The sequence below is a fragment of the Plecotus auritus genome, assembly GCF_963455305.1.
Source record: "Plecotus auritus genome assembly, chromosome: 1".
Classification (NCBI taxonomy): domain Eukaryota; kingdom Metazoa; phylum Chordata; class Mammalia; order Chiroptera; family Vespertilionidae; genus Plecotus; species Plecotus auritus.
In genome coordinates this window covers 72,221,706-72,332,616 of record NC_137770.1, presented here as the reverse complement: position 1 = coordinate 72,332,616, position 110,911 = coordinate 72,221,706, and the positions used below count along the sequence as shown (strand labels likewise).

At 40.9% G+C, this 110,911-nt stretch overlaps 2 protein-coding genes and 2 pseudogenes across 6 annotated transcripts; 3 read left to right on the top strand and 1 right to left on the bottom strand.

Annotated features, from left to right (window-relative positions):
- Positions 1-513: 513 nt before the first annotated feature.
- Positions 514-859, top strand: LOC308235817 (large ribosomal subunit protein eL31-like; annotated as a pseudogene). The gene has a single exon. The product of its transcript is annotated as a large ribosomal subunit protein eL31-like (transcript).
- Positions 860-13,223: 12,364 nt separating this feature from the next.
- Positions 13,224-64,529, bottom strand: EXD1 (exonuclease 3'-5' domain containing 1). 3 transcript variants are annotated; one of them, XM_080663497.1, is made up of 12 exons: positions 64,493-64,529; positions 60,579-60,839; positions 51,022-51,090; positions 47,558-47,615; positions 46,864-46,988; positions 41,236-41,294; positions 35,850-35,936; positions 27,869-27,973; positions 27,706-27,786; positions 21,932-22,075; positions 20,953-21,144; positions 13,224-14,580 (listed from the first exon to the last, which is right to left on the bottom strand). In XM_080663497.1, exons 2-12 carry the CDS (start codon positions 60,709-60,711, stop codon positions 13,924-13,926), a joined length of 1,710 nt encoding a protein of 569 aa, XP_080519623.1. In that variant the 5' UTR covers positions 60,712-60,839; positions 64,493-64,529; the 3' UTR covers positions 13,224-13,923. The 3 variants fall into 3 exon arrangements, with proteins under 3 accessions (XP_080519623.1, XP_080519622.1, XP_080519624.1); XM_080663496.1 differs by having other exon boundaries at positions 64,319-64,494; XM_080663498.1 differs by lacking the exon at positions 51,022-51,090.
- On the top strand, positions 51,482-52,001 carry LOC308254178 (large ribosomal subunit protein mL42-like; annotated as a pseudogene). The gene is made up of 2 exons: positions 51,482-51,491; positions 51,575-52,001. The product of its transcript is annotated as a large ribosomal subunit protein mL42-like (transcript).
- Positions 64,530-64,618: 89 nt separating the features above from the next.
- Positions 64,619-107,834, top strand: CHP1 (calcineurin like EF-hand protein 1). The gene is made up of 8 exons (XM_080663525.1): positions 64,619-64,798; positions 65,142-65,243; positions 79,592-79,664; positions 87,193-87,273; positions 92,786-92,913; positions 102,023-102,084; positions 105,334-105,456; positions 105,592-107,834. The coding sequence occupies exons 2-8, from the start codon at positions 65,177-65,179 to the stop codon at positions 105,643-105,645; spliced, it is 588 nt and encodes a 195-aa protein (XP_080519651.1). The 5' UTR covers positions 64,619-64,798; positions 65,142-65,176; the 3' UTR covers positions 105,646-107,834.
- Positions 107,835-110,911: the final 3,077 nt, after the last annotated feature.

The following is a 110,911-nucleotide window of genomic DNA, read 5'->3' as shown; positions in this document are numbered from 1 at the left end:
TTGTTGGGAAATTTGGATTCCAGTTTAGGACCATTAGGAATTAAGCCATCATGATCATGGTATCTCCCCTGCCTGGTAAGTCTGACTGTCTAACGGTTAGACTCTAACCACTATGCTGTACACTTGAAACTTATACAAAATAATATTGAATGCAAACTGTAATTGAAAAATAAAACTTAAAAAAAAAAGAATAAAGCCATCATGAGCATTTGTGTCCAAGTGTTTGTGTAAATATATGTTTTCATTACTCTTGGAATAAATTCCTAGGAGTGGATTATGGGATGATAAATTCATAAGAAATAGACAGTCTTCTAAAGTGGTTGTGTATTTTATAGTTCTGGTTGCTCCACATCCTGAAACCCTTGGAATTGCCAGTCTTTCAACTAAAAAAATAAACTTCATTAATGCATAAACACGTAGGAATGGAATTTGTGGATGGTATGGTAAGTGAATATTGAACTTTTAAGAAATAGCCAGAAGTAACCCGGGCTCTTTCTTTCCGATTTGCCGGGGATGGTGGCTCCCGCAGAGAAGGGTGGCGAGATGAAGAACGGCCGCTCAGCCATCAACGAGGTGGTGACCAGGGAGTACACCATCTACGTTCACAAGCGTATTCACGGCATGGGTTTCAAGAAGCGTGCCCCTCAGGCACTGAAGGAGATCCAGAAATTTGCCATGAAGGAGATAGGGACTCCAGACGTGCGCATTGACACCAGGCTGAATGAACAAAGCTGTCTGGTATCGTATCCGGGTACGTTGGTCCAGAAAACGTAATGATAAACAAGCTGTATACATTGGTCACCTATGTACCTTCACCACTTTCAAAAATCTACAGACCGTTAATGTGGATGAGAACTAATGCTGAGGGTCGAATAAAGTTACAAAACTGCCAAAAAAAGAAGAAGAAGAAAAAGAAAAGAAGAAAAAAAGAAATAGCCAGAACTTTTTTCAAAGTGGTTGTACGATTTTACACTCCCACCAACAATGTAAGAGCTCTGGTTGCTCCATATCCTCACCTACATTTGATGGTGTTGATCTTTTAAATATTATCCACTATAGTGCATGTGTGGTGTTATTTCATTGTAGTTTTAATTTGCATTCTTTGATAATGAATTATACTGAACATCATTTTATATACTTACTGGCCATCTTATATCTTCCTTTGTGATATATATTCTGATTATCTTAGTATTTCGTATTTTTTGCCCATTTTTATTTTTTTAAATATATTTCTTTTATTGATTTCAGAGAGGGAGAGAGAGATAGAAACATCAATGATGAGAGAAAATCATTGATCGGCCGCCTCCTGCACGACCCCCACTGGGCATGTGCCCTTGGCCAGAATCGAACCTGGAACCCTTCAGTCCACAGGCCGACGCTCTATCCACTGAGCCAAGCCGACCAGGGCTTTTTTTGCCCATTTTTAAATTTAATTGAGTTATAAAATGTCTTTATATATACTGGATACAAATCCTTTGTCAGAATATATCCATCACCAAGATTTTCTCCCAATCTGTGACTTGTTTTTCTTTCTTTTTTTTTTTTTTTTTTGAAGTATCTTTCAAGGAGCAGAACTTTAAATGTTTTATGATATCCAATTCAGTTGCTTTTTCTTTATGGTCTGTGCTTTTTGTATCCTAAGAAATTTTTATCTGTCTCAGTGTGATGAAGGTTTTTGTTTCCTTTGAATTTTTTTATAGTTTTAGTTTTACCTATAGGTCTATGATTCATTTCTGAGTTAATTTTTTGTATGATGTGAGATAAGGAATGGCTTTTTTCCATATGTAGAGCTAGTTGCTCTGCAACCATTTGTTAAAAAGACAGTTTTCCGCCATTGAATTTACCTTGGCATTTTTGTTAAAAAGTAAAAAATGGCCTTATATGTGTGGCTCTATTTCTGACCTCAATATTCTGTTTCATTAATCTTATGACTACTTATACCAATACCACACTGTTTTGTTTTTAAAGGTTCAGAGTTTGGTATTTATTTACCTATTTATTTATTTTTAAATATGTTTTTATTGATTTCAGAGAGAGGAAGACAGAGGGAGAGATAGAAACATCAATGAGAGCCCTAGCCAGTTTTGCTCAGTGGATAAAGTGTCAGCCTGTGGACTGAATGGTCCCAGGTTCGATTCCGGTCAATGCCACATGCCCGGGTTGCAGGCTCGATCCCCAGTAGGAGGCGTGCAGGAGGCAGCTGATCAGTGATTCTGATCATTGATATTTCTATCTCTCCCTCTCCCTTCCTCTCTGAAATCAATAAAAATATATATTTAAAAAAACAAAACAAAACATCAATGCGAGAATCATTGATCAGCTGCCTTCTGCACACTCCCTCCTGGGGGATCAAGCCTGCAACCCAGACATATTCCTTACCTGTAATCCAATTATGACTTCCTGATTCATGGGTCAATGCTCAACCACTGAGCCATGCCTGCTGTACAATACCACGCTGTTTTTGATTATTGTTGCTTTAAAGTCTTTAACATCGGGTAGTAAAAATCTTCCAACTTTATTCTTCCTTTTCTAAATTGTATTAGCTAATCCAAGTTCTTTGCATTTTCATACAAATTTTGGAATTACCATGTAAATTTCTGCTTGGATTTGGACTGTGATTGTAATAAATCTATAGATCAATTTGGGAATAATTGATATCTTAACAATATTGTGCCTTCCATGGTATACTTTCCATTTATTTACATCTTCTTTAATTTTTCTTGCCAATATTGTGTAGTTATTAATACATGGGCCTTGTATGCATATATTATTAAATGCATCCTTAAGGATACATGTTTTTGGATGTTTTTATAAATGGTATTTTTTTTTAAATTTCAGTTTCTGAGTGTTCTAGTATTTTCTTATATATTCACATTTTTGTATATTGACAGTGTATCCTGTGACATTGCTAAATTCACTTATGGATTCTAGTAGCTTCTTGTAGATTACTTAGGATTTTATATGCATGATCATATTATGTAAAAATACAACTTTACTTTATAAAATTTCTAATCTCTATGCTTTTTATCTTATTGCCTTATTCCACTATTTAGTACCTACAGTACAATCTTGAATTAACGTAGTGAGAACAGATATCCTTTCTTGTTTTCAATCTCATGGGCATAAGTGTGATGTTAGTAATAGGATTTGTTTCCAATTAAAAAAATGTGGTAGCCCTGGCCAGGTATCTCAGTTGGTTATAGAATTGTCCCAATAAGCCAAGATTGCAGGTTCGATCCCATTCAGGGCACATACAGGAATCAACCAATGAATGCATAAATAAGTGCAGCAACAAATGGACGTCTCTCTCTCTCTCTCCCTCTCTCTCTCTTTCCTTCTCTCTCCCTCAAATCAATCAATAAATTTTTAATGTAGTAAAATATTGTGACATAAAATTTACTATGTCATTTATTTTTACATGTACAACTCACTGGTATTAAGTTTATTCATATTGTTCTACAACCATCACCATCATTAATCTCCAGAGTTATTTACATCTTGCAAAACTGAAATTCTACAGCCATTGAACAATAAATCGCCATTCCTTCCTCCCCCAGTCCCTAGCAACCACCATTCCACTTTCTGTCTCTATGATTCTGACTACTTTAAATACCTCATATTTGTTTTTGTGTGACTTATTTCATTTAGCATTACTACCTCATTTCATCCATGTTGTAGCATATGTCAGAATTTTCTTTCTTTTTAAGGCTGAATAATATTCCATTGTATGTATACACCACATCTTGCTTATACATTAATCTATCAATGGACACTTGGTTTGCTTCCATGTTTTAGCTATCATGAGTAAAGCTGTTATAAACATGGAGTACAAATATCTCTTCAAGACCCTGTTTTCTTTTTCTTTTTTTTAAAATATATTTTATTGATTTTTTTACAGAGAGGAAGGGAGAGGGATAGAGAGTTAGAAACATCGATGAGAGAGAGACATCGATCAGCTGCCTCCTGCACAGCCCCTACTGGGGATGTGCCCGCAACCAAGGTACATGCCCTTGACCGGAATCGAACCCGGGACACTTCAGTCCGCAGGCCAACGCTCTATCCACTGAGCCAAACCGGTTAGGGCAAAGACCCTGTTTTCAATTCTATAGGGTATATACCCAGAAGTGAAGCTGCTAGATAATATGGTAATTCTATTTTTAAGTTTTTGAGGACTATCATACTGTTTCCCACAGCAACTGCACCATTTTACATTTCCAACAACAGTGCACAAGGGTTTTAATTTCTCCACATCCTTGCCAACACTTGCTATTTTCTGCTTTTTGATAGTAGACATCCTAATGGGTGTGAGGTGGTATCTCATTATTGTGTTGATTGGCATTTCTCTAATGATTAGTTTATTGGCTATCATGTATATCTTCTTTGGAGAAATATCTATTCAAGCCCGTTGTCCATTTTTTAATTGGGTTGCTTTTTTTGTTTAATTTCAGGAATTATCTATATATTCTGGATATGAATCCCTTTTCAGGTATGATTTACAAATACATTCTTCCATTCTGTTGGTTGTCTTTGTACTATTTCAAGGCACAAATTTTTTAATAGTCCAGTTAATCTATATTTTCTTTAGTTGCCTATGCCTTTAGTGTCAATAATAGGATTTTTTAAAAAAGACCTTTATTATATAAAGGGAGTCTCCTGCTAGTCCTAGTTTGCTAACAGATTTTATTTTATTTTATTTTATTTTATTTTATTTTATTTTATCATGAATGGATATATAATTATGTCAAAAAAACATTTTTTGCCCCGCCGATGTGGCTCAGTGGTTGAGCGTCAACCCATGAACCATGAGATCAGGATTCAATTCCCTGTTAGGACACATGCCCAGGTTGAGGGCTCAATTCCCAGTAGGGGACATGCAGGAGGCAGCCAATCAGTTATTCTCTCTGATCATTGATGTTTCTATCCTTTTCTCCCTCTCCCTTCCTCTTTAGGAAATCAATAAAAAATTTTTTTTAAAAAAAACAAAACATTTTGGTAGATGTTGGGATAACCACATGCCCTTTTCCCTTTATTCTATTAATATGATGCATTACATTTTCATGTTAAACCACACTTGCATTGCTGGAATAAACTTCATTTGGTCATTAAGTATTATCCTTTTTCCATGTTTCTGAATCCCATTTGCTAATATTTTGTTAAGGACTTTTAGTCCAAGGAACCGCTGAGCTAAAGCCAGCTCTTTTGTTAAGGACTTTTATATCTATTTTCACAAGTGATATTGGTCTATAGTTTTCTTGAAATGTCATTTTCTGGTTTTGGTATTAGGGTAATGAAGGCCTCATAAAGTAAGTTGGGAAGTGACCCCTCCTTTTTTATTTCCTGGAAAAATTGCTATTACTGTTTCCTAGATAGAAGTTCACCAGTAAAGCTATTTTGGTACAAAGTGTGCTTTAGGAAAGATTTTAAATTATGAATTCAATTTTATTTAGGGCTATTCAGGTGTTCTATTTCTTCTTGAATCAATTTTGGTAATTTGTGTTTCAATGATTTTTGTCTATTTCAACTGTTTTTTAATTTGAGGGTATAGAATTGTTAAAGTAGCCCCTTGTTATCCCTTTAATATATTCTAGAGGTCGGGTGCATGAAATTCATGCACTGGGGTGGGGGGGGGGGGGTCCCCCTCAGCCTGGCCTGCAGCCTCTCGCAGTCCGGGAGCTTCAGGTGATGTCTGACTGCCATGGCGGCAGGAGAGGCTCCCACCACTGCTGCTGCTGCACTCACTAGCCTTGAGGCCGGCTTCTAGCTGAGTGGTGCTCCCCCTGTGGGAGTGCACTGACCACCAGGAGGCAGCTCCTGCATTGAGCGTCTGCCCCCTGGTGGTTAGTGCGCATCATAGCGACCAGTTCTTCTACCCTTAGGTCGATTTGCATATTAGCCTTTTATTATATAGGATTATATAGGATAGTTTCTGTAAAGATAATCTCTCTTTCATTCCTGATATTGGTAATTTGTGTCTTTTTTCTCCTCTTGATCTGTATGATTAAAGGCTTAGCAATTTCATTGATCTTTTCAAAGAACCAGGTTTTGGTTTTATTCATTTTTCTCCATATACTTTTTGTTTCCATTCTTATCATTATTCAATTCACCTCCTACTTACTCCAAGTTTAATTTACTCTTCTTTTTCTACCTTAAGGTACAGCTGAGATCACTGGTTTTAGATCTTATTTTATTGTATCAGTATTTAGAGATATAAATTTCTTTCTATGCTTATCTTTTTTGTTGTTATTGTTGAATATCACCGGAGGATATTCTTTCCACTGATTTTCAGAGAGAATGGAAGGGAGGGGAAGAGACAGACAGAAACACGTGAGAGAAACAATTCATCAATTGGTTGCCTCCAGCATGCTCCCAGGCTGGGGTTTGTACCCTTGACTGGAATGGAACCATTGACCCTTTAGTCTGAGGGCCAATGCTCTAACCACTGACCCAAACTGCCTAGGGCCTTCTATACTTATCTTGAGCTGATTTTACTGCAACCAACAGTAAAAGCACGCATGCCCCAGGAGAAGGAAAAGTTTCACAGAACAATACTTTTTCTTAATATGTGCAATGTACTCTGATATTTTCTATTCTGTTGTTTAAGAAATGCTGTTCATGACTGATTAAATTGAAGCATAGTTTGGACTTTTTTTTTTTTGCAATGACATGTTGTTTTATTTTAAATGTATTTTTACTGATTTCAGAGAGGAAGGGAGAGGAAGAGAGAGATAGAAACATCAATGATGAGAAGGAATCATTGATTGGCTGCCTCCTGCATGCCCCCCACTGGGGACCGAGCCCACAACGTGGGCATGTGCCCCTGATGGGAATCGAGCCCAGGACCCTTGAGTCCACAGGCAGACGCACTATACACTGAGCCAAACCAGCTAGGGCGACATGTTATTTTAATTTGGTTGCTCATTATGTCCTCATTACAATTTAACAGCACTTCCTGTTTGAAGAGGTCTATTAAATTGTAGAGCCAAAAGCTCAAATCCTATGATTATGTAGAATAAAATATATATTAAACTTTATCTTAGGGTGAACCTAGCAATTTAGCTAAGATTCTTATTTTATATAACAATATAATTTTTTCTATGCTATTCCTGATGAGAGCTCTGAAGATATTTATCATGAATATATTAGACTTTGGTTTTATTTTAGTGTTTCTATGGTTAAATATTTTACCCATAGTATTGTCCTTAACTTAGTTATCAGAGATTCAAATGTTCCCAATACTTATATTCTTATTAATCACCATAGTATTCAATGCAGGTAAGCTACAGAAAATGATAAGAAACCTTCAGATTTATGGATGAAGATTTTTGAAAGTCAAAAAAGCATGCCATGCCACTCAAGATAAAAATTTAATGCTCTCAATGGTGCATCATTACCACAAAAATTAGTGGTAGGCATATAATTTACTAACTTTTTTGTAAAGTAACTTAGCAAGAGCTATAAAACTTTTATAGAAACCAAAACAAGAAAACTTCTTTGACCTGCTATTTCTATTTCTGGAATTTCATTCTAAGGAAATGATTTAAAACATGGGAGAAAGACTTTTAAATAAGCTTTGAAAAAAGCATAAAGTAAGGAATTGAAAACAATCTCAAAATGCCAAAATACAGTTACATAAACTGTACTGCATCCTCTAAGAAATATTTTGTAGTCATTAAAAATCTTTACAAAGATTGTTTAACAGCATAAGAAAATATTCATAAGGCAGTATATATACATGCATGTATGATTACAACCATGTAGGGGGAAAAAACATGTATGCATAAATACTGGAATTAACAAAAATGTTACCTTTTTGTCAGGTTAGAGAAATAAGAGTAATTTTTCTTATTGTTCATATTTTCCAAATTCTACTTAATAGCATATGAATTTTAAAATAAAACATCTAGCCCTAGCTGGGTTGGCTCAGTGGACAGAGTGTCAGCCTGCAGACTGAAGGGTCCCTGGTTGGATTCTGGTCAAGGGCATATTAACATAAAAAAAAAAACATTGAAACCTGTAAAGAATTTTGTGAGTTTATTTGAACCTCAATGAATTGAGAAAAGGCAGGTTACATTTATATTTATACATTGTAATCAAAGGAAAGCGGGGGGGGGGGGGCGGGGGGGTCTGGGGAGAGGGAGAAACCCCCAGGATTGGATAAAAAGTAAAATGATAGACACATATTTAGGTGGGTGCAGGAACAATTAACATGACAATGAAGGAGTTTGTGGTATCTGTACTGGCACCCAGCACATTAGGTTGTGCCCCAAGGGGTCCAGAAAAAGGGAAGTTACAAGTTATCCAGACATTTCAAAGGGTATGTTATCATAGATGCAAAGATGCAAAAAGACAGATAGGCTCAGTTAAGATAAAGGTTGACCTTGTCAGTGAAGATACCAGCCTAGGATGTAACTACACACCATAACTGCTTTTAGTTAAAGTTTAATTTCAGACCATCCTTTGTGGTTACTTTAAGTCTCTGAGTTTGCAAGACTGCCATGCAGGCCTCCCCTGAGCTTGTCAGGTTAGCATGTGGCCCCTTTTGTCAACAGGCACATGCCTGGGTTTGGGGCTCTATTCCCAGTGGGGGGCATGCAGGAGGCAGCCAATCAATGATTCTCTCTCATCGTTGATGTTTCTGTCTCTCTCTCCCTCGCCCTTCCTCTCTGAAATCAGTAAAAATATTTTTTTTAAAAAAATCTATTAAATATGCTAGGTGTTAGGATTATAAAAAGGAAAAATACATGATATAAAAAGCACTTTTAAGTGTATTTACTGTATAGTAGTGATTATATTGCAGATATGTGTGTGTATGTGGAGAGAGAATGAGAAAATTGAAAGAAAATACCAAAATGCTAGGAAGGATTGTATAATGTGGGATGATAGTTAAGTCTTTTTTCTCTTTATTTTCTAAATTTTATGTAAGGTATTTTATTTTTATAACAGTACAAATGCCTTTTTTAAAAAATATATATTTTATTGATATTTTTACAGAGAGGAAGGGAGAGGGATAGAAAGCCAGAAACATCGATGAGAGAGAAACATCGATCAGCTGCCTCCTGCACACCCCCCACTGGGGATGCGCCCGCAGCCAAGGTACGTGCCCATGACCGGAATCGAACCCGGGACCCTTCAGTCCGCAGGCCGACGCTGTATCCACTGAGCCAAACCGGTTTCGGCAGTACAAATGCCTTTTAAAAATGTTTTTATTTATTTCAAAGAAAGGAAGGGAGAGGAAGAGTCAGAAACATCAATGATGAGAATCATCTATCTGCTGCCTCCTACAAACCCACTCCTAGGGATCAAACCACAACTCAGCCAAGTGCCCTGACCAGGAATCAAATCGTGACCTCCTGGTTCATGGGTGGACGCTCAACCACTGAGCACACCAGTGGAGCTATAAATGCCTTTTTGATAAGTATACATAGTTATAAACCCCCAAGCGCTCTAGGTTTGCCCTAGGCCTCATCTCAGTTTGCTGTTGGCACTTACCTTGTGTCAGAACAATGAGACACCAATAGTGAGTTAAAATTCTATTGTGTTAAGATTTATCAAGCCCGCCCTAACTGGTTTGGCTCAGTGGATAGAACGTAGGCCTGCGGACTCGAGGGTTCCAGGTTTGATTCTGGTCAAGGGCATGTACCTTGGTTGCAGACACATACCCAGTAGGGGGTGTGCAGGAGGCAGCTGATTGATGTCTCTCTCTCATCGATGTTTCTGGCTCTCTATCCCTCTCCCTTCCTCTCTGTAAAAAATCAAAAAACATTTATCAAGCCCACAGCCAGATTGGAGGCAAAGCTGCTGCAGTTGAAAGAACATTTAATGGACCAAGTAGCAAGAAACACTGGTTCTATTCTCAGTGGTGCATTTTTTTTTTCCAGGGAAGTCATTTATCTCTGTTTTCTAAATCCCAAACTAAAAAGGTCAGATTATTTGTAAGAATCTCTAATGGTAGTTCATGTATGGAAAGGTCAGACTTGAGTAGGATTCAGGAAATTTTTATAGACTAAAGCAAAACCCCAAGAGTTTGAGTGTGCTACGCCAGCACAGCCAAGGGTGAACCTGAGTGGGGGCGGTGAAGGAGTTAGAAGAGACAGACAAGAGAAGAAAGCTAGGTCTGGGTGGGACGCTGCCCTCTCTGATGGAGAGAGACAGTACCACAGCATGTGAGCTGTCTCTTTATTTTATAGCCAGATTCCACGAGGCAAAGTAAGGGTATGGTTAAAATGTTTTCGTGGGTTTCGAATCTACTAAATTACATGCACCTGAACTCTATCAAACCCAAATCACTGAGGCACGTGGGGCCACGTGTTCAGACCATAGGTTCAAGCTTACAACTATAACTTTTGGCTATAATTGTGCTGGGAGGGTTTTGCCCTCCAAGCTGGGACTTGCACATGACTTTGCCATGAGAGGACCACGCCCTCTCATTAGTCTGAGGCTTGAACCTATCCAAACACTGTAGCCACTCTCCACATTTGAGAAAGCAGGCAGTTTGGTTTATTAGCTCTCAAGTAGAAAAATACAGTCAGTAAAGAACTTGACCATGGGTTGGGATAAGAACCCAGCGTGTCCCTAAATTCAGGGCAAATTTTAGATATCTGAGTAATGGTACAGAGTATTAGCAACAGGGCTTGAACACCTAGAGATTTTTTACACTTGAAAGGGCGGGGAGAGACCGACTCCATGTTCCCTTTGTTCCATGTCCTCCACCTTGTGGAGTCAGGTTCCCGCCCTAGAACCTATCCAAGAGCCCAACCCACACTTTTGAATTAGCCAATAGAAATGCAAGAGGAAAGTAAGCCACGCCCTGCCCCCATGTGCAACCTGACCCTGACCAATCAGTGGAGGCCACACTACCTCACCCCTCCTACCTCTCCCAGACCCCCTATAAATCAGCGCGTTTGGGGCCTGGGGCTCTCTCTCTGCCTCCTGCCGCTGCGTCAGCGAGTGTGGTGGACCGGGAGCTCGAATAAAGGCTCTTTGCTTTTGCATCGGACTCGGCTCCCTGGTGGTCTTTAGGGATCACGAAATCTGGGCATAACACACTCTATCTAGCAAAGGACAGAACTTCATAGTAGGATCTGACAGTACACATGGAATTTAGGTAGGCACTTCACACTAGATGAGGATGTGGAGAAAAATGCAATTTTAGGACTATGAGTGTTTCTCTTGACAAAATACTATAATGAAACCCAAAGATTCATTTAGTCTGGGAGTCAAAATACTGTGTTGCCTCCCGCACGAGCCCTTACTGACAACACAGGTACATGCCCTTGACTGGGAATTGAACCCATGACCCTTGGGTTTGAGGGCTATGCAGTAACTACTGACCAACACTAGCCTTCCTTCATCTTAACCTTAGACTAGATCTGGGCTCTGGAGTTTGGAAGGGCACAGCTCTGCTCTCAGTGAAATTCATAATTGAAGCAGCTGATGCAGACAAGGAGGTTCCTAATCATAGATTGCCCCTAAGTTTTCCCTAAGCGAAATAAATAATAGAGCCCTATAAAAATCTAATTACATATTTCTAAACTGGACTCTGAACCTATAAATCCAGACATATTCCAATTTATTTACCCTGACCCAATTAAGAAATGTAAGAGATAACCTAATGTAAAAACAGGTTTACTGGTTATTGTACACAAAAGAATGTGGGCAACTTGCAAGTATCCTATATAATAAAGAGCTAATATGCTAATGGTCGTGACGCCCTCATGCCATAATGACCATTCAGCAGGAGGCTGCGTGCACGGCAGGATGGAGCCACCGTGTTGCTCTGGAGACAGGGCAGAAGCGGGGAGGCACCTGGAGGAGGTGGGAACATCCCGTGGCGGGGAGGGTGGGGGTCAGAGCCCGTAGCACCCGCCTCACTAGTCCTTCGCCACCCATCGCTTACACTCAAGAGTGCTCCACCACCCACCTGGGAGGGGAAGGAGTGCAGCACGCGCACCGCCAGGAAGCGGGCGCTCGAAACTCTGCAGCAGGAACGAGGCTTCCATGCTCTCCTCCGGCGCCATGATGGAACAGAGCTGCCATGTTGCTCTGGAGACAGAGCGGAATGGGGAGATGCCTGGAGGAGGCAGGACCAGCCCGAGGTGACTCGCAGGACCGAGGGCAGGGCTTGAAGCGGCCAGAGAAGGCTGGAGGGGTTGGGGGTGGGGCCAGGCAAGCTCAAGCTCTGGGTGAAGAGGTTAGGGGGTCAAGGTGGGGTGGCGAGTGGGTGGGCAGGGTGTGCACAGGTGGGGTGGCGCAATTTTGCACGCTGGGCCTCTAGTCTATATAATAAAAGCCTAAGCAACTGTTATGGTGGAACGAGCAGAATGACTGGTCGCTATGATATGCACTGACCACCAGGGGGCAGATGCTCAACGCAGGAGCTGACCCCTGGTGGTCAGTGCGCTCCCACAGAGGGAGTGCCACTCAGCCAGAAGCAGGGCTCATGGCTGACTGGTGAGTGCAGCAGCAGTGATGGGAGCCTCTCCCGCCTCCATGGCAGCACTAAGGAGCAGCGAGCTAACCCGTAAGAAGCCTGCCGCTAAGGAGCAGCAAGCCGAGTAGTAAGGAGCGAGCAGGCAGGCGGTAAGGAGTGAGGGATCCCAGATTGCAAGAGGGATGTCCGACTACCCCACAGGGAGATCGGGCCTAAGCCGGCAGTCGGACATCCCCTGAGAGGTCCCGGACTGCGAGAGGGCACAGGTGGGGCTGAAGGGCTCCCCCACCCCCAGTATATGAATTTCATGCACTGGGCCTCTAGTCAATATAATAATAAGCTGCCTTCCTTTCAGCCTAGAAAGTATACCAATTCCAAGCTAATAGAGTAGAACCAAACTTCAAGTTTACATAAAAGACATACTCAAATGAAGCCCTAGCTTTATTAGAAAATAGACAAGCCAAAACTGGTTTGGCTCAGTGGATAGAGCATCGGCCTGCGGACTGAAGGGTCCCGGGTTCGATTCCGGTCAAGGGCATGTACCTTGGTTGCGGGCACATCCCCAGTGGGAGGTGTGCAGGAGGCAACTGATCGATGTTTCTCTCTCATCGATGTTTCTAGCTCTCTATCCCTCTCCCTTCCTCTCTGTAAAATATCAATAAAATATATTAAAAAAGAAAGAAAATAAACAAAATCTTTTAAAAGTAAATGGGCCGAAATTAAAACTGGAATAGTGCTTCCGATAATAACATTAACTATTGTTTGTTTATGACATAAGACAGACAAAACTTTCAAAATTCAAAAACAGTTAATATTTTTTCAGCTTTATTGACGTGTAATTGACAACTTAAATATTTTGAAAAGGTACAAAGAGCCCTGGCCAGGTAGCTCAGTTGGTTAGAGCGTTGTCCTGATTATGCCAAGGTTTAGGGTTCAATCCCCCATCAGGGCACATACAGGAATCAACCGATGCATGCGTAAATTTGAATAACAAAATGATGTTTCTCTCTTTCTCCCTTCTTCTCTCTCTAAAATAAATTAATAATTTTTAAAAAGAATTATGAAGCATAAAGAAAAAGAAAAGGCAAAAATAACTAATAAAGTTGTCAGGTATCAATTATTTTTAAACTTATAGTAAGAGTTTTACCAACACTCTTCAAAACAAAAAACACAACAAAATTTTAAAAGTATAGATTCTTCAAGATATTAAGCCCAAGATTTTTCCCTTCTTCAAATCCTCTAAATTCAAATTATAATAATTCACTCTAGCCACTGGGAACATTTCTTCTGCCCAGTGATATAATCAGAAAATGTACTTCTTCTATTATTTAACTTATTCACTCCCAGGAATAAGCAAGAGGATATAATTTCCCCTGAAGCCTATGACTGAGGCATAACTAAATTTATAACATGAGAAATTTAAGCACTGAGGAAAGCCCTGATGGTAGGGGGAAATGAGCCACTTTTTGGCCTAAAGAACAAATTGTAGATCTCTAAGGCAGATTTGAAGAAGAATTTATCCAGGAATCAGTCTCCTCCAAAGCTGGACAGGGAGGAAGTGTGGGAAACACAGCTTTTCCAAAGGGATGAAAGGTGTCACTTGGAGACATTCTGGTTTCCTGAGGAAGGGAAGGAGACACTGAGACATCTTGTTTTGTGCGTTTTAGATCTTCCTTGTTTTCCACCATTAGTAACTGTTCTATCTCCTCTTTCAAAGATAAACTTGCTTGAAATTCCTGTTTGGGTATCTTAAGGTGTTCTTTCTGGTTTATTCTCTTGTCCTCCAACCCCTCTGATTCAGGGCAAATGACTTTGTTACTGGAATCCTCATGGACTTCCTGCTTTATGTGAGGTAAATGTGGAGGTTCTGTTGTAATTTGTTTACTCTTAGCTTCTTCTTTCAGCAAATTTATATCCTCATGAGATGTAAAACTTTGAGTTTTATCTAGCCTCGCTTTTTCACAAAGTAAGACACCTCTTACTTTTTCTTCTTTCTTTATTGTCTCTGTCACGGATTTCTTTGGATGTAGCAGTGTCCTTATAAGGAGTCCCTGTGCATTCATCCTGTATTCTTTTGCAGCTTTCTCTCTGCGCTGTTTCTGGAAGTCCCTGAGTTGAAGCAGTTCCTCTGGGAGTTCCATACATGTAGGCTAAGAAAAAAAATTGAACACAAATCTCCTATAATTAAACTTCTGATCATGCCTTAAAATCACTTGTGCTATACTTAACAGTATTTGGCAAGAGAAGTTCTATTCAAATGTATTCTTACAGTACCCTCTAGTGTCTTTAACTGTAGTAGTACTACTTTTCAAGTAACATATTTTAAATCCAGTTTTGTGTGTGTCTTTGTGTGTGTATGTATCAAGATTATATAGTGAGCCCGGCTGGTATGGATCAGTGGTTGAGCATCGACCTATGAACCAGGTTGTCAAGGTTCGATTCTCAGTCAGGGCACATGCCCGGGTTGCGGGCTCGATCCCCAGTAAGGAGTGTGCAGGAGTCAACTAATCAATGATTCTCTCTCAATATTGATGTCTCTCTCTCTCTCTCCATCCCCCTTCTGCTTTCTGAAATCAATAAAAATATATTTTTTTAAAAGAAAAAGAAAATGCCCTCTTTGTTGCAGGAGGTAAATAATTTTCCCAGGTTGCCTGCCTTTGCCTTTGCCTTTGTTCGCTATTTTTTTGCCATACAAAAAAATTTTAAGTCTAATTTATTAATTTTTTAAGAGCTCTGAGTATTTCTTTGTTGTATAGAAAAACACATACACCTACAACTCCATAGCAAAAGAGCAAATAATCCAAATAAAAAATGAGCAAAGACCCTGGCCAGGTGGCTCAGTTGGTTGGGGCGTCGTCCCGTACACCAAAAGGTTGTAGGTTTCATTCCAGGTCAGGGCACATACCTTGGTTTTAGGTTCAATCCCAGTCAGGGAGTGTATGGGAATCAATCGATCAATGTCTTTCTCTCACATTGACAGTCTCTCATCAACAAAACAATGAAACATATCCTTGGATGAGGATTAAAAAAAAATGAACAAAAGACCTGAATTGACATTTTCCCAAAGAAGGCATTCAAATGGCCAGTAACTATATGAAAATATGCTCTGATAACACTAATCATCAGGAAAATGCAAATCAAAACCACAATAAGATATCACCTCAAACCAACTGAGCCACCTGGCCAGGGTTTTTGCTCATTTTTTATTTGGATTATTTGTTCTTTTGCTATGGAGTTGTAGGTGTATGTGTTTTTCTATGCAACAAAGAAATACTCAGAACTCTTAAAAGATAAGCGATAATAGTGCTTGGGGGGCGGGTATGTGGAGAAAAGGGAACTCTCATACAGTGTTCATGGGAATGTAAATTGGTATAGCCATGATCAAAAGCAACATGGCAGTTCCTCAAAAAATTAAAACTAAAACTACCATATGGTCCAGCAATCCCATATCTGGTATATATCCAAAGGAAATAAAATCACTGTCTTGAAGAGATATCAGCAATCTTATTTACATTGCATTATTCACAATAGCTAAGAGTCTATCAAGGGATGAATGAATTAAGATGATGTGTCTATATGTACATACAATGAAAAGAAGGAAATCCTGCCATTTGTGACAATATGGATGAACATGGAGGGTATTATGCTAAGTAAAATAAGCCAGACAGAGAAAGACAAATATTGTATGCTATCCTATCTAATAAAAGAGTAATATGCAAATTGACCATAGCTACAACACACCCACAAACCATGCCCACCAGCCAATCAGGAGTGAGTATGCAAATTAACCCAACCAAGATGGCTGAGGCCATGGAGAGAGCAGGAGGCTTGGGTTTCCCTGGTAATGGAGGAAGCCAAGCTTTCCACACATCCTGGCCGGCCTAGGCCTCCACTCAAGGCTACAAAGTTTCAGTTATAGAAGATAAATAAATCCCAGATACCAGGGCCTCCGCTTGGGTCACTGGGGGGCATGGCCGGCCTGCAAACCACCACAGGCCCCTCGCCCAGGCCGCCCCACACCCCAAGGGAACCCCCACCCTGATCCGGGACATCCTTCAGGGCAAACCAGCTGGCCCCCACCCATGTACCAGGCCTCTATCCTATCTAATAAAAGAGTAATATGCAAATTGACAATCACTCCAACACACAAGCTTGCTGCCCCCATGTGGTCAAAGATGGCTGCCCCCATGTCAACACAAGATGGCCACCACAAGATGGCCAGCAGGGGAGGGCAGTTGGGAGGGACCAGGCCTGCAAGGGAGGGCAGTTGTGGGCGATCAGGCCAGCAGGGGAGGGCAGTTGGGAGGAACCAGGCCTGCAAGGGAGGACAGTTGTGGGCGATCAAGCCTACAGCGGAGGGCAGTTAGGGGTGACCAGGCCGGCAGAGGAGGTGAGTTGGGGGCGACCAGGCCTGCAGGGGAGGGCAGTTAGGGGTGACCAGGCCTGCAGGGGAGGGCAGTTAGGGGCAAACAGGCTGGCAGGGGAGCAGTTAGGCATCAATCATGCTGGCAGGGAGTGGTTAGGGGGTGATCAGGCTGGCAGGCAGAAGCAGTTAGGGGCAATCAGGAAGGCAGGCAGGCAAGCAGTTGGGAGCCAGCAGTCCTGGATTGTGAGAGGGATGTCCGACTGCCCGTTTAGGCCCGATCCTACTGGTCAGTCGGACATCCCTCGAGGGGTCCCAGATTGGAAAGGGTGCAGGCTGGGCTGAGGGACACGCCCCGCCCCGTGCACAAATTTTGTGCACCGGGCCTCTAGTTACTTATATGTGTGGAATCTTTAAAAAAAAGCTAAGTTTTATAGAAACAGAGAATAGAATGGTGGTTGCCAGGAGTTGGGGGAAATGGAGAGATATAGTTCAAAGGGTACAACTTTCAATTATAAGTAATTTCTAATTGATGGAGAGCTTGGTTATTTATTATAGTTAATAATTCGGTATTGTATACTTGAAATTTGCTGAGAGTAGATCTTAAGCATTCTCAGCATACACACACACAAAGTAACAATGTGAGATGAAGGATGTGTTAATTATCTTGGTCTCAGAAGCATTCCACCAATGTATATGTATACTTTAAATAGTATATGTATACTTAAAATATATACAATTTTTTAAATTATTCCTCAGTAAAATTGAGGGGAAAGAAAGAAAAGCATTCCCTACTGGGAGATCATTTTTTAAATTGTTTCCCCCCCCAACTAATTTTTTTTAAAAATATATTTTATTGATATTTTACAGAGAGGAAGGGAGAGGGATAGAGAGCTAGAAACATCGATGAGAGAGAAACATCGATCAGCTGCCTCCTGCACACCTCCCACTGGGGATGTGCCCACAACCAAGGTACATGCCCTTGACCGGAATAGAACCCGGGACCCTTAAGTCCACAGGCCGATGCTCTATCCACTGAGCCAAACCAGTTTCGGCCCCACCACTTATTTTATCATTCCATTTTTTACAAAACCGGTTTCGGCCCCACCACTTATTTTATCATTCCATTTTTTGATCCATGTAGTTTGTTTCAGTGTAATGAAAGAGATAGCAATTCTGAATTCTCCTCCCCCACAATGGTTAGTCAATTGACTAAGGTCATTTTTGGAATCATTATCTTTAATCTCATGGATTGAAAAGTCTACCTTTATTACAACCATCTTGGCAAATATATATTGGATCTATTTTTGGGTTTTCTACCCTTTTTCATTCGTCTTCCTACACTGGTACCAGTCGCAAACTGTTTTATTTATTGTAGACTTATATGTTTTACTTATGGTTATTGATCTCTATAAACTCTATAATCACAGTTTGCCTAAATAATGCTGGTGGTTAATATTTTTATTGGAATAGAGTTAAATTTATAAGTTAATTTAGATAGCTAAAAATATTTAGTGTCGCCATTCAAGTTCTCTTTTATGTCATTCAGTAATATTTTAACATTTTTTCATCTCTATATTCCATATTTCTTCTTAGACTTCTAGGTAATCTACCTTTTTTGTTACAATTACAAATTGATGTTTTCTTTCATTTTCTAGCTGTGTATATGGGTATAGGAAAGCTATTAATTTTTATGTCATATTTTTTTCCACTTTACTAAATTCTCTTTTTGTTTGGGGTATTGATTCTCTTCAGTTTTCCTGTGTATCATAGGCATGTCATAATTCTAATTCCTTCTATTCAATTTTTATAGTTCATCTTTTTTAAAAAATTCCATTGCCTAATAATTTCAAAAAATATTAAAGTAGTCTAGCTGGCGTAGCTCAGGGTTGAGCATCAACCTATGAACCAGGAGGTCATGGTTTGATTCACGGTTTGATTCCTGGTCAGGGCACATGCCCGGGTTTAGGGCTCAATCCCCAGTAGGGGGCGTGCCGGAGGCATCCGATCAAAGACACTTCTCATTATTGATGTTTCTTTCTCTCTCTCCCTTCTTCTCTAAAATCAATAAAAAAATGTATTTTAAAAAAGCTTTAAAAATATTAAAGTAGTGGTAATATTCACCATTTAAAATTTTTTCCTTGCCCTAGCCAGCTTGGCTCAGTGGATAGAGCGTCAGCCTATGGACTGAAGGGTCCCAGGTTCGATTCCAGCCAAGGGCACATGCCTGGGTTGCGGGCTTGATCCCCAGTAGGGGGCGTGCAGGAGGCAGCCGATCAATTATTCTCTCTCATCACTGATGTTTCTATCTCTCTCTCCTTCTCCCTTCCTCTCTGAAATCAATAAAGAAATATATTAAAAAAATAATAATAAAATAAAATAAAAATTTTTTCTTTATATTAATGGGAATGCTTTTAGTGTTCCTAAACATTATGTAGTCTTCTTGCTTGAGGAATATTTTATCAGGTTGACATATCTATTCCAATTTTAATTAATATTGTATGTAAAATAATATAAATGTTTTTAGCATCGCCCTAACCAGTGGTCGGCAAACTGCAGCTTGCGAGCCACAGAATCATTGATCGGCTGCCTCCTGCATGCCTCCCACTGGGGGCTGAGCCCGCAACCCAGGCATGTGCCCTTGACCAGAAATGAACCTGGGACCTTTCAGTCCGCAGGCTGATGCTCTATCCACTGAGCCAAACCGGTTAGGGCAGTGGTTGGCAAACTGCCGCTCTGTTGACTAATGAGTTTACCGACCACTGACCTAGACTCTCGATTCCAATTATTACAGGCTGTTGTTGTTTCTTGTGATTAAGCCCCTATCCCAGTAGTCGGCAAACTCATTAGTCTACAGAGCCGCAGTTTGCCAACCACTGCCCTAACCGGTTAAAAACATTAAAATTCTCCAGTCAAATAAGGTATGCAAGGATTTTTATGTTTTGTTGCTGTTGTTGCTGTTAAACAGTGAGAGTAGAATACAAAAAAGTTATAATTCTTTTTTGGCATTTATGAGATAAACATGAGACTTTCTTGGCTCTAGTAAAATGGAGAATTTCCTAACATTAAACTATGCTTGCAAATAGAATCCTGCAACACATTAAAAGAAAAGTGAAATATATCTAGTGGGGTTCGTACTTAAAATGATAATATTGTATTTAAGATACTGCATCAGAATTTCTAATGGAGAATCCAACAACCTGCAAACTTTTTATGTAAGGAACCAAATAGTAAATATTTTAGCCTTTCTAAGCCACAAACCATCTCCACTGCATACTTTTTTTTTATAATCCCTTAAAACTGTAAAAACCATTCTTAGTTTGTGAGCTATACCAAAATAGGCCAGGGGACAGTTTAGGCCTTAAGGCAGTGGTTCTCAACCTTTCTAATGCCGCGACCCTTTAATACAGTTCCTCATGTTGTGGTGACCCCCAACCATAAAATTATTTTCGTTGCTACTTCATAACTGTAATTTTGCTACTGTTAATGAATCGTAATGTAAATATCTGTGTTTTCCGATGGTCTTAGGCTCTACGGCAGCGGTTCTCAACCTGTGGGTCGTGACAGACAGGTTGAGAACCGCTAGCAGGGTCGCCTAAGACCATAGGAAAACACAGATATTTACATTACGATTCATTAACAGTAGCAAAATTACAGCTATGAAGTAGCAACGAAAATAATTTTATGGTTGGGGGTCACCACAACATGAGGAACTGTATTAAAGGGTCGCGGCATTAGAAAGGTTGAGAACCACTGCCTTAAGGGCAACAGTTTTTCAACTCCTGGTCTATAATTTTTCTTATATTGTACTGGCATCGTAAAAATAACTAATGAGCCCTAGCCGGTTTGGCTCAGTGGATCGAGCATTGGCCTGTGGACTGACTAGTCCCAGGTTCGATTCCGGTCAAGGGCACATGCCCAGGTTGCGGGCTCAATCCCCACTGTGGGGCGTGCAGGAAGCAGCCGATCAGTGATTCTCTCTCATCATTGATGTTTCTATCTCTCTCCCTTCCTCTCTGAAATCAATAAAAATATATTTAAAAAAATATTTATCATCAAGTCTGCCTCGTGAAATTTGCTGTGGCTGTGGATATCACTCCATGAGGAATAAGGCAGAAGCAGAAGTCCTCAAGACAAAGCCACAGACTGCTGCACCTACCTCCATGCCTCCCAGCCAGTCTGCAGACCCTTCTCGGTAGGTGTTTAGGTACCCATCCACCAGGGTGGTTAGGTCAGACATCATCTCATCCAGGAGTACCAAGCGAAGGGGTAGCAGGTAGGTGGCTTCTAGGGCCAAAATTTTCAGCAAGGAGGGTGAAAGAGGTCGTGTGAACCACACTTCTGTATTTTCCTATAGACACCGAAACAATTTTCTCTGAATAGTAAGCAAAACATTAAAGGAAATAACTGTAGAAAAGAAAATAACTGTTTATGTAAGTGCTGTTTAACTTAAAACACTATTACTGTCATTTTCCTCAATTATTATTACCTTCTACTTTCACACTATGGCTAGTCTCCTGAGAAAACACACACATACATACACACTTTATGATTCAGGGAAGACAGGGAAAAGAAGGGAGAGGGAGGGAGGAAAGAAGGGCGAGAGAGAGAGAGAAAGAGAGAGAAAGAGAGAGAAAGAGAGGGAAGAGAGAGAAGAGAGAAGAAGGAAGAGAAGATGAGAAGGAAGGAGGGAGGGGGAGAGAAAGATAAATCAGGATTTATTTAAAACTGAAGGCAGCAGATTTGGTTATATGGTCAAAATTATAGCCAAATGATCTAGATCCCAGTTTATCATGAGAGACTATCGGGAGCTAAATAAAATCTACCTTACTTTGGGATAAGTAATTGGAATTATTTTTGTTCTATCGCTTAGTCCAAATTTTCAACCTAATCACCATTTGTCCCAACTTAACAATGTATTTCAGAATGCTTTTTAATGGACAGACAACAAATCTGGATCCTGGCTCTTATCCACTTGAGCCCACAAACAAACTGTTGCCATTTGGAACAACTAAGATTTTAGCAATGCTCAAATGCTTACATGTTATCTGTCATTTCTCTATAGAATATGCTAAATAACCTCACTCAGAAAGCACCTGAAAAAACTAATATCATATGGGACATCCTTTAATACTCACCTGAATCAGTTTTTGTTTCTCTTCCAGAAAGGAGAGATATTTAGGGGCTACTTTAAGGTGTCTGATTAAACTCTCCTGTAAAGTACTGATGCAGTTTGGAAGAAAGCCGCCTGTTTCCATGGAAAACTGAAGGACATCTGCCACCTATGGCATTAAAAAAAGACACACAGACCAGTCTGTAGAATATATACACAGAGCTATCACCTGGCAGAAATAGCAGAAGTATATTTAGATAATGTCTTTAAATACCATTTTCCCCAATGACCCATATGAAAACTTAAAAGTTGTACAGTCAACTTATTCTGAAAAATAGGAAAAAAGAAATAGAAAAATGATCACCCAATTTTAATGTGTACTTTTCTACTTTCTTTTCCATTTCTTTTATTTGCCTGCCTCATGGTTATTTATTATTTTTTGGTGCCTTTAGGAAATGGGGAAAGGAAGATAAAATTCAAGAATTATTTTGCCAGGGAGAAACCAAGATGGCGGCATAGGTAAACACCTAAACTGCTGCCTCGCACAACAATTTCAAAACTACAACTAAAAGACAGAACGGACACCATCCAGAACCACAGGAAAGCAGGCTGAGTGAAAATTCTACAACTAGAAGGAAGGAGAAAAGCTCACAGAGAATTGGAGGTACGGCAAAGGGGCTTTGTGCGCGCAGAGAGGAAGGGCGGCTGAGAGCTTGGCTGACTTCCTCTGGCAGAAGGGGGAAGGAAGCCTCGGACCGCGAGCTGGGAAAGGCAGAAGTCTGAAGGCGCACACGGGCCAGTGCGCACAAAGGCTGCGGAGGTAGCCATAGGCTTTCCCTAGTGAAAGGGAGTCAGAGGATCCTGACTGAGCCCCAGTTCTGACTGCAGTGAACCCCGGTTCCAGGCGAGCCCCTGGGGACCCACGCTCTTGTAGGGGGAGTCTGGACTCTCGGGCAGAGACTCGGGAGCCGGGGAAGGCGGAGGACTGAAAGTGCGCACACGCGCTGAGCCGGTGCGCACAAAGGCTGCGGGGGTTGCCACAGGCTTTCCCTAGTGGAGGGGAGTCAGAGGATTCTGACTGCACCGAGCCCCAGTTCTGACTGCAGTGAACCCCAGTTCCAGGCGAGCCCCTGGGGACCCACGCTCTTGTGGGGGGAGTCTGGACTCTCAGGCGGAGACTCGAGCTGGGGAAGGCAGAGGACTGAAAGCGCACATGCGCGCAGGGGCGGGGCTGACAGGAAGCCAAGACTGAGACTCCACCCCATCCAAGCTGAGCACAGAGGCTATTGCAATTTGGCAAGTCTAATCCTATAAGGCTGTCTCCAGCACCGGGCTTCTCCCAGCATAGACACAGCTGATCCTTACAGCCAACTGGCCCGGAGGTCAATTCTTCCCAGTGATACCAACAACAATAAAGACTTAATTACAACAAGGCTGTACACACAGTCCACAAAGGGGTGCACCAAGAGTGTCCACCTCAGGTTAACTGGGGAAGCAGACCCACTGGGCCATATTGGAAACCTAGCACAAATATCTACCTTACCAACTCAGGGATTCAGTGAAAATGCGGGGTCAAAGAATCAGATCACAAACGAAAGAAATGGAGGAAAACAAACGACTGGATATAGAATTCAAAACCACCGTTATAAGACTTTTTAAGAATATCCTAGAAAAGGCCGATAAATATAACGAGACCCTCGAAGATATGAAAAAGGACCAACTAGAAATTAAACATACACTGACTGAAATAAAAAATATTATACAGAGACCCAGAAACAGAATAGAGGAACACAAGAATCAAGTCAAAGAATTGAAATACAAAGAAGCAAAAAACACTCAACCGAAAAAGCAAAAAGCAAAAAAAAAAATCCAAAAAGTTGAAGATAATGTAAGAAGACTCTGGGACAACTTCAAGCGTACCAACATCAGAATTATGGGGGTGCCAGAAGAAGAGAGAGAGCAAGATACTGAAAACCTATTTGAAGAAATAATGACCGAAAACTTCCCCCACCTGGTGAAAGAAATAGACTTACAAGTCCAGGAAGCCCACAGAACCCCAAACAAAAGGAATCCAAAGAGGACCACACCAAGACACATCATAATTAAAATGCCAAGAGCAAAAGACAAAGAGAGAATATTAAAAGCAGCAAGAGAAAAACAGTTAATTACCTACAAGGGAGCACCCATATGACTGTCAGCTGACTTCTCAACAGAAACTATGCAGGCCAGACGGGAGTGGCAAGAAATTTTCAATGTGATGAATAGCAAGAACCTACAACCAAGACTACTCTACCCAGCAAAGCTATCATTCAGAATTGAAGGGCAGATAAAGAGCTTCACAGATAAGAAAAAGCTGAAGGAGTTCATCACCACCAAACCAGTACTATATGAAATGCTGAAAGGTATTCTTAAAGAAGAGGAAGAAGAAAAAAGTAAAGAGAAAAAATTATGAACAACAAATACATATCTATCAACAAGCCAACCTAAAAATCAAGTGAATTAAAAACCTGAGGAGCAGAATAATCTGGTGAATATAATAGAATCAGGGGCATAGAAAGGGAGTGGGCTGATAATTCTCAGGGGGAAAGGGGTATGGGGGGGTTCATGAAGAGAATGGACAAAAATCATACACCTATGGATGAGGACAGTGGGGGGGAGGTAAGGGCAGAAGGTGGGGTGGGAAAGGGGTGGAGGGGAGCTATGGGGGGAAAAAGGAGAAATAATTGTAATAATCTGAATAAAGATTTATTTAAAAAAAAAAAAAAGAAAAAAAAAAGAAAAAAAAAAGAATTCTAATTAAAAAAAAAAAAAGAATTATTTTGCCAGGCCACAGTGGCTCAGTTGGTTGAGTGTCATCCTATGCACCAAAAAGTTGCTGGTTCTATTCCTGATCAGGGCACATACCTGGGTTGCAGGTTTGGTCCCATGTTGGAGAACATATGGAAGGCAATCTCTTGGCAACTTCTCCCCCCATCTCTCTCTCTCCCTCTCTCACTCTTTCGCTCTCCCCGCCCACCTAAGCATGTCCTCAGGTGAGGATTTCAAAAAGCAGAATTATTTTTATTACATACTAGAGGCCCGGTGCAAGGATTCATGCACTGGTGGGGTCCCTCGGCCTGGCCTGTGGGATTGGGCCAAATCCAGCTCTCTGACATCCCCCGAGGGGTCCCGGATTGCGAGAGGGCAATTCTGAGGTGATGCACCCCGTAATTGGGCTCCCTCCTCTCTGGTTTCAGGTGCATAACCCAAGAACCGCAGCTGCCAAGTCACCGCAGCTTGGCAGCTCCTGTGTTGAGTGTCTGCCCCCTGGTGATCATTGTGCATCATAGCTACCAGTTGGAGAGTCAAACGGTCGGATGGTCACTTAGGCTTTTATATATATAGATTAGCAACTGTGGTAAAATTTTGGTAAGGAAAGCTAATAAAATTAAGAATTAAGCCCTGCCGGTGTGACTCAGTGGTTGAGCGTCAACTCATGAACCAGTAGGTCACAGTTCAATGCCTAGTCAGGGCACATGCCTGGGCGTGCAGGCGGCATCCAATAGACGATTCTCTCTCATTACTGATGCTTCTAACTCTCTCTCCCTCTCTCTGAAATCAATTAAAAAAACATATTTTTTAAAATGTGAAATAATTATTTATCTGTATGTGATAGGCTAGATAATGGCCACCTAAGATATCTACATCCTAATTCCTGGAACATATGAATGTTATTTTATGGAACAAATGGACTTTGAAGCTGTAATAAGTTAAGGATCTTGAGATGGGAATATTATCTTGAATTATCAGGATGGCCTCTAAATGTAATCACATGGTCCTGACCGGTTTGGCTCAGTGGATAGAGCGTCGGCCTGCAGACTGAAGGGTCCCAGGTTCGATTCCGGTCTAGGGCATGAACCTGGGTTGCAGGCACATCCCCAGTAGGAGGTGTGCAGGAGGCAGCTGATCGATGTTTCTCTCTCATCGATGTTTCTAACTCTCTATCCCTCTCCCTTCCTCTCTGTAATAAATCAATAAAATATATTTAAAAAAAAATAAATAAATGTAACCACATGTTCTTATGAGAGGGAAGCAGAGGGAGATTTTACTATGGCAGCAGACTTTGGAGTGATGCACCTTGAAGATGGAATAAGAATAATCCAAAGAATATAAGTGAGCCGAAACCGGTTTGGCTCAGTGGATAGAGCGTCGGCCTGCGGACTGAAGGGTCCCGGGTTTGATTCCGGTCAAGGGCATGTACCTTGGTTGCGGGCACATCCCCAGTGGGAGGTGTGCAGGAGGCAGCTGATCGATGTTTCTCTCTCATCGATGTTTCTAGCTCTCTATCCCTCTCCCTTCCTCTCTGTGAAATATCAATAAAATATATTTAAAAAAAAAAAAGAATATAAGTGAAAACTGAAAAAGCAAGAAATCAGACTCTTCCCCATCAGTCTCCAGAAGAAACCAGCCCTGCTGACACCTTGACTATAGCCCAATAAAAATGATTTCAGACGTCTAACCTCCAGAACTGTAAGAGAGTAAATTAATGTTGTGTTTTTTTAAGATTTAAAAAAATTGACTTTTAAAGAGAGAAAGGGAGAGGGAGAGAAACAATGTGAGAGCATAACATCTATCTACTGCCTCCCGAATGCCCCCCCACTGGGGACCTAACCCTAATCCTAAACTCTAACCCACAACCCAGGCATGTGCCCTGACTGGGAATCAAACTGGCAACTCTTCATGCAAGGGACAACACCCATCCAATTGAGCCACACTGGCCAGGGCAAATTAATGTTGTTTTAAGCCACTAAATTTGTGATTTCTTACAACAGCAACAGGAAACTAATACATTGTGCTAAGGAAAACAAATTAGAAAAACTCTCAATACCTGCTTCTTTCACTATGAAAATCTGAAAAGAAAAAATAGAAAGATATGCCAGTGTCTTCATTACACAATACATAATCAAGAATCCTGATGGCCTCAAGGGAACAATGAGCAATTCTCTTATGTTTTGGAATAAGCACAAAAGCAATCTCTCTAGAGTGAAAGATCCTGAACGAAGGCCCAAAGAACATGTAAATGAGGAGATACATACAGGGCAAACTGAATCACAAAAAAATAATAATAAAAATAAACTTTTAGGAATTCGTTAAGAAGTAATTGGCCAACTCATTAGTTTAACCCCTCTCCAAAGGCTCTAGGACTTATATATTCAAGATTTCACTGTCACTGGCATAAACCTAGAAGAACCTAAGAAAGCATAATGAAAACTAATGGCTTTCCTGCTCTCACCGCCAAACCAGCTCTAAGAGGTAGTATTGTCTAAGAATTTCTCATTTCTTTAGGGTCTTTTAGAGCAGAGAAAAATCATATATCTTCAGGTTATGCTGGGCCAAAAGAGGCTTTTTGGACATATCTAGGATGACCTGCATCCCTGAGCTAGATGCCAACTAGCCACTAGCCTTAACTGGTACATATGTGGGTAAAGGCAGAGATGTGATTGTTCACCTCATACTAAGATCTCATCTCAGACTTCTGAATGACCCCCAAATTGTTTGTTTCTGAATATTATATACTAGAGTATGGAGCAAATTCTGGAGCAAAATGAGAGGAAAATACTAAATACTTTTAAGTAACTTTTCTGCAGTGATTTTACAGTTCACCAAATGATCTCACATATTGTACAAACATCTTACATGAGAAATGAGCAGGAATGGGGCACACACACACATAAAGACTTTCAACAACTCATCAGACAAGGCCTATTTTCTACAGGAGCTATGTACAGTAGATTAAACCCAATATTTCCCTTCATGTACCTGTGTGTCAAAGACATTATTCAGCAAAATTCCATACTGATGAGAGAGGCAATCAGAAAGCCAACGACAATCATGGATAACCTAAGGCATTAGAAGACAGAGACTGAGTAATTAGAACCTGGCTACTAGTTTTATTAGCAGAGGAATCAGCTTACACACTCACCTTCAAAATTTTCTTGTCTTCTAATACCATCTGGAGTCCATTGTTGAAAGCACGATTTCCCAGAAGGAAAATGTCAAATAAGTAGACACGGCTGTTTGTGGCCACCTACAATAAATCATCCAGTCACACATGTTATAGAATAAGGAAGAACTAGGGAAAGGGATCTGAAGATCAAGAAAGTGTGATAAAATATTTAACATCCTCACTTTTAAAGTAAACAATAGGCATTCAATATTCTTAGAGAAAAATGGGTTTACATTGATCTTAAGTAAAAAAAACTGTGATTTTTCAAAAGAAAAGAAACAATCTGGTAATTTAGCTTTTCACTTTTTACTGTCCCAACTTCAATTTTTACCAGTTTCACATATGGCATTCTAATACCCCAGGGATTCCAGGTTTAAGGGGAATATGAACAATGTATTTTGTTAACATATTCAATGTATTTTATTGAATATGAACAATAATTTATAAAAACAAAATGCATTTTATTTTTTTAGTTCCATAGTAAGCATGAATGTGTTAGGTATCACATGAAATTACTCATAAGAGAAGATCCCTGTTCCTCATCAGTATAAAACAGGCAACAAATACACTGGCACAAATGGCAGGATAGGAAACACTGTTTGTTTGTGTTTTTTTTAACATTTTTTTTATTCACTTTTTACAGAGAGGAAGGGAGAGAGATAGAGAGTTAGAAACATCGATGAGAGAGAAACATCGATCAGCTGCCTCCTGCACCCCTCCCACTGGGGATGTGCCCGCAACCAAGGTACATGCCCTTGACCGGAATCGAACCTGGGACCCTTCAGTCCGCAGACCAACGCTCTATCCACTGAGCCAAACCGGTTTCGGCAACACTGTTTTATAGATCAATTTTATACAATCATAAGAATTCTAGATTGTTTTTGTTCATAAAAGCCACAAAAGCTGTACAGCTGGATAATCTACTGAGTCAGAGAGTACAAGGCCAAAAACGGATCTAAGTAGGTCTAGAGAGGCAGCCACATACATTCTGATGCCATCTTTGTCATTTCAGGAGCTAACGGTTGTTACAGCTACAATTGCCAGGCCTACCTGTACCCATTCTCAGATCCTTCATGATATTTGCTAGAATTTGACACATAAATAATCAATCCCTGCTCTTTCCCCCTACATCTTTAAACATAAAAATTGAATAGACACTAAAAGTTTGGAAAATAATTCTCTGCTAGACTTTAAGCTCTATGAGAGAAGAGATTAGGTCAAATTCACCACTATACATGCAACTAGAACAGAGTCAGGCACATGGATGGCTATTACACATTGCTTCAGCGAATCAACACATGTCATACAATTCTCCTTTCCATTTTTTTCATATGCAAAATACGTACATGGCTCCAATAATATGCATTCAAATCTATATCCTGCTTTTTCTATTCACGAACTTTCAAATATTTTTCTATATTGCATTTGTCATCAGTTTCTGGCATCCATAAAGGAGTTATAAAATATACTGTAACTTCTATTATTAACTATTTAAGTAGTTTGTGACTTTTCATTGTCATAAATGATGCCAGGATGAATAGATCCTCACATATTTTTTCTTCATATTTTGAAGATAGATTCCTAGAAGTGGCCTGAGAAGTAGACCAAAGGATATAAAAAATCTTTGCGTCTCAACAAAGATTTGCTACTTTCATCTTATTTTTTAAATTTTAAATAATTTTTATTTTCAATTACAGTTGATATATATTAATTTCAGGTATACACTCAGTGATTAGACATTTATATAACTTATGAAGTGATTACCCTGATAAAACTAGTACCCATCTAACAACATACATAGTTACTTGACTATATTCCCTATACTATACTTTATATCCCCATGACTATTCTGTAACTATTTTGTACATCATTTTTCTATTTATTGATTTTTAAAGAGAGAGAAGAGAAATATTGATTTGTTGTTACACTTATTTATGCATTCATTATTGTATGTGCCCTGACCAGGTACCCACCCGCAACATTGGCATATTAGGATGATGCACCCCTCTCCCATCTGACAGCTGTCAAAATGTTTTCTTTATGAGTCTATTTCTATTTTGCTTGTTCATTTATTTTGTTTTTTAGATTCCACAAATAAAATCATAGGCATTTGTCTTTCTCTGACTTATTTCACTCAGCACAATACCCTCCATGTTGTTGCAATATCCATGTTGTCGCAGATGGCAGATGGCAAGGTTTTTTGTTTTGTTTTGCTAATCCTCACCCAAGGATATTTTTCCATTGATCTTTTAAAGAGAGTGGATGAGAGAAGGGAAGACAGAGAGAATCGATGGAAGAGAAACATATCAATTGGTTGCCCCCTGCACACACCCTGACCAAGGCCTGGGCTAGGGAGGAGCCTGTAAACAAGGTACGTGTGCTTGAACAGAATTGAACCCAGCACCCTTTGGTCCACAGGACAACGCTCTATCCAGAGCCAAACCAGCTAGGGCTATTTTTTTTTTTTTTAATGGATGAGTTATATCCCATTGTATATATGCACTTCTTTTTTATCCATTCAATTATTGATGGACACTTCAAGTTGGTTCCATATCTTGGCTATCCTATATGATAAAACCCTAATATGCAAATCGGCCGAACGGAGGAACAACAGGTTGCTATGACGTACACTGACCACCAGGGGCAAATGCTCAACACAGGAGCTGCCCCCTCGTGGTCAGTGCGCTTCCACAGGGGGAGTGCCATTCAGCCAGAAGCCGGGCTCACGGCTGGTGAACACAACAGTGGTAGCAGGAGTCTCTCCCACCTCCAAGGCAGCGCTAAGAACCCCTTGGGGGATGTCCGACTGCTGGCTTAGGCCCATGGGGAGCGGACGTAAGCCAGCAGTCAGACATCCCCCAAGGAGTCTCAGACTATGAGAGGGTGCAGGCTGGGCTGAGGACCTCCCCCCCCCAGTGCATGAATGTTGTGCACCGGGCCTCTAGTTGTAAATAATGCTACAATGAACATATGGATGCATATGTCTTTTTGTTTTAGTGTTTTGGGTTTCTTCAGTAAATACCCTGAAGTGGGATTGTTGGGTCCTTCTTTGTCTCTTGTTGTAGGCTTTGTTTAAAAGTCCATTTTGTCTGGGATAAGTATTGCTACCCCAGCTTTTTTTTCCTTGAAATATTTTTCCATCCCTTTACTTTCAGTCTCTGTATGTCTTCATTCTGAAGTAAGTCTCTTGTAGACAGTATATGTAAGGATTTTGTTTTCTTTTCCATTTGGCCACCCTATGTATTTTGATTGGAGCATTTAATCCATTTGCATTTATTATTATTATTTTTAAATATATTTCTTTATTGATTTCAAAGAGGAAGGGAGAGGGATAGAGAGATAGAAACATCAATGATGAGAGAGAATCATTGATCGGCTGCCTCCTGCACGCCCCCTACTGGGGATTGAGCTCACAACCTGGGCATGTGCCCTTGACTGGAATCGAACCTGGGACCCCTCAGTCCGCAGGCCGACGCGCTATCCACTGAGCCAAACCGGCCAGGGCTAATCCATTTGCATTTAAAGTAATTGTTGTACTAGCCAGTTTGGGAAGAATAGACAAATACAATGAGAATTTTAGCAAAAAGATGGGAAATATAAGGAAGTACTAAATGGCAACAACAACAAAAAAGAAAGTACCAAATAGGTCCTGGCCAGATAACTCAGTTGGTTAGAGTGTCATCCCAAACACCAAGGGTGCAGGTTCAATCCCAAGTCAGGGCACATACAAGAGTCAACCAATGAATGCCTAAATAAGTGAAACAATAAATCTCTCTCTCTCTTTCTCTTTTTTTCCTCTCTCTGTCTAAAATCAATAAATAAAAACAAGAAAGAAAAATATTCCTAGCTGGTTATGCTCAGTGGATAGAGCATCGGCCTGTGGACTGAAGGGTCCCAGGTTCAATTCTGGTCAAGGGCACATGCCCAGGTTGCGGGCTCCATCCCCAGTAGGGGGTATGCAGGAGGCAGCTGATCAATGATTCTCTCTCATTGATGTTTCTATCTCTTCATTCCTCTCTGAAATCAATAAACAAATATTTATTTTTTTTAAAAAAAGGAAAATATACTAGGAAGTTTAGTAATAACAGATAAGATGAAGCAGAAGAAAGGAACAGTCAACTTGAAGGCAGGCAATGGAACTCAACCAATCACAGCAGCAAAAAGAAAAAAGTACAAAAAAAAGTAAAGATAACTTAATGGTCTTATGAGACAATATCAAACAGACTAATATTTGCATAAAAGACACCCTGAAGAAGAATGAAATTAAAAATGTAAATGTTTGTCAAATTGCTTTGTAAACTGTACAGAGCTATATAAATGTACTTTGTTTTAATAACCTTGTTACTAGATTCTAAAAAAACAAAACAAACAAAAACAGCCCACATCTCTGAAGTAGCAGGTGGAATTCTCATAAGCCTTTACCATTATTTGATATTTTGCCTTTAAGATAATGTGATACTTTGATTTTAAAATTAAACACACAAAGAGGGTGTAGAAAGGATAAATGGTGATGGAAAAAATAAAAATTAAACACACAAGCTCAAGGACTTGGTTGGAGAAAATGTGCCTAATTTGCCTTCAGAGGACAATTTAACTAATTGGGTGGTCCCTTCTAATACCTAGACAACTAAAGGGGGCATATTGAGAAATGACCTATAGCTTCCCAGGCCCCTGTTACCATGAAGTCCACCCTTTTATTTTGGTAAAGAGAGGTTTTGGGTTGGTTTCTTCCTACTAACACCCCCAGCTTTATTGAGATAAAATCTTATATAATAAAAGCCTAATATGCAAAAGATCAAACGGTGGAATGACTGGTCGCTATGACATGCACAGACCACCAGAGGGCAGATGCTCAATGCAGGAGCCAGCAGGGACCCCCCCAAATCACCCTGCCAGTAGCCCCACAGATCAGCCCTGATTGCTGGCCAGGCCTAGGGACCCTAACCGTGCATGAATTTTGTGCACCAGGCCTCTAGTTAACATATATATTGCTTTTCAGCCTTTTGGTTAAGATCAAGTGTAGTATCTGTTTTTATCAGTTTAATATCTGATATATCCTCTATCTGAGGATATAAAAAAATAACATAACTTTAAGTTTAAAGTATACAAATATGATGATTTAAGTATACCGTGAAATGATTACCATAAGGGAGGTAACACATCTTTAAGCTCACAGTTAACTGTGTGTGTGTGTTGAGAACTTTTAAGATCTAATCTCTTAGCAACTTCCAAGTATTCAAAACAGTACTGTTATCTATAATCACCATTATGTACATTAGATTCCCAGAATTTTTTTATTTTTAAAAATATATTTTTATTGATTTCAGAGAGGGAGAGAGAGATAGAAACACCAATGATGAGAATCATTGATCAATTGCCTCCTACTAGGGGTCAAACCCACAACCTGGGCATGTGCCCTGACTGGGAATTGAATCATGACCTCCTGGTTCATAGGTTGACGCTCAACCACTGAGCCATGGTGACTGGGCTCCCAGAATTTATCTTATAACTGGAAGTTTGTAGCTTTTGACCATCTTCATACATTGTCCCCATTCCCCCAATTCCTGGCAACCACCAATCTACTCTGTTTCTGTTAGTTCCGTTTTTTTTTAGGTTCCACATATATGTATTTTTTCTCTCTGTCTGATTTCTCTTACCATATGCCCTCCAGGTTCATTCATGTTGTCACAAATGGCAGGATTTCATTCTTTTTATGGCTGAATAATATTCCATTTATATATTTACCACATTTTCCTTATCTGTTCATCCATCTATAAATCGTTTATTTCCACGTCTTGGCTATTGAAAATAATGCTGCAATATGAACATGGGGAGGCAGGTATCTCTTTGAGAGCCTGTTTTCGATTCCTTCAGAAATATAACCAGAAGTGAAATTGCTGGATTATAGGGTAGTTCAATTGTTAATTTTTTCTGAAAAATCTCCATACTGTTTTCCATAGTGGATCCACCAATTTACATTCCCAGAAACAGTGCAAAGAATTTCCTTTTTTCCACATCCTCTCCAACACTTGTTATTTTTTGTCTTTTTTTATAACAGCCATCCTAACAGGTGTGAGGTCATATTGTAGTTTTGATTTGCATTTCCCTGATGATTATTGATGCTGAGAATCTTATAATGTATCTGTTGGCATTTTGTATACCTTCTTTGGGAAATTTCCTATTCAGGCCCTTTGCCCAATATTAAATTGGATTTTTTTTTGCTATTAAATTGTATGAATTCCTTATATATTATGGATATTAACCCCTTATCAGATATATGGCTTGCAAATATTTTCTCTCATTCCATGAGTTGCCTTTTCATTTTGTTGATCTTTTCTTTTGCTGTGCAGAAGCTTTTTAGTTTGATATAGTCCCCTTTGTTTATTTTTGATTTTGTTGCTTATGTAATTTTATTTTAAGAAATTTGCATTTGTGACCCAGCTGGTTTGGCTCAGTGGATAGAGAGTTGGTCTGCGAACTGAAGGGTCCCGGGTTTGATTCTGATCCAGGGCACATGCCTGGGTTATGGGCTCAATCCCCAGTAGGGATCATGCAAAAGGCATCCGATCAATGATTCTCTCTCACCATTGATGTTTCTATCTCTCTCTCCCTCTCCCTTCCTCTCTGAAATCAATAAAAATATATGTAGCCCTAGCCGGTTTGGCTCAGTGGATAGAGCACCGGCCTGCAGACTGAAGGGTCCCTGGTTCAATTCCGGTCAAGGGCATGTACCTTGGTTGCGGGCACATCCCCAGTGGGGGGTGTGCAGGAGGCAGCTGACTGATGTTTCTAACTCTCTATTTTTCTCCCTTCCTCTCTGTAAAAAAATCAATAAAATATATTAATATATATATATATGTATATATATATAAAGAAAGAAATTTGCATTTGTGCTGCTAACTCAAACTTAGTCACCTAAAAATTAAAGTTTGCCATGAAAGTGCATGAAATGAGAGAGGCAATCTAATCCTTGAGCGAAACTGGGCTTGATATCTCCATTTCTTTTCTGTTGAGAAGATGAATACTTCAGAGAGAGAAGGTCAAGAGAGCAGACTGCCAATCCTAATAAAAAAATATCTTTTCAGTAGCTGGAGGTAGGTGTCTACTCAAAGGATAGAGGACATTGTTTGGGTATTCAGCCCCTTAAACGCTGATGCTGCTGATCCAAAGGTGGCTACCCAATCTAGCTATGCAAAGCTCATTATAAAGTTCTTTGGATATAGTGGGGACCCGCACCTGACATCTCTCAGGTCCAGGAAAATAAAAATGATGTGGTAGAAACCTGCTGTGGAAAGCTAGGAAACAAAAGGAAAGATGAGAAACTCTTCATAGAGCTAAGGCAAGAGAATAGAGCTGGGAAAGAAGACCTCAAGCAGAATCTGTAAGACAGCAATCTGTAATAATAAAAGCGTAATATGTTAATTAGACCAGACAGCTGAACAACCTTCAGGACGAAGCCATAGCAGCGGGGGCCGAGGCAGAGGCGGTTAAGGGCGATCAGGCAGGCAGGTGAGCAGTTAGGGCCGATCAGGCAGGAAGGCAAGCAGTTAGGGGCGATCAAGCAGGCAGGGTAGCGGTTAGGGGCAATCAGGCAGGCAGAGTGGTTAGGGGTGATCAGGTAGGCAGGCGAGCGATCAGTTTAGGGGCAATCAGGCAGGCAGGTAGGCTAGTGGATAGGAGCCAGCGGTCCCGGATTGCGAGAGGGTGCAGGCCAGGCTGAGGCCCAGTGAATTTCATGCATTGGGCCTCTAGTAAAGATTATAAAAGTGAATCTATAAAGAGACAGAAGCTCTTTTCTTTTGAAAATAATAAACTGAGTAGTAAAGAGAATGAAAGACATTCCAAACAAGTTCTAGTACAGTGACACTTGGGTGATACAATGAAGACAATTAATATAAATTTCCAAGTGATCTATAATTATTTTCAAAATAAAAAGTTTTTTATAATTATGTTTTACCTGAAGCCAACATAGTTTCCCATGACGACACACATTAGCTCCTTCTGCAGCCACACTCAAAACACTCTGCTTCTTGATGTGAAGCATCTGGTAATAAAAGAAGAAAATAGAATTCTCCAGGGAGTTAATTTTGCAATTATAACATAATGAATGACACAAGTAAAATAGCTAGCAGTGAACAAAGTGGATCATATTTTTTAAACTCATAAGATCTGACTGATCCAAAACAGGTGTCTGCTACACACACACACACACACACACACACACACACACTATCACTGAACACTTCTGATCCTCTTTTTAGCTTTCACAAAATTATTCCACAACTGGAAAATAAATCACTCATATCCCAAATACTAGTAAGAATTAAAAACTCAGATACCTTATGTTACCAACGATGTTACAGAGAAAGATTTCTAGTCTTTATGGCCAAACTCCACATTAAAGAATAGCACCCTAACACAAAGCACCTACTGTTCAGAATCAGAGAAACAAGGACTCAACAGGTCCCTTTAAGTCTTGGATTCATTCAATTACTCAAAATTGAAAAGTGGTATGTCTGGTACATATGCTAGTCCTTTGACTATCTATAATATTATCCTATTCCAAAACATCACATAATTCTAAGATACTTAATCCACAATATGAAAATATCTACATGATACAACATTCTCTCCATTTTATAGGTAGGTAAATTACTCAAGAATACAAGGGCATGGTAACTACTATACACTAAGCACAATATCTTCCTTTAGGGAGCATATTGTTCTACATGCTGAGTATCTTTTATCATTGATGAAAAAAGGGGAATGAAGGTTAATTCCATCCTCAAACAACAACAAGAAGGCTGCAGAACTGAGAACAAAAGCTGTATTTCCCTGTTGATAAGAATTTCCAACTACCTCTTCAAATCTCCAAAGCAAAATTTCTTATCCCATTTTTGTTGTTGTCATAGACCCTTTAGAGAATCTTTTGACTATAAAGAATTCTTATAATTAATTTAAAAGTGGGCAAGAGAATAGATACTTCTCTGAAGAAGATATCCAAGTAGCCAAAAAGGACCTGAAAACACAGTCAACATTATTAGCTATCAGAGAAATGTAAGTCAAAACCACCAGATATCATGTTATACTACTAGGATGGCTATACAGGCAGCCCTCGGGCTATGTCGGACTCCACGTACCTTGTTTCATGGTTACATCGCCATCTCCCATTTATTTATAGAAAAAAAAAGTTCTGTCATTTTGACGTATATACATATGTGCTTTATGTTTTTTATCATTTATTTACCACAAGTAAAGGTCAGGAATTGTTATATTTCTTTTAATTTTTTTTACTGTTTCACTTCATAACTGCTGTGCATGTGCTCCATGTGAGTGACCAGGTGCTTACGTAGTTGGGTTCCGACTTACGGCGAAAATCGCTGTAAGTCGCGCCATAGGAAGGATCTCTGACGTAACCCAAGGACCTACTGTAATTAAAATGACAAATAACAGGGTCTCAAGGCTTTAAATATCATTAGAAGCTAACCTGAATTTATATCTCCATCTCAGACCTTTCTCCTCATCTCTAGGCTTAGGTTGACAGAAACTAAACTCCTAATTATCTGCCCCAATACTTCTCTACCCATAGTCTTTCCCATCTCAGTTTAATAGCCACACCACATTTCAGTGGAGAATGTGGAGAAACTGGAACCCTCATATCCTGTTGGTGGGAATATAACTTTGGAAAACAATATGATCAATCAAAAATTGAACATAGAGCCCGGCTGGTGTTGCTCAGTGGTTGAGAGTCAACCCATGCACCAAGAGGTCACCAGTTCGATTCCTAAGCAGTGCACATGCCCGGGTTGTGGCTTGATCCCCAGAAGGGGGCATGCAGGAAGCAGCCGATCGATGTTGATGTTTCTCTTTCATCAATGTTTCTATCTTTCTCTCCCTTCCTCTCTCTCTAAAATCAATAAAAACATATTTAAAAAGAAAATTAAACATAGTTACAATATGACCCAGCAATTCCACTCCCAAGAAAAATGAAAACATATGTCCACACAAAAACCTGTACATGAATGTTCATAGCATTATTTATAATAGCCAAAAAGTAGAAACAAGCCAAATGCCCATCAAATATCTAAAGGATAAATGAAATATCTAAAGAACAAAGGAATATTTGGCAATAAAAATAAGTGAAATACTGATACAAGCTATTACATAGATGAAAATGTTATGCTAAGCAAAATAAACCAGTGACAAATCCTATCTAATAAAAGAGTAATATGCAGATTGACCATCACTACAACACACAAGATGGCTGCCCCCATGTGGTCAAAGATCCTGCCCCCATGTGGACACAAGATGGTCACCACAAGATGGCCAGCAAGGGAGGGCAGTTGGGAGGGACCAGGCCTGCAAGGGAGGGCAGTTGGGGATGATCAAGCCTAAAGGGAAGGGCAGTTAGGGATGACCAAGCCAGCAGAGGAGGGAAGTTGGGGACGACCAGGCCTGCAGGGAAAGGCAGTTGGGAGGGACCAGGCCTGCAGAGGAGAGCAGTTGGGGGGGACCAGGCCTGCAGGGGAGGGCAGTTAGGGGTGACCAGGCCTGCAGGGGAGGGCAGTTGGGGGGACTCAGGCCTGCAGGGGAGAGCAGTTGGGGGGGACCAGGCCTGCAGGGGAGGGCAGTTAGGGGCAAACTGGCTGGCAGGGGAGCAGTTAGGCATCATTCAGGCTGGCAGGGGAGTGGTTAGGGGGTGATCAGGCTGGCAGGCAGAAGCAGTTAGGGGCAATCAGGAAGGCAGGCAGGCGAGCAGTTGGGAGCCAGCAGTCCTGGATTGAGCCAGGGGTCCCAGATTGGAGAGGGTGCAGGCTGGGCTGAGGGACACCCCCCTCCCCCGTGCACGAATTTTGTGCACCGGGCCTCTAGTGTCAATATAATGTATAATCCCATTTATATGAAATGTTCTGAACAGGCAAATCCATAGAGGCAGGAAATAGATTAGTGGTTTCCAAGGGCTAGTGAGGGGTTAGAGGTGATGGCTAAGGAGTTTGGGGTTTCTTTTGGGGGTACTGAAAATGTTCTAAAATTATTTCTGGTGATGGATGTGCAATTCTGTGAATATGCTAAAAGCCAGGGAATTGTACATTTTAAATAGGTAAATTTTTTGGCATGTGTGTTAGATCTCAATAAAGCTGTTTTTTTAAAAAGAGAATTTGTTGAAAGTTTATGCTCCTGCCCTGGCCAATATGGCTGCTGGTTGGAGTGTCGTCCCTTACACCCAAAAAGTCATGAGCTCAATTATTGATCAGGGAACATACCCAGATTGCAGGTTTGATCCTCTCCTCGGTCAGGGTACGAGCAGGAGGCAACCGATCGATATTTCTCTTTCTCACATGGATGTTACTCTCTATTACTCTCTCTCCCTCTCCCTTCCTCTCTCTAAAATCAATAAAAAAAAAACATACCATGCAGGAGACAGCTGATCAATGATTCTCTCATCACTGATGTTTCTGTCTCTCTCTCTCTCTCTTCCCTCTCCCATACTCTCTGAAATCAATAAAAATATATTTTAAAAAAACAAACATATCCTCGGGTGAGAAATATATATATATATTATATTAAAGAAAGCTAACTCTTGCCAAAACCGGTTTGGCTCAGTGGATAGAGCGTCAGCCTGCGGACTGAGGGGTCCCAGGTTCAATTCCGGTCAAGGGCATGTAACTTGGTTGCGGGCACGTCCCCAGTAGGAGGTGTGCAAGAGGCAGCTGATCGATGTTTCTCTCTCATCGATGTTTCTGACTGTCTATCACTCTTCCTTCCTCTCTGTAAAAAATCAATAAAATAGATTTAAAAAAAAAAAAAGAAAGCTAACTCTTCCTTAAAAAATGCATCCATGCAGATAAGAGCATAACCTTGCACTTAAGTAGAAAGTGTAACCCTGGAAGTCCATCTGAGAACAGTATCCTCAGCTGAATAATTAGTTACTGCCATGTCTCAAATTAATAAATGCTTATAAAGAAATTGCCTAAACAGACCATCTAGAATTGTCTTTTTAAAATATGAGTAAAAACGAATTTCTTACTCTCTTCTGTAAGTGCCAATGGTGCCCAGGCACAATAGCTCAGTCAGAGCGTCATCCAGTACACCAAGGCTGCAGGTTTGATCCCCAACCAGTCAGGACACATACAAGAAGCAACCAATGAATTCATAAATAAATGGAACAACAAATAGATGTCTCTGTCTCCCTTCCTCTCTCTAAAATCAGTAAATAAAACGTAAATAAATAAATAATTAAATGTATGAATGGCCCTGGCCGGTTTGGCTCAGTAGATAGAGCATCGGCCTGTGGACTGAAGAGTCCCAGGTTCGATTCCCAGTCAGGGCACGTGCCCGGGGTTGCGGGCTCAATCCCCAGTGGGGGGCGTGCAGGAGGCGACCATTACATGATTCTCTCTCATCATTGATGTTTCTATCTCTCCCTCTCCATTCCTGAAATCAATAAAAAATATTAAAAGAAAAAAGTATGAATGGCTGTCCATCTCACTCAAGTCAAACTTAAATTCTTATAATGTCTATAAAAGTCCTAACTGATATACCTCCTGTCTCCTCTCATTTCCTATCACTCTTCTTCAATGTGATCCCTGCTGTTTCTTCACACAAGCCAAGTGTGCCTTAGTCTCAGGGTCCTGGCACTTGCTAATTACACCTTCTTTAAGTTTCTTACCTAGATAGCCACAACACTGGCTCCCTTCTTTCAGGTCCGTGTCCTCAACTCACCTCTTCACAGAGATTTTCTCTGTCTAAAACTAGGAGTTGCCTGTCATTCTATTCACTACACTATATGTTATTTTTCTTCATAAAACTTATCACCAGATTATATACAATTATTTATTTCCTGACACTAAAATGTAAGCTTCTTTTTTTCTTTTCTTTTATACACACACACACACACACACACACACACACACACACACACATATATATATATATAATTTATTGATTTTTTACAGAGAGGAAGGGAGAGGGATAGAGAGTTAGAAACATCGATGAGAGAGAAACATCGATCAGCTGCCTCCTGCACATCTCCTACTGGGGATATGCCCGCAACCAAGGTACATGCCCTTAACTGGAATCTAACCTGGGACCTTTCAGTCCACAGGCCGATGCTCTATCCACTAAGCCAAACCAGTTAGGGCAAAATGTAAGCTTCTTGAGGGCTGAGAATTGAAGACTGTTTTACCCCACACCTCAGAACAGTGCCTGGCATATAGCAGGCACTCAAATATTTTGTTGAATTATTAGAGAAAACATCAATGATCTTATAAGAGAAAAATTTGTGAGACACAGACAAGATACTCATATGGAGACAATACTGGAAATGATTGAAGGCAACTTACTGCAGCACCAAACTTCTGCTGGAACTGATCAATGACTGTGTATGTCACCTCTTCTTCCTCTACAGGGAAATGATGGTATTAGATATATTTGTCTTTCTTGGAAATAAAATAGCTCTCCCACTAATTTTAGCCATATTAATAGAATCCTACTCTATTGCAACTCAGATGTTTAATGTTATTTCATTATCACCTGCATCAGCTCATCACACAGTGAGCACTATTAGCATCCTGTTTATCAACTGAGAATAAACAAAAGCCTCACAAGTGATAATCTTATGAATTGGAAAATTTAGTCACTTTTTGTAATAACCCAGTAATGTTTCCCTCCTCATAGGTTTATGTCTTAAATACTTCAAGACACACACTTTTTAAAAGCATGTTCATAATTTAAAAATATAACACTTTAAATAAATTAGTCCTGGAGATGGGCCCATCTCCACACTTTTGGGATTCTTTGGGTTCTGAAAGTTAATTACTTTTTAATTATGTAATTTAAAAGATTATTGGGATAGCCCAGCCAGTGTGGCTCAGTGGTTGAGTGTTGACCTATGAACCAGGAGGTTGGGGTTGGATTCCTGGTCAGTGCACATGCTCGGGTTGCGGGCTCCATCCCAAGTTGGGGGCAATCAAGCCTGCTGCGGAGGGCAGTTAGGGGTGACCAGGCCGGCAGAGGAGGGGAGTTGGGGGCAACCAGTCCTGGATTGTGAGAGGGAAGTCCGACTGCCCGTTTAGGCCCGAACCCAGTAGGATCGAGGGGTACCAGATTGGAGAGGGTGCAGGCTGGGCTGAGGGACACACACCCCCAGCATGAATTTCGTGCACCAGGCCTCTAGTCTATATATATAAAAGACTAATATGCTAAGTGTCCTTCCCATCATCCAACCTGTTGCTATGATGTGCACTGACGACAAGGGACAGATGCTCAACGCAGGAGCTGCTGAAGTGCAGTGACTTGGCAGTGGTGGTTCTCGGGTGACACACCCCAAAACCAGAGAGGAGGGAGCCCGATTCCTCACAGGGCCACATGGTTTTACCTTTGGCCATGGGTTATGTTGTTGCTGGGGCACTGTCAGCCCCAAATCTAGTTTACTGCACACTTGCATTTTCATTCCACACCCTGTACGACAGCAACTTTGCAGAGTGCCCGCTTGCATTCCGAGACCCCTCGGGGGATGCTAGAGAGCTGATTTTGGCCCAATCTCCACAGGCCAGGCTGAGGAACCACACCTGCCAGGCTGAGGAACCACACCTCCACTCACTCCTCAGACACTGGGGAGGGACTGCGGAAGGTTGGCTCCAGGGTGTGTCTAGCTCAGGGGTGGGCAAACTTTTTGACTCGAGGGCCACAATGGGTTCTTAAACTGGACCGGAGGGCCGGAACAAAAGCATGGATGGAGTGTTTGTGTGAACTAATATAAATTCAAAGTAAAGGAGCGGAGGGGAGAGCAAGAGAACCGGATAGAACAGCCGGATCCGGCCTGTGGGCCGTAGTTTGCCCACGGCTGGTCTAGCTCATCTCGCCCAGTCCCGCCCTGCCGGCCACCTTCTAATTAATTTCCTTTCTTCTTATTTTTAATTTCCTTTCAATGTGCACTAATCTGTGCACCGGGACACTAGTCTCTCTATAAAGCATTTAGACTGATCTTGTTAAAAGAGAACTCAGATCATGTTACTTTTCTACTCAAAATTCTCCAATGGGGCCCTGCTAGTGTGGCCCAGTGGTTAAGCATTGAGCTATGAACCAGAAGGTCATGGTTCGATTCCTGGTCAGGACATATGCCCAGGATGCGGGCTCAATCCCCAGTGTGGGTTGTACAGGAAGCAGCTGATCAATTATTCTCTCTCATTACTGATGTTTCTATCTCTCTTGCCCTTTCCCTTCATCTCTGAAATCAATAAAAATATACATTTTTTTAAAAAACATAAACCACACACACACACAAAAAAACTCTCCAATGGGAAATAAAAGCTTTAAAATAGTAACAACAGTATAAAAACATGAAATACTTAGGGATAATTATGGCTAAAGATATGTAAGACATGCTGAGAACTACAAAACTGTGCTGAGAAATTAAAGATCTAAATAAATGGAAAGATATACTAGGTTAATAGATTGGAATATTCAATATTGTTAAGATGCCAATATTCTCCAATCTAGCAATTCAATGAAATCCCCCCAAAAATTCCAGCAAGGTTGTTTTTTGAGTGTGGTGGTTCTTTTTTTTGGTAGAAATTAACAAGCTGATTCTAAAGTTCATAGGGAAATGTAAAAGACATAAAATAGCCAAAACAACTTTGAAAAAGAACTAATACCACCTCATTTCAAGAATAAATCAACAGTAAACAAAACAGTCTATTATTGGTGTAAAGATAGAAAATTAAATCAATGTAACAAAATTGAGTGTCAAGAAATAAACCTACACATTTATAGACAACTGATACTTGACAAAAGTACAAAAGTAATTGAGTGGTATATCCTAAGAAACTAGAAACACCAATCAGAAAGGATATATGCACCCCTATGTTCATAGCATCATAATTTACAATAGCTAAGATTTGGAAACAGCCTAGGTGCCCGTCAGCAGATGACTGGATCAGAAAACTATGGTACATCTACATAATGGAATACTATGCTGTCATAAAAAAGAAGGAATTCTTACCATTTGTAGCAACCTGGATGGAATTGGAGAACATTATGCTAAGTGAAATAAGCCAGTCAATGAAAGAAAAAGACCACATGATCTCACTCATTTGTGGATAATAAAAAACATTATAAACTGATGAACAAAAAGATAGATACAGAGGCATTAAAGCATTAAACAGACTGTCAAATTACAGTGGGAAGGTTAGGGAGTGGTGGGGAAATAAGAGATCAACCAAAGGACTTATATGCATGCATATAAGAATAACCAATGGATGCAAAACACTGGGGGGTGAGGGCATGTATGGGAGTGGGGTGGGAGGGGGCAATGGTAAGATATGTACACATATAATACCTTAATAAAAAAATTTTAAAAAAGTAATTGAGCCGAAACCGGTTTGGCTCAGTGGATAGAGCGTCGGCCTGCGGACTGCAGGGTCCCAGGTTCGATTCCGGTCAAGGGCATGTACCTGGGTTGCGGGCACATCCCCAGTAGGGGGCGTGCAGGAGGCAGCTGATCGATGTCTCTCTCTCATCGATGTTTCTAACTTTCTATCCCTCTCTCTTACTCTCTGTAAAAAATCAATAAAATATATTTAAAAAAAAAAAGTAATTGAGTGGAGAATATAGTCTTTTCAACAAACGGTTATTCACATGCAAAAAAAAAAAAAAAAAAAAAGAACTTTGATCCATACCTCACATCTTATATAAAAATTAACTGAAAATGAACCATAGACCTAAATGTAAACCTAAAACTATGAAACATCAAGGAGAAAACATGTGACTTTGAGTTGGGATAAAATTTCTTAGATATAACATCAAAAGCATAATTCATAAAAGAAAATATGGAAAAATTGTAGTTCATCAAAACTTTTAGTCTGCTCTTTGAAAGATACTTTAAGAGAATGAAAAGCCAAACCATAGTCTTAAAGGAAATACTTGCAAGGCATTTATCTGATAAAAAACTTGTATTCAGAATATACAAAGAACTCCTAACATTGAATAATAAAATTCTATATAATAAAAGGATAATATGCAAATAGACCGAACGGCGGAACAACCGAATAATCAGTCGCTATGACTTGCGCTGACCACCAGGGGGCGTGTGCAGATATGGGGGCGTTGGCTGCAGCGGGATGGTGGAGCAGGTTTGCGAGGGCGCCAGACCAAGGCGGGGCGCTGGTTGCTTTCATCGGGGCGAGCCTCTGGTGGTTACTGAAAATTCTTTGCTCCTGCTCACCGCGGTCCTACTCAGCGCTTGCATCTGCTGCCGGTGCCGGCCCCACTCACACCTACAGCTGGCACCGGAGCTGCTGCTTGCACCCACTGCTGTTGCCTGGCACCAGTCCCGATCACTTGGTGCCATCAGCGGGTGCAAGCAGCAGCTGCCAGTCCTGATCGCTCCTGAGGGCTTCTCCACCTCCTCCTGCTCCTGAGGGGCGATTGGGGCAGCAGCCGCTGCTCGCACCTGCTGATGGTGCTGGCCCAGTTTGCACCCGCTGCTGGCGCCGGCCCCAGTCACTCCATGCCATCAGCAGGTTTGAGCAGGGCCAGCACCGTCAGCACGTGGGAGCAGCAGGCAGCGCAGACAAGGGACCAGGGGCCATGGCGGGAGGGGCCGGGCGGGGGCACAGAGGATGGGCCGAGACCCGCCCCTGTGCTCACTGCAGCCTCATGGCCCACAGTTCCTTTCAAGGTACACGAATTCGTGCACTGGGGCCCTAGTACTTCAATAAGAAGATGAGCAAAAGATATGAACAGACATTTTACCAAAGATATTCAATGGCAAATAAGCACATTAAAAGATCCTCTACATCCTTACTCATTGGGGAAATGATAAATCCAAGAAATCCTCCAGTGGCTTCTCACTTCAGAGTAGAAGTCCCTTCAGTGACCTACAACTTCCTCCATGACCCACTGACCCCACTTCAGCTCCTACTACTCTCCTTGCTCCAGCTAGACTGATCTCTGCTGTTATGTCAAGATCCTGCCATGTTTCTTTCTCAGAGCCTTTGTATTTGTTCTTTATTCTGCCTAAAAAATATTTCCCATAGATATATATACAGCTCCATCCCTCACTTTCTCCAGGCCATTACTCAAATGTCACCATTTCGATAAGGCCTGTTCTGGACACCCTGAATTGTAAAACCACCTTCTCCACAGACTTCTACTCTTTTTTTTTTTTTTTAATATATTTTTATTGATCTCAGAGATGAAGAGGGGGAGAGAGAGAGAGAGAAACATCTATGATGAAAGAGAGTCATTGATCAGCTGCCTCCTGCACACTCCACACTGAGGACCGAGCTTGCAACCCAGGCATATGCCCTAACCAGAAATCGAACTGTGACCTTGTGGTTCATAGGTCGATGCTCAACCACTGAGCCACACTGGCCGGGCCAGACTTCTACTCTTTCTTCTGTTTTTTTCTCTCTATAGCATTTGCTACTGGCATACTATATATTAAACTATTTATCTTAATTATTTAGTGTCTATTTCCTCCACCAGGGTTCAATGAGGTAACAGTATACCCAAAGTCTGAATATACTGTGCACTTAAATATTAAATAAACAACTGAATCATGATATTTTATCTTAATTCAGGACCAAGAAGCAATGGCTTAGCTGAGCATTCCATATGGAAACCTGACTTAGGGTTATGCCAACTCTGAAGAGTGCTGAACCACAATAAAGAAAGCCCATCCCTGGCCAGTTTTGCTCAGTGTTTAAAGCGTCGGCCCTGGGACCTTAGGTTTGATTCCTGGTCAAGGGCATGTACCTGGGTTGCAGGTATGATCCCTGGCCCCAGTCTAGGCATGTTCAGGAGGCAACCAATCCATGTGTCTCTCTCACAGCGGTGTTTTTCTCTCTCTTTCTCTCTTTTCCTCTTCCCTCATTACCTCCCTCCATTCTCTCTAAAAAAATCAATGGAAAAAATATTCTTTGGGGAGGATTAACAAAAAACAAACAAATAGAAAGCCTAGTACTCACCTGATGGGCTGTACTTGAGGTCATTCAGAAGAGAGGTGGTTGGTGCCTCAGGGGCAGGAGGAGGCTCACATACGTTTAAGTCTTCATCTTTCATTTTATCCAAACTGGTTCTTTCTGTATTTAGACTATGCTTACAAAAAACAATACTCAGGTGAATTGTTCTTTGTTAATAATGCCATACACAGATTTTGCCACACATCAATGATAAGAACTCTAAATCTCCATTTCATAGAGGACCCCATTCATCCACTGCTTACACTAATTTGAATATACCATCTAAAGATGGAAGAAGCCCTAGCCAGCATTGCTCAATGGTTAGAGCGTCAGCCTAGGCACCGGAGGGTTGCCGGTTCTATTCTCAATCAAGGGCATGTACCTGGGTAACAGGTCCCATCCCCGCCCCTGGATGGGGTGTGTGTAGGAGGCAACTAATCAATGTGACACATCGACGTTCATCTCTCTTTCTCTCCCCCCTCCGTTCCACACTCTCTCTTAAAAAAAAAAAATCAATAGAAAAAATATCCTCATTCCTTAGGTGAGGATTTAAAAAAAAAAGATTTGAAAAATAATAAAATACAGATGGAAGAAAATATCCATCTATTTTTTCTCATTTCTATTACCCAACTAGTGAATTAGAGTCAAGGCATTCTACTTTAATGTGTACATAATAATTAAGAAAAGTATTCCATCATACCTAACAGAGGATGCTTTTTCTCCCACTGTACCTTGTTCCACTTCATCCAGTAGTTCCACTGTAAAAGAAACAAATGGCTTCCAACAGTTTCCAATCTAAAAGCAATTAACACCCCCATCTGCATCTGTCCACAGTTTGCCTGTGTACCACAAACAGTAATTGGAAATGAAATATTAGTCCCCAGAGGCCTTTATATGCTAGCAACAGAGTAGAAAAGACTATCCAAAGTACTGATGACTCCTAATATTTTTATTTTTCAATTACAGTTGACATTCAATATTGTATTAGTTTCAGATGTACAGTATAGTGGTTAGATATTTATATCTTATGAAGTGTTTACCCCAATTAGTCTAGTACCCACCTGGCAACATACATAATCCTATATAATAAAAGGCTAATATGCAAATTGTCCCCTTGAGAGTTCGACCGACCAGGAGTTCGACTGCCCACTATGACATGCGCTGACCACCAGGGGGCAGTGCGAAATAAAGGAAGGCCCCGGCTGGCAGCTGGCAGCCAGCAGCCAGGGGAAGGAAGGCCCCGATCGGCCCTGATCGCTAGCCAGGCCTAGGGACCCTACCTGTGCACAAATTTCACGCACCGGGCCTCTAGTTATTACAATATTATTGACTATATTTTCTATGCTGTAATTTACATCCCCATGACTACTTTGTAACTGCCAATCTGTACTTCTTAATCTTTTCACAATTTTTTTTTACCCAGTTCCCTAACTCCAACCCCATCAGGCAACCATCAGTTGGGTTCTCTGAATTTGTTTCTGTTGTTGCAAATGGTAAGATTTTATTCTTTCTTATAGCCAAGTAATATTCCATTGTATATATGTACCACATCTTCTTTATCCAAATGTTTATCGATAGACACTTAGGTTGCAAAGACTCCTAATACTATGTCCCTTTGTAGCTTCCTTGGCCATTCAGCAGGATTAGGAACCTCTCTACCTGTTCTGTTTACCTTTTTTGTTCCAGGGCACCTCTGTGGTCATACAGATTGGTTGTAGAAATTTCTTTTCTTTTCTGTTCATTCCAATTCCAATGCATCTTTCTTCACACTATGTACTGTTTGGGGTTTTCTATGAAATCACTTACAAATCTATCCCCTTTAAACTCTCACAGGCTAGTACATTAATATTTCAGTGACATGAAAAGTAATAAAAGCTAGATTCAAAATCACAAAAGATATATGAGAGAAAACATTCCATGACATTCTAAAACCATTTGTTTTTAATCTAGCAGTGCAGGAACGTAGGGAAATGTTATAGATCATTGTTTCTAAGATGCACATTTTAAACAGCTCTGAAATTGGATATGACTGACAATTGAAAGCCTTTATTTTTTTTCTTAGGGTGGGAAAACAATAGTGTACCTTACAATTAATCGCATCTTAGATTCAATTGTGTATACTTAGTTACTTTTCAGGGAAAAAGGCTCTCAAGGGCCACTCTAAATGTCTCTTTCCCCTAAACTACCTAGAAGTGTGGAGTCTGGGGCAGAGAAAGTGAAATTCACTAAAAACACTGAAATCAATTATTATCCTTCATCATGACAATTTCTATTCAAGGTGCTTTTCAGGGAGACCCCTCCATGTCTGATTGAGCCACAGGACAAAGAAGGTGAAGGCCAGCTTTTGCATCTAAAAGTTAAGAACAAAGACTAAGTCCTGAGAAAGAATTTAGGAGGAGATGAAATCCATTGTACAGATCACAAAGTTGATCAGTGGTTAGTATTCTCCTGAGTTAGGAGATGGTAGTAGTGATTCCTTCACTTCCCTTTATAAACCCATCCAAAGCCTAGCTTTGTGCCAGATCAGAGCTCTGCTTCTCTTCAAAGGCTAATACTTAAAACACACTTAAGAAGCCCATCCGGTATGGCTCAGTGGTTGGGCAATGACCTATGAACAAGGAGGTCACAGTTAGATTCCCAGTCAGACAACATGCCCAGGGTTCCGGGTTTGGTCTCCAGTATAGGGCAATCAATCAATGATTCTCTCTCATCATCAATGTTTCTATCTCTCCCTTCCTCTCTGAAATCAATTATATTTTAAAAATTATATTAAAAAATTTTTTTTTCAGAAACCCACTATTGCCCTAGCTAGTTTGTCTCAGTGGTTACAGCATCGACCCATGAACTGAAAGGTCGTGGGCTCAATTCCAGTGAAGGGCACATATAGGAGGCAACCAATTGATGTGTCTCTCTCACATCAAAGTTGCTCTCTGTCCTTATCCCTCCCTTCCACTCTCTCTAAAATTCAATGGAAAAAATAACCTTGGTTGAGGATTAACAACAAAAAAAAAAGAATCCCACTTCTGCCACCATCATCACTGACATTGTAAAAAGTTGTTCAAAGGTCAGAGTTTTACAGTAGCATACTCAGTGACAAAGGACAGTTAGATAGCTGGCTAGAAATGGATCTGGATTGGCAGTCATTAATTTGGTGAGATTTTCATCTCTCCCTAAATTCTACTACTTCTCTCACAAAACAAAGTAAACTTTGAAGCAGAAGTAATTTCTCATTTACAGAAGTCCTTTCCTTTGCTCTTATTTGCCCCAATGGTAAGAAATGCAGAGCTTTATGCAGTCCCAGATCTCCAACTCCAACACCTTCTCTTCCCTGCACTGATCTTTATTCCTCCTTGGAGGGATTTCTGCTTTTGAGTTCTTGAAAGCAAACAGTTCTTGCTCCCTGCCCTTTTCTTAGTCCATATGGCTTGTTTGAGACACACTGACCAGATGAGCTTCTATACTATTTCAGGCAAACAATTGGACCTACTCTTGCTAAATGGCTTTTGTTGGCAGAAATAAAGAACAGAGCTGCTTCCTGTGATTCCAAAACCCAAAAAAAGCTCTGAAAACTTTTTCCTGAGCTTCTTTTGGCAGCAAAACCTAAACTGACATACTACTTATAGTCCTATTTTATTCCACTGAGTATGATTATCCACCCATTTCTCTGTAGAAATGTGTTTTATTACAGAGCGCTGCCTAGATCTGCTTGAGGTGTTATGTTGTATGAATAGTATATACTCTGTGTTAGGTTTCCCAAATGTCCAGTACAGTTCTGGATTCTGAAAAATTTGGCCCCAAGGTTTCAGATAAGAGACTGTGAATGTACTGTGAACCTATAGTGTTAAACTCGCTTGCTGAGCAAGACAATTCCTTTCTGTTCAGATTCCTGACTCTGCCTCTGGCTGAGTTTCTAGTAATGAGCACTAGCAATCCTCACATTGTAAAAACCAAGATAACTAAAATTCTCTAAGACTATTTTTGCTCATAATATCCATTGAAACAGTAAGGTAAGGACCAATTCTCAAATACTAACTTTAAGAGTTCATAAATGCAATCTTAAAGGCAAGATAACAATCATTTTTTTCTAATATTGGAATGCGGCAGTGCAGTGAGTTTACCCCTGCAAATCCCAATACCAGCATTCAAGGACAATGAAGCTCTCACCATTCACAATCTCATGTCCAAAAAACATCTTCACTCCTGGGACACTTCGACCAGTCTCCACATTCTTCACTGTTATAGAAAATAATTCAAATGGTTAATAAAAAATAATACTCCCTAAAACTGTAAGAAAATATGATACCTCTCAAAAGTGCTCAATCTGAGTTTTATAAAAATCCCCAAGTTATTTTCCCCCAAAGAATGAAGAGTCAGTAACAAATTGCAAAGCTATAGCCTTGAAACAAGCAGTATGAAGAACAAGGGGAACCCCAGAGAAACTAAAAGGGCAATGGTAGTACACTGAATTTAAACTTCTCCAAAGAAGCCCTGACTAGATAGCTCAGTTGGTTAGAGCATCATCCTGACACACTAAGGTTCTGGGTTCAATCTCCCGTCGGGGCACATACAAGAATCAAACTGTGGGAGGCAAGATGGCAGGCTTGTAGTGAGCAGCTGTCAAGGGATGAAAATAGGTATGCCTACAAGCAAATTTTAAAAGCATTTCCTCTTCAAATCTTTTTCCATACCACCTGATAAGCATCTTGATTCACTATAGCCATATCAGCAGTGAATTGGGCAGTATCAAGCAGAACTATTTTGAAATATTTATTTCCAATTCAAAATGGAGCTTTATACTGTGTTTGTCATAAATCCACATATTCTTCTCTTCCAGATGACTATAATTGCCAAGTAGAACTTGCTTTGACATCTGATGGCAGGACGATAGTTTGCTACCATCCTCCTGTGGATATTCCATATGAACACACCAAGTCTATCCCTTAGCCAGATCCTGTGCATATAACTATGAAGAAACACAGGATCAAATACTGAAAACCGGATTAGAAGAAAAAGATAAACACTTTGAGCAAGGACCCATGATAGAACAACTTAGCAAAATGTTCTTTACTACTAAGCACCGTTGGTATCCTCATGGACAGTATCATACATGTCATAAGAAACTGAATCCTCCAAAAGACAGATGATATTGAGGTTTGCAGTACTCAAAGAGAAATGCTGTCATGTGCCTCATTTGCCATTTGAGAAAATGCAATCAAGTATATTCACTACTATGTTATATAGTAAAATAATAATGTCTTTTCATCTAAAAAAAAAAAAAAAGAATCAAACAGTGAATGCATAAATAAGTGGAACAACAAATTGATGTTTCTCTCTCCTCTTTCCCCTCTCTCTAAAAATCAATAATAAGCCCTAGCTGGTTTGGCTAAATGGATAGAGCATCTGCCTGCGGACTGAGGGGTCCCGGGTTTGATTCCGGCCAAGGGCACATCCCTGGGTTGCGGCCTCCATCCCCAGTAGGGGGCATGCGGGAGGCAGCCGATCAATGATTCTCTCTCATCATTGATGTTTCTATCTCTCTCTCCCTCTCTAAAATCAATAAAATATTAAATAAATAAAAATCAATAATAAGTAAAAACTTAAACTTCTACCAAGAAGATGCAAGGCCCTTTAGGGCTAAGAATTATATCTATTTACTATATTTCCATTGAATTTTAGTCCACCTAACGCCATAAACATTTTCAGGCAGCTATTTCTAGAGACCACACTCTGTTTCATGCTACATGCTCAAAAATACTAATTGTCAGGGATAACAATAAAATTCCTGGCCCAAATACCGGGCTCTTCTCTGAGCAGATAAGGGGATTAGGAAAAGAGATCTCATGTCTACAGTATGGTGTTATTTTTCTAGAAGGAAGTGCTCACAGCAGTTGTATATTTCCACATTTCTCAGCAATCCAAAATAATTTGAGTTTCACCCTCATGATTCCACTGAATATATTTTTACTGAGGTTAAAGATCACCAGCTGCCTATTTCTCAAATCTAAAAAAAAAAGTTTACAGTATTAACATACTTGGCTCCCACACATCCTTTGATACTGTTCTCGCCTTTCTTCTTGGCCTTACAGGACACTCTTTGTTTAGTTCATTCCTACTAGTGACCTAGAACTACCATACTGAGCACCCACTCCACGCCAGGCACCATGCTAATTATTTGCCTACATTTAATTATCCAGTAACATAATAAGACAGGCATTTCATTATCTCTATTATGGAGGAATCTAGGAATCTAAGGCTCAGAAAGGTTGAATAATTTGCTTCAAGTCACACTGCTAGTAAAAGACAGAGTCAGAATTCAAACCCAGGTCTCAAAGATTTTAATATGCATCTCGTAAACAGTGTTGCACTGTCACCCTGGTTTGCTTCCAGTCTCCTTAGCTGCCTCTACCATCTCTGCAAGTTGGTAGTCTCCAGGGTTATGTTCTTCATCCTTTCTCCTTCTTCTTGAATGATCAAATCAACTTCCTAGCTGTAGCTGTCCTCACATGCATTATTTCTCCAATATGGAATATTTCTCTGAATTCCACTCACATTTTCAACTAATAATAGTTACTTAAGATTTTCAAACTGAATCATATTTTCTCCTAGTAACCAATAAACCTGCTCCTCTTCCCATTTCTATCAATTAATAACTACTATACACCTAATTTTCTGAGTCATAAAAGTAGGAGTCATTTTCCATTGCTCTTTACCTAATGATTACTCGGTTACTCATCCCATCTCCTAAGCATTTATAGAATCTGTCTTCTCTTCTCCATTCCTTGCCAAGCCCCATCATTTCTCCTGCATTGGGTCCCTTGATTGTCTGAATAGTTCCTGTCTATTCCCTTTGTGTCTAGTTTCTCCCTGCTTCAATCATTCCTTCACACTGCTGACACAGTGATGTCACACGCTGACTTTGTTCAAATAGTACATAAAATCAGGAAACAAGTGTAAATATGTTGAACCTCTCTAGAAATATTTTAAAGCATGCCAAAATGAAATATCACTTGTCTATAAAACTAGCAAAAATCAAGGAAAGATACACATGAGCATTTAAAAAAAAATCCAATGCTAGATTATTTACTGTAATTTACTCATACGTTACTAGAAGCAAAATAATACACAACCCTTTTGAAAAACTATTTGGAAATATGCATCAAAAACATTTAAACTGCCCTAGCCGGTTTGGCTCAATGGATAAAGCGTCAGCCTGCAGACTAAAGGGTCCCAGGTTTAATTCCGGTCAAGGGAATTCCAGGTTGTGGGCTCGATACCCAGTATGGGGTGTGTAGGAGGTAACCCATCAATGATTCTCTCTCATCATTGATGTTTCCATCTCTCTCTCCCTCTCTGAAATCAATAAAAAATTTTTTTAATCTCAAAAAAAAATTTAAACTCTCCCTGGCCAGTGTGGCTCAATGGTTGAGCTTCGACTTATGAACCAGGAGGTCATGGTTCCATTTCCGTTCAGGGTACATGCCCAGGTTTTGGACTCAATCCCCAGTGTGGGGTGTGCAGGAGGCAGCCAATCAATGATTCTTAGTCATCTTTTTTTTTAAAAAAAATATGGAACGCTTCGCCAAAACCGGTTTGGCTCAGTGGATAGAGCGTCGGCCTGCGGACTGAAAGGTCCCAGGTTCGATTCCGGTCAAGGGCATGTAACTTGGTTGCGGGCACATCCCCAGTAGGAGGTGTGCAAGAGGCAGCTGATCGATGTTTCTCTCTCATCGATGTTTCTGACTATCTATCCCTCTTCCTTCCTCTCTGTAAAAAATCAATAAAATATATTAAAAAAAAAATGGAACGCTTCATGTTATCCTTGTGCAGGGGCCATGCTAATCTTCTCTGTATTGTTCCAATTTTAGTGTATGTGCTGCCGAAGGGAGCACTCTTTCTCATTATTGATGTTTCTATCACTCTTTCCTTCTCCCTTCCTCTCTGAAATCAATAAAAAATATACTTTAAAAAAACATTTAGCCCTAACTGGTTTGGCTCAGTGGATAGAGCGTTGACCTGCGGACCGAGGGGTCCCTGGTTCGATTCTGGTCGGGGGCATGTGCCCTGGTTGCGGGCACATCCCCAATAGGGGGTGTGCAGGGTGTGCAGGAGGCAGCTGCTGGATGTTTCTCCCTCATCGATGTTTCTGGCTCTCTATCCCTTTCCCTTCCTCTCTGTAAAGAATCAATAAAAATATGTATTAAAAAAAAAAAAAACATTTAAAATATCCATAATTTTCACCCAGTAGTTTCACTTCTAGAACTATTTCTAAGAAAATGATTATGAAATATATTAAATTTTATTTTATAAAGTGTAATAATATATAACTATAAAATGTCCAAATATAAAATTGTATAAGTAAAATTTATTATAATTATAAAATATAACAAATATTTTGAAAGTTTTTAAGCTTTTTGCTTTAAAATATTGAGCCTTATTAAATGGAAATTTTAAAACATGAGAAAATGCTTGTTACAGTGTTAACTAAAAAATTGTATATGTGATATACTACAAGATTTATGTCACCTATATAAATCTGTGTTATTAAAGACTAGAAAAAAATATACCAAAATATGTCATCTGGACTGAAGGCTTTATTGAAGAAGCATGAGACATTTAAGGATTGTTGTCTATTCAATGCTATTTATTCAGGCTAGAAACGTGCTCAATCTCCCCGCAGAGGGTGGTGATCTACTGGGCTTCCAGGGCATCTCTTTAAGGGGGCTGATGCAGCTGGATAGAACACCGGTTTCCCCATCTTCCCTCTTCCTCCTTTCTGTAACTCCACCAATTATTCTGAGATTTGAAGCCATGTGCTAAAAAGATGGCAGAGCAGAAAATTGAAAAACCCTGGGTCCTTGCCAACTTTGGGGAGTATGCCTGGATGTCTACCTTCTTTAATATGAGAATAAACTCGTAATGTATTTAAGCCCCTGGAAACAAATCTGTTTCTAGCACCTGGTCAAGGTTCCTAATTAACACAGCATTAAAAATTTCAAGCAACTAACTTGAAAACCTCTATGCCTCCCACTTAAAAATCTTTAAGATTGTTTCTCATTGCTTTCAGAAGTGTCCAAATGCTATAACATGTAAGGTCCTTCTCATCTGTCTATGCCTATTTCTCCAGCCTTATTTCTCACATCTTCATACTGAAATTTACATAGGTATTCCAAATGTACCAAATTTTCATGTCTCTGTATTTTTGTACATACTGAAAGTTCTGCTTAAAACAATAGTTTTCTCCATGTTCTCCAGCATCAGCATCACCTGGAAATGTCAGAAATGCAAATTCTTGATCCCCACCCCAGACCTAAGAATTGGAAACTCTTGGAGTGGGGTCAAGCAATCTGTGTTTTAACAAGTCTCCCATGTGATCCTGATGCACAGATAAAGTTTGAGAACCACCGACTTAAAACAGCCTCCCTTTCTTCCCATCCAGTTAATTCCTATTCACCTGAATGAAGTTCTGCATCAATTCTGCCGTTAGGGAAGCCTTCCCCACTGTACTAATCCTACCACGCTCAGATCCAAGTTAGCTGAACTTTTGTGTTTCCATAGCATCTTACATGTCCCTCTATAAAAAAGGATATAACACTACATTACTGTATATTTTTCTACTTGTTTATGTCTCCGTACCAGACTAAGTTTTTTGAGAATAGGGACTATGTCATTCTTTTTTTTTTTTTAATTTTATTGATTTTTTTACTGAGAGGAAGGGAGAGAGATAGAGAGTTAGAAAAATTGATGAGAGAGAAACACGGATCAGCTGCCTCCTGCACACCCCCTACTGGGGATATATCCGCAACCAAGGTACATGCCCTTGACAAGAATTAAACCTGGGACCCTTCAGTCCGCAGGGCAATGCTCTATCCACTGAGCCAAACTGGTCAGGGCAGGACTATGTCATTCTTATCTATATCCCTGGTACCTTGCACAGTGCCTGGGATATACAATTATCAATAAACTAGAGGCCTGGTACACGAAATTCATGCACAGGGGGGAGGGGGGTGTCCCTCAGCCCAGCCTGCACCCTCTCCAATCTGGGACCCCTCTGGGACATCCCTCTCACAATCCAGGACTACTGGCTCCCAACCACTCACCTGCTGCCTGCCTGATTGCCTCTAAACACTTCTGCCTGCCAGCCTGATCACCCCCTAACCACTCCCCTACCAGCCTGATCAACGCCTAACTGCTCCCCTGCCAGCCCAATTGCCCCTAACTGCCCACCCCTGCAGGCCTGGTCGCCCCTAACTGCCCTCCTCTGCAGGCCTGGTTGACCCTAACTGTCCTCCCCTGCTGGTCATCTTGTGGTGGCCATCTTGTGTTGGATTGACAGTCAATTTGCATATTACCTCTTTATTATATAGGATGGTTACTGAATGAATTATTCCTAGCACACAAAAGTCATAATATGGCTTAACAATAACACTAATCTCAAATGCCGTTTTTGTATTTTATTTTTTAATCCTCACCTGAAGATATTTTTCCATTGATTTTTAGGGAGAGTGTAAAAGAGGGAAAGATGGAGAGAAACATCCATGTGAGAGAAACACATCAATGGGTTGCCTCCAGCAGGAGCCCCAACCAGGGACCAGGCCAGGGAGGAGCCTGCAACCAAGATACATGCCAGTGACCAGAATCACACCCGGGACCCTTTGGACCACAGGCCAACGCTCTATCTACTGAGCAAAATGGCAAGGCCATTTATGTATGTTTTAATTATGAATTTGACATTTATCACACCAGGAAAACAACTATCCTAGCAAGTCAATATTTTGGCTTAATAAAAAACATGTTGGGCCCAGCTGGTGTGGTTCAATGGTTGAGCATCACCACATGAACCAGGAGGTCAGGAATCGATTCCCTGTCAGGGCACATGCCCAGTAGGGGGTGTGCAGGAGTCAGCCAATCATTGTTTCTCTCTATCCCTCTCCCTTCCTCTCTCTAAAATCAATTTAAAAAATATTTTTAAAATCTACATATTGTAGCTTCAAGGTGAACACATGGAGGAGCTAGGAGGATGGCACACCCAGAGAAGGCATGGAAACTCTAAGCCTCTTCCATTGGCTGTTCCTGAGTTGTATCCTTTATAATAAACCAGAAATGAAGCTGGGAGAGATAGAAGTTATTTTATGACAAAGTATAATAGATAATCACTGAGGTTGCAGAGCAGGAGCACAAGACCTCTGGTCCCTCCTAGGATCTTTGAGCCTTTGCACTATTCCTAAGCAGCCTACCTCTGACTTCTTTTTTTGCATGAGAAAAATAACTGTCTTTGTGAATTTGTCTGTTAAAGCCAAAAGCAGCCCACTCTCACCACTCCTGTTCAACATAGTACTGGAAGTATTAGCCATTGCTATCAGATAAGAGGAAGAAATAAAAGGCATCCAAATTGGAAAAAAAGAAGTAAAATTGTCCTTATTCACAGATGACCTGATACTGTACATAGAAAACCCTAAAGACTCCATCAAAAAATTATTAGACTTAATAAATGAATTCAGCAATGTAGCACGATACAAAATTAACGCCAAGAAATCTATGGCATTTCTATACACCAATAATGAACTTACAGAGAGACTAAAAAAGCAATCCCATTTACCATCGCACCAAAAAAATTAAGATACCTAGCAATAAACTTAACCAAGGACATAAAAGACCTATACGCGGGAAACTACAGGACACTGAAAAAAGTTAGAGGAAGACGTAAAGAGATGGAAGAACATACCATGTTCATGGATTGGTAGAATCAACATCATTAAAATGTCCATACTACCCAAAGCAATCTATAGATTCAATGCACTCCCCATTAAAATACCAATGGCATATTTCGCAGACCTAGAACGAACTTTCCAAAAATTCATCTGGAATAAAAAAAGACTCCGAATAGCCTCAGCAATCCTGAGAAGGAAGAACAAAGTAGGTGGGATCTCAATACCAGATATCAAGCTGTATTACAAAGCCACTGTTCTCAAAACAGCCTGGTACTGGCACAAGAACAGACATATAGATCAATGGAATAGAACAGAGAACCCAGAAATCGACCCAAACCACTATGCTCAATTAATATTCTACAAAGGAGGCATGAACATACAATGGAGTCAAGACAGTGTCTTCAATGAATGGCGTTGGGAAAACTGGACAGATACATGTAAAAAAATGAAACTAGACCACCAACTTACACCATACACAAAAATAAACACAAAATGGATAAAGGACTTAAACATAAGATGGGAAACCATAAAAATACTAGAGGAATCCACAAGCAGCAAAATCTCAGACATATGCCGAAGCAATTTCTTCACTGATACTGCTCCTAGGGCAATGGAAACTAAAGAGAAAATAAACAAATGGGACTACATCAAAATAAAAATCTTTTTCACAGCGAAAGAAACCATCAATAAAACAACAAGAAAGCCCACTGCATGGGAGAACATATTTGCCAATGTTATCACCAATAAGGGTTTAATCTCCAACATTTACGGGGAACTCATACAAGTCAACAAAAGGAAGATAACCCAATCAAAAAATGGGCAACGGACCTAAATAGATACTTTTCAAAAGAAGACAGAAGGAAGGTCAAGAGGCATATGAAAACATGCCCAAAGTCACTAATCATCCGAGAGATGCAAATCAAAACGACAATGAGATACCATCTCACACCTGTCAGAATGGCTATCATCAACAAATCAACAAACGACAAGTGCTGGAGAGGATGAGGAAAAAAAGGAACCCTTGTGCACTCCTGGTGGGAATGCAGACTGGTGCAGCCACTGTGGAGAACAGTATGGAGTTTCCTCAAAAAACTAAAAATGGAACTCCCATTTGACCCAGTGATCCCACTTCTAGGAATATATCCCAAGAAACTAGAAACACCAATCAGAAAGGATATATGCACCCCTATGTTCATAGCAGCACAATTCACCATAGCTAAGATTTGGAAACAGCCCAAATGCCCATCAGCAGATGAGTGGATTAGAAAACTATGGTACATCTACATAATGGAATACTACGCTGCTATTAAAAAGAAGGAGTTCTTACCATTTGCAACAGCATGGATGGAACCGGAGAGCATTATGCTAAGTGAAATAAGCCAGTCAGAGAAAGATAAATATCACATGATCTCACTCATTATGGAATATAATGAACAACATAAACTGATGAACAAAAACAGATCCAGAGACAGAGAAACATCAATCAGACCATCAAACCTCAGAATGAAGGTAGGGGAGGGTGGGGGTAAGGGGGAGAGATCAACCAAAGGACTGTATGCATGCAAATAAGTCTTACCAATGGACACAGACAACAGGGGGGTGAGGGCATGAGTGGGGGGGGATGAGGGGGTGTAATGGGGGAATAAGGACACATATGTAACACCTTAATCAATAAAGAAATTAAAAAAATAAAATAAAATAAAGCCCAAAGCAATTCTATCTAATAGAGCAGTTATTTTAAATTTCAAGATGTATATGGAGAAAAATTAAAAGAACTACCCAATTAAATAAATATATTAAAATTTCCTATCATGTCAATGAAATATAGACGTGGGACAAGCTAGCATATGCAGCCATGTTGCTGTTAGGGAAAATAGCATTCTAATCTTCCCCCTACCCTTTCCTAAAATAGGCATGATGCCTACTAATAATCCTAGTGGAGCCCAGAGTCATCACCCAAACTAAGCTATGAATTTCTTAAAAGGCAGAAGATTATGAGAAATAAAAAGAGACCTTTCTTCAAGATAACAATCTTGTTAGGGTCCACATGCTGGAGCACTCCCTCAAAGATGCCACAAACCAATGTGAGTTTCACCCTTCTCCACAAAATCTGATTGAGGTAATGGTAGTCACTGCTGGGATCCATGCTTTTTTACTCCAAAAGCAGTCTTCAAGAAATCTTCTTTAAGTATCTAAGCACTTGAAAATAAAAGAGATCTATGACTTCAAAAATATTTTGCGGGGAGAGTGAGGTTATTTTTTCTTTCTCTATACCTGTAAGAGACAAGAAAAATAAAAATATAACAGTGATTCAGTTTTGTTTATCTTTTTAGAATGATAATAAGAAAAAGATCATTGTAAGCACCAACTCTAATTTACACCTGGGGAAATGAAAACCATAGGACTTAAGGCAAGGTAGGCTTGATGACTTCATCTATAAAATGGGGTAATACCACATTTCCTTCCTTAGCTAAATGAATAAGCAGAATATTTAGAAACTGTTTAATGGCAGATACATATATTTTTTTAATATCAACCATAAAAACTAAAAGAACAAATGAAAAAAATTGGTATTGGCAAAACATTTGCAATACAAACTGTTTACCCAGAAATGTCTCTAACCTATCCTCTTCTAGGTTAGTAACATTTGCAGAGTATGACGTTTCATAAAAAATCTATTTTTATTGATTTCAGAAGGAGGGGAGAGGAAGAGAGAGAGAAACATCAATGATGAGGGAGAATCATTGATTGGTTGCCTCCTGCACACCCCACACTGGGGATCGAGCTCATAACCCAGGCATGTGCCCTAACTGGGTATCGACCCGTGACCTCCTGGTTCATAGGTCGATGCTCAACCACTGAGCCACATTTGCCAGGCCAGAGTTTAACATTTTAACCAACCAAAGTATAAGTGATTTAAAACTATTACAATTTATTCATTACCACTCCAGCTGCCATTTCACTGCAAGGGCCATTCGATCCCACTCTGGCCACAGCTCAAGCACTGGCTGCTGTAGTACCACCAACCAGTCATTTGCAGCTTAACAGATTAAACTGCCAAATACCACACACTAATTTTGTAAAATTCAACTGTTTTTGTGAAAATGATGCATGCTCATTATAAATAACTAGAGGCCCAATGCATGAAGATTTGTGCAAGAATGGGTCTTCTTTCCCCTGGCTGCCAGCACAGCCTTTGCTCTGGCCAGAGCCGCCTTTCCGCCTTTGCTCTGGCCTGGAGACGCCTTTCTGCCTTCCCATGCTGCCCAGAGGCCCGGAGCGGCTGAGGCAGTGTAGAACGCCTGCATCCCGCCCCTGGCCGCTCGGAGCCTGTGTATGCAAATTAACCCACCAGCTTTGTTGGGTTAATTTGCATACTCACTCCTGATCGGCTGGTGGGTGTCACAAAGGTACGGTCAATTTGCATCTTTCTCTTTTATTAGTGTAGAGATAGGCTGGTGGGTGTCACAAAGGTACGGTCAATTTGCATCTTTCTCTTTTATTAGTGTAGAGATGATAATTAGTGTAGAGATGATTAGTGCAGAAATGTACAAAAAAACTTTACCTTTAAGACTGGTTGCTATGGCTGAAACGGTTTGGCTCAGTGGATAGAGCGTCGGCCTGCGGACTGAAAGGTCCCGGGTTCGATTCCGGTCAAGGGCATGTACCTTGGTTGCGGGCACATCCCCAGTGGGAGGTGTGCAGGAGGCAGCTGATCGATGTTTCTCTCTCATTGATGTTTCTAGCTCTCTATCCCTCTCCCTTCCTCTCTGTGAAATATCAATAAAATATATATTAAAAAAAAAAAAGACTGGTTGCTATGATGCGCACTGACCACCAGGGGGCAGTCGCTCAGTGTAGGAGCTGCCCCTTGGTGGTCAGTGCACTCCCACAGCCAACCTCCTCTGGCCGGCCCTGATCAGCCCCCATCAGCCCTGATCTCCTGCCAGGCCAAGGAGCCTCGCCCATGCATGAATTCGTGCACCAGGCCTCTAGTGTCTCTATATAAAAACCTAATATCCAAATTGTCCCCTCAAGAGTTCAACTGGGAGTTCAATCACTCACTAAGACATGCGCTGACATGGAACAAAGGAAGGCACTGGCCGGCAGCTGGAAGGTCCCAATTGGCCCTGATCACTGGCCAGGCCTAGAGATCCTACCCGTGCACAAATTTCGTGCACCAGGCCTCTAGTTTAACTATAAAATAAAACATTGATGGAATAATTAAGGCATAATTCAATTAGGAAGAAGGTGAGAAGATACATAGCAATTTTAGCCAGATAAATTACCTATATTTTTATATTTTAAGGTCTAGCAAGTACTTTCACAAATGTTATTTGTTACCTAATTTACACATGCAGAAACTGAGGCTTAAACATTTAAAACACCTGCCCAAAGGCACACATTTAGAAGATAATGGAACCTGAACTACTAGTAAAACCAGGCCCTTAGTGAAGAGCATATGTAGGTAAGACCAGGTGTTAAGCATCCAGAGAAAACATGTCACCAGAGTGTCTGAGAAAATCATCTTTCATTGTTCAAGTCAATCCAAAGAGGCAAAAGGGGAATTTTTACAGACACAAAAAAGGGCATGAAACTGGAAAAAACAGCCCTTCATAGAGGTAAAAAATTAATTTATATTTTTAAATGATATATAAGAAATGAAAGTTTGTGAAATGCTTGGAGTGTAAGGAAGCTTAAGAAACATTAAAGTAAGAAAAAAACATTAACACAAAGAAAGTTTTCACAGAGGACAGCTGCAAACGGTAGATTCAAGATTAGGAAGGAAAAACTAAGGTCAAAATTCAGAGATGGGCTTCAGGGCAGACTCAGAAAAGGGACATTCACTTGGCTGACTTCAAGTCTTTCCTACCACACCTATACTTGCAAGATAGACCGGCATATCCAAAAGATCACACTCTGCATACAAAGGCAGACATCACTACCGACAAGAGCAAATCAGTCCTGAAAACAATTCAGTGAGAATAGGACCTCCCTCGGTCTCATGCTAAGCCGTCAGAGCCTTAGCTGAAGCTTAAAACTAGTAAGCCAAGCGGACATGTGCAGCTTGCGGAGTCCCCTAATGCTCAGAAACTAAGTGACGGAGGGCAGAATTTGTCCTACCCACCTCTCAACCGGTTCCGTACAAAACAAACTTGGAGGGGTTGGGGGGAGGAGGGGTAAAGGCACTGAAGCCACAGGCAAAGAACTAGTTCACCTGCGAGGGTGTACTCATTTACCGAGTGTATTTGTAAGAAAAAAATACCGAGTGTATTTGCAAGAAAAAAATACGCCGTAAGAATAAAATGCAGCCCTGGCCGACGTGGCTCAGTTGGTTGGCTCGTGGTCCCTGACGCGGAAAGGGGGAGTCACAGAAACGAGGCCGGTGCCATTCCAGTCAGGGCACGCACCCAGGATTCCGGTTCAGTCTCCAGTGGGGCGCGTATGGGAGGCGACGGATAGATGTTTCTTTCTCTCCCTTCCTCTCTCTAAAATCAATTTAAAAAATAATACAGGGTGTTCCCCCCCCCCAAATGTACACACACTTTAAGAGCTGATAACTCAATTTTGAAAATGAAAAGTACTTTAATATACACTGCCTTTGTAATTATTCCAAATGTGCATACATTTTTTAGGATATATGTGTGTGTGTGTATATATATCTTCGGGTGAGGAATACAGACAAGAATTAAATCCAAAATTCCTCGTTTTTAAGGCAAAATAACAAACTTCAAATAAAAGGCGAGCCATACGCTAGGAATTCACTCTTCTCTGTTGGTAGCGGTTTTTATCCAAAGGAAGTTTGGGAAATTCTGTCCCAATTTTCGCCAAATGGTGAACTCCTGGAGCTTCAGTCTTGAACTGTGAAAAAGGACCGCTGTTACGGGAGAACGCTCGGCCACTTCCAAGCCCGCGGCGCCAGTTACCTGAGGACCCGAGAAAGGGACGCTACCGTTGGCCTCCGGCCGGAGCCAACGAGAGGCCCAGCTGTTCCTCCGGAGTCAATCAGCGCGCGGCCCCAAGGCCGATTTCAGAGCGCCCCCAGCGGCCAGGAGGAGAGACGGCCGCCCTGGAAAATGAGGAAGTGCAACTCCCGGCAAGCCGTTCTCAGGAGACACCCTAGAGGTCCCCAAGCGAGCATTTGTCTATCTTTATTGTTTCTCTGTGCCATCCGTAGGGTGGGGATTTCTGTTAGAGTTCTGTGAGAAACCTGTCGCAGGTTAGCTTGTCAAGTGAGTAAAATGGCGTTGCCCTTTTAATTGCAGTCACTAGAGCCAGAGTGGCATTGCCCTTTTAAGGTCCGTTGCGTCACAATTCCGGGGGCGGGTCCGCTTCCAGCAAGACGCGGCTGGGTGCTGAGGTGATTCATTCGGGGGCTGGAGCCGGGAGCGCCGACGTCGTCTCCTGCGCCGGGCGCAGTCCCGCTCCTCATTGGCCGCCCTCGGGGACGCCCTCGCCCGCGCACCACCCTTGGGTACTCTACCCAGTCCGCTGTGGAAACACTGCCCTCTTCCTTCTTGACCCCTGGCCCTTCCTCTCTTCCCTCTTTCTCTCCCGCTTCCGCCGTCGCTTCAGGAGCTCCTGCTCGCGGAGGAGCTTCCGGCTCGGCGATGGGGTCTCGGGCTTCCACGTTACTGCGGGACGAAGAGCTGGAAGAGATTAAGAAGGAGACTGGCTGTGAGTTGGGGCAGGGGGTGGGAACGCGGCCGGGCGCCTCCGGCTGGCTTCGGGACGACCGAGGGCAGATGTCGCCGAAGTCTGGGGCTGGGGTGCCCGGAGGTTGCGGGGATCCCGGGCAGCCTCCAGCACTGAGCCTTGGGCTCGGTAGCTAGAAAACCTGCTCTTCCAGCCACGGCTCCCCGGCCGGGGTCCTGGCTCTTGGGGGACTGTTCTTCGCCTCAAAGGCGGGAGTCGCGATTACCGTAGAACAGTGGTCGGCAAACTCATTAGTCAACAGAGCGGCAAACCTCGGCTCACGAGCCACATGTGGCTCGCGAGACGCGGTTTGCCGACCGTAGAACACGGATATCGCTCGTTTCTCCTCTCCCTGCTAAGGAGAGCCCCCAAACTCTCACCAGCCTTTATCTTTTCTCTCACCAGCCTCAAATTCAGGAACTCTGGGTAGACCCTGTAGAAAATATAATCCCTTACCGTGACGTTTCTGGGCAAGGACTTAAAACCACTTACATCTTTGGGAAATCACAAATACTTGCCACAACTGGAAAAAGAAACGCAGAAAGCCAGATTATATAGTAAGACTTTGAAATACGTGAACTGGTGATAGGAGACCTTGAAGTAATCAGGGGTCTGAGGGTATAAGACTTATTCTGAACTTGTGGAGAAAAAGCATGGATACTGTGACCACCAGTTTTTACTTACACTGGGGATGCTTGCAGTCCCGATTTCAGATATATTGATTTCTACTGTGCTGGTGTACTTTATGCAGTCACTATGGAAATTGGATGTGCTCCAAAAACCTCAGTGTGAATTTGAATTAAGAACTGATTTTTTATAGTCCAGTCTCTTCTTCATTAACCTGAACAAAGGGCAATAGGCCTTTGGAGATTCAAAGCTCTGTAAAACACCATCACATACATTTGTATAGTCCTTAATAATACATATACTATTTTCTCTTCTCAGTAATGCATTATGACTCGTATTTTACACGAGTTATATAAGCATCTGAATGTTGTCTCTTCCTGCTACTTGTTTTTGATAGAGGTGGCCAGTAAGTAATTCAGTGGCCTATATGCAGGTAATATTGGAGCATGCTGGGGGAAACTACAGAATTACTCAGGCAGTGGTGACCTGAGATAAATTAAATGCTGTCCAGTGCTTTCTGACAAATTCAACTTTCTAGAACCTTCAATTTGGAAGGAATGTTACATGGTCCCAGCCCTTGTCTGAGTGGTTTTACTGCTTTCATTGTCCCCTAATACACTGAGTGGCCAGATTATTATTATCTTTGAACACATAATAATCTGGCCACTCAGTGTATATCCTATATAATAAAAGGCTAATATGCAAATTGTCCCTTCGACCAGCAGGCAGGCAGGCCAACCGCCCATGTCGTCTCCCCCTGGCCAGGCTTGCTGGACCCCGCCCATGCACAAATTCATGCACCGGGCCTCGCCCATGCACAAATTCATGCACTGGGCCTCTAATGCGCGCGTGCGCTCACACACACACACACACACACACACACACAGTGGCCAGATTATTATGCGTTGAGAGATCATAATAATCTGGCCACTCAGTGTATATTGGCCATTATGCTTCTCCATAAAGGCTAATGATGATGGGCTCACCACATACCAGTGCTGTCCTTTTCATGATTTTGGATGAATGATGGAAAGTAGTTATTTATAATGTGCAGTATTTGTTTGGCCACTTTACCTTATAGTCTGTTCATGACACTCTAACTCCAAGAGTAGAAATATAAGCAGTTTGTATTTAGCAAGCATTTTATTACATTTTGGGCCATGACCCCTATGTTAGGACTAAGGTGACACCAGGGTTAAAGCATTTGTGCTTAAAAAGTCACATTAATGAGGAAGTGTAAAGCATATTGAGGATTGGAAAAAGCTAGTTTTGCCTCAAGATAAAGGGAGCAGTAATCCCATTCTGGTTTATTTGCATTTGACCAATGATAGGGGCCTGCATGCTATAGGACTCTGGATTATTTTACTGTGTAACTTGTGAACACACAGAACTAAGTACTCCTAGAAAAGCTGTTTTCCTCGTTGCCAAAAAATGAAGCAAGCTTAAAGGAGAGTCTTAACCACAACCAGTACAAATGTATGAAAGCCTAATGAAACAAGTACTTACTGAATTTTTTCAATGTCTATTCAGTACTGTGCTAGGTACTCAAAGCAGATGGTGACAAAAGATGCCCACAACTTGGTGGTGGAGATAAATCCACAAGAGTTAGGATTAGCATCAGGACATAAGGTAACTGAAATTGTGTAACACCTACCTGCAGGACTCAGGGAAGCTTGGTGGGCTGGCCTTGTAGAGGACAGGAATTGGGCCTTTATACATGCATGAATGGATTACATTTGGGTAAATTAACTTAAGGCATTTTTGATAATTCCAGGAGCATTATCCCCCAGCTTGCTCCACAGTTATTCCTCCTACATGGGCGTTAAGCCATCAGTTTATTCAGTTAGTGCCCATCAGCAGAGTTGATTTTTATTTTATTTTTTAAAATATTGTTTAGCCCTGACCGGTTTGGCTCAGTGGATAGAGCGTCGGCCTGCGGACTAAAGGGTCCCGGGTTCGATTCTGGTCAAGGGCATGTACCTTGGTTGCGGGCACATCCCCGGTGGGAGGTGTGCAGGAGGCAGCTGATCGATGTTTCTCTCTCATCGATGTTTCTAACTCTCTTTCTCTCTCCCTTCCTCTCTGTAAAGAAAATCAATAAAATGTATTTAAAAAAAATATATTGTTTAAATTTTCCAATTACAGTTGACATATAATATTAGTTTCAGGTATATAACAGACTAGACAGTTATTAAGTTATGGTACAATTACCCCAATAAGTCTAATGACACCATGCGTAATTATTACAATATTATTGCAGAGTTGACTTTTAAAGCAATAATTTTAGCATGATATAAAAGTTTAGAAGAATAAAAACTGGTATCTGAGGGTGGGGTAAAGAGGTGGAATTTATCTTTTTTTCACCTGCTTTTTAGTTTGGGGAACTATCAGAAACACTTCAAGCGTAAGTGTTTTACTGTTCCCTTTGCCCAGTGGTCGGCAAACTGCGGCCGCGGTTTGCCGCTCTGTTGACTAATGAGTTTGCCGACCACTGCCTTTGCCTATAAGAAAATGTATTATAATTGAGAAAAACTGACTTTATATGTATTTTGAATATATTTTTATTGATTTTTTGAGAGAGAGAGAGAGAGAGAGAGAGAGAGAGAAACGTCTATCAATTGCCTCCTGTATTCACCATGAAAGGGGACCGAACCTGAAACCTGGGCATGTGCCCTGACCAGGAATCAAACTGGCGACACTTTGGTGCATGGGAAGACATTCAACCGCTGAGCCACACCAGCCAGGGCAAAATTGACTTTATTTTTCATATGAAAGCTTTGCATTGCAATCATTGAAAAATTTAAACAATTTTTCCTAAGTGTAAATCGATTAGAATTCGTGTATCACTAGTTTAGCCAGTGTTTGAAATTTAATCTAAGTGATTCTAGGGAAATAATTCTAGGGAAGAATTACCTGTAAGTCTTAGTTTCATCATCTGTAGGGAATAATAAAAGCACCTACTTTATAGGAGTATTGTGAGGATTAAACTACTTAGAATAGTGCTTCGTGTATAATAAGTACCAGGTAAGTGTTAACATGTATTATTTTGAACCATCGTATATAATAAAAGCCTAATATAAGTGTCCGACCATTTGTTCGACCAGTCGCTATGACATGCACTGACCACCAGGTGGCAGTCGCTCCGATCGGTAGATGCTGGGGTCCTGCCGATTGGGACTAGGCTAGACGGGCCGGACACGCCCTGGAGCCCTCCCGCGGTCCCTCCCTGGCCTTTGCAATCCAGGACCCCTTGGGAGATGTCCGCAGGCCACACCGAGGGACCCCACTGGTGCATGAATCTGTGCACCAGGCCTCTAGTAGATAATAATCATCTTATAGGGAAGATACCGTTTGCATGTGCTAGTTATACAAACCATGTCTAGGACTACATAATTGGGGAAATTACAGCATTTTATACACTTCCTAATTTCAGGGGGGCATTGGATTAGGAATCAAGTACAAATGTTTTCCCAATTCTAAGGAAATATAACTTTTAAAGGAGTAGAAATCCCAGTGTTTCTAACAGTTTAAAAAGCAGTAATAAGCCTGGCTGGTGTGGCTCAGTGGTTGAGTGTCGACATATAAACCAGGAGGTCACGGTTCGATTTCCAGTCAGGGCATATGCCTGGGTTGCGGGCTCGATCCCCAGTGTGGGCCATGCAGGAGGTAGCTGATCAATGATTCTCTCTCATCATTGGTGTTTCCATCTCTCTCTTTCTCTCCCTCCCTGTCTGAAATCAACAAAAATATATTTAAAACAAAAAACAAAACACTTCGTGTTGGCATAAAAATTTTCTATTATCTTTGTTCTTTTACCTTTTTCACACGTTAGCATTCCATAAATTTAAGCTCATTTGAATAAAAGTTAGGGGAAAGGCCCCAAGTGTCTTGGGAGTTTCTATAATCTCCACCCTTAGTTCACCTAACTGTAGAAATAATCTGGCTGTGAGTTATTTAAAACTTATTTTTTAATAGCCATTTAGAATATATGCACTTCTATGTTCATTGCAGCACTATTCACAACTAGAGGCCCGATGCATGAAGATTTGTGCAAGAATAGGCCTTCCTTCCCCTGGTTGCTGGCATCGCCTTTGCTCCAGCTGGAGCTGCCTTCCGCCTCTCACCTTGTCGTGTCAATTTGCATATTCCCTCCTTATTGGCTGTGGGTGCCACCATCTTTGTTGCGGAGTTACAGTCAATTTGCGTATTTCATCTTTATTATATAGGATAGCCAAAATATGCAACCTGTGTCCATCAATTGAGCAGTGGATAAAAAAAGTTTTGGTACAGATGCCTGTACAACCGACGGACACCTCTCCAGAACATATTAAAAGTCTCGTTTTCACCACAAAAAAAAAAAAAAAAAAAGTTGTGGTACAGCTCTGGCTTATGTTGCTCAGTGGTTAGAGTGTTGGCCTGTGCACCAAAGGGTCTCTGGTTCGATTCCCTGTCAAGGCATGTACATAGGTTGCACGTTTGATCCCTGGCCTTGGTCAGAGCACCTGCAGAGGCAACCAATCAATGTGTCTTTGTCACATCAGTGTTTCTCTTCCCCCTCCCTCACTCCCACTCTCAAAAAAATCAATGGAAAAAATATCCTCGGGTGAGGATTAACAACAACAAAAGTGGTGGTGGTGGGGTGTGTGTGTGTGTGTGTGTGTGTGTGTGTGTAAAATAAAAGTATAATAGGCTAATTTGACTGGACAGCTAAACAACCTTCTGGACAAAGTCGGGGCTGCGAGGGCCGAGCCTCTTGCATGAATTTCATGCATCGGACCTCTAATATATATATATACTAGTGGCCCGGTGTACGGGGGTGGGGGGAGTCCCTCAGCCTGGCCTGCACCCTCTCCAATCTAGGACCCCTTGGGGGATGTCCGACTGCCGGTTTAGGGCTGATCCCGCAGGATTGAGCCTAAACTGGCAGTCGGACACATCCCTCTCACAATCCAGGACCGCTGGCACTCCTAAACGCTCACCTGCCTGCCTGCCTGCCTGATTGCCCCTAACCACTTGTGCCTGCCAGCCTGATTGCCCCCTAACCGCTCCCTGCTGGCCTGATGACGCCTAACTGCTCCCCTGCCGGCCCGGTCACCCACAACTGCCCTCCCCTGCCGCGAGCCACCTCCTCCGCTGGGACTCGCCTCCTCTGCACGAGGTGGCGGAGATGCTGGGACCGGCCTCCTCTGGGCTGCGGGACCCCCAGGCCTCATCGTGCAGGGCGGCTGCTGGGCCCCGCCTCTGCTGTGCATGTGGTCATCTTGTGACGACGTCGTGTGCGAGGGCCACCTAGGCTTTTATTAGTATAGATATGATGGAATATTCCTCAGCCATAAAAAAAGAATGAACTCTTACCATTTGCTCTACAACATGGATGGACCTAGAGGGAATTATGCTGCTAAGTGAAATAAGTCAGAGAAACACAAATACCATATGATTTCACTTATGTGTGGAGTCTAAAGGGCAAAATAAATGAAAAACCAAATAGAAACAGACTCATAGATACAGAGAACAAACTAATGGTTGCCAGAGAGGGAAGGGGTTGTGGGGCTGGGTGAAAAAGGCGAAGGGATTAAGAAATACAAATTGGTAGTTACAAAATAGTCACGGGGATATAAAGTACAGCATGGGGAACATAGTCAATAATATTGTAATAACTATGTAGGGTGCCAGTTGGGTAATTGAAATATCAATGGGAATATTTTGTAAAGTATATGATTGTTTAATCACTATGCTATACGCCTGAAATTAATATAGAAACAAAATAAAAAGGGAAAACAATTAGATTCAAGTAAGGAAAAAATTGAATTCCAAAATCACTTAAGACAAATTGTATAAATAAGAAGTAGAGGATATTAATACAAAGCCTGAATATCAGAATACATACATCTACAAGAAAAAATAGCCATTTAATCTGTGAAAATTAATTTATGCCAACTGAGTGCTAATGAATAGATTCGATTCTTCTTTTTGTGTGTGTCTGTTCATTCTTACCCAAGGATATTTTTTCATTGATTTCTAGAGAGAGTGGAGGGAGACAGAAACGTCATTGTGAGAGAGACACATCGATTGGTTGCCTCCCACACTGCAACCAAGGTCCTGCCCTTGACACCAGTCTGCAGGGCCAGTGCTCTATCCACTGAGCCAAACCAGTTAGGGCTCATTTCTTTTTAGTCCCTAGCTTCTGATGTGTCATTGGTATGGGGAAAGTGTTGAACAGGCTTAGGAAGTAAGTTGAGGTTTGTGTATGTTTGATGGGTGTAGTGATAGAACTAGTATGGGTTTCTGGATAGTTGCAACAAAGAACACAAACCTGGGAAAGGGAATTGCTTGAGAATGACTTCTTAGGCTAGAATATAAGTGGAAGTTCAACTTCAGGCTGCAGATGCTACTACTTTCTAATGCAAGACCCTTTCGTGGCCCTCACCTGTCATGCCATAGTCCCTGAAGGTTCTGTCACTAGGAGACTCTTCTGTCTTCTGACTTTAATAGAAATGGAAATGTAGATGGTATAACTTAGCACCTGTAGCTGGTTTGGGATTACTAGGTGTACTGGTTAATAATGGCAGATTTTGTAATCAAAGAAAACATGATAATTTCAGGAGAAACATCAAAAGTGCTTTATTACCGAAACCGGTTTGGCTCAGTGGATAGAGTGTCAGCCTGCGGACTGAAGGGTCCCGGGTTTGATTCCGGTCAAGGGCATGTACCTTGGTTGCGGGCACATCTCCAGTGGGAGGTGTGCAGGAGGCAGCTGATCGATGTTTCTCTCTCATCGATGTTTCTAACTCTCTGTGCCTCTCCCTTCCTCTCTGTAAAATATCAATAAAATATATATTTTTTTAAAAAGTGCTTTATTTAAAGTAATGTCCATCACTAGCTACACATTTCCCCCATCTTTCGGGTAATTTGTGGATAACGTTCCAATAGAGCTTTTCTTTTTTTTTTTTTTTTTTAACATATTTTATTGATTTTTTACAGAGAGGAAGGGAGAGGGATAGAGAGTTAGAAACATCGATGAGAGAGAAACATCGATCAGCTGCCTCCTGCACACCCCCTACTGGGGACGTGCCTGCAACCAAGGTACATGCCCTTGACCGGAATCGAACCTGGGACCTTTCAGTCCGCAGGCTGACGCTCTACCCACTGAGCCAAACCGGTTTCGGCCCAATAGAGCTTTTCTTATTTTGAGGCAAACCATTCAGAGACCCAGTTTTCCACTTCGTACGTTTTGAAGTGCTGCTCAGAAAGTGCGTGTGCCATTGATCAGAACAAGTGGTAATCTGTAGGAGCAAGGTCTGGTGAATATAGTGGGTGGGTTAATACTTCCCAGGCAAGATCTTTTAACGTGTCTTTAACTGGCTTTGAAGTGTGTGATAGTGCATTATCATGAAGCAAAATTACTTTGCCGTGTCTTCTGGCACATTCTGGTCATTTCACAATCAAAGCGTGGTTCAAATTGATTATTTGTTGTCGGTAGCAATCTGTATTAACGGTTTCACCTGGTTTTAGAAGCTCATAATACACCACACCTTTTTGATTCCATCAAACACAGAGCATTGTCTTCTTTCCGAAGCAATTTGCAGTCGATGTTGATGGTTGACCTGGATCAACCCATGTTTTTGTGCATTTAGGATTCTCAAAATAAATCCACTTTTTATCTCCAGTCACAATTCGATGCAAAAAAGACTTTCATGCCGTTGAAGCAACATTTTACTGATGACTTTTTGGTTTTCCATTTGTCTTAAGTTCAATTGATGTGCCACCCATTTTCCTTCCTTTAAAGTCTTTCCCATTGCTTGTAAGCGATCGGAAATTGTTTGCTCAGCAACATTTAATCTTTCTGCAAGTTGTTTTTGAGTTTGACACGCATCTTCATCCAATAGTGCTTGTAATTGTTGGTCTTACAACTTTTTTGGTTGACCTGGATGTTCTTTGTCTTTCACATCAAAATCATCACTTTTAAAGCACTTAAACCAGCGTTCACAAGTATCTTGAGTTGGAGCATGTTCACCATAAGCTTCCCAAAGTATATGATAACTTTTTCTTCAAAATAAAGTAATGAATTAAAACTCCTGCAAATGCTTTTTTTTTTTTTTTTGGCAGTGATGATAGAAAAAAGGTATGGAATATTAGCAGGGTCTTCTAAGTAATCTTTCAACAATATAAAGTAATTATTTGCCCATCTTTGGAGAAAAATATAGCTTCATTAAAGACGTCCATGTGCACAGCATTTTCTGAGAGTAATTGGCAACTTCTGAGACTTCCTTTGAGTTACCAGACTTGTGCAAGTTTGGGGTACCTGTCCGGCCTGCTAGTTTAGTGCCTCGTGGTGAGAATAGTTTACTGGAAACTTGTCCTGCCTTCATTTGTGGTAGTTCCAAGACCTTTCTGCTTCTTGGAGTTGCTCTGAGCACTATGCCTTGAAGATTGCTTTATATTCTTGGTCATGGTGGATTTCACACCTAAATTAAAGCTTTAAAGTCCTCCCTCCTTTTTTGCTTCCCTCCCCTCTGTTTTTTTTTTTTCTCATTTCTCCTTCTCCTTCTTTTTACTCTCCTTCTTCCCACCCGTTCTTCTCCTCCTCTCATCCTGATGTTCTCCTCTTCCTCCTCCTCCTCCTTATAAAAGCCCTTTGTAACAATATCTTTATAACACTGAGATGTATTAAATAACATTTGGTTGTACATTTCTTAACTGATTTCCATATAGCCCAGTTTGTCCTGGAAGATAGCAGTTTTGTGGGGTTCTGGCTACTTATTTACATGTTTGACACATTGGTAAATTATGAACTCTAGCAGCCATAAACTGATCTTTTAGTCTGAAATATGGGTGTAAGTGCCATAGTGGTACTTACTTAAGGGCATTTAAAAAATCATACTAAGAGGTTTCAGTGCCAGGTCTTTGTTGTTGTTGTCAGTTCTCACCCAAGAATATTTTTCATTGATTTTAGATAGAATAGGAGGGAGGGAGGGAGAGACATAGATGTGAGAAGATGTGAGAGAGACATCTATTGGTTGACCCTTTGGTGCACAGGCCTATGCTCTAACCGCTGAGCCACACCGGCCAGGGCAAGTGCCCAGTTCTTTCAGATAGTGATCTGTATTAGAAGGATATCTGATGGTTCATTTATTAGTTGAAGGGGTTGGACTAGATGATAACATTGCTTCCCATTTAAAAATTGTATAAATCATTATACAATTGCTTGTATATACACATGTGGAATTTGTAGAAGGATTCCCAAGTAACCGGTAATAGTGTTTGCCTCTGGCAAGGAAGACAGGGAACTGAGTAGTTATGGAGACTTTTCAATTTGAATGTTTTCCTTGTTAAAGAAAAGTAACCTGAAATATATAATACTCTACTAAAATGTGATCCAGTGGACTAAATATTATGCAATTATTAAAAAGGACTCCAAAGCAGTATAGGTAAATTATGAATTAATAAATGAAAAGTAAGCTATCAGAACTAGGTAAAGTATACAAGTAACTGATATTAGATGATATATGAAGAAATTAAAACAGTGTTGTTGAGATTGTGAACAAATTTGGCTTTCTCAAAAAATCTTTTAGGAAAGTTAGTCATTAACTAATTTTGTTAAACTAAAAGGAACTTGAGTTTTAGAGCAGCCTTTGAGGTCTGAGACCAATGCTAGGGTAAACTCCTCAGCCTCCTGAAGAATATGGCTGTGGCTGGCAGAGTCAGGAGAAAGGTGGAGATTAACTAGTGTAACAATAAAACTGTACCTTCAGGCTCATAATGTAAGGATGATTATAATAACTTGGAGTGCTTACCATGTGCCAGACACTTTGCCAGGCATTCTCATGGACTCCGTTAATTCTGTTGTAGGCGGCTGGAACAGCACTGGCTGTTAGACCCATGGGGGTCAGACTGGACCTGGGTTCAGCAACTTCGGTACTTGGGTTCTGGCTAGGAAAGAATTGAGAGCCAAGATCCAAACTGTAAGAGAACATTTATTTGGTAAATTACAGCGGTAGAAGAAGTAATTCCTAGAAGAAATGGGCTTAGGAAACAAGTTATAGAGGTAAAGGAAGGGCCCTTGGAACTTGGGAGTGAGGAAGGTAATGGTAATGCACCTGGGGGACAGAGAAGGGGAAGGGAAAAGGCTGCACATGGTCCCAGGAGGGAAAGTGCGCTAGGTCCTCTGTGTCCTCGATCCTAAGGGTTTTAAGGGTGGAAATGTTAGGGGAGGTCCCAGGAGAAGATCTCAAAAGAGTATTCAGCAGTTTTCCAGGTGTGTCCTTTCAGGTTTGTGGTCTCCACTGATTGATTGGCTGGCACCAGGGCATGGAGTCATTATTCAATGCAGTTGGTCCTGTGGTCAGCTGTGGTTGGTTTGGTTGCTCTTCTAGGCCCTAGAGCTGAAATACAACTAAAGCCTAGATGTTATCTCTAGGGCAGTGGTTGGCAAACTGCGGCTCTGTTGACTAATGAGTTTGCCGACCACTGACATAGGGAGGAAAGGTCAGGGGGTCCAAACTGCATGACCAGTGATATGCTAGGGGAGGAAAGGTCACCCTGGTGGCAAGGTCCCACCCTACATTTTGTCCTTTGCCAGGCACCATCAGCCTTCCACTCTGATGACCTTTTGTACCTAGCCCCGTGGTCGGCAAACTGCGGCTCGCGAGCCACATGCGGCTCTTTGGCCCCTTGAGTGTGGCTCTTCCACAAAATACCACGGCCTGGGTGAGTCTATTTTGAAGAAGTGGCGTTAGAAGAAGTTTAAGTTAAAAAAATTTGGCTCTCAAAAGAAATTTCAATCGTTGTACTGTTGATATTTGGCTCTGTTGACTAATGAGTTTGCCGACCACTGGTCTAGCCCATTGTCCTCGCTCTGCTCATGTCTGTCTAACTGCCTACCATAGTTCACTCCACAGTCCTCCTGTTCATGCACCCCTCACTGGTAAGCTTTGGTGCCATGAACAGAATCATTCTGTCAACCTGCTTCTCCCAAGAGTGTACTGTTTACACCAAGCTGTTCACATCTGCCTGGTTGGCAGAAAGGTCCACAATGCTTCCTCAGTGCCTGAAATCCCACTGGCTTTGCCCTGGCTGGGGGTAGGTAATTCCGCCTCCTCTGCTCTCCTTAGAGAACAGAACAGAGCCTAGTTTGGGGATGAAACCTGATGCTGAAGCATTCACAGCTGCACCTAGTGTGTCCTCCCAGCCTAGCTTTGGACCACTCACTTCCTGCTTTTCCTGCTGTGCCCCTGTTTACTTTTGTCCTATTGTTTCTAAAACTGCAAGTAAATTTTTGTTTCTAGAGCAGAGGTGAGGAGGACAACTATCACAACTCTTTCAGCCTCTCCTTTAAACCCTGGAAAATAGCCTGGGATAAAGTCCACACTTGCTACACCCTCTTTGGCTGTCTTTTTTCTTTTGATAACTTTTTCCCCTTCTACCTCCAGTCTGCCAGGAGACTATTTCCCAGAAATTCCTTTTATCATTTTTTTATTACCTCATTTTACTTATCAGTTTATGCCTGGGTTATTCTCAAATGATGAGCAAAATAGGTTCTTTGTAAATGTCAGCTGATGATAACATGCCAGTTTTACAAATTGCCTAATTTGTTTTCTTGGAGCCCATTCCTTTGAAACTGGACAACCAATGGGTCCAGGCTGCCTGTCACTACTTGAGTCAATTAGGCAGAGACAGGGTTATATCATATATGAGCTTTTATTCCAATAATGTCAGCAGTATGGGAGAGCAGCAGGTAGGTCATCCACGAAAATCTGCTCGACCCCACCTCCCACCCTCAAGCCAGCTGCTTATATTGGGTAGGGCAAAGATTACATGGGGAAGTAGGCGAAAGGAATAAGAATGGGTATGCAACCTGGCCAGCATGGCTTAGTGGTTGAGCATCAACCTATGAACCAGGAGGTCATAGTTCGATTTCTGGTCATGGCACATGCCTGGATTGTGGGCTCGATCCCCAGTGTGGGGCATGCAGGAGGCAGCCGATCAATAATTTTCATCATTGATGTTTCTCTCCCTCTCCCATCTCTGAAATCAATAAAAATATATTTTAAAAAAATAATGGGTATGCAAAATGGGTATTATTACAGGCATGGGGAAGTAGGCTATTCGGGCTGGGGAGGGACTCTATTGTTGGAGCAACTAGGCCAGGTCAAGGTTAACAGAGCATGATTAATGTTTCTTATAACCATAGCTAGTTCCCAATATTCTATTTCTGCCCCTAACACCTATACTGAGAACTCAGTGGAGATCATGCAATCACAGAAAAGAGGCTGATCCAAGGCTCTGGTGTTCTTTTACTGAGGGAAATGGTAAAGCCACTAATGCTTGGTGCAGGGGTGAACCAGATTTTAAAGATAAAATCTGTTTGCCCTGGCCAGTGTTGCTTATTGGTTATGTTTTAGGTGGTAGAAACGGCACCATGTGTCTGACTGGTGGGGGTCAGCAACCTCGGTACTTGGGTTCTGGTTAGGAAAGAATTCAGAGCCAAGACCCAAACTGTAAGAGAACATTTATTTGGTAAATTACAAAGGTAGAAGAAGTAATTCCTAGAAGAAATGGGCTTAGAAAACAAGTTATAGAGGTAAAGGAAGGGTCCTTGGAACTTGGGAGTGAGGAAGCTAATGGTAACGTCCCTGGGGAGGAGGAAGGAAAAGGGAAATGGAGAGGGAAGGAAAAAGCAAGGTGTCCTTTCAGGTTTGTGGTCTCCACTGATTGATTGGCCGGCACCAGGGCAGGGGTCATTATTCAATGCAGTTGGTCCTGTGGTCAGCTGTGGCTAGTTTTGTTGCTTATCTGGGCCTAGAATTGAAATACAACTGAAGCCTAGATGTTATCTCTAAGGAGGAAAGGTCAGGGGGTCCAAACCTCATGACCAGCAATTGCTAGGGGAGAAAAAGTCACCTGGGGACAAGGTCCTATCCTACATTTGTCCATTGCTAGGCACCTGGGGCTTTCCATCCTGGTGACCTTCTGTACCTGGCCCCTTGTCCTTGCTCTGCTCATGGCTAACTGCCTATAGCAGCTAGAGCATCGGCCCTTGCACTGAAGGGTCTTGGGTTCCATTCCTGGTCTGGGGCAAGTTAGATCCCTGCCTCCATCTGAGTGAGGGAGGCAACCAACCAGTCAATGAATCTCTCTCACATCAATGTTTCTCTCTCCCTCTCTTCTACTCTCTCTAAAAATCAATGGGAAAAATATCCTCAGGTGAGGATTAACAAAAAATAAAATCTGTTTGAGTGCCCAGCCTTAAATTCAGTACAAGTTCCCTGCCCTACAGTGCCAGCCTGAAACCTCAAACTGATTAATAAGTATGTGTTTTTAATCAAAGTATGCATTTTCATAGCTTATAAGTTAGAGGACTGAAAGGAAAATTTCACAATTTCCTTTTCAACTAAAATTGGTTTTGTGTTAAGTCTTAACTACCTTCCATTTAACACATAGTTTTAGATTTTATTCCCAAGAGTCTATTTTGATTGCTCTTGATTTAGTTTGCATACTAATTCCTTTCATTTTTTTAGCTGTTAAATTTTTTCCTTTGACACTCTAGAGATGAGTTAGAGTTGAGACATCTCCCCATTTTGTTCACTTTGAAGCATTCAGTGGTGGGCTCAGATCAAAGGGTCAACTGGCTTCCAAAGGGCCACAGGAATGCTGTTTGAGTGGAGGGCAACTTCTCCAACTGGGACTAATTTTGTGTTCTTTAGTTTCCCACAGTCAGATCACCCGCCTCTACAGCCGGTTCACCAGCCTGGACAAAGGCGAGAATGGGACTCTCAGGTAGGCAGTTCCTTTCTTTATTTTCTGGCAATGTCTGAATAAATGTTTTTATCCCGAGATAGGCATCTAGCATGCAGAGCAGGGACCATTTCTTCAGTTGTCTTTGAGCATCATTGATCCAAAAGGGAGTTAAATAAGCAGAACACCAGCATTACATTTATCTCTAGGTGCTTGCTGCTTTACTCCAACTCCTCTTAGTTTGGGTGGCCATTGTTGTGGTCCTAAGAATGTATGTACATTTGAGAATTTCAGCTCTCTCTGCTTGAGTTTTCCCACAGTCCTTTCCCAAAAAATATTGGCTTTATGAGGTTGACCCATAGCAATCCAAGTTGGTCAGTTTGTTTTGTATTTCCCAATACAACCCATAATGGGCAGTGATTCTCAACTGAGAGCTGTTTTGCCCTTGGGTGGCAAAATGTCTGGAGACATTTTTAATTGTCATGACTGAGAAATGCTGCTCTTGTCTAGTGGGTGGAGTCCAGGAATGCTGTTAAACATCCTACAGTGCACAAGACATCCTCCCACAACGAATAATTATTCTGCCCTAAATGTCAAAAGTGCCACTGGTCTAGAGTAACTCAGAGTAATGTGATGTGTATCATTTCATATTTGTAATTGTCTTATCAGAGTCAAATGAAAAAAATACCTCCTTACCACCACCTCCCAACCTAACTCTCAGTACAGTACAACCTTTTGTTACTGTTGTTCCTCAGTTTTGATTGACTGTATAGAATGAAGCTGCTTGCCTTTCTGGTGGCTGGCAGAAAGCAGTTTAGTACTTCTTTGGAAGGCTTCTCATATGGATGTGGGATGTAGCATAAAAGGGGAAGGAATATAGTTGCTAAGCCTTTGTACATATCCTCAGGCAGAAGAGCTAGAGAATTCAGTAAATCCCTAGGGCTATGTTTGTTCAAGGTAAAATCTGCCTTTACTAGAAGCTGGGATTGACCAAAACCATGCTGCACAGTCATTAAAATCAATGACTATGGAATACCTACCATGTGCAAAGACCTCACTAGGTGCTTTTTCTTAATTGAGGCAAAATACATATAAAATTTACCATTCTAAAATGTACAATCCAGTGGCATTAAGTATGTTCACAATGTTGTGTAACCATAACCACTATCTAGTTCTAGAACATTTTCATCACAGATGGACACCCCTTACCTATTAAGCAGTCTAGTTCCCATTCCTCTGGCAACCACTAATCTACTTTCTTCCTCTCTCTGGACATTTTATATAATATATGGAATCATACAGTATGTGGCCTTTTGTAATTGACTTCTTTCAATTAACATGATGTTTTCAAAGTTCTTCCATATTATAGCATGTGTCAGTACTTCATTCCTTTTTATGGCTGACTAATATTGTATTGTATGTATATATCACATTTTGTTTATTCATTCATCATTTGGTGGACATGTGGGTTGTGTACACCTTTAGGCTAGCTATTATGAGTAGTAGTAATATGAACATTTTGGTGTGGGCATATGTTTTCATTCTTTTGGGCATATCCCTAGGAGTAGAATTTACGTCTATGGTAATTTTATGCCTAATTTACTAAGGAACTGCCAAACTGTTTCCCAAGCAGCTGTACCATTTTACATTTCCACCAGCAATGTATGTGGGTTCAAACTTCTCTACATCTTCACCAATGCTTATTATGTCGATTGTGTGAGTGGTATATCATTGTGTGAGTGGTATATCATTGTGGTTTTGATTTTCTTTTAAATTTCTTTATTGATTAAGGTGTTACATATGTGTCCTTACCCCCCTATAGCCCCCCCTCCACACACTCATGCCCTCACCCCCCTGTTTTCTGTGTCCATTGGTTAGTTTTATATGCATGCATGTAAGTCCTTTGGTTGATCTCTCCCCTGTGGTTTTGATTTTTATTTCCCTAGTGGCTAATGATGTTGAGCATCTTTTCATGTGCTGGTTGATCATTTGTATATCTTCTTTGGAGAAATTCCTATGTATGTCCTTTGCCTGTTGTTTAATTGAATTGTTTATCTTTTTGTTGTTGAGTTGCAGGAGTTCTTTTTATAGATATTAGAACCTTTTCAGATACATGATTTGCAAATATTTTCTCTGTGTGGATTATCTTTTCACTCTTTATAATGTTCTTTGAAGCACAAAAGTTTTAAATTTTGATGAGTCCAGTTTATCTGATTTTTCTTTTGGTGCATGTGCTTTTGGTGTCATATCTAAGAAATCATTGCAATATCTAAGGTCATGAAGATTTTACCCCTCTGTTGTCTTCTAAGAGTTTTATAGTTTCTTATATTTAACTGTGATTCATTTTGACTTATATTTAACTCTGATTCATTTTGACTTATTTTATATATACACACAAAAATATGTACTTTATATATATGGTGTGAGGTAAGAGTGAAACATTTTTTTGTGGGTGGGTGTCCACCTGGCTCATTACCATTTGTTGAAGAGACTATATAAATTTGCACTTGAAAAATAAACCGGACTAGAAATCTCTACTTTTTTTCCATTCATCTCTAATACTTGAATAATTCACTTGGGATTACATCTTCCTCATAAATTTAGATTTAACCACTAAGATATAGATTCACATTAGTTCTGAGTCACCCTGGACAGCGTCGCTCAATGGTTGGAGTGTCGGCCCGAGCACCTCAGATTGGTATTTCATGGGATATAAATATACACTGTAACCTCACAAATCTTACTTTCTTCAGATGCCATTATATTGGGTGAAATACACCACTGCTATTGAAATTGGTCTTTCTGAAAAGGCAGTGGGGTCTGGTAAGAGATTCTGAAATGATCTTTTGTAGGAAAGATCAAGAGAGAGCTCAGTCAGCATCTGAATATAAAGATATTTTCTTGCCATAGCCGGTTTGGCTCAATGGATAGAGCGTTGGCCTTTGAACTGATGGGTCCTGTGTTTGATTCCGGTCAAGGGCACATGCCTGGGTTGTGGGCTCAGTCCCTGGTAGGGGTTGTGCCAGAGGCAGGTGATCAGTGATTCTCTCATCATTGATGTTTCTCTCTCTTTTCCCTTTCTCTCTAAAATCAATAAAAATTGTTTGTTTGTTTTAAAAAAGATGGTTTCTTTGTTTAAATACCCTCTGTGCTGATCTAGTCCATGGTCTTAGAAGTTAAAATAATGATTATCCTTTGTGGAGGGTAACAGGTAGAGACAAAGGGAGCATCTGAGTACTGGTAATATTAATGTTTCTTGATTTGGGTGCCGGTTACAATCTTCACCATGAAAATTCATCATGTTGAATGCTTATGATTTGTGCTCTTTTCAATACGTATGTTATACTTCAATAAAAGTTTACTTTTAAGATATCCTTTACATTGAACAATTTTAATATTGGGTCTTTGTCAGATAATACTTTTTCTAAAATAATACCTTGATGAAAAATGTTCCTGGATATTAAAGCCTACATGTTAAGTTGACTATAGGGGTTTCAATATAGACCAGCTAAACTCTGCAGTGAAGTTATTACTGGGAATTGTGTTGTTACATATTGCTTAATTATTACCTGTAAATTTTAGGAGATAGTGTCCTGAATGGTAGCCATTTATCTACTTACACACTAAGCCTTTTTGAGATTCATTTTCTTGTTTGACTTTAACCAGAGGACAGATGATTTCAACATTTTGGACAAGCACAAGCACAGTGGTATCACAGATGAGAACCATGATGCTGATCTAATTCTCATTCTTTTGGTAGATAGTCTTTTTTTTTCTTCTCAAAGCTTTAGATATCTCCTGTTGATGTTTTGAAATTTCACAATGATGCACCTTGTTGTGGGTTATTTTCTTTTATTCATTGCTCAGTAGTAGGAGAACCTTCACAATCTAAAAATATGTCCTTTCCTGGGAAGTTTTCATCTTTTCTGGGAAGTTTTCTTCTATTGTGTCTTTGAGTATTTCCATTCTTCTCCTTTTTTTTTTTTCCTTTTTATTAATCTTTATGGCATTTCTCTATTGGATTATGATGATTTGGCTTTTCTTTCATGTTTTCTGGTTGTTTGACTTTTTCCTTTGCTTCCTGAAAGATATCCTTGAATCTATTTTTTAGTCCTTTTATGAACTTTTATAGTCCACACTCATATTTTTAATTTCTAAGAATCTTTTGTTCTCTGTCCTCTGCTCTTTCACAGTAGCCTATTTCTGTTTTACAGTTGCAAAACTTAACAAATGTCTATTGGGTTACTTATTAGAATCTTTCATTCTAATAATTCTTTCATTCTAATAATTCTTTGATTCCCTGAATTATTCTTTCTATTCATCTTAATTCTACTCTTTTGTGCTAGTAATTTTCCAAGGCTCCTGGTGAGCCTTGGTTGTCCATTCAGATTTATGAAAAGGCCTGGCTGGATTACTGTAGAAAACTGTTATGGGTTTGTTTCTCTACAGATCTTTCCCTTCTGTACTCTGAGAAGGACCATTAAGTTGATAGGCCTCACTCTAGGGCAGCCTTGGGCAAACTACGGCCCGGCGGGCCGGATCCAGCTGTTCTATCTGGTTCTCTTGCTCTCCCCTCCGCTCCTTTACTTTGAATTTATATTAGTTCACACAAACACTCCATCCATGCTTTTGTTCCGGCCCTCCGGTCCAGTTTAAGAACCCATTGTGGCCCTCGAGTCAAAAAGTTTGCCCACCCCTGCTCTAGGGTATGTAGTCGGGGAGCAAGGGGACAGATTTGCAACCCACTTCCCCAAATAAAAGGATTGTGTTTCTGGGTGGCCAACCTCCCACACTTAGTTGAAGTTTTGCCCAGGTAGATCGTTCAGTTTCTTTCCATAGCAGTGCTCTGTTTGTATATTTTATTTGGAGAAATACCTATTCAAGTCCTTTGCCCATTTTTTTAATTTTAATTTTTATTACAGTTTAAAATTTTATTTAGCTTTATCAAAACATGTTTTTTCAACTTGAATTGAGGTGGTATCAGTGTGTGTTTGTTAAGATAATTTTTAAATTTTCAGTTATAGTTGGTATACAATATTATATTAGTTTCAGATGTATAACCCAGTGATTAGACATTTATATAACTTACAAAGTGATTACCCCAATAAATCTAGTATCCATCTGACACCATATATAGTTACCACAATATTATTGACTATATTCCCTATGATGTAGTTTATATAACCCAGGACTATTCTGTAACTATCAATTTGTACTTCTTAATTTGTATGTCAAAAAGTTTTCTGTGCCCTAGCTGGCTTGGCTCAGTGGATAGAGCGTCAGCCTGCGGACTGAAGGGTCCCAGGTTCGATTCCAGCCAAGGGCACATGCCTGGGTTGCGGGCTCGATCCCCAGTAGGGGGCGTGCAGGAGGCAGCCAACCAATGATTCTCTCTCATCACTGATGTTTCTCTCTCTCTCCTTCTCCCTTTCTCTCTGAAATCAATAAATATATTTTTTTAAAAAGTTTTCTGTATCTATGAATCTATTTCTGTTCCACTTGTTTATTTTGTTTTTTAGATTCCACGTATAAGTAAAATCATATGGCATTTGTCTTTCTCTGTCTGACTTATTTTATAAAGCACACTACCCTGTAGGTCCATCTTAAGCACCAAGTTATATTATGAATGACTTCTTCTGGTTCATTCATTGCTATAAAAAATATTATCCTAAGTGGTCAAGGAAGATTAGAATCCAGATTATTGTTCCAGAGCTTTGTGCTCAGTTTCCTATTTCTACCTTTGTCACCATCAGATGTGCTGGAGATGAGCTTGTTGAATTAAGCCCTGTAAATGTTAAACCACAAGAGCCGTGGTCGGCAAACTGCGGCTCGCGAGCCACATGCGGCTCTTAGGCCCCTTGAGTGTGGCTCTTCCACAAAATACCACGGCCTGGGCGAGTCTATTTTGAAGAAGTGGCATTAGAAGAAGTTTAAATTTAAAAAATTTGGCTCTCAAAAGAAATTTCAATCGTTGTACTGTTGATATTTGGCTCTGTGGACTACTGAGTTTGCGGACCACTGCACAAGAGGAACAATGTATTAAAGGCTCCCGGGTAAACAGAAACACTAGCATTTAGTACAAAGAGGGTGGAAGAGTAACTTCTATCTCTCTGTTAGTAAACATCTTAAAGTCAGCAATCAGATTTCTTGAGTTTATATTTCTTCATATACTTATTACCCAGATTTACCAGTTAACATTTTGCCACATAATTTGTATTTCCTATAACAAGGACCTTCCCATACCAAAATCAAGAAATTTAGCATTTTGATGCAGTACCATTTTATAATATTTTATATTCTGTATGGTCATATTTCATTTTTACCTATTGGTTCCGTAATGTCCTTCATAGCAATTTTTCTTCTAGTCTAGAATCATGCATTGAGTTTAGTTATATGGCTCATTAGTCTCCTTGGATCTGAAACAATCATGACTTTCTCTGTCCTTCATGACATTGGTATTTTTGAAAAGTATAGCACAGTTATGTTGTAGACAACTTTATATTGGCACATAATATCAAGAAGTTTTCTTTTTGAAATACTTACTGAACATTTTTGGGAGAAAACCTTTCTTTCAAAATGTTTAATATTGGAGCCCTGGCTGGTTTGGCTTAGTGGATAGAGCATCAGTTTGCGGACTGGAGGGTCCCAGGTTTGATTCCGGTCAAGGGCACATTGTCTGGGTTGCAGGCTCAATCCTCAGTAGGAGGAGTGTCGGAGGCAGCAAATCAATGATTCTCTCTCATCATTGATGTTTCTATCTCTCTTTCCCTCTCCCTTCCTCTCTGAAATCAATAAAGATTTTTTACATTTAATATTGGAAATAAATGTGCTTTTAGAAAAAGACATGCTTTGACTTACAGACTTAGATTTAAATCACAATTCTGCTACTCAGCTTTGTAGCATTGGGCAAGTTACTTTATCTCACTGACTCAGCTTCCTCAGTTCTAGAAGGATATAGGTAAAATGTTAGAATTAAGAAATGAGATAATGTATATAAACAGAGCAGCACATAATGTGTATAAAGTGAGAGGTAAATAATAATACTCCAATATAACTTCCAAATTGTGAGTAGATAACTACTCTTGCCATGTTTGAAGGTTAAATAGTCCTCTAACTCTAGTCTGTAGAAGATAATGGAGGAAAAAACAGACTCAGAGCAAGGAAGTCTGAAATCAGTTTGTTACATTTTTTCTTTCCTTGGACTTAAGCATTGCCTAAGAGTTATTTGTATGTCATAGTGCTGTAGATCTTCCTGTTCATTCTCTAAACTTAATAACTAAGTACAAAATGGTAATGTTCAAGGAATCATTTACAGGGACAACTGAGTATTTGCTCGTTGGTGGTTTATTGACGTAACCTGTGTGCTGAATTCACTGGAATGTGGCAAAGTTAAATCTGGCTTCTTCCACTCCTAACTTGGTGCAAGAAACACTTGGCAGCTATTAAAGTGCTATTCTTTGCTGTTATTTAATATAATTTGCCACAGAAGTAAATTCCAGAAGGTAATATCCTTGCTAGGAGTTCATGCCAAGGGCCAATGGTCTCTAACTCGAGGTGATTCTCTTGGCAGCCGGGAAGATTTCCAGCGGATTCCAGAACTTGCCATCAACCCATTGGGGGACCGGATCATCAATGCCTTCTTTCCAGAGGGGTGAGTCCCTGCAGTTATTTGGCTTCCTTTCTGAGGTTGATCTGGAATAATGATGTTGGTTGTGTCATCTCAGACCACAATCCTCCTGATTATATTGAACATCCCTAACTTGGTCATATCTAGAATATGCTTTTTCTTCTACCCTCCTTCCTTTTTAAACTTTAAACAGATATATGAGCCCATCTTTAAAATTCTGTTTTTAATCCCTGTTTATATATTTTTTAAATTATTTTTTAAATCCTCACCTGAGGATGTTTGCTTTTTATTGATTTTTAGAGAGAGATGAAAGGGGAGAGAGAGAAACATCGATATGGGAGAAACATTGATCAGTTGCCTCCCATACATGCCCCAACCGAGGATCAAACCAGAAACCTATGTATGTGCCCTGACTTGGAATCAAACCTCCAACCTTTTTAGTATACAGGACAACACTCCAACCAACTGAGCAACCCTGCCAGGGCTGATCCTGTTTATCTTTGATATAAAACTAAACTCTTTAAAAACTTTATTTGGAAATTATTTCAAATATACAGAAAAGTTGCAAAAATTGAAAATAGTGCAAAGGACACCTGTATATCTTTTACCCAGACACATCTATTGTTATATTGTTGTTAACATGTTGCCTCATTTGCATGTACTTTCTTTCAGTCCAAACCAATAAAAATATAATCAAGACACAGACATAATTATGCATTTTCTAGTAGCCACATTTAAAAAGTGAAAATTAACAAGTTAAATGAACTTCAGCGATACATATTTTATTTAATCTAATATATTCAGAGTATCATTCAATATGTAATTAGTATTTTAAAATTATTAATATATTTGAATATTTTTAAAATACGTTTTTGAAATTCAGTGTGTAATTTACACTTACAGCACCTACCAAATGCTATAGTAATATAAAATATTAGTTAATTTATTCTTTGTTTTCCAGCTTTATTGAAGATATGATTGACATATAACGTTGTGTAAGTTTAAGATATACAACAGTGATTTTATAGAGTTTATTGCAACAATGATTACCACAATTACATTAGTTAATATATTCATCACTTCACATAGTTAACTTTTTTGTGTGTGGCAAGAACTTTTATAATATACTCTCTTAGCAACTTTCAAATATATGGTATAGCTCAGCTGGCGTGGCTCAGTGGTTGAGCGTTGACCTATGAACCAGGAGGTCATGGTTCAATTCCTGATCAGGGCACATGCCTGGGTTGTGGGCTTGATCCCCAGTGGAGAGCATGCAGGAGGCAGCCGATCAATGATTCTCTCTCATCATTGATGTTTCTCTCTCTCCCTCTCCCTTCCTCTCTGAAATCAATAAAAATATATTTTAAAAAAACACACACAAAATAAAATATATAGTATAGTATTGTTAACTATAGTCACCATACTGTACATTACATCCCAGAACTTATTCATCTTATTACTGGAAGTTTTACACTTTGACTACCATTACCCATTCCTCCCATTATCTATTTTATCTATAATAATAAAAGCTTAATATGCTCATTAGACTGGACAGCCAAACAACCTTCCAGATGTCATTTCAGACGAATCTGCCATGGCGGGGGCCGAAGCAGTGGTGGTTAGGGGCATTCAGGCAGGCAGGCAGGCAAGCAATTGGGGTGATCAGGGAGGCAGGCAAGTGATTAGGAGCCAGTGGTCCTGGATTGGGAGAGGGATGTCTGACTGCCGGTTTAGGCCCGATCCCTCAGGGATCCCTGTGGGATCGGGGCTTAACTGGCAGTCAGACATCCCCCGAGTGGTCCCGGATTGCGAGAGGGTGCAGGCCGGGCTGAGGGGAACCCCCTCCTCCCACCACCCCCATGGATGAATTTTGTGCACCGGGCCTCTAGTTTTAATGTATTATTTATATTCCAATTTTATCAGTTCATCCAGTAAACTCCTTTATAGCACTTTTCCCCCCTTTAATAACAGAATGCAGTAGTCTGAGTTGTCATGTATCTTTAGCCTTCTTTAATTTGGATCATTTGCACAGCCTTTGTTTCTTTATGTGGGTTTTATTTTGTTTTGTTAGTATTTTTTTACAACTAAGAATACAGTCTTTGACTAAGAATACAGTCGTCCCCACCACATACGCACTTACTTTCTCAAATAGATTTGGGTTTGTCTAATGTAAAACTAGGCTGTTGATATGCTTCACTACTTAATACACTGCCTTCAAAGTACTGAGTCAATATTTATTGATTTGATTAGGTACCTTTTCATGAGTAAAGTTAATCATATAATCTTGTTTTAGGTAATCATTAACAATCTCTTCCTGGTTCCTTGTGGCTTGTCTATATGACCCAAAGGACTTTAAGAAGTTATGTGGTTGCCAGTTCTTAATGAGACTTAAGTATCAGTGAGGACACTATCACATAAAATGCCTGGAGAAATTTTAGAACTCTGAATTGAGAGCAAAGGAATTTGCAAAAGTTGAGAAGTTGGAGACTCAGTAAATCTGAGGGATAGTCAGAGGAACGCTAGCAGCCAATTTATATGAAGGCAGGAATATGAAGACAGACCTGCTCTTTCAGGTTCATGTTGACCATGAGTAATCTGCTACCCTTCCTCATTTCCCCCCATTTCTCTCCCTGAACTGCCCTGTTTGTTTTAGGTGTGGTTTTTCCACTTCTTCTTTTAGTTCTTGCAGAGCATTGAACTTCTCCAGAGAGAGCTTTCACAGCTGTGTTTCATATTCAGATATTTTGCAATGAAAAGTAAACCCTATAGAGTCATTTTGCCAACTTTTTTTCAGAGTTCCTCAGTCACCCTTGATTATTTGAAGAAGCAGCTTGTGGAAAGTTCTTTTGTAAGGCCAAATCACCTTTGTTGTAACTACAGTATCGCCTGCCATCCTACCCAGGGATCAGCTGCTAAGGATGATAGGCAGATGTACATGAGGAAGCTGAGGCCCACACTGGGGTGCACTGCTAAGCTCTTAGCAAGCTGCACCTCTGCTTCTTGCTCTTTCTAGTAAGATATAAATATCTGGCTTACAATGTATGTTTTTTGTCTGGTCTTATGCAAGTGGATATATATATATTTTTTTAGTTCTCACCTGAGGACATGTTTTATTGATTTTTAGAGAGGGGAAGGGATGGGAGAGAGAGAGAAACATTGATGCAAGAGAGACATCAATCGGTTGCCTCCCATTACACACCCCACCCAGGGATCTAACCTGCAACCCAGGTTATGTGCCCTGACTGGGAATCAGTGTACAGGATGATGCTTCAACCGAGCCACACCAGCCAGGGCTGGAATCTTTTTTTTAAACAATGAGATTTGAGTTCTGGCTGGTGTGGCTCAGTTGGTTGAGCGTCATCCCGTGCACTGAAAAGTCACCAGGTCAGTTGGTCAGGGCACATGTCTGGGTTACAGGATTGAGACCTGGTTAGGGTATGTGTAGGAGGCATTTGATGGATGTTTCTCTCTTTTCCTCTCTCAAAAAAAATCAATTAAAAAAATGTATTTAAAGAATGAGATTTGCCCCATGGGTGTGGCTCATTTGGTTGAATGTCATCCAATGCATGCACCAGGAGGTCACTGGTTTGAATCCCGGTCAGGGCACATACCAGGGTTGTGGATTTGATCCCCAGAAGGGGCCATATAGGAGGCAGCAAATCAGTGTTTCTGTTTGAAAGTGGAACATTGGTATATAGACCATTTTTTATTATTGTTATTAATCCTCACCTGAGGATATTTTTCCATTGATTTTTAGAGAGAGTGGAAGGGATGGGGAGAGACAGAGAAAATCGATGTGAGAGAGACACATCGATTGGTTGCCTCCTGCATGCACCCCAACCAGGGCCAGGGTTGGAGCCTGCAACCAAGGTAGGTATCCTTGACCAGAATCTCTTCAGTCTGAGAGCTGACACTTTATCCACTGAGCCTAACTGGCTAGGGTGGTGTTTAGTTACTTTTAACTCAGAGACATTATGGCAGTAAAATATGTACTTATTAACCTGTTTGTTCTGGCATGTAACTCAAATCTTATTTCATATTACTTGATTCCTCAGATCTTATTTTTTTTAATATATTTTTTATTGATTTTAGAGAAGAAGGAAGAGGTGGGGGGAGAGAGAGAAACATCAATGAGAGAGAATCATTGATTGGCTGCCTCCTGCAAGCCCTCCACTGGGGATCAAGCCCAAAACCCCAGCATGTACCCTTGACTGAGCCAAACCAGTTAGGGCAGATCTTACATTTTTTACAAGATACTGCTCCATTAGTAGTATAGCTACCTTTAAGAACTAAAGGTTATTCTTTAGAACAGTGGTTGCCAACCGGTGGTCCATGAGGTCCAAAAGATTGGCAACTTCTGGTTTAAGGAAACCAGGAAGAGCTGCATGCACAGATGGGCCAGAGGGGACTGCATGCCGCCCCCAGTCCCAGAGGCCACAGGGAGGTTGGGGCTGGGGGTGGGCTGGAGTGGAGACACAACACACAGGAACACCTGCCCCCACCCCAGCAGACACAACACAGCGGCTGGAGGCGTGTTCCAAGCGGCCACCACGCAGCTTGGAGCATGCCCCACCCCAACAGACACAACATGGTCATGATGCCCGGCTAATTAACATATTCCCTGTTTATATATATAGATAACATTTATTTTAAAGATAGCTTTTCCAGCCCTAGCTGGTTTGGCTCAGTGGATATAAATAATGTGGGCCTGCAGACTGAAGGGGGTCCCAGGTTCGATTCCAGTCAAGGTCACATGCCTGGTTTCTGGGCTTGATCCCTAGTAGGGGGTGTGCAGGAGGCAGCCGACCAATGATTCTCTCTCATCATTGATGTTTATCTCTCTCTCTCCGTCTTCCTTCCTCTCTGAATTCAATAAACATATTTTTTAATACATTTTTATTGATATTTTTACAGAAAGGAAGGGAGAGGGATAGAGAGTTAGAAACATTGATGAGAGAGAAACATCGATCAGCTGCCTCTTGCACACCCCCTACTGAGGATGTGCCCGCAACCACAGTACATGCCCTTGACCGGAATCGAACCTGGGACCCTTCAGTTGGCAGGCCAGTGCTCTATCCACTGAGCCAAACCGGTTAGGGCTAAACACATCTTTTAAAAAAAGATTATTAAAAAAAAGATTTTCCATAGTATGCCTTAACCTTAAAATATCACTAGGTATATGTGACTGCAGGGGAGACATAGGAGATGGTTGGAAGTCATTCAGTTGAAATGACCACCTTGCTGCTGCTGCAGATTCCAAAGCAGTGAGTTTGTTTTTAAAAATACATTTTTTTTTTTTTATTGATTTCAGAGAGGAAGGGTGAGGGAGTGAGAGATAGAAACATCAATGCCTACCTCACAAGGTTGAGGTGAGGCTTAAATGAAGATATTTTATGAATACTAAAGTACTAGTACTGTGCATATTGTTGGATGGACTTTCATGCCATTTTAGCTTAAGCTATTGCTAATAAATTGAATTCAAAGAAATTATCACCCTGTTTAACATGGTGTTCTGTTTGTTATATTTCCCAATCAGAGAGGACCAGGTAAACTTTCGTGGATTCATGAGAACTTTGGCTCATTTCCGACCCATTGAGGATAATGAAAAGAGTAAAGATGTGAATGGACCAGAACCACTCAACAGCCGAAGCAACAAACTACACTGTAAGGAGCTAAAGTCTTCTGGTTTAAAACATTTGCTTTTCATTTCATACAGATTACTTATTCATTTATTCAACAAACAAGAGTATGGTGGTTAAGAGCTCAGACCCTGGAGCTAAACTGGCTGGGTTTGAATCCCAGCTCTGCCATTTTTGACCATGTGACTTTGGGCAAATTATTCAAACTCTTTGGGCCTTGGTTTCCTCTTTCGTAAAGTGGAATATTAAAGGATTTCACCTAGGGATGTTTGTGAGGATTAAATGAGTTAACATATGTCAAGTACTTCAAATAGTGCCTGGCAATGAGTTGGCTACTAATATTACTCATAAATCATAGAATGCCTACTGTGTACCAGGAACTGGAGTAAGTGCTAGGATGACAACAGTGAAAAAGATCCAGCCCCGTCTATGGCCATACCACCCTGAACGTACCCGATCTCTGATCTTGGAAGCTAAGCAGTGTCAAGCCTAGTTAGTGCTTGGATGGGGAAAAGACCCAGGCCCACCTGTAAGGAATGACAATCCTCAGTTCATCTTAGAATTTGATAGGTATTAGATATGACTCAAGTGGGAGTGGACAGCTGGGTTTGTGCAAGATTAAATTTTGTCCCCATGCCTTTTGCCTCCTTTCCTTGGATGTTTGTTAGATTTCCCTCTGTCCTTGTTGGTTCATGTATAATATTGCCCAATCTCTTACAAAACTTCTCTAAGAAATTAAAATATAATTTCTCTTTTCATTTAACACAGTCACAGTTGAGATTGAAATTATGTTGAATTGATTGAATTCAAGCTTCTCTTCAAGGATGCACAGTGGTATACAGAGAGGTCTGTGAAAAGACTTTTTAATATTTAAACAAATATAGATGAATTATAGACTATTATAGACTATCATGCCAAATGTACATATATTTTTTAAATGGTGCATAAGACTTAAAATAAACTTTTTATTTGTGTCCCTTGGCTCAATCCCTGGTCTCCCTGTCTATAAGATAGGAGTATGAGTTCACTCCTTTATTCAGGAAAAGGGATTAAGAAGCACTGAAATAAGTATTGTTGTGTAGGGTAGGGAAGATTTTTTAACCAACATAATGAAATACTGCTCTTCTCTGTACATAAGATCATGTACCTTAATGAAGAACAGAACACTTAAATATAAACAAAAATAGATATATAAGAAAATAGAACTCTAATGATTTGTGATCAAACTTACTGGATACTATATTGGTGAATTCTAATTGCTTCTTTCAAGACTAAATACTGTTTGAGACAAAATGAAAGCCACCATGCACTGCAACTGTCTGGCCTGTAGCACCCCTCCCCCCCTACCCAAACCTTCAACCCCCACCATCAAAGTAATATAATATTAGGCTTTGAGTAGAGAAATGTATCATAATGGGACTAGTGATAATCCCACTCTGTGCTAAAGAGAACATATCTTGGGAACCATATTTTAGTTTGGATTCTGGAGATATACTAGAGCATATATATAGAAAGCAACTAGAAGTTTGAAGGCACTGATGACCACATGAATCATTATCATAAGGAAGAGTCCTTTTGTGGTAAAAAACACATAACATAAAATTTACCATCTTAAATATTTTTAAGTGTACAGTTTAGTAGTGTTAAGAATATTCACATTATTGTGAAACTTATCTGCAGAACTTTTCATTTTGCAAAGCTGAAATTCTGTGCTCACTAAATTCCCCTTTTCCCCCCATAAAAAGATTTTGAAAGAAGTGGGCATAAAGTCAGAAGAAGATAAGACTGGGTTAGAGATTTTTCTTCAAATATATGAAAGTTTATGGTGTGGAGAAGAATTTATGCAATGAGGACATGGATATATTTCAGTTCAACAGAAGGAAGAATTTTTAAGAGAGATACTCATGTAAGGATAGGACTGTCTCAGAAAAAGTAGTAATTCCCTGTTCAAGGAAAAAAGGGAATGGCCCTATCTGGGTAGCTCAGTTGGTTGGAGCATCATCTGGATATGCCAAGGTTGTGGGTTCCCTGGTCAGGGCATACATAAGAATCAACCAGTGAATGCATAAATAAATGGAACAACACATCAGTCTGCCCCTTTCTCTCTCTCAAATCTTACCTTATAATAGACAAACATGTAAATTGACTGTACCTCCGCTACACCCACAGCCAATCAGGAGTGGGTATGCAAATTAACCCGACAGGTTAATTTGCGTATGCAGGCGCAGAGCTGCTGGGTCGGGCGGGACGCCTGCTATGAGGGAGAGAGAGGGGGGCAGAGGGAGCTACAGGAGCGGTACTTCGGCTGGAAGTGGAGACTTGGCGGCTCTTCTTCCCCTGGCTTCGCTCCCGGACGGCCAGGAGCGAAGCCAGGGGAAGGAAGGCCTATTGCACGAATATCGTGCAACGGGCCTCTAGTTAATAAATAAATAAAAATTAAAATAAGCCAGACACTAAAGGATAAATATTGTTTGAATACTCTTATAAGAGGTTCCTAGAGTAGTCAAATTCATAGAGAGAAAGTAGCCAGGGGCTGGGGGGTTGGAGGAGATGGGAGTCATAGTTTAATGGGTCATAGTTTCAGTTGGGAGAGCTGAAAAAGTTCTAGAGATGGATCATGGTGATGGTTATATCAAAATGTGAAAATACTTAACTAATTTTACAAAGGGTCAAAATGGTAAATTTTATGTATATTTTATTTAAAAGAATAAACAGTGATTAAAAAGGTAAAGGTTTGACTGAGATCATTAGTTTGGTCTCTCATTAAGCAAATGTATGAGTAATTACTAGGTGCAAAGCACTATTTTAGGTCCAGAATATAATGATGCATAAATCAGATTAGGTTTTTGCTTTCATAGAGTTTATGATCTAATATGGGAGACAGACTATGGAAAAAGACAAATGAATAAACAAGATTAAGAGCATGGCAAGTTCTATGAAGGAAATGAATAAGGTGAGATTAGAAAGTGTTAGGGGGCTGTCATAACTTTAGAATGAGTGGTCAGTGAACTCTGAGGAATTGAAATATGAGCTAAGAATGAGCCAACCATGTGAAAGACAGGAGAGCTCTAGGCAAAGGGAACAACTGGTTTAAAGGCCTTTGGGTGTAATTAGTACTTGGTGTATTCAGAGAACAAAGAAGCATTATCAAGAAAGAAGTGAGTGGTATGGGAGGAGGGTAGAGAGGTGATGGCAAGTAAATGGCATTGATTGAGTTCTTATTGTGTGCCAGACACTATTTAAAATGCCTTTCATGGCTCTCCTCCCAGGAGCTCACGCCTTTCCCTTTCCTCTTCCCTTCCCTGCCCCAGGCACATTACCATTAGCTAAACAACAACAACAAAGTGCCTTTCATGTGCTAACTCATTCAGTCCTCAGAACCCTATGAGGTGGATTCTGTTCTTATTTTGCACCCTTCAGGCAACTGAGTCAAAATGTTAGTAAGCTTCAGAGCCAGGATTCAGCAGAGCCAGACAAGAGTCTTAACCTCTGTATTGTATTGGGCTGAGAAGCTCAAGCAAGAGGTCTGAGCTGGAGCTACATGTTTGGGAGTATTCAGAATTAGGTGGCATTTGAAGCCATGGAACTGGAAATTCCAGAAGGCTGCTTTGGAGACGAAAGTCCAAGTCATAGGACCAAGAATCAGGAAAGGGAGAGTAGAAAAGGAAAGAGAAGACCTAACAAAATGGCTCTGTCATTTGTGCATTTGACCGTTCATTATCTTGGGAAAAGTGTTTCTTCTGGTTCAGGGCCAGAGCTGACTGACAGGAATCCAAGTCAGTCGAAAAATAACTACGGTTGCTGCAGTTTTTTCTAAAACGTCCTGGGTGATCTCTCCAGTTACTCTGCTGGTGTCTTAGTCTGCTCAGGCTGCTGTAACAAGACACCATTGCTGGGTGACGAAAATAACAGACATTTCTCACAATTCTGGAGTCTGGGAAGTCTGAGATCAGGGTGCCACATGGTTAGTTTCCCGATAAAGGCCCTCTACTGGTTCACCAACAGTCATCTTCTTACTGTATCCTCACATGGAGAGGGTGGTAGAGACAGAGAGGGAGAAAGAGATCTCTTGTCTCCTTCCATCATGAGGGCTCCAACCTCATGACATAATCTAACCCTAATTACCCCCACAGGCTCTACCTCCTAATAGGATTGCATTGGAGGTTAAGACTTCAACATGAATTTGGGGGGACACAAATCTTCACTCCATGGTACCTGGGTTTCAGAATAAGCAGTTAAATACAAAAACCAACAGATTTATAAAATCTGCTCAACCTACCTGACTGGTGTGGCTCAGAGATTGAGTGTCGACCCATAAGCCAGGAGGTCATGGTTCAATTCCCAGTCAGGGCACATGCCCTGATTGTGGGCTCAATCCCCAATAGGGGGCATGCAGGAGGCAGCCAATCAATGATTCTCCCTCATCAATGATGTTTCTGTCTCTCTCCCTCTCTCTGAAAGCAATAAAAACATTAAAAAAAGATGCTCAACTTCACTAGCTATAAGGAAAATGCAAACCAAAACTACAAGATACCATCTCATACTTGTTAGAATGGCTGTTATCAATAAGACAAGAAATAACAAGTGTTAGAGAGGTTGTGGAGAAAAGGGAACCCTCATACACTGCTGGTGGGAAAGTAAACTGGTACAGCCACTATGGAAAACAGTTTGAAGGTTCCTCAAAAAAATAAGAATAGACCACATGATTTAGCAGTCCGTCTGATGGGGTATCAACCTAAAAATTTTGGAAACATTTATTTGTAAAGGTATGTGTATCCCTCTGTTTGGTGCAGCATTATTCATGGTAGCCAAAAAATGGAAACAACCTAAGTGTCCTTTGATGGATGATTGGGTAAAGATATGGTACATATATACAATGGAATACTACTCAACTATAAGAAAGGATGAAATACTATCATTTGCAACAACATGAATGGATATTGAAAGTATGCTAAGCAAATTAAAGTCAGATGGAAAAGGACAAGAACCACATGAGTTCACTCATATGTGTGATATAAAACAGAAAGCAATAAGCAAGCAAACAATTCATAGATACAGGCAGCAGTATGGTGGTTACCAGAAAAGGAGAAAGGTGGGGGGAGAATGAAGAGAGTCAAATAAATGGTCACAGAAGGAGACTAGGCTTTGGGTGGTAAGCACACAATGCAATATGCAGATGATATAGTACAGAATTGTATGCCTGAAACGTATGTAATGTTATTAACCAGTCACCCTGATTAATTTTTAAAAAGAATTAGCAGTTCAGGCTTCTGTAAATACTTCAACAGAAAGGCATGTGTATTCCAGTTACCTAATTAAGAAATACAGAAATAGATATTAACAGGTTATATAGCAAACAGGTTTCCATCCCAAAATCATCCTGAATATAGCTTAGTAGATAACACATTTTATCCTATTTCTGAAATGTGACAACATATGCAGAATTGTGTGTGTGTGTTTAGGGAATATATTAAACATATTCCTGCAGGAACACTTATGATCTTTGTCTCCTTTCCCTTAAACTCTAAACCATCTAAGCATATATATTTTCAAATTTGGTAAAGATAGTTACTCAACTAACCAAATTAAGAACAGACAACATTAGAGAAAATCTTCCCCCTCCAGAATTCTAATATGTACCTTACAAAGAGTAAATTAGATTTTAAAAAATTTTTTATTTTTATTTTTAAATTTTATTTTTATTGATTTCTGAGGGAGAGATAGAAACATCAGTGATGAGAGAGAATCATTGATTGGCTGCCTCCTGCACTGCACCCACCAGGAATCGAGCCCACAATCCAGGCATGTGTCCTGACTGGGAATTGAACTGTGACCTACTGGTTCACAGGTCGATGCTCAACCACTGAGCAACACTGGCTAGAGTACTTTGACTTTTAGAGAACGCACTTCTTTAGGGGTGTGTGATATTTAACCTTTTAAAACATATTTTTTATTGATTTCAGAGAGAGGAAGGGAGAGGGAGAAAGAGATAGAAACATCAATGAGAGGGAATCACCTCCTGCATGCCCCCTACAGGATCAAGCCCACAACCCTTGGAATTGAACTGTGACTTCGTGGTTCATGGGTCAATGCTCAAACATGTGCTCATGTATTTGTACCTAGTGCTAGCTCTGTCTGGAATGCCACTCTTTGTCATACTTGTTCAAATGTTATTGAATCAGAAAGGCATATCTGCTACTTGCTTTGTCTCCCTGAATTTCAGATATATAATAGCACTTAGCATATATTAAAATAAGTAATGTGGCCCAGCCTGTGTGGCTCAGTGCTTGAGCAGCCACCTTTGAACCGGGAGGTCACAGTTCGATTCCCCGTCAGGGCATATGCAGGCTCAATCCCCAGTAGGGGGTGTGCAGGATCAATGATTCTCTTTCATTATTGATGTGTCTATCTCCCTCTCCTTCACCCTTCCTCTCTGAAATCAATAAAAATATATTTTTAAAAAATAAATGCATGTTGCTCTCCACTACATCATGAGCTCCTAAAGACAAGCTCTAAATCTGTATGTCTTTTTTTTTTTAATATATTTTTTATTGATATTTTACAGAGAGGAAGGGAGAGGGATAGAGAGCTAGAAACATCGATGAGAGAGAAACATCGATCAGTTGCCTCCTGCACACCTCCCACTGGGGATGTGCCCGCAACCAAGGTACATGCCCTTGACCGGAATCGAACCTGGGACCCTTCAGTCCGCAGGCCGACGCTCTATACACTGAGCCAAACCGGTTTCGGCTCTAAATCTGTATGTCTTAATGACTGGAGCATCAGATTTTGGCCTTTTACTATTCACAGCACTCTACTGAAAACCAAAAATCTTAGTGGCATACTTGAAGTGATTCAAAGCCTCAAAACGGAGGCAGTCACTTCCTCAGTGTGAGCATTTCTCACGGTGCCTATAAAATCATCCACTGTTGGCGCTCTCCCTCCCAGGAGCATGCCCTTGGCTTTCCCTGCCCCTCCCTCCCTCACATTACCATTAGCTTCCTCACTGCCAATCTCCAAGTGCCATTCCTTTACCTCTATAATTTGTTTCCTAACCCATTTCTTCTAGGAACCCAATAAATGTTCTCTTTCGGTAAAAACAAAAAACATCATCATTATCACACTACTAGAGGCCTAATGCACGAAAATTCGTGCAAGAGTAGACCTTCCTTCCCCCGGCTGCCAGCACCGGCTTCCCTCCAGCACCTGGGACCCAGGCTTCCCTCCTCTGGCCGCTGGCAGGCACCCAGGACCCAGGCTGCTTCCCTCCAAGATTCGCTTGGTAGCCCTTCAGCACTATGGCTGAATGATTTTTGCTCTTCTGAATTCTCTTATATAGCTTTCTTTCTAGAATACTTACATATTGTTAAAAAGAAACATGATAAGGTCAGAAGACCATCAAATTCTTGGCATTTCTATTTGAAACTAAAGCTCTTTACCTACAGAACTCCCAAGTAGTAGAAAATTAATTGAAACTTGCTCAAATTTACCCAAAGTGACCATTTTCCCAGGGCAATGCTTGGCGTAGTCAGCCATTTGGTAGCTATATGGCTCTTGATTGTTGGCTTCCCCTGAGCAGTGCACAGTAGACTTGATGAATTGTGTGAGATGACCTAATTTACAGAATCACTTATGGGTGGTGGTTTGTTTTGTTTTTAAAAATATTTTTATTGATTTCCAAGAGGAATGGTGAGAGAGAGATAGAAACATCAATGATGAGAGAGAATCATCAATCCTGCACTCCCCCTACTGGGGATTGCACCTGCAACCCAGGGCATGTGCCCTGACCAGGAATGGAACCGTGATCTCCTGCTTCATAGGTGGACGCTCAGCCACCGAGCCACACTGGCCAGGCTGGGTGGTGGTTTTTTGTTTTTTTTTTTAAATATATTTCTTTTGATTTCAGAGAGGAAGGGAGAGGGAGAGATAGAAACATCAATGATGGCCGAAACCGGTTTGGCTCAGTGGATAGAGCGTCGGCCTGCGGACTGAAGAGTCCCGGGTTCGATTCCGGTCAAGGGCATGTACCTTGGTTGCGGGCACATCCCCAGTGGGGAGTGTGCAGGAGGCAGCTGATCGATGCTTCTCTCTCATCGATGTTTCTAGCTCTCTATCCCTCTCCCTTCCTCTCTGTAAAATATCAATAAAATATATTTAAAAAAAAAAAAAAAAAAAGAAACATCAATGATGAAAGAGAATCACTGACCTGCTGCCTCCTGCACGCCCCCCACTGGGGATCAAGCCCGCAACCCGGGCATGTGCCCTTGGCCAGAATTGAACCCGGGACCCTCCAGCCACAGGCCAATGCTTTTATCCACTGAGCCAAAGTGACCAGGGCAGTATTTTTTATTTTTTATTCTAAGATAAGAAAAAGGACATTTGCCCCTGGCCGGTGGCTCAGTGGTTAGAGTGTCAGCCCTCGCACCTAAGGGTTGTAGGTTTAATCAGGGCGAATGTGGGAAGCAACCAATCAATGTGTGTCTCTCACATTGATGTTTCTCTCTCGCCCTCCCTACTTCCCACTCTCTTTAAAAAGTGATGGAAAACTGCCGAAACCGGTTTGGCTCAGTGGATAGAGCGTCGGCCTGCGGACTGAGAGGTCCCGGGTTCGATTCCGGTCAAGGGCATGTACCTTGGTTGCGGGCACATCCTCAGTGGGAGGTGTGCAGGAGGCAGCTGATCGATGTTTCTCTCACATCGATGTTTCTAGCTCTCTATCCCTCTCCCTTCCTCTCTGTGAAATATCAATAAAATATATAAAAAAAAAATAAAAATAGTAAAAATAAATAAATAAATAAATAAATAAATAAAAAGTGATGGAAAACATATTTTCCAGTGAGGATTAACAACAAAAGAAAAAGGACATTTGACTTTTTATTAAGTTTTCTGTTTTGTTCTGGGAGGGCCCCATATTTCATCAAAGTTAAGATGCCATCCATTATGAAATTTATCTCAATTTCTTAAGTGTTACAATTTACAGTGTCTTTAAAAGCTCTACAAGTAATGGCAACGGTTAGTGGAAAAACTATTAATTCACTTTTAGTTTTCTGTGTAGTGTCCTTTACATATTTAGTTTCTTGAGAAGGGGCAAAACAATACTGAATTTCCACTAACTTCTTATTTTTCCCTACCAGTTGCTTTTCGACTATATGATTTGGATAAAGATGACAAGATCTCCCGAGATGAGCTGTTACAGGTATGTGGAGAGCTCCCAGGCACATGGAGAACTTGTATTTGGGCCCAGCCTGCTTATTCATGTGGGCAGGAATTGTACTTTCCTTCAAGAAGCATTTATTTAACTCCTGCTGTGTGCAGAGTTCTATCCTATATATAAGGAAGAGCACATAATTTGGGGAAACTTGAAATGACTCTTTAATTTCTCAAAGACAAATGTCTCTATTTAAAAGGTAACTCAGTTTGCCCTGGCCGGAGTGTAGGCCCCACACCTGAGGTTCTCGGGTTCGATTCCCTGTCAAGGGCCTGCACCTGGGTGGCAGGTTCGATCCCTGGCCCCAATCAATGTGTCTCTCTCATATTGATGATCTCTCTTTCTCTCTCCCTCTCTTTTCCCTCTCCCTCCCTATCTCCTTCCTCCTTTCTCTAAAAATCAATGAAAAAAAATATCACCGGATGAGGATTATCTCCCTCCCTCACCCCCACCCCCCAAAAAAGGGTAAACTAAATGTCTTTTAGGTGCTGACTGGCAAAACTAAAATATGTGAGATGATTAAATTAAAATGTTCTGTTAGTGTCCTGTCAGTTCATTGGCAGCTGGGTAATTCTGATGACACTGGGTAATTACCACTATTTCGTCTGTCCTTGGGCTTGACATAAGAGTCAAGGACCTGCTGCTGGGCTGGTTACACCAAGCTGATTGCTCATTGTCCTTTGTTGCTCCCCTATCCTTTACCAGCAGTGACTGGCATTTCATCCTATTAGTCATTGCCCTTCTATTCTTCCTCTCTCCCTTTCTCAAATACGTACAAGTTTAGAAGGGGAGAAAATTCTTCCCTTTTTCATTTTTATTTATTTACTTTTAATATATTTTTATTGATTTCAAAGAGGAAGGGAGAGAGAGAGAGAAACATCAATGATGAGAGAGGATCATTGATTGGCTGCCTCCTGCACGCCCCACACTGGGGATCAAGCCCGCAACCTAGGCATGTGCCCTTGACTGAGATCTGATCTGTTAGAGAGGTTTGAGGATAGATTGATTTGTCTAGTCAGCCATACACAATCAGGAAAGATGGCAAATGGCTTGGCTACTTTTTATGTTTGCTATCATTGCCTCTTTTTATTAATCCTTCAATTTGTGTACATTTATCCCCAAAATGTACAACTTCCAATTTTCTACAGTTGATTTGCTGGGAGGACGGGGGGAGTAGAATGACTATTATGCACATCATTATTTTAACTCTTCAGAGAAACTGTAATTTACTTTTTAAAAATCATTTCATGAGATAGGAGAAGGTTGTAAAGGAATGGGGGAAAGGAAGGCCTGTGAACAGCTGGGCTAGAAGGCCTTTCTTTCCTGTAGAAAAGCTATGCTCTTACCTTTTAAAGACAGAGGTGGCTGACTACAGTGATGTGAGGCATCACAAAGCATCCTTTTCCCCATTTCATAATAAGGTTCATATGATTAAAGTTGTTTATTTTGCTTAAGGTAGCAATTTTCAAAGTATATTCACATCTAAAAATGTAAGCAGAATTGGGAGGGGGTGCATTTTTTTGTTTGTTTGTTTGAGACAAATTTTTTTTTTTCACGTCAGACGGGTCATGTGCCAAAGGCGTAACAAGGTTCGTGGGCGGCACATCTCACACAACTGCGTGAACCCCCAACCATCACGCTTATGAACTACAAAAGGATCTGTTTGAGACAAATTTTGTGAAATAGTGTTAAATTTACTTTACTGCACTTCTCATAGCACTTAGAATGTTATTTTTCTAAAAGGGGGGATTTAGGCCAGGCCAGCATGGCTCAGTGGTTGAGTGTCAACCTATGAACTAGGAGGTCAAGGTTCAATATGCCTGGGTGCCTGGGTTGTGGTTCGATTCCCTTCCCCAGTGTGGGGCTTGCAGGAGGCAGCCGATCAATGATTCTCTCCCATCATTGATGTTTCTCTCTCCCCCTTCCTCTCTGAAGTCAGTAAAAAAAATAGTTTTTAAAAGGGGGAGGGGGTGGATTTAGTATTTAACCCTTCAAGGATCTTTATGTTTCTTGGCCATACTTTAGGAATAGTGGGTCAGCGCACCACCTCAAAGAGGACTGCATTTGGTTGGGATTCCAGAAAGCCCTTCCAAACTTAATAAATCCAATAAGAATCTAGTTTGCTCCCTGGCTGAGCTGAAACACTGATGATGTCTTGCCGGAGTAGAGCAGAACAGCACAGTGCAAAACAGACCAGCATGGTGCAGAGCCAAGCAGACCATGGAGGAGCAGAGCAGAGCTGTCTAGCTGGAGAGGGGCCTGGCCCCAGGGCTGCCTCACAGCTGTGCTGTATCACAATTGAGCTGTTTTGTAGTGAGTAAAGTTTTCTCCTTCGCTGCAAAAAAGAAAGAAATTAGTTTGTCTCATGAAATAAGAAGTCTGGGCATAGATTGTCCAGGTTGATACAGCAACTAATGATGTCCAGGAACCAGGCTTCTTCTGTATTACTCTGGCGTTCACAGCACATACGACTTTTCACCTCATGGTCCCAGGATGGCTGCTACAACACCAGGCATCATCTCTGTTCCAGGCAGCAAGAATGGGCAAAGCAAAATGCAAAGGGCTCCCCCTCAGTGAGGTTTGCTTTCCTATTCAATGAACTTGCCAGAGAGTTCTGTTCATGTCATTGTCTAGAATGGCCTATCAGTGGTCGGCAAACTGGGAGCCACGGTGTGCCGCTCTGTTGACTAATGAGTTTGCCGACCACTGACCTAGACTCTCGATTCCAATAATTACAGGCTGTTGTTGTTCCTTGTGATTAAGCCCCTATCCCAGTGGTCGGCAAACTCATTAGTCAACATAGCGGCAAACCGCGGCTCGCGAGCCGCATGTGGCTCGCAAGCCGCAGTTTGCCGACCACTGGCCTAAATGATCCAGGGCCGTGTCACTCAGTGCTCAGTGGTTGAACGATGACCTATGAACCAGGAGGTCACAGTTCGATTTCCCGTCAGGGATCGAACCCCTATAGGGGGTTTGCAGGAGGCAGCCAATAGATGATTCTCACTCATCATTGATGTTTCTTATCTCTCTCTCTCTCTTCCTTCCTGTCTGAAGTCAATAAAAATGTATTTTTTAAAAAATAGAATGGCCTACATAAGAAGATAAGGGTTTCAGCTTTCTGGCTGTTACATTTAAGGACATCAGAGGAAAAGAGGGTTGGGGTGGTTTTACCATTAATCTTGGTAAAGTGTCCCCCTGACCCCAAGTCTCCTGTAAGCCTGGCTCTTGGTCCTGCAGGTGCTACGCATGATGGTCGGAGTGAATATCTCAGATGAACAGCTGGGCAGCATCGCAGACAGGACCATCCAGGAGGCTGATCAAGATGGGGACAGCGCTATATCTTTCACAGAATTTGTTAAGGTCAGTCATCTCATGGTTTGAAAACTTAAATCCTGCACAGGAGGGAGGGAGAAAAACATTGAGATAAGAGTATGGGACAGCGTCTCCTGTTGTGACCTTCATAACTGTAATTGCTTCTCCCCTTCCCTCCCCCAGGTTTTGGAGAAAGTGGACGTAGAACAGAAAATGAGCATCCGATTTCTTCACTAAAGGACTGAGACTACTAAACTGTTCCTTGCTTTCTAGTATTTAAGAACTGGAACTTGGGAGTCCTGTCCACCAGCCCCACCTCCACCCCATCATTCGTCTTCTCCCAAAGTACTACTACTGTTGCATGACAACCCCCAATATGTCTGCCAACATAAACCTGCCTTTGGTGTATAAACAGGGCATTACAGAATGGTACACCCGGTCTATATTTGTTCCATATCGTTTGCTGATTATCTCCATTTCTCAATATCCTCCCCACTCCCCTTCGAATGCTGAATGCCACATGTGCATCTCATCTGACAGAATGAGTCATGTCAAGAACCAGCCAGCATAGCTCTTTCATTGGATGTAGACTATAGCCATGCTGTCTTCCCTCCCACAGGGCTTTGGCATGCTCCTCCATCTTTTTTTATATGTCGTTTGCTTTCTACTTATTGTTTTTACCCAACATATCATTAATCTTTCAGTCTCCCTGCTTTTTATTAAGTTTCAATCTCTTCTGCTCTACATAGCATCCCAAGCTATGCCTGTTCAATGTATTTCTGACTTGGCAGGATAGTTCAGTGGTCTGTCAGTTTTGAACTACCTTTACTCTTAAATAGGTCTCTGGGATGTTGCCTCTCTAGGAGCTTTTCAATACTGAACACTTCTCTCAGAAGAATGTGATCGCGTCTTGGTTCCCTGTACTCTGCTTTGTCATCAAAGGGCTGTGTATTAGATGTTCTTCTTGAGAGGTCGTGGCCGTGGTGAGGTGTAGAGCAAAGTCTTTCAGGTGACTTGCCCAGGTCACTCTACCTCTGGTCTCGGTTCTCAACATGCATGCATGCCTATGTAGCTACTCCTGCTAGTACAGTGTTGACTTTCAGAAAACAGCCATATGCTGGCATGTTTGCTTACTTTTGGGACACTGTCACCACCAGAATGGCTGCTCTGACAATATGCTTGGGGACTTTCCCATGGCTTTTTGAGCACAGAGGCTGGCACCCTAAAAGCCTCATGTAGCCTCACTTCTGCAGCATGGTTTATGCCAGTGTTTTTCACTTCACACTTCCAAATAGAAAGGTTAGTGTTACAGAAGTGCCTACTTATTCCCGTCCAAGATATTTAAAAATGGTCCTCAGTGGCCCTGACTGGTTTGGCTCAGTGGATAGAGCATCAGCCTGTGGACTGAAGGGTCCTAGGTTCAATTCCAGTCGGGCACATGCCTGGGTTGTGGGCTTAATCCCCTGTGGGGGGCGTGCAGGAGGCAGCCGATCAATGACTTTCTCATCATTGATGTTTCTATCTCTCTCTTCCTCTCCCTTCCTCTCTGAAATCAATAAAAAATATATAAAAAAAAAAATAAAAGAATGTATCTCCTGTTAAAAAATAAAAATGGTCCTCAGTGTTTTGAAGTTTTGCACAAAATTCTCTATGAATTTTACACTTGGCAAATGTTAATGCTGGAAGCCATAGTCAGCTCCTAATAAAGGTCCAAAGCTTTGAGTGTATTGTATCATAAGCAGCCTGCTTACATTAATTTCCCAGCTCCTCTCTTAGACCATTGCTAATCCCTTAGAAACAAGGGGTCTGGTACTGGTGGCAAACCTGAGGTGGTATTATAGCCCTTTGCACAAGCCAGAGCAACTTTTCTGCCTAAGTCAGCTTAGTATAGACCCGTTGAATCAGCCTATTATCATCCTAACATCTCTCTTAACAGTCTATCAGTCTGCTCATCCTTATAACTGCCCTCGGCTGATTTTGTCTGACTCATTGCATGCTTGTTTCCTTGATTTGGAAGTCTATACTAGATGGATACATAATACTTTAGGAAGGAAATTGCTTAAAAACAAACAAACAAACAAAAAACAATGCAAAGAGATTGGGCAGAGTGGGGAACAGGAGTTGTCCAGGCTGAGTAATTCAAGTATAAATGACACTAAGAAATACTTGGTGAAGTGTCAGTCTGACTTTGTGATCAAGTGATGTAGTTACAGGAATCATATAAAAGGGAAGGACAGACACTGATCTGTTAAAGAGGTACTTCAAAGGCTCCTTGACTTGCATATTTAAAGTTCCTAAGGTTATGGCTTTTTCCTCTTTTTGGCTGTATAGCAAACTGTTTTCATCCACAGCTGTGCCTTACTGTTCCATTCAAACTGTATTCTCCGATCCATCAATAATAAATTCTTGTATTTAAAACAACATAACTTAGTTGATTTTGTCCATGTGTTTTACAAGAATTGTATATAACTAAATCACCTTCTTCAAGTTTGAAATCACAGTGTTTCCCTTAGGTTTGTCTGGCTCCTTAAATGTAGAACAGGCCTAAAAATGGGGTATCTATCTATTGCTTGTTATTAAGTTGTCTACCCCCTCATTCATTCGCAACCTCAGTGACATATTGCACACAGCTACTATTCCATGGCTTTTCACATCTCCAAGCTTTAGTGACTGCTTGGTCTGTGCAGAGTATGAGCATCTCTTCTTATTTTAAGGTTTAGTGGCATGCCACAAGACTCAGCAGTAATAGCTGGAATCATTGGTCATATAAATTCTAACATAATCCTTGTTTTGCTATCCCTCTGCCTCAAAATCCATTCAAAGTTACATGCATGATGTTTCTTCTTTGCTTCACTTTGAGTCTAATTTTAGGGTTTGGGAAAATTAAAAATGGATGGAGTGACCATATAGGCAATTTTGGAGGAACCTTAATGTTACTGGCCATGTCTGTAGATATAACAGTCTGTGACTAAAATAAAACAATACTGCAAAAAATATTATAAAATCATTACAACATTAAATGCAGTTTGAGAAGAATCTCTTTAACCAACTTTATTTCCCTTGCTCTCTTCTGTTCTATCCATGCATTATGTATTTGAACATAAATGTAACATAACACAAGATCATACTGGCTTTTAAAAATTGACATTATATAAAGATGAAGAGGCCCAAACCAGCGTGGCTCAGTGGCTGAGCGTCAACTTATGAAAAGGAAGTCATGGTTCAATTCCTGGTCAGGGCATATGCCCAGGTTGTGGGCTAGATCCCCAGTGTGGGGTGTGCAGGAGGCAGCCGATTGATGATTCTCTCTCATCATTGATGTTCTTTCTCTCTCCCTTCCTCTCTGAAATCAATAAGAATATATAAAAAATAAATATTGTTTAGCGAAGAGATTAAGTGGGGGGATACGACCTCATGGACAACACTATGGTTATTACCAGGGGGAAAGGAGGTGGGGGCAGGTAAAAGAGGGTAAAGGGGATAAAAGGTGATGGAAGGAAACGTGACTTGGGGTGGTGAACACACAGTTTACAGAGGGTGTATTATAGAATTGTACCCCTGAAACCCATATAATTTTATTAACCAGTAAATTCAATTAAAAAAAATAAAAAAAACATTTCCCCATGTTATTATCTGTTCTTCCTAGTTTATATTAATGGTTACATTGTATTTTACCAAATAATGTAATACTTAACCATTAATTTTTAAAAATAATTTTAATTTTGCCCTAACTGGTTTGGCTCAGTGGATAGAGCGTCGGCCTACGGACTGAAGGGTCCCAGGTTCGATTCCTGTCAAGGGCATGTAACTTGGTTGCGGGCACATCCCCCGTGAGAGGTGTGCAGGAGGCAGCTGATCGATGTTTTTCTCTCATTGATGTTTCTGACTATCCTTCTCCCTTCCTCTCTGTAAAAATCAATAAAATATATATTTAAAAAAATAAAAAATAAAATAATTTTAATTTTATAAAATAATGATAGTGAATGCCTTTCTGCAGATAACTTATTCTTTTTTAAAAATATTTTTATTGGTTTCAGAGAGGAAGGGAGAGGGAGAGAGAGACAGAAACATCAATGATGAGAAAGAATCATTGATTGGCTGCCCGCTGGCACAACCCCCACTGGGGACTGAGCCTGCAACCCAGGCATGTGCCCTTGACCGGAATCGAACCTGTGACCCTTCAGTCCACAGGCCGATACTCTATCCACTGAGCCAAACCAGCTAGGTCTCTTTTTCTTTTTAAATATCTTTTTTGTTGATTTCAGAGAGGAAGGAAGGCGGAGAAAGAAAAACATCAATGATGAGAGAGAATCACGAATCAGCTGCCTCCTGCATGCCCCCTACTGGGGATCAAACTTGTCACTGGGACATGTGCCCTGACCAGGAATTGAACCATGATTTTCTAGTTCATGGGTTGATGCTCAGCTACTGAGCCATAACTTACAGCATTTATAGGTTCCAAAATAAATGAATGCCACAAGCTTTCAAATTACTCTGTATTGCCTTTAGAATGTCCTTTTTAGAATATCCTTTATAGTCACCTGTTTTCAAATTGATTTTACAATCATGTCAAGTTTTACATTTAAAACAGTATTAGAATAGTTTGTGCTGATTGGGATTTAGAGCAAGTATTTACTGCAGAGAGGCCTCAGAGAGGACTATCTTTACTAACTGGATTTCTTATGCTACAAACTAGATATTTATCCTGTTCCTCAAACACTTGAGAGCAGAATTGCTTGGAAGGAAATCATTACTACTAGACTGATACTCTTTAAATTCAGAGTACTTTAGCTGAGCTTTGAATCAACCAGTGATTCAAACTACAGATGGCTGGTATTTGCCCCTATATGTGTGTAACATCTAGTTTAGTAGAAACAATTTAGAGATTTTATTTTTCCCTCTACATCAAACAGTGATGGGAGATTCACTTGGTAAGTTTGTGAGGTACTGCAGACTGTTTCTACACAGCTCTGGAGGAAACACAGAACAATGAAGAGTGTCTTCTAAGCACTAGATTCTGATCTTGCATCAAAACTAGCAAGACAGCCCTAGCTGGTTTGGCTCGGTGGATAGAGCATTGGCCTGCGGACTGAAGGGTCCCAGGTTCAATTCCAGTCAAGGGCACATGCCTGGGTTGCAGGCTCGATCCCCAGTGTGGGGCGTGCAGGGGGCAGCCAATCAAAGATTCTCTCTCAATATTGATGTTTCTTTCTTTCTCTCCCTCTCCCTTCCTCTCTGAAATCAATAAAAAAATATTAAAAAAACAAACTAGCAAGACGGTTTATTTGGAGACATGATCTTGACACTTTCCACCTTCCTTTGCAGTCTATTCAAGAACCTAACCAGGTATGGTCCTGGCAGAGTAGCTCAGTTGGTTTGAGTGTCGTCCTGATCCGCCAAGGTTGCGGGTTAGATCCTCAGTCAGGGCTCATACAAGAATCAACCACCAATGCATAAATAACTATTTCTCTCATCAATAAATATTTTTTTAAAAAAGGACAGC

Excerpts from the sequence above, each read along its gene's own strand:
- EXD1 (XM_080663497.1), bottom strand. The coding sequence starts at position 60,711 with ATGGATCCCAGCAGTGACTACCATTACCTCAATCAGATTTTGTGGAGA. Across the intron at positions 47,616-51,021 it reads TGGACATGAGATTGTGAATG|TGGAACTACTGGATGAAGTG; the intron begins GTGAGAGCTTCA and ends TTTCTTTTACAG. Across the intron at positions 41,295-46,863 it reads CCTCAAGTACAGCCCATCAG|AGGAAGAAGAGGTGACATAC; the intron begins GTGAGTACTAGG and ends ATTTCCCTGTAG.
- CHP1 (XM_080663525.1), top strand. The coding sequence starts at position 65,177 with ATGGGGTCTCGGGCTTCCACGTTACTGCGGGACGAAGAGCTGGAAGAG. Across the intron at positions 87,274-92,785 it reads AATGCCTTCTTTCCAGAGGG|AGAGGACCAGGTAAACTTTC; the intron begins GTGAGTCCCTGC and ends TTTCCCAATCAG. Across the intron at positions 92,914-102,022 it reads CCGAAGCAACAAACTACACT|TTGCTTTTCGACTATATGAT; the intron begins GTAAGGAGCTAA and ends TTTCCCTACCAG.